This window comes from Pristiophorus japonicus, chromosome 4, assembly GCF_044704955.1.
Source record: "Pristiophorus japonicus isolate sPriJap1 chromosome 4, sPriJap1.hap1, whole genome shotgun sequence".
NCBI classification, from domain to species: domain Eukaryota; kingdom Metazoa; phylum Chordata; class Chondrichthyes; family Pristiophoridae; genus Pristiophorus; species Pristiophorus japonicus.
The window spans coordinates 290,622,983-290,767,161 of NC_091980.1; the positions used below are offsets into that span (position 1 = coordinate 290,622,983).

Genomic DNA, 144,179 nt, shown 5'->3' on the forward strand with positions numbered 1-144,179 from the left:
CGGTGGAAAACAGATATCTATTGGAATGGGGCCTGTCCTTTCTCATCCTCTCTTGATGACCAATTACATGCTGCAGTCTCGAGATGATAGAAGGTATGCTCCACAGCATTATGTGCTGAATGTAAGACGTGTCAGACTGATGAGGAGGACCAGAAGTTACAACCCCTCACAAGTACAGGGAGAAGCAGTCTTACCTCAACTTGCCTAACACCACCTGCCTTCGGAGAATGCGCTTCCACAAAGAGGTTATCACTGATGTATGCCAGCTTATAAGAGGAGATCTTCAGCCTGCCAGCACCATCAGTACTGCACTGTCCGTCGAGGTCAAAGTCATCGCGGCATTGTCGTTCTACACGTCGGGTTCTTTTCAGGCCTCAGCTGGCGACATTTGCAGTATGTCTCAGCATGCCACACGTTGCTGCATTAGACAGGGTAACTGAAGCCCTGTACGCACGCTGAATGGACTTTATCAGCTTCCCTATCACCAGGGAGGCTCAGACTGAGAGGATTCTACCGAACTGCTAACTTCCCCAAGGTGCAGGGAGCAATAGACTGTACGCACATCATGATGCAGGCACCTTTTCAGGATGCAGAGGTTTTCAGGAACTGCAAGGGATTCCACTCCTTGAATGTGCAACTCGTTGTCGGCCACCAGCATATTATTATAGCACTGAATGCTAAATTTCCGGGCAGCATCCATGGTGCGCATATCCTGCGTGAGAGCGCTGTATCTGACTTGTTTAACAATGAGTCATAAGATCAATGCTGGATGCTTGGGGACAAAGGATATGGCCTCGCCACCTGGCTGATGACGCCCCTGCATGACACCCACACCGAAGCCAAGAGGTGATATAACGAGAGCCACAGAGCCACTCGCAATATCATGGAGAAAACCATTGGAGTGCTTAAGCAGCACTTTAGATGCCTGGATCACTCCAATACCACCCTGAGCAGGTAGCTCAATTTGTGGTGGCGTGCTCCATGCTGCACAACTTGGCTATCAGGAGGGGACAAGAATTGCTAGAAGGGTCTGAGAGAGAGGAAGAGGAGGACAAGGAGGTGGACACTGACATCAGCCAGACAATCAGGCTGACGCTGAAGCCATCCCCTGCCCCCCTGTAGACCACATGAAAGGGCCTGTGGTGGCATGATAGCTGCAAGACTCTTATGTCAGGAGCTCATAACTGAGCGCTTTGCCTGAAAGAACATTGGTGGTATTTACAAGGTTGACACACTGCTGGGTGTACAGGTCATACATCAATGGTGGGCATCACCTTGGTGACAGTTAAAGTTTAAGTTGATTGAAGTTAAGTGTAATTATACCCTTTGATGTTAAGGAATCACCAGTGTGTAAGAGTGCAGCTATCTGAGCCAATGCGCAACAAGATTTTGTTAAATAAAAAACATTTAAACCGAACATTTGTCTGAAATCATAAGTATTTCTGTAAAAACCAACCCTTCCCCCTGTAAGAATAAAAGTGTTCAGTAATAAATGTTCAGTGCTTCCATGTATGTACAAATGTTGAAAATGTAGACGATACGAAAATACAGTTTTGAAAGATTCAAAATGGAAGCTCACAGACCTCCAGCATGCTGTTTGTGTATTGTGTTAATTGGAAAGCCATTAAACCTAATCAAGGGATGGCTGGGCCAGTCCAACAGACACATGAATGAGGAATAAGGAATTGCCCTGGAACCAAGGTCCAATTCTGAGGCTTTCGGAGGAACAATGGACTTAAGGGATATAAAAAAACTGAAGCCACAGTTTGCTCTCTCTCCTTCTGTCCTGAGCACATGACAGACCTCCTGCTGAAGACCAGCCTAAACAGCAAGCCGTGTGTTCAGCCAGCCAGCCGGAGGAAAGTGACTTATACCTTTTTATAAATCATTATTGTAATATTATAACTAAGTTAGATCCGTAGGGTAACGACAACTGCTGATAAATGTGTATGTGTTTAATAAACTGTTCCGACTTGTTTTAAAAGAATCGTATTGTTATCAATTTAATGCCAGAGATTTAGAAATCTTACAAATTGGTGGAGAATGCGGGCATCTGGCGAGACAGCTTTTTAATGATTCTTTTTGGATAATTGGAAATTTCGGGAGTTGTGATTCTAACCTATGTTGCGAAGCATAACTTATAAACGATTAAACAGATCGGTAGAAATTGCGTCCTAAGTGTCATGTATGTAACCTCTATGTAACACCTCTGCAATACTGTATATACTTAAGCAATGCACACCTTGACCACAGCAGGTGAACTTGTGGGAGATACTCCTTACCTGGTCATGTAGGTATATAAAGGGAGGTCCCATGCAGGGTCATCACTTCTTGGTCCTGTGAATAAAGGTTCAGGTCATAGAGTGACCTTGTCCATAGAATGTGGCTCGTGTGGGTTTTGTGCCATTGAGCAAGGACTTTACATTGGCGACGAGAAACGGGAATCAACGACCCACGAGAATGGCCACTGGTAGCACAGAGGAATGGTATTGTGTTGGTGAGGACTGGGACGATTTCATTGAGAGGTTCCAGCAAAGCTTTGTCATGAAAGAATGGCTGGGAGATGCAGCGGCCGACAAGTGGAGGGCACATCTGCTGACCAGCTGCGGACCGAAGACTTACGCGTTCATGAAGGACCGACTAGCACCCGAAAAGCCAGCGGACAAAACCTTTGAAGAGTTCAGCAAACTAATCGGTGAGTACCTTAAACCGGCGAGCAGCATACACATGGCCCAACACAGATTCTATTCCCACCAACATCGTGAAGGACAGAGCATACCGGACTTCGTTGCGGACCTTCGACATTTGGCCAGCCTCTGTAAGTTCACAGACGCCTGCAGTGGGGAGATGTTAAGGGATTTCTTTATTGAGGGCATCGGTCATGCGGGGATTTTCCGAAAGTTAATTTAGACCAAGGACTTGACTTTAGAAGCGGCGGCGTTGATGGCTCAGACTTTCATGGCAGGGGAGGAGGAAACCAAAATAATATACGCGCGCCATTCTGCCTCCAACGCGGCGGGGGATCAGGGAGTCAATATCATAAATGCGACTCAGAGCTCCGCAGGCAGGCAAGGGCAGTTCGACACACCCCAGGCAGCATTAGACCCTAGAGCAGGTTTTCAACAGAGACAATGGCAGGCTGAACGGACATTTACGCCATCACAGTGGACAATGCGGTCCAGGAAGGGGCCATTGACACCCACTAACAAGGTACTCAAGGGCAGTCAAAGAGGCAATCAGTGAGGAATGCTCCTTTGTTCACAACAATGGGAATCACAGCTCATGCTGGAGGTGTGGGGGCAAACACTCTGCCAGGACTTGCAGGTTTCAACAAGTCGTCTACAGAAATTGCAACCTCAATTGTGCAGGAAGTCTGTAACCAGGTTAATTTACGAGGCGGATGGACCAGAATTGGGGTCTGTGATGCAGGATGACCCTTGGGGAAAATCAATGGACGCTGAAGTTCAGCGGGTTCATGTGGCAAACATTCACACTTCATATACCAAAACGCCACCAATGATGATGAAGGTTTTATTAAATGGCATCCCTGTACGCATGGAGCTGGACACAGGGGCCAGCCAGTCACTCATGAGCGCTCAACAATTCAAAAAGCTATGGCCACACAATACCAGTAGACCCAAACTAGAATGCATTGAGACACAACTACGGACGTATACCAAAGAAATCATTCCAGTACTAGGTAGTGCAATGTGGGTGGTCACACACAATGGATCAGTGAACCGGCTGCCACTCTGGATTGTCCCGGGCAATGGACCCGCACTGTTGGGAAGGAGCTGGTTAGCTGAGATGAACTGGAAATGGGGGGATGTGCACGCAATATCATCTGTGGAGCGAAGTTCGTTCTCACAAGTCCTACAACAATTTGAGTCACTATTCCAACCTGGCATCGGGACGTTCAAAGGTTCCAAAGTAGCGATACGCATCACCCCAGATGCCTGACCAGTGCACCACAAAGCCAGAGCGACGCCGTATGTGATGCAGGAGAAAATTGAGAGAGAATTGGACCAGTTGCTAAGAGAGGGCATCATCTCACCTGTTGAATTCAGCGACTTGGCAAGCCCCATCGTTCCCATCCTAAAAGCGAATGGTTCTGTCAGGATCTGTGGTGACTACAAGGTCACTATCAATTGGGTGTCCCTATAAGACCAACATCCGCTCCCGAGATTGAAGGACCTTTTCGCCACGCTGGCAGGTGGCAAGCTGTTTACCAAGTTGGATCTCACTTCAGCCTACATGACCCAAGAACTGGCCGACGAATCTAAACTACTGACCACCATCACTACGCACAAGGGACTGTTCGTTTACAACAGATGCCCGTTTGGCATTCGATCAGCGGCCATGATTTTTCAAAGAAACATGGAAAGCCTGCTTAAATCCATTCCTGGAATAATCATATTTCAGGACGACATCCTCATCACGGGTCATGATGCCGAGGAACATCTCCACAACCTGGAGGAGGTACTACGCCGACTGGACCGGGTAGGCCTGCGACTCAAGAAGTCTAAATGTGTGTTTTTGGCTCCTGAGGTTGAGTTCCTGGGCGGGAGGGTTGCTGTAGATGGGATTCAGCCCACCGAATCCAAAACAGAGGCGATTCGACGAGCGCCCAGGCCCTGTAACACATCGGAATTGCGTTCATTTCTGTGACTCTTGAACTATTTCGGGAACTTTCTGCCGAACTTAAGCACATTGTTGGAGCCGCTTCACGTGCTTCTGCATAAGGGTTGTGAATGGTTTTGGGGTGACTGTCAAGAACGGGCTTTCGATCGGGCGCGGAACCTACTTTGTTCAAATAAGTTATTGACCCTGTACGACCCCTGTAAGAAATTGGTTCTGACATGTGATGCATCGTCCTATGGGGTCGGGTGCGTGTTGCAGCAGAATAATGCTGAGGGTCAACTACAACCTGTGGCTTATGCTTCCAGGTCACTCTCTCAAGCAGAACGGGGATATGGGATGGTTGAGAAGAAGGCACTCGCGTGTGTCTATGGTGTAAAAAAAATGCATCAGTACCTTTTTGGCAGGAGGTTCGAATTAGAAATGGACCACAAGCCGTTAACATCCCTGTTGTCAGACAGCAAGGCTGTCAATGCCAATGCGTCAGCCCACATACAGCGATGGGCTCTCATGCTGGCTGCTTATGACTACTCCATCCTGCACCGACCTGGCACCGAAAATTGCGCTGACGCGCTCAGCAGGCTTCCACTGACCACCACCGAGGGGGCAACGGAACAAAGCGCTGAGATGGTCATGGCCGTTGATGCCTTTGACAGCGCAGGCTCCCCCATCACAGCCCGCCAGATCAAAATCTGGACAAACAGAGATCCCCTCCTATCTCTGATTAAGAAATGTGTCCTGACTAGGGATTGGGCGCCCGCACACGGAGCATGCCCTGAGGTCAGACCGTTTCACAGGCAGATGGATGAGCTCTCCATCCAAGCTGACTGCCTACTATGGGGCAGCCGGATAGTCTTGCCCCAGAGGGGCAGGAAGGCATTCATCAGGGAACTCCACAGTGAGCATCCAGGCATCGTTCTGATGAAGGCCATTGCCCGGTCACATGTTTGGTGGCCGGGAATTGATTCAGCCCTGGAACACTGTGTTCGCAGTGGTAATGCCCCCAGGGAGGCCCCGCTCAGCCATGGTCAAGTATTCATGCAGACTACGCGGGCCCGTTCATGGGAAAAATGTTTCTCATTGTGGTAGATGCGTACTCGAAATGGATCGAGTGCATCATTTTGAATTTGTGCACGACATCCACCACTGTGGAGAGTCTACGTGCGGTCTTTGCAACCCACGACTTGCCGAACATCCTTGTTAGCGATAATGGCACATGTTTCACGAGCTAGGGAGTTCATTTCGGGCAATGGCATCAACCATGTCAGGACAGCACCGTTCAAGCCGACCTCCAATGGCCAGGTGGAACGTGCGGTCCAAATCATTAAACAAGGTATGCTCAGGATTCAAGGACCCTCCCTTCAATGCCGCCTATCGTTCCTCCTGCTGGCCTATAGATCCCAACCGCACTCACTCACGGAGGTCCCGCCCGCTGAGCTACTTATGAAATGAACACTCAAAACTCGGTTGTCCCTCATTCACCCAGTCCTGACCAACATAGTTGAGGGCAAGCGCCAATCCCAAAACGAGTACCATGACCGAAACTCAAGGGGGAGATGTATAAAAATAAATGACCCCGTATTTGTCCTCAATCCCGCCTTGGGGCCCAAATGGCTTGAGGGTACTGTAATAGACAAAGAGGGGAACAGGGTCATCGTGGTTGAACTTAACAATGGGCAGATATGCCGTAAGCATTTGGACCAAGTTAAAAATAGGTTCAGCATAGACACTGAGGAACCCGAGGAAGATCATGAGATGGTGCTCACACCACCGCCAGTGAACGAGCAACAAGAACATTCAGCAGCATGCACAGTCCCGGCAGTCAGCCCGGACAGGCCGGAATCACCACAGGTGACAGACACTCACGCCAAGGCTCAATAACCAGAGCCCCAACTGCGGCACTCCATAAGGGAGCGTAGTCCACCTGAAAGACTTAGCCTATGATCCCAATAAGACTTTGGGGGGAGGTGATGGCATGTATGTAACCTCTATGTAGCACCACTGCAATACTGTATATACTTAAGCATTGCACACCTTGACCACAGGGGGTGAACTTGTGGGAAACACTCCTTACCTGGTCATCCAGGTATATAAAGGGAGGTCCACGCAGGGTCATCACTTCTTGGTCCTGTGAATAAAGGTTCAGGTCATAGAGTGACCTTGTCCATAGAATGTGCCTTGAGTGGGTTTTGTGCCATTGAGTAAGGACTTTACACTAAGGAGCAGTCGTCTCGATAGTTGTGTAAGTGGGGATCCACTAGTAAATATATTCAAAAGACACAGGATGAAGGGATCGGTCATGAACAGAAAGCCAACAATAAAAAGAAATGTTGAGCTCGTTTATCAGGTGAAGTTGTCCAAAAAGTTCCCGATACAAGACATAGAAGGGTTAAAGGCACAGGCACGGTACCTCCACAAGGGTCAACCTGCGTCCTTCGGGGAGCATTGTGGTCTTGTGGCATTCAACGCATTTTATTGTGCCTGGAGAGATGAGGAATTAATGAGGCAGGAGACCAAAGTGATACAGGATTTGAAAGGATTGCAAGTAAAAGAGAGTCAACTAAAAGAAAGAGAATTTGAAGGTATAAAACAACAAAAGGAAGAAGGCCTCCAACTTGTGAAGCAGTTAAAAGAAGGAGAAATACAGCATTTAAGACAAGAAATTGGTCGATTAAACCACAGTATTAGGCAATTAGAAAGAGGGGCCGAACAGGCAGCTTCATCGCTACAACAACAAAGCCTCTCAAATTTAAATGCCACATCAGCCATTGTTGAAGCAAATGAAAACAAATTAGAGCTAAAAAAATATAAATTGGAAAACTTGAGGCTCCAGCAAGAGATAGAATATGCTAGGGGTGCATTAAGGGAAGTAGTTAAGAAGCCACATAGGGAGGCAGACCACTCCCAGTGCCAACTAGAAACAGCGAGGCAAAAAGTAAGTTAGGGAAGCAGCAGTACCTGGTATCCGCAGTAACACGGGGAGCCATAATAGAGACAGCAGAAGGGGACAAGGGGGAGACAGATTGGGAAAAGGAAGGCAGTCAGTAAAATCCCCAGGAGGATGGTGTAGGATGGGATACCTTGGAGACACAAGAGCCAATCATAGCTGTAGTAACCACTTCTTTACGATGTAATATGTACGGTCATATCACCAGTAACCATACCGACTCACGGTCCATATCTGCTGCTGACGCCACGGCGTGTAGCCACGAGTTGGGGCCCATTAATTATGGGGACGACCCACTGGAAGTTAATAGGAGGTGAGCACATTTCAGGAGGGGTCACCCCGAGTTGGAAGAGAGAGACTTAACACAAGTCCTCTTCTTGGCCTCTTCCCTCTCTAAAAGATAATCTGCCAGACACTGTTCTCCAGCCTGGCGCAGTGGCCGATGTACTCATGACCGAGATCCTAAACCATTTAGAGATCCAAAACTTGAACTTAGTGGCTCTGCTTAATCAGAACAAGCAGCGCCCAGAAGAGACTCCTACAGCCTTCAATAATCGCCTGCACAATATCATAAGAGCATGAGAAATAGAAACAGGAGTAGGCCATATGGCCCCTCGAGTCTGCTCCGCCATTCAATAAGATCATGGCTGATCTGATCATGGACTCAGCTCCACTTCCCTGCCCGCTCCCCATAACCCCTTATCGCCTTATCTCTCAAGAAGCTGTCTATTTATGTCTTAAATTTATTCAATGTCCCAGCTTCCACAGCTCTCCGAGGCAGCAAATTCCACAGATTTACAACCCTCTAAGAGAAGTAATTCCTCCTCATCTCTGTTTTAAATGGGCGGCCCCTTATCCTGCCCCCTAGTTCTAGTCGCCCTCATCAGTGGAAGCATCCTCCCTGCATCCACCTTGTCAAACCCCTCATAATCTTATACGTTTCAATAAGATCACCTCTCATTCTTCTGAACTCCAATGAGTTGAGGCCCAACGTACTCAACCTTTCCTCATCCCCGGAATCAATCTAGTGAATCTTCTCTGAACTGCCTCCAAAGCAAGTATATCTTTTCCTAAATATGGAAACCAAAACTGCACGCAGTATTCCAGGTGTGGCCTCACCAATACCTTATATAGCTGTAGTAAGAGTTCCCTGCTTTTATACTCCATCCCTTTTGCAATCAAGGCCAAGATACCATTGGCCTTCCTGATCACTTGCTGTACCTGCATACTATCCTTTTGTGTTTCATGCATAGGTACCCCCAGGTCCCGCTGTACTGCGGCACTTTGCAATCTTTCTCCATTTAAATAATAACTTGCTCTTTGATTTTTTTCTGCCAAAGCGCATGACCTCACACTTTCCAACATTATACTCTGTTGTGTAGGCATGCCTGTTCATTGTGTGATGTCTTAACACTGTTATGCCACATTGAATGTACCCTTGTTCTGTACACACCTTACCGGTACACCAGAGGGTGCTGTTGCTGGAGACCCAGGGGTTGCCTGCACACGGCAGGTAACCCAGTTTAAAAAGGGAACTCACAGCTTGTTGTCGGCACTCAGGAGCTGCTAATAAAGGACTGCAGGTCTGCACAGTTTAAGTACCATACCCTGCCTCGTGGAGTCATTACTGAAGGTGCCTAATATACGACATACTCCATCTGCCAAATTTTTGTCCACTCACTTAGCCGTCTATGTCCTTTTGCAGATTTTTTCTGTCTTCCTCACTCATTGCTTTTCCTCCCATCTTTGTATCGTCAGCAAACTTGGCTACATTACACTCAATCCTTTCTTCCAAGTTGTTAATATAGATTGTAAATAGTTGGGGTCCCAACACTGATCCCTGCGGCACCCCACTAGTTACTGATTGCCAACCAGAGAATGAACCATTTATCCCGACTCTCTGTTCTCTGTTAGTTAGCCAATCCTCTATCCATGCTAATATATTACCCCCAACCTAGTGAACTTTTATCTTGTGCAGTAACCTTTTATGTGGCACCTTGTCAAATACCTTCTGGAAGTCCAAATACACCACATCCATGGATCCCCTTTATCTACCCTGTTCGTTACATCCTCAAAGAACTCCAGCAAATTTGTTAAACATGACTTCCCTTTCATAAATCCATGCTGACTCTGCTTGACTGAATTTTGCTTTTCCAAATGTCCTGCTACTGCTTCTTTAATAATGGACTCCAACATTTTCCCAACCACAGATGTTAGGCTAACTGGTCTATAGTTTCCTGCTTTTCGTCTGCCTTTTTTAAATAGGGCAGTTACATTTGCCGTTTTCCAATCTGCTGGGACCTCCACAGAATCCAGGGAATTTTGTTAAATTACAACCAATGCATCCACAAACCCTGCCGCTCCTTCTATTAAGACCCTAGGATGCAAGCCATCAGGTCCAGGGGATTTATCTTTCTGAGTACCGCTTCCTTTGTGATTGTGATTGTGTTAAGTTCCTCGCCTCTCTATAGCCCCTAGACTATCCACTGTTGGAATATTGTTAGTGTCCTCTACCATAAAGACTGGTACAAAATATTTGTTCAGAGATTCTTCCATCTCCATGTTCCCCATTACTAATTCCCTGGTCTCGTCCTCTAAGGGACCAACATTTACTTTAGCCACCCTTTTCCCTTCTCTTGCTATCTGTTTTTATATTTTGCACTAGTTTACTTTCATAGTCTATCTTCCCTTTCTTAATCATTTTTTTAGTCGTTCTTTGCTGGCATTTAAAAGCTTCCCAGTCTTCTGTCCTCCCACTAGTTTTGGCCACTGTTTTTAATCGGATACCATCCTTTATTTCCTAAGTTAGCCACAGATGAGGTATAAAAGCATGGAAGTCTTGCTACAGTTGTACAGGGTATTGGTGAGGCCGCACCTGGAATACTGTGTGCAGTTCTGGTTTCCATATTTACGAAAGGATATACTTGCTTTGGAGGCAGTTCAGAGAAGGTTCACTAGGTTGATTCCAGAGATGAGGGGGTTGTCTTATGAGGAAAGGTTGAGTAGGTTGGGTCTCGACTCATTGGAATTCAGGAGAATGAGAGATGATCTTTGTAAAGTCCTGTCCCCTCAGTACAGATTCACACGAGGCATATAGTGAAGTCAATGTCACTCTGGACCTGCACCTTTATTTCACAACTCTGGAATGCTGCACTTGCCTGAGACCTGCCCTTATATATCTGTCTCTTGCAAGTGCACCCCTGGTGGTAAGGTATGCTAGTGGTTACAGGTCATATCTTATTACAGTCATGTATAGCATGTTAGGATACAGTTAGATATAATAATGTAAGATACATGACATCACCCTCCCCCAAGGTTTTATTGTCTTTATAGGTTCAGTCTCTCAGGTGGGCTACGCTCTCGCGTGGAACGTCTGAGTTGTGGTTCAGTTGTTTGCCTTGGTGTCTGTTTTTCTTTGGGTGTGGTTGCTGGTATCTCGCCTGGGTTGTCTGTTTCAATTGGTGTGATTGTTGTTGACTTGCCTGGGCTGTCTGTTGGGATTGCCCTTTCCTCAGGTTGTTCCCTCTGTCTGTCCACCAGGTGTGGTGCGAGTTCCACATTGTAGTCTGCCTCTGGTTCCGCAGTGTTGTTGGTAAATCTGCTTTTGACTTGGTCTACATGCCTCTGGCAGGTTTTTCCATTGTCCATTTGTACTACCAGTAGCCTGTTTCCTTCCTTGCCCATTACTGTCCCTGCAAGCCATTTGGGACCCCTGCCATAGTTTAGTACAAACACTTTTGTCCCCTATCTCATTCCATCTCCCCCTCAAATTTCTGTCATGATACTCAGTCAGCTTACTTTGCCTCAACGATTTCAAAAATTCAACCTCGGGTGCGACAACTATTGACATGTTGCAAAACGCACCCGACCACATACGCTGACGCATCGCATGTGAGAACTAACTTTTTACCTGGGTCAAAGAAAGTCAAAACACCGTTGGAACACAGAAGGTTGCGTGCCTTATTGAAGGCGAGTTCCTGGGCGTCCCCCCAAAACCAATCGCACCCCTCCCTGAGTAGCACGTGGAGAGGCTCCAGCAGCGTGCTTAAGTTCTGCATAAAGTTCCCAAAGTAATTGAGTAGCCCGAGAAAGGCGCGCAATTCTGACACATTCCGGGGCCTGGGTGCCAGGCGAATTGCTTCTGTTTTGGACTCTGTTGGGCAGATTCCATCAGCGGCAATCCTTCTGCCCAAAAATTCAACCTCGGGTGCGAGAAACAGGCACTTGGATTTCTTGACTCGTAGGCCGACCCGATCCAACCGCTTTCGTACTTCCTCCAAATTACGGAGATGGGAGTCGGTATAAGTATGTCGTCTTGAAATACAACCGTCCCCTGGATGGACTTGAGCATACTCTCCATGTTGCGCTGGAATATGACAGCTCCCGACCTGATGCCGAATGGGCATCGATTGTACATGAAAAGGCCTCGATGTGTGTTGATGGTGGTGAGTAGCTTGGATTCCTCGGTCAATTCTTGCATCATATACGCAGATGTGAGGTCTAATTTTGAGAAAAGTTTACCTCCAGCCAATGTGGCAAATAAGTCCTCCACTCTGGGCAGCGGGTACTGGTCCTGTAGGGAGACTCTGTTTATGATAGATTTGTAGTCCCCACAGATTCGTACGGATCCATCAGGCTTCATGACTGGGACGATGGGACTTGCCCAGTCGCTAAATTCCACAGGTGATATAATGCCTTCCCGCAGAAGCCTGTCTAGTTCGTGTTCAATCTTTTCCCTCATCACACAGGGTACAGCTCTGGCCTTGTGATGGACCGGTCTAGCATCCTGTGTGATGTAGATTTTGACTTTGGCCCCTTTGAAAGTGCCCACACCTGGCTGAAAGAGATGTTCAAATCACTTTATAACTGTTGAGCAGGAGGTCCGTTCCTCTAATGACATGGCATGGACATCATCCCATTTCCAGTTTAGTTTTGCCAGCCAGCTTCTCCCCAGCAGTGCTCTGTTCCCCAAACTAACTTCGGCGAGAGCTGCACCAAATTCAAATATTTCTTTGGCGGAAGTCACCGTTTCCTTTTCTGATGCAACTGTACACAAAAAAAATCGTATGTTAACATGCGCGGGCGCCAAAAATCCAGCAACTGGAAAATAGATGCTAATGTCTTGCTTGTGCTGAAAAAAGCTAAATCACTATCATCAATACGGATTAACTTCGAACAATTCGGAACCAGGTTTCTCTGGGATCCCTACACAGGAGATTTGTCAGCTTTTAGTCCCATTAACTTTGCCTGTACCTTTCATTTACTAATATTAATTAATTTAAGTTCCTCACTTTCATTACACTCTTGGTTTCCCACAATTTCCGGTATGTTCTTTGTGTCCCCCCACTGTGAAGGCAGACTCAAAATATTTGCTTAATGTCTCTGCCATTTCCTTATTCCCCATTATAATTTCTTCTGTCTCTGCCTCTATGAGACCCATGTTTGCTTTCACTAATCTTGTCCATTTTATATACATCTATAAGTTCGAACAATCTGTTTTTATATTTCTTGCTAGATTACTCTCATTCTATTTTCCCTCTTTATCAATTTCTTGGTCATCCTTTGCTGATTTTTAAAACCTTTCCAATCATCAGACTTACCTTTTTGGCAATATTGTAAGCTTCTTTTAATCCAATACTATCCTTAACTTTTCTAGTTAGCCATGGCTGTACCACTTTTCCAGTGGTGTTTTTATTCCTCATGATAATGTATATTCAGTGAGAATTATGAATTATTTCTTTAAATGTTTGCCATTTCTTATCTACCTTCATATCTTTTCATCTAATTTCCTAATCTACCTCAGCCAAGTCACCCCTCATACCTCCATAATTAGCTTTGTTTAAATTTAAGACCCTAGTTTTGGATTTAACAACATAACTCTCAAACTTAATATTAAATTATATTATATTATGATCAAGCTTCCCCAGAAGATCCTTTACTATAGATTACTAATTAACCCTGTCTCATTACACAAAGTTAGATCTAAAATAGCTTGTTCCTGAGTTGTTTCCTCGACACACAGCTCTCGAAAACTGTCTCGAATGCATCATGAACTTGAGCAAAGTAAGAGGAGCAAACATGAGATGAAACAGCAAGAGCACCGGCGGCGGCACTATAAAGAGAGAGAGGCAGTGCGAATAGTGAGGGCAGCAGTGAGAGGAGCAAACCAGAGATGAAACGACGAGAGTGGCGGCGGTGCTATAAAGAGAGAAGCAACGCGAGGAACCTTCAAAACAGAAAACAAAACTGATTGGTTGGTATTACAGTTTTTTTAGTCTATAAGGTAGGGAAGTAGGCTAAACTCTAGGGGTAGAAATTTGGTAGCACCCCTTTTGGGGTGTTAACTTTTAAAATGTTGAAAAGTTAGCGCCAGGCACAAACAATCCTAACTTCTTCTAAATTGGGCTTTAGTGCCCCAGGAAGGAAGGGGGCGGTAAATGAGGCGCTAATGACATCAGTGGGGCGCTGCAGGGGCGCTAACAGCAGAGCGCTACCCAATTTCAGGTGACTTGTATTCAGCAATCATCCTTCAATCCTTCACACTGGCTCATTCCAGCTCTTAAAGGGGAGGTTATATTAAGCTGCAGCTACTCATTTTTACCAGTGCTGCATTTGAGGGAGAGCTGAGAGCAAGTGGAAGAGGTTTCTGGGATGGCTGCTGCAAATCCAGCTGGAATGGAGAGGGCACGGTGATTTAATGACATGGCATTGGTGGGGACAGTTGAGAGAAGGAGGGATGCGCTCTTCCCAGCAACTGGAAAGAGGCCATTGCCACAGGTCTTGTGCAATTTATGCAATCCAATAATCAGCAAGCAGATGTTCAGCCTGTACCTGAGTCCCCCACTCACTCCATGACAATGACGAAGGAGAAGAGGAGGAGGACCCAAACACCGCATTATTGCATCTCTCACCCCAAGGTACCACCTCAGAGACTGGCACTGCACAGTCCTTAGAGGTTAGCTTAACAGAGAGATCTGCGTTGGGTGATGCATCGGGGCCTAGCAGGCTTCAACAAGGTCAAGGGGAAAGGATACTTCGGAGCTGGTTCCCTGGAGGGAGAGTTCGTACGTGAGTTCTGCTGCACAGGACTCAGATGAGGACCTTGATGGGGAGGCGTTCACAAGAAGGATGATGGCCATGTACACCGACATGATACATGCCGTGACAAGGATGCCCGAGAACCTCTCTGCAATGACAAGGAGCGTTAAAGAGTCGACATCTAACATTGCACAGAGGTCTGCACACACCATGGAGCTGATCATTTCCAGTCTGCAGACAATGGTTGGCTCCCAGAGAAACCGTGCGGATCCAGATCTCATGGGCGATGTGACAGTGTCTACTGCAGCACAGGCGGAAGCAACGTAATGTCTTAGAGCTATAATGCAGACAATGGTCGGTGGCATGGAAGCTCAGACTGCTCTCATGCAGTCTTAGCTGGATGCCAAGCGAGCTCTGACTGCTGCCATTGCTGCTGTGTCCACCAGAGTCAACCAGGGATCTCACAGTGTCACAGCAGGCCACCAATCTGTGCTCCAGCAGATTGGTGGGGATGCTGAGGTGCTGCCTCGGGGAACGAGAGTGGGTCAGTGGAGCAGGAACCTGCTGTCCTCTCTCAGGATGACAGCATTCTTGAACCCATCAATGCCACTCCACCATTGCACTTGTCACTGCCTGTCACCTAGCTAGCCCAGACTGCCGCCGCCTAGCCTCAGACCCAGAGCTGATCGAGATCATCCTACAAGGCCATCTGTCGTCTCTGGCCCTGATACTCAGCAGACTTCCACCAGCCATGCTGCAGCTACAGGAAACACACTGCAAAGGATTTCTAGAATAGGTAAACCTCCACCGTCGCTGCTGTTGCTGCTCCTGCTCCTTTTCCCCCTCCTCCTTCTCCTCCTCTTGCTCCTCCTCCTGCTCCTCCTCCTGCTTATCCTCTTCCTTGTCCTCCTCCTAAGAATGTGGAGCTATGCCTGGTGGCAGTGGTTGCGCCCTCATGATGGCCAAGTTGTGGAGCATGCAGCAGACGATGACGAAAAGGCATACCTGCTCAGCCGAGTACTGGGGGACTCTTCCCGAGCGGTCAAGGCAGCGGAACCATTGCTTGAGCACGCCGATGGTCTGCTCCACATGGCTCGCATTATATGACACCCCTATGCAACCCCAAGTGTTGGGGTTGCGTAGGGGTGTCATGAGCCAGGTGGAGAAATGATAGCCCTTTTTTCTGAACAACTAGCTGCGAGCTTGATGTAGTGGCTGGAAGAGAGCTGGCACATCGGTCTGGCGCAGAATGAACGCATCGTGGATGCTGCCAGGATAGTGTGCATTGATGGTGAGGATTCAGTGTGTGTAGTCGCACACCAACTGCATATTCAGTGAATGATAACCTTTGTGATTATGGAACACCTCAGGATTGTGATGCGGTCCCTGCAAAGTGACGTGGGTGCAGTCAATGGTGCCCTGTGACATAACGAAGCACACTAGCCTAGCAAAGCCACATGTAAGCTCCAGCTGCTTCTCTCTGGTGATGGGGAAGGAAATACAGTCCCGCCTCCTTCTGTACAGAGCATCTGTGACCTCGCGGATGCAGCAATGAATGGCAAACTGGGAGATGTTGGAGATGTCTCCTGTTGCACACTGGAAGGATCTGCTGGCATAGAAATTGAGCACTTTGGTGACCTTGGCTGCCACTGAGAGAGCCGTCCTCACCCTGGTCTGAGGCTCGAGGTCTGGTTGCTGGAGATGGCAGAGCTCTTTGACGAAGTCCTTGCTGAAGCACAGCCTTCGAACAGACTGTTAAACAATGAAATTGATGTTGGAGAACTGCTGACGGAATACCCTTGGAGGGGGAAGGTCTCCTGTTGACAGCCCTGTTGGCCCTCCACCCTCTGGCCACATTTTGCTGCCTTTCTCTCTGCCTAAGTTGCCTCCAACAGTGATGTCGGAGCAGGAGGTTGAGTGCCAACGCAGCTGTTATGTATGCAACCCTATGTAACCAACATTCTATCGCCACCAGGGGGTGTATCTGTTGGAGTCCCAAGGGATCCCAGCATCCCTTGGGAGCACTGTATATAAGCAGGCCCCCCATGCTGTACCAACACTCTGGAGTTAGAATAAAGAGACTAAGGTCACACTTACTCACGTCTACAGTACTCAATCACATAACTTTATTGGGAACATAACAACTGGCGACAAGATAACGAACCATCACGCAAAAATGCAGAGAACTGTTGGTATCCTGGAGAAATTCTCAGAAGGGGAATATTGGGAGGCCTTCGTGGAGCGACTCGACCAATACTTTGTGGCCAACGAGCTGGAAGGGAGTGTGAACGCTGCCAAACGAAGGGCGATCCTCCTCATCGCCTGCAGGGCAACAACCTATGGCCTCATGCAGAATCTTCTTGCTCCGGTGAAATCAACAACCAAATCGTATGAAGAACTGTGTACATTGGTCCGGGACTACATAAATCCGAAGGAGAACGTTCTGATGGCAAGGTATCGATTTTACGCATGTCAACAGTCTGAAGGCCAGGAAGTGGTGAGCTATGTCGCCAAACCAAGGCATCTTGCAGGACATTGCGAATTTGATGGATTCCTGGAGCAAATGCTTTAGACTTTTTTGTGCTTGGCATTGGCCATGAGGTTATCCTTCGCAAACTATTGACTGTTGAAACACCAAACCTGAGCAAAGCCATAACGATAGCCCAGGCATTTATGTCCACCAGCGATAACACCAAATAAATTTTGCAGCATAAAGCAGTTTCGGCAAGTACTGTACACAAAGTAACGTCGTTTTCAGTCAGGAATGCATATGGCAGAACGTACACGCCTGCAGCTGTACGGCATCACATGACTCAGAGTCCGCCATCAAGTGTTAATGCGAGGCAGTTAACAACTTGTTGGCGCTGCAGAGGTGATCATTGAGCCCATCAATGCCATTTCAAACACTATGCGTGCAAAGGCTGTGGAACAATGGGGCACCTCCAGCGAATGTGCAGATGAGCTGCAAACCTTGCAAACCACCATGTTGCAGAGGAAGACAGATCCATGATGGATCAAACTGAACTAGAGACTCAAACCGAGGAGGCAGAAGTATATTGGGTACACACCTTCACCACGAAATGTCCACCGATCATGTTAAAAGTTGAACTGAACGGAATTCCAGTATCCATGGAATTAGACATGGGTGCGAGTCAGTTCATCATGAGTAAAAACGCCTTTGACAGGCTGTGGTGCAACAAGGCACACAGACCCAAGCTGAGTCCCATTCACACCAAGCTGAGAACTTACACTAAAGAGCTGGCAGAGCAGCAGTAAAAGTCTCCTATGATGGAGCAGTGCACGAACTACCATTATGGATAGTATCAGGAGATGGCCCCACACTGTTCGGCAGAAGCTGGCTGGGAAAAATCTGCTGGAACTGGGACGACATCCAAGCGCTGTCGCCTGTCGATGACGCCTCATGTGCCCAGGTTCTGAGCAAGTTTCCGTCGTTGTTTGAGCCCAGCATCGGAAGTTTCTTGGGGGCGAAGGTGCAGAACAACTTGATTGCCAGTACACGACCCATTCACAACAAGGCACAGGCGAGAGAAAGTGGTGATCGAGCTAGACAGGCTGCAACAAGAGGGCATCATCGCGCCGATGGAGTTCAATGAGTGGTCCAGTCCGATTGTTCCGGTTCTCAAGGGCGATGGCACGGTCAGAATTTGCGGGGACTATAAAGTAACAAATAACTGTTTTTCGATGCAGGACCAGTACCCGCTACCCAAGGCAGAAGACCTATTTGCGACGCCAGCAGGAGGAAAGACATTCACCAATTTGGACCTGACCTCTGCCTACATGATGCAGGAGCTGGCGGAATCTTTGAAAGGCCTCACCTGCATCAACACGCACAAAGGTCTGTTCATCTACAATAGATGCCCTTTTGGGATTTGATCGGCCGCAGCTATTTTTCAAAGGAACACGGAGAGTCTGCTAAAGTTGGTTCAGTGCACCATGGTTTTCCAGGACGACATACTGGTCACAGGTCGGGACACCATCGAACACTTGCAGAACCTGGAAGACGTTCTAAATCAGCTAGATCATGTGGGACTCAGGTTGAAATGCTCAAAGTGTGTTTTCCTGGTGCCAGAGGTCGAGTTCTTAGGGAGAAGAATCGCGGCAGACGGCATCAGACCCATCGACGCCAAGACGGAGGCCATCAAGAATGCGCCGAGAGCACAGAACGTATGGAGCTGCAGTCATTCCTGGGATTCCTCAATTATTTTCCTACCTGGGTTAAGCACCTTGCTAGAACCTCTACACGTGTTGCGATGCAAGGGAGATGATTGGGAATGGAGGAAATCACAAGAGACAGCTTTTGAGCAAACCCGAAATCTGTTATGTTCCAACAAACTACTTGTCCTGTATGATCCTTGTAAATGTTTAGTGCTAGCTTGCGATGCGTCTTCATACGGGGTCGTATGTCTTGCAACAAGCAAACGAATCGGGGACATTGCAACCGGTCACTAATGCGTCCAGGAGCTTTTCCAAGGCCGAAAGGGCCTACAGCGTGATTGAAAAAGAAGCTCTGGCATGCGTTTGCAGGGTAAAATAAAATGCATCAGTATCTGTTTGGGCTTAAGTTCGAATTAGAACCTGACCATAAGCCGCTCATATCGCTATTCTCAGAGAGCAAAAGTATCAATACTGTTGTGTATCTGTGAAGCATGCACTCCCATGTTCCGCCACCACCCCTGAAGTCCCAAGAAATCCCAGCATCCCTTGGGAGCACTGTATATAAGCCGGCCCCTAAGGCCTGTTCCTCACTCTGGAGTCTCTTAATAAAGACTGAGGTCACTGTTACTTTAACCTCCCTATGTGCAATCTCATCTGTGTTAGGAACACAACAACTGGCGACACGTATACGAATCCAACGCAAAGATGCAGCAAACTGTGGGCATCCTGGAGAAGTTCTCGGAGGGTGAGGACTGCGAAGCCTATGTCGAACGGCTACTCCAGTACTTTGTAGCCAACGAGAAGGAAGCGCTGCAAAAAGGAAAGCGATCCTCCTCACGGTCTGCGGGGCACCGACCTACAGCCTCATGAAGAATCTTCTGGCTCCAGTGAAACCCACAGATAAGTCATATGAGGAGCTATATACACTGGTTCGGGAGCAGCTTAATTCAAGGGAGAGCGTGCTGATGGCGAGGTATCGATTCTGCACTTGCCAGCGATCTGAAGGTCAGGAAGTGGCGAGCTACGTCGCCGAGCTAAGGCGACTTGCAGGACAATGTGAGTTTGAATGCTCAGAGACTTTTTTGTACTGGGCATTGGCCACGAGACCATCCTACGAAAACTTTTGACTGTAGGGACACCGACCCTCAGTAAGGCCATTGCGATAGCACAGGCGTTTATGTCCACCAGTGATAACACCAAACAAATCTCTCAGCACACAAGGGCTAGCAATGTTCATAAATTAACTGGAACTGTGTTTGCGAGCAGAAATATACAGGGCAAAACCCACGAGTCTGCAACTGCCAGCAGGCCTCAGGTGACCTAGATGACTCAGTGTCCGCAACAAAGGATGAATGCAAGGCAATTCACACCTTGTTGGTGTTGTTGAGGCTTCCATTCAGCCTATTCATGCCGCTTCAAAGGGTATGTTTGCAAGAGCTGTGGAACAATGGGGCACCTCCAACGAGCAGAGGAAGATTGGTCCATGGTGGATTAAAGCAATTTCGAGCCTCAGAGAGAGGAGGCAGATGCTAAAGTACACAGTGTGCACACATTTTCGACGAAATGTCCACGTATAATGCTAAATGTAAAATTGAATACCTTACCCGTAGCCATGGAACTGGACACTGGGGCTAGCCAATCCATCATGAGTAAAAAGATGTTTGAGAGACTGTGGAGCAACAAGGCACTCAGACCAGCCCTGAGCCCCATCCACACAAAACTGAGAACGTACACCAAAGAGCTTATCACTGTCCTGGGCAGCGCCATGGTCAAGGTCACCTACGAGGGCACGGTGCATGAATTGCCATTCTGAATTGTCCCGGGCGATGGCCCCACACTGCTTGAAGGAGCTGGCTGGGCAAAATCCGCTGGAACTGGGATGACATCCAAGCACTATCACATGTCGATGAGGCCTCATGTACCCAGGTTCTTAACAAATTTCCTTCCCTTTTTGAGCCAGGCATTAGAAACTTTTCTGGGGCGAAGGTGCGGATTCACTTGGTCCCAGAGGCACGGCCTATTCACCACAAGGCGCGAGCAGTACCTCACATGATGAGAACATAAGAATTAAGAACAGGAGTAGGCCATCTAGCCCCTCGAGCCTGTTCCGCCATTCAACAAGATCATGGCTGATTTGGCCGTGGACTCAGCTCCACTTATCCGCCCCCCATAACCCTTAATTCCCTTATTGGTTAAAAATCTATCTATCTGTGATTTGAATACATTCAATGAGCTAGCCTCAGCTGCTTCCCTGGGCAGAGAATTCCATAGATTCACAACCCTCTGGGAGAAGAAATTCCTTCTCAACTCAGTTTTAAATTGTCTCCCCCGTATTTTGAGGCTGTGCCCCCTAGTTCTCGTCTCCGCAACCAGTGGAAACAATCTCTCTGCCTCTATCTTGTCTATCCCTTTCATTATTTTAAATGTTTCTATAAAATCACCCCTCATCCTTCTGAACTCCAACGAGTAAAGACCCAGTCTACTCAATCTATCATCATAAGGTAACCCCCTCATCTCCGGAATCAGCCTGGTGAATCGTCTCTGTACCCCTTCCAAAGCTAGTATATCCTTCCTTAAGTAAGGTGATCAAAACTGCATGCAGTACTCCAGGTGCGGCCTCACCAATGAGGGAGAGAGTGGAAATCGAGCTGGACAGGCTGCAATGCGAGGGCATCATCTCCCCAGTGGAGTTCAGCGAGTGGGCCAGCCCAATTGTTCCAGTACTCAAAAGTGATGGCACGGTCAGGATTTGCGGCGATTATAAAGTAACTATTAATCGTTTCTCGCTGCAGGACCAATACCCGATACCTAAGGCAGACAACCTATTTGCGACACTGGCAGGAGGCAAGATGTTCACCAAGCTCGACTTGACTTTGGCCTACATGATGCAGGAGCTGGAGGAGTCTTCGAAGGGCCTCACCTGCATCAACACGCACAAGGGATCGTTCATCTACAACAGATGCCCATTTGGAATTCGGTCGGCTGCAGTGATCTTCCAGAGAAACATGGAGAGACTACTCAAGTCGGTACCATGCACAGTGGTTTTTCAGGACGACATATTGGTCACGGGTCGGGACACCATCGAGCACCTACAAAACCTGGAGGAGGTCCTCCAGTGACTGGATCGCATAGGGCTGCGGCTGAAGAGGTCGAAATGCGTCTTCATGGCAACAGAAGTGGAGTTTTGGGGGAGAAAGATCACGGCGGATGGCATTCGGCCCACAGACGCCAGGACAGAGGCTATCAGGAACGTGCCCTGGACACAGAAAGTCACGGAGCTGCGATCGTTCCTGGGACTCCTCAACTATTTTGGTAACTTCCTACCGGGGTTAAGCTCTCTCTTAGAGCCCCTACATGTATTATTGCGTGAAGGTGAGAACTGGGTATGGGAAAAAAAACAAGTAATTGCTTTTGAGAAAGCCAGAAACATTTTATGCTCCAACAAGCTGCTTGTATTGTATAACCTGTGTAAAAGACTTGTGCTAACATGTGATGCATCGTCGTATAGAGTCGGGTGTGTATTACATCAAGCTAACGTTGCGGTGAAGTTGCAACCTGTCGCCTATGCTTCCAGGAGCTTGTCTAAGGCCGAGAGGGCCTACAGCATGATTGAGAAAGAGGCATTAGCGTGTGTGTTTGGGATAAAGAAAATGCATCAGTACCTGTTTGGCCTCAAATTTGAGCTGGAAACCGATCACAAGCCCCTCATATCCCTGTTTGCTGAAAACAAGGTGATAAATACTAATGCCTCAGCCCACATACAAAGGTGGGCACTCGCGCTATCAGCGTATAACTATACCATCCGCCACAGACCAGGCACCGAGAACTGTGTGGATGCTCTCAGTCAGCTACCATTGCCCACCACGGAGGTGGAAATGGCGCAGCCTGCAAACTTGTTAATGGTGGTGCAGCCCGCAGTCTTGTTGATGGTCATGGAAGCATTTGAAAATGATAAATCACCTGTCACGGTTCGCCAGATTAAGACTTGGGCCAACCAAGATCCTCTGCTGTCCCTAGTAAAAAAACTGTGTACTGCATGGGAGCTGGGCCAGCATCCCCATTGAAATGCAAGAGCTAATCAAGCTGTTCCAGCGGCGAAAGGATGAGCTGTCCATTCAGGAAGACTGCCTGTTGTGGGGTAACCGCATAGTGCTACCCAAAAAGGGCAGGGAGACGTTCATCTCGGATCTCCACAGCACACACCCGGGTATAGTAATAATGAAAGCGATAGCCACGTGTGGTAGCCCGGTATCGACTCTGACTGAGAGTACTGTGTACGCCAATACAGTGCGTGTGCTCAGTTGAGCAACGCGCCCAGAGAGTCACCACTAAGTTTGTGGTCCTGGCCCTCCAGACCATGGTCAAGGATCCATGTCGACTATGCGGGCCCGTTTCTCGGTAAAATGTTCCTGGTGGTGGTGGATGCTTTTTCAAAATGGATTGAATGTGAAATAATGTTGGGAAGCACCGGCATCACCACCATTGAAAGCCTGAGGGCCATGTTTGCCACCCACTGCCTGCCCGACATACTGGTCAGTGACAACGGGCCATGTTTCACCAGTGCCGAATTTAAAGAATTCATGACCCACAATGGGATCAAACATGTCACCTCGGCCCCGTTTAAACCAGCCTCCAATGGGCAGGCTGAGCGGGCAGTACAAACAATCAAACAGAGCCTTAAACAAGTCACAGAAGGCTCACTCCAAACCCCTCCGTCCCGAGTACTGCTCAGCTACCGCACGAGACCCCACTCGCTCACAGGGGTGCCCCCGGCTGAGCTACTCAAGAAAAGGATACTTAAAACCAGACTCTCGCTGGATCACCCCAACCTGCATGATCAGGTAGAGAGCAGGCGGCAGCAACAAAATGTAAACGATGGTCGCGCCACTGTGTCACGAGAAATTGATCTGAATGACCCTGTGTATGTGCTAAACTATGGACATGGTCCCAAGTGGATCGCAGGCACGGGAGTAGGGTGGTTTGTAGTCAAACTAGACAATGGACAAATTTGCAGAAAGTACTTGGACCAAACGAGGCTGCGCTTCACAGACTGCCCTGAACAACCCACAGCAGACACCACCTTTTTCGAGCCCACGACACCACGCCGGACCAGGAAATCAAACCCATCACGCCCAAGAGCCCAACAAGGCCAGGCTCACCCAGCAGCCTTGCAGGGCCAACAACACGCCAGCCCAGTGAGGGCAGAGCCAACACACCAGAACAGACATTTGTACGAGGCGGTCCACCAGGGAAAGAAAGGCTCCCGACTGCCTCACCTTGTAAATAGTTTTCACTTTGACTTTTGGTGGGGGAGTGATGTTGTGTATCTGTAAAGCATGCACTCCCATGTTCTGCCACCAGGGAGTGCATCCCCTGAAGTTCCAAGGGATCCCAGCATCCCTTGGGAGCACTGTATATAAGCCGGCCCCTAAGGTCTGTTCCTCACTCTGGAGTGTCTTAATAAAGACTGAGGTCACTGTTACTTTAACCTCCCTGTGAGCAGTCTCATCTGTGTTAGGAACACAACAAATACCAATGCCTCTGCTCACATCCAAAGATGGACGTTCACGCTGTCTGCATATAACCATGTAATTCAGCACAGGCCAGGCACAGAGAACTGCGCTGACAACCACAATCGGCTATCATTGCCCCCCACCGGGCTGGAAATGGCACAGCCTGCAGTCTTGCTCTTGGTGATGGATGTATTTTAAAACGAAATGTCACCCATTACGGCCCGCCAGATGAGGACCTGGACCAGCCAGGATCCTTTACTGTCCCTTGTAAAAAACTGTGTCCTCCATGGGAGCTGGTCCAGCATCCCAGCGGAGATGCATGAAGAGATGAAGCCATTCCAGCGGCGTAAAGACGAAATGTCCATACAGGTGGACTGTCTTTTGTGGGGTAATTGCGTGGTTTTGCCCAAGAAAAGCAGGAAAATGTTCATACGCGACCTACACAGTACCCACCCTGGCAAAGTAATGTTGAAAGCTATAGCCAAATCCTATATGTGGTGGCCCGGCAGCGACTCAGATTTGGAGTCTTGCATGCGCCAATGCAACACTTACTTTCAACTGAGCAATGCACCCAGAGAGACACCGCTAAGTTTGTGGTCGTGGCCCTCCACGTCTAGGATCCACGTTGACTTCACTGGCCCATTTCTAGGCAAAATGTTCTTGGTTGTTGTGGATGCTTATTCAAAGTGGAATGAGTGTGTAATAATGTCTGTAAGCACGTACACTGCCACCATCGAAAACCCACGAGCCATGTTTGCCACGCATGACCTGCAATGGGATCAAGCACGTCACATCTGCACCGTTCAAGCCCGCAGCCAACAGCCAGGCAGAACAGGCAGTCCAAACCATCAAGCAAAGCATGAAACATGTATCGGAAGGCTCCCTGCAGACCTGCCTGTCGTGAGTCCTGCGCAGCTACCGCACCAGACCCCACTTGCTCACCAGGGATCCCCCAACCGAGCTGCTCATGAAAAGGGCGCTCAAAACAAGGCTCTCTCTCATCCACCCTCATCTCCATGATTACGTCGAGGGCAGGCGGCATCACAAAGCATGTACCATGATCGTGCAAATTTGTCACACGATATTGAAGTCAATGACCCTGTACTTGTACTCAACTATGGACATGGTCCCAAATGGCTTGCTGGCACTGTCATAGCCAAAGAAGAGAGTAGGGTGTTTCAGGTCAAACTCGCAAATGGACTAACTTGCAGAAAGCATTTGGACCAAACTAAACTGCGATTCACAGACAGCCACAAGCAACCTGAAGAGGACACCACCAACTTCGATCCTCCGACATACATACCAGTGACAACCGACATCACAGTTGACCACAAAGCTGAACTCATCATCCCAGCAGCCCAACAAGGCCAGCTGCGCAGCAGCCCAGCGAAGAACCAACCAACTCACCTGCACCTGCATTTGTACCGAGACGATCGACTTGGGAGCAAAAAGCCCCAGATCGTCTCACCCTGTAAATAAGTGTACTATTGACTTTGGGAGGGAGTGATGTTATGTATGCAACCCTATGTAACCAGCATTCTACCGCCACCAGAGGGCGTATCTGTTTGAGTCCCAAGGGATCCCAGCATCCCTTGGGAGCAATGTATATAAGCAAGCCTCCCATGCTGTACCAACAGTTTGGAGTTAGAATAAAGAGATTAAGGTCAGACTTACTCATGTCTATAGTACTCAATCACATTACTTTATTCTAGACGTAACAGCAGCCCCCATGAAACGATATAAATGTTGGATTTTTAAATCTGCCCTCAATGAAAGTCATGAATGTTTAACAGCCAGAACACTCCTTCAACTGAAAATCACTGCAATCTGTCAAAACACCTGTCTGCCTAAATGGAAGTAAGCAGCAACCATTATTGGCCAACTAAAAATGTTCCCGAAGATGGTGCCTTTAAATAGTGCACCTACAGCCGACTCCCAACTGAAACTCGATAGCACCAGCTGAGGAGACAGGGGGTGTGAGCTAATTTAGCCCTCCAGGGCAGTAACGTGAAGCTGTGCATGGCGATTATGTCATCATCACCGTGCGCAGCCGAGCGGGACGCTATGTGTTAGCGCTGCCGTAAAGCCCCCACCCAATTTAGAGGAAGACGCTGTTCTCGCCATGTCCGGGCAAGAACTCATTTGTGCCCGCTAACGGGAGGTGCAAACTACCCCAATTTCACCCCTTAGGAAACTGTAACTTGCTATTACTTTACTGAATTAGTAACTTAAACTAGATAAACCAATTAATAAAACTAAAATAATTGATTGAAAAAATAATAATAATCATTAATTAACTAATCAAGTAGATAAATAAGGTTAGATAGACATGGCAGGGCAAGTGGTGTGCCGTGACTGTAGCATGTGGGAGTTTGTGGAGACCAGCGAGATCCCGAACAACCATATCTGCGGTAAGTGTCTGCAGCTCGAGGAACTTCGGCTCAGAGTTGTTGAGCTGGAGTCTGAGGTGCAGACATTGCAGGGCATCGGGGAGGGGGAGAGTTACCTGGTCATTTTGTTCCAGGAGGCAGTCACACCCCTTAGATTAAGTCAGGAAGGTATGGGTACCCAGGATGTAGTGATGGAGGAGCCCCGTCCTTGACTTTGACCAACATGTATGAGATACTTGCTAACTGTGGGGATGGGAACAAGCACTGCAGGGTGGATGAGCAACCAAGGCCATTCAAGAAGGGGAGTGAAACCCAATATGGTAGTGGTAGGTGACAGTATAGTCAGGGGGATAAATACTGTTCTCTGCAGCCACAACTGGGAGTTCCGAAGGTTGTGTTGCCTGCCTGGTGCCAGAGTAAAGGATATCTCCTCACGGCTGGAGATGAACTTGTAGTGGGAGGGGGAGGATCCAGTTGGTGTGGTCCGTGTAGGAATCAACAACATAGGTAGAACTACGTATGAGGTTCTGCTGAGAGAGTTTAAGGAGCTAGGGCCAAAATTAAAATGCAGGATCTCACAGGTAATAATCTCAGGATTGTTAACTTAGCCATGTGCAAATTGGCATAGGGACAAACAGATTTTAAATTTAAATGTATGGCTCAAAGAGAGGTGTGGGAGGCAGGAGTTTCAATTCATGGAGCACTGGCACCAGTACTGGGGAAAGGAGCTGTTCCGTGGGGATGGGCTCCACTTAAACCGGGCTGGGACCAGTGTCCTGGCGAATTGAATTAACTAGGGTGGTAGACAAGGCTTTAAACTAATGAAGAGGCATTGGGAGGATTCAAGAAAGGGTAAATTCAAAAGCAGTAAGAGAAATATCAGGGCTGTAGAGCAGAGCAGTAATCTGGGTAAAGATAAGCAGAGTGGGTCAGGAAGGGGCAGAAAGATTAATAAAGGTAACAGGGCATTAGTGTCTAAAGTGACATCAGGGAAAAATAGAAAAAATTAAAGCTAAAAGTACTATATCTGAATGCACGAAGCATTCCTAAAAATAGATGAATTAATAGCACAGATAGAAATAAATGGGTTTAATTTAATAGCCATTACAGAGACGTGGTTGCAGAGTGACCAAGATAGGGAACTAAATATTCCAGAATGTTTTACTTAGGCAGAATGGAAAAGGAGGAAGGGTAACCCTGATAATAAAGGAGAGATCAAAGACAGTAGAGAGAAAGGATCTTGGCTCGGAAAAACAAAAGGTAGAATCAGTTTGGGTGGAGCTAAGAAACAACATGGGGCAGAAAACATTAATGGGAGTAGTCTATAGGCCCCCGAACAGTGGTTATAGTGTTGGGCAGAGTAGAAATCAGGAAATTAGAGATGCATGTAATGAGGGTAATACAGTAATTATGGGGGACTTTAACTTTCATATAGACTGGGCAAACCAAGTTTACAGAAATAGTGCAGAAGAAGAGTTCATGGAATAAACTCAAGATAGTTTTCTAAATCAGTATGTCAAGGAACCTAGGATGGAATTTACTATTTTGGATCTACTACTGTGCAATGAGACAGGGTTAATTACTAATCTTGTAGTGAAGGAGCTTCTGGGGAGCAGTGATCATATGATAGAATTTTTTGTTGAATTTGAGAGTGATTTAGTTAAATCTGAAACTAGCGTTCTAAACCTGAACAAAGCAAACTACTTAGGTATGAGGTGAGTTGGCTAAGGTAGATTAGGGAAACTAGAGGAAAAGATATGACAGTAGAAAAGCAATGGTAAACATTTTAAAAAATAATTCATAATTAATAACGAATATACATTCCCTTAAGGAATAAAAACACCGCAGGGAAAAATGGTCCAATCGTGGCTAATAAGAGAAATTAAAGATAGTAATAGATTAAAGAACGAGGCTTATAATGTTGCCAAAAAATTGGTAAGCCTGAGGTTTGGAGGGCTTTTAGAATTGTGCAAAGGAGCACCAAGGAATTGATAAAGAAAGGGAAATAGAATGAGAGTAAACTAGCAAGAACATAAGAACATAAGAACATAAGAATTAGGAACAGGAGTAGGCCATCTAGCCCCTCGAGCCTGCTCCGCCACTTAACAAGGTCATGGCTGATCTGGCCGTGGACTCAGCTCCACTTACCCGCCCGCTCCCCATAACCCTTAATTCCCTTATTGGTTAAAAATCTATCTATCTGTGATTTGAATACATTCAATGAGCTAGCCTCAGCTGCTTCCCTGGGCAGAGAATTCCATAGATTCACAACCCTCTGGGAGAAGAAATTCCTTCTCAACTCGGTTTTAAATTGGCTCCCCCGTATTTTGAGGCTGTGCCCCCTAGTTCTAGTCTCCCCGACCAGTGGAAACAACCTCTCTGCCTCTATCTTGTCTATCCCTTTCATTATTTTAAATGTTTCTATAAGATCACTCCTCATCCTTCTGAACTCCAACGAGTAAAGACCCAGTCTACTCAATCTATCATCATAAGGTAACCCCCTCATCTCCGGAATCAGCCTAGTGAATCGTCTCTGTACTCCCTCCAAAGCTAGTATATCCTTCCTTAAGTAAGATGACCAAAACCGCACTCCAGGTGCGGCCTCACCAATACCCTGTACAGTTGCAGCAGGACCTCCCTGCTTTTGTACTCCATCCCTCTCGCAATGAAGGCCAACATTCCATTTGCCTTCCTGATTACCTGCTGCACCTGCAAACTAACAGACATAAAACAGACTGTAAAAGCTTCTTTAAGTATGTAAAAAGGAAAAGATTAGCGAAAGTAACCATGGATCCCTTACAAACTGAGACAGGAGAAATTATAATGATGAAGAAATGGCAAAGAAGTTAAACAAATACTTTGGCTGGAATTTTATTGGTGCTGAGAAGATGGGATTGGAGGCGGGTTAGCTGTCAAATTTTAAAAGATTGACAGAGGGACGGGAGCCCGTGCTAGTCTCCACGCTAGTCTCCCAGGTGTCAGGTTTGTTAGCTTTGGGGCGGGGGAGGCAAGCTACATTACTTAGAGCTTGTTAAGAAGCACTTAAAAAACATTTTAAGCTCACCTTTAGATTCTTAGAGCTCGCCGCTGCATGGGGATCATGTCAGCTAAGGAGGTCGGGTGTTGTGTCAGCATGGGATGATTTACTAACTTGACACTGCAAATGGTCTATAAAACCTTCCATTTCATATATGTTCACTTTCCAAGGTTAGAAGCTGTAGCTTACTGCATTGGGAAGACAGATTGTGCTTTATGCAGCTAGCAAATGTTGGGAGCAAACTCTCTGTCCAGTGTCACCTCATTGGAACAATCTCTTTCACCATTGATGGATCGCTTCTGTTATCTCAACCTCACCTGCCATCTATTCCATCAGCATCGGTGCCTTGAAAAAATCTTACCTTGGTCCTCAGAATCCCACCATGATCAGCCCCAATACCTGTATCACCATGCACACCAGTATCACCAACAACAACACCAACCTTCTCTGCAATCAAATGCAGCACAGGACATAGGGCATCAGCACCCAACCACATTGCTACCTGGGATGCCAGGGATGGCCTCACCATGGCCAGATTTACTTCACTTGATGCTGTACATTCTGGCTGCCACATTATGCGCCAGGTTGGCACCACGTCACTCCAACACCATAAAGCATCCCTACAATGCCAAGCCATTCCTTTTACACTCATTACCATTGTGAGGGTACCCTTATGTCTCACCATTTACTGCAACTCACTAAGACACTTCCAAAAGTGCACTCAAATCTGTCTAAGAACACAAAGTGTTCAAAATAAAGATTACAATGTTTGACATCACACTAACAGAAACTTTACATGAGCATTCAATAACACCCAAGTGCCTACCCTTGTGTGTTGTTAGTTGGTATGGTTGGACTAGGATGAGGCTGAGTGTGAGAGGTAGCTAGTGAAATGGGGAAGTGATAATGGGGCTGAATTTGCAGTCGGAGTCTTCTTGCAGGCTGCGATCCTGGGCCTCTATGCGTAGGCCAGCATAGAGGCTCACGTATCCCAGGGGTGCATACTGTTCCCAAGCACCCCTGGAATCACTTGTGCCGGTCCAACCAATCAAAGAAGGGAATTCCCATAAGCATGAAAGGGGAGCACAGAAACAACACTTTCGTTGGACCATTCCAGAGGATATTTACAATACATCCCTCAGCAAGTATCCAGATTTGGCATTGTCTGCTACATGGTATACAACTTCATGAGGGACAAGGCTTCATGCCCACCTGGGCAGCAACAAGTGCAGGAGGAGGAACAGGAGCAGGAAGAAGGGGAGGGTGAGGAGGAGAGGCAGTGACATAAGTGACCCTAGCTGCCAGAACTCTCAGAGACTAGCTCATCCCAGAGTACTTCACCTAGATCAGCTCTCCCATTCCCCATTAACTAACAGTCCCACAATCCCTACCATTTTCCTAACAACCACCATACGATTACCAGTCTGTGCTGACATTATTTCAAGGCTTCTGCTCACAACCGTTGCTCTCAGTCATGGTTGCATTGGCAGTCCATGTCATGCTCAAGTATCTTCAGGAGAGGGAGCGAAGGCAACAAAAAAGACAATTAAGAATTGCACAGAGGGGGGAGGAGGAGGGCCAGAAGGGCTCTCAGCAGGAGGCCTTACCCAGCTAGGGTCTTCCGATAGCTCTTCTCATACCTGGTATGATAAATAGGCTGCAGGGTGACTTGGACAGGTTAGGTGAGTGGGCAAATGCATGGCAGATGCAGTATAATGTGGATGAATGTGAGGTTATTCACTTTGGTGGCAAAAACGGGAAGGCAGAATATTATCTGAATGGTGACAGATTAGGAAAAGGGGAGGTGCAACGAGATCTGGGTGTCATGGTACATCAGTCATTGAAAGTTGGCATGCAGGTATAGCTGGCAGTGAAGAAGGCAAATGGCATGTTGACCTTCATAGCAAGAGGATTTGAGTATAGGAGCAGGGAGGTCGTACTGCAGTTGTGCAGGGCCTTGGTGAGGCCACACCTTGAACATTGTATACAGTTTTGGTCTCCTAATCTGAGGAAGGACATTCTTGCTATTGAGGGAGTGCAGCGAAGGCTCACCAGACTGATTCCCGGGATGGCAGGACTGACATATGAAGAAAGACTGGATCGACTAAGCTTATATTCACTGGAATTTAGAAGAATGAGAGGGGAACTCATAGAAACATATAAAATTCTGATGGGATTGGACAGGTTAGATGCAGGAAGAATGTTCCGGATGTTGGGGAAGTCCAGAACCAGGGGTCACAGTCAAAGGATAAGGGGTAAGCCATTTAGGACCGAGATGAGGAGAAACTTCTTCACTCAGAGAATTGTGAACCTGTGGAATTCTCTACCACAGAACGTTGTTGAGGCCAGTTCGTTAGATATATAAGGGAGTTAGATGTGGCCCTTACGGCTAAAGGGATCAATGGGTATGGAGAGAAAGCAAGAATGGGGTACTGAAGTTGCATGATCAGCCATGATCATATTGAATGGTGGAATGGTGGTGCAAGCTCGAAGGGCCGAATGGCCTACTCCTTTACCTATTTTCTATGTTATCCATTTAAGCGAGGAGAAGTGCAATGGGAGGCTATGCTTCACCAAGGAGGTGGGCTCAAAACTCTGCCACCTCCTGCAACCAAACCCGCAGAGCGAACACGGCTCTCGCTGCAGCAGTCAAGATCACCGTGGCCCTCAATTTTATTGCCAGCGGATCCTTTCAGTCTGCAGCAGGTGACATAGTTAAGATCGCCAAGTTCGCAGTCCATCCATGCATCTGGGAGGTCACTGAGGCTCTCTACACCAGGAGATGGGATTACGTTGTCTTCTCTATAAGCAGAGAGAAGGATGAGCGTGCATGTGGCTTTGCCAGGATGGCAGGCTTCTCCCATGGTGCAGGGCGCCATCGACTGCACACGCGTGGCTTTGCAGCCTATGTATATCAATCCTGAGATCTTCCGTAACCGTAAACCATATCACTCACTTAATGTACAGTTGGTGGGTGACCAAGCACAGCGATTTCTGATGGTCAATACCTGGCAAAGGCTGAATTCCAGGACATAGTCGGTGTATCTACTGAAGCATACGAAAGCATGGACCTTATGCTAAACATCCATAAGACAAAGGTCCTCCACCAACCTGACCTCACCGCACAGCACTGCCCCCCCAGTCATCAAGATCCATGGTGCGGCCCTGAACAACGTGGACCATTTCCCATACCTCGGGAGCCTTTTACCAATAAGAGCAGACATTGATGACGAGATTCAACACCACCTCCAGTGCGCCAGTGCAGCCTGAGGAAAAGAGTGTTCGAAGACCAGGCCCTCAAATCTGCCAGCAAGCTCATGGTCCACAGGGCTGTAGTAATACCCGCCCTCCTGTATGGTTCAGAGACATGGACCATGTACAGTAGACACCTCAAGTCACTGGAGAAATACCACCAACGATGTCTCTGCAAGATCCTACAAATCCCCTGGGAGGACAGACACATCAACATTAGCGCCCTGGACCAGGCCAACATCCCCAGCATTGAAGCACTGACCACACTTGATCAGTTTCGCTGGGCAGGCCACATTGTTCGCACGCCAGACACGAGACTCCCAAAGCAAGCATTCTACTCGGAACTCCTTCAGGCAAACGAGCCAAAGGTGGGCAGAGGAAACGTTAACAAGGACACCCTCAAAGCCTCCCTGATAAAGTGCAACATCCCCACTGACACCTGGGAGTCCCTGGCCAAAGACCGCCCTAAGTGGAGGAAGTGCATCCGGATGGGTGCTGAGCACCTTGAGTCTCATCGCTGAGAGCATGCAGAAATCAAGCGCAGGCAGCGGAAAGAGCGTGCGACAAACCTGTCCACCCTCCCTTACCCTCAACGACTATCTGTCCCACCTATGACAGGGACTGTGGCTCTCGTATTGGATTGTTCAGCCACATAAGGACTCATTTTAAGAGTAGAAGCAAGTCTTCCTCGATTCCGAGGGACGGCCGATGATGGTGAGTGTTATATATGCAGACTATAGATATACTCTCTGTGTAGTCACTATATAGCTGCATAAGATGGAGACTTGTTACCTGAAGTACTGTCAATAAGGTTTACACTGTGTATATACTAGGCTGGCACCACAACAGGGTGCAACTAGTGGAGAAACATAGAAACATAGAAAATAGGTGCAGGAATAGGCCATTCGGCCCTTCGAGCCTGCACCGCCATTCAATGAGTTCATGGCTGAACATGCAACTTCAGTACCCCATTCCTGCTTTCTCGCCATACACCTTGATCCCCCTAATAGTAAGGACTACATCGAACTCATTTTTGAATATATTTAGTGAATTGGCCTCAACAACATTCTATGGTAGAGAATTCCACAGGTTCACCACTCTCTGGGTGAAGAAGTTTCTCCTCATCTCGGTCCTAAATGGCTTACCCCTTATCCTTAGACTGTGACCCCTGGTTCTGGTTCTGGTTCCCAACATTGGGAACATTCTTCCTGCATCTAACCTGTCTAAACCCGTAAGAATTTTAAATGTTTCTATGAGATCCCCTCTCTTTCTTCTGAACTCCAGTGAATACAAGCCCAGTTGATCCAGTCTTTCTTGATATGTCAGTCCTGCCATCCCGGTAATCAGTCTAGTGAACCTTCACTGCACTCCCTCAATAGCAAGAATGTCCTTCCTCAAGTTAAGAGACCAAAACTGTACACAATACTCCAGGTGTGGCCTCAGCAAGACCCTGTACAACTGTAGTAACACCTTCCTACCCCTGTACTTAAATCCCCTAGCTATGAAGGCCAACAGGCCATTTGCTTTCTTCACCGCCTGCTGTACCTGCATGCCAACCTTCAATGACTGATGTACCATGACACCCAGATCTCGTTGCACCTCCCCTTTTCCTAATCTGTCACCATTCAGATAATAGTCTGTCTCCCTGTTTTTTATCACATTTATCCACATTATACTTCATCTGCCATGCATTTGCCCACTCACCTAACCTATCTGAGTCACTCTGCAGCCTCATAGCATCCTCCTCGCAGCTCACACTGCCACCCAACTTAGTGTCATCCGCAAATTTGGAGATACTACATTTAATCCCCTCGTCTAAATCATTAATGTACAATGTAAACAGCTGGGGCCCCAGCACAGAACCTTGCGGTACCCCACTAGTCACTGCCTGCCATTCTGAAAAGTCCCCATTTACTCCTACTCTTTGCTTCCTGTCTGCCAACCAGTTTTCAATCCATGTCAGCACACTACCCCCAATCCCATGTGCTTTAACTTTGCACATTAATCTCTTGTGTGGGACCTTGTCGAAAGCCTTCTGAAAGTCCAAATACACCACATCAACTGGTTCTCCCTTGTCCACTCTACTGAAAACATCCTCAAAAAATTCCAGAAGATTTGTCAAGCATGATTTCCCTTTCACAAATCCATGCTGACTTGGACCTATCATGTCACCTCTTTCCAAATGCGCTGCTATGACATCCTTAATAATTGATTCCATCATTTTACCCACTACCAATGTCAGGCTGACCGGTCTATAAATCCCTGTTTTCTCTCTTCCTCCTTTTTTTAAAAGTGAGGTTACTTTGGCTACCCTCAACTCCATAAGAACTGATCCAGAGTCTATGGAATGTTGGAAAATGACTGTCAATGCATCTGCTATTTCCAAGGCCACCTCCTTAAGTACTCTGCGATGCAAACCATCAGGCCTTGGGGATTTATCGGCCTTCAATCCCATCAATTTCCCCAACACAATTTCCCGACTAATAAGGATTTCCCTTAGTTCCTCCTTCTTACTAGACTCTCTGACCCCTTTTATATCCGGAAGGTTGTTTGTGTCCTCCTTAGTGAATACCGAACCAAAGTACTTGTTCAATTGGTCTGCCATTTCTTTGTTCCAAGTTATGACTTCTCTTGATTCTGACTGCAGGGGACCTACATTTGTCTTTTCTAACTTTTTTCTCTTTACATATCTATAGAAGCTTTTGCAGTCCATTTTAATGTTCTCTGCAAGCTTCCTCTCGTACTCTATTTTCCCTGCCCTAATCAAACTCTTTGTCCTCCTCTGCTGAGTTCTAAATTTCTCCCAGTCCCCGGGTTCGCTGCTATTTCTGGCCAATTTGTATGGCACTTCCTTGGTTTTAATACTATCCCTGATTTCCCTTGATAGCCATGGTTGAGCCACCTTCCCTTTTTTATTTTTACGCCAGACAGGGATGTACAATTGTTGTAGTTCATCCATACGGTCTCTAAATGTCTGCCATTGCCCATCCACTGTCAACCCCTTAAGTATCCTTCGCCAATTTATCCTAGCCAATTCACACCTCATACCTTCAAAGTTACCCTTCTTTAAGTTCTGGACCATGGTTTCTGAATTAACTGTTTCATTCTCCATCCTAATATAGAATTCCACCATATTATGGTCACTCTTCCCCAAGGAGCCTCGCACAACGAGATTGCTAATTAATCCTCTCTCATTATACAACACCCAGTCTAAGATGGCCTCCCCCCTGGTTGGTTCCTCGACATATTGGTCTAGAAAACCATCCCTGATGCACTCCAGGAAATCCTCCTCCACCGTATTGCTTCCAGTTTGGTTAGCCCAATCTATATGCATATTAAAGTCACCCATGATAACTGCTACACCTTTATTGCATGCACCCCTAATTTCCTGTTTGATGCCCTCCCCAAAATCACTTCTACTGTTTGGAGGTCCGTACACAACTCCCACTAACTTTTTCTGCCCTTTGATATTCCGTAGCTCCACCCATACCGATTCCACATCATCCAAGCTAATCTCTTTCCTTACAATTGCATTAATTTCCTCTTTAACCAGCAACGCCACCCTACCTCCTCTTCTTTTCTGTCTATCCTTCCTAAATGTTGGATACCCTTGGATGTTGAGTTCCCAACCGTGGTCACCCTGGAGCCATGTATCCGTGATGCCAACCACATCGTATCCATTAACTGCTATCTGCACAGTTAATTCGTCCACCTTATTCCGAATACTCCTCGCATTGAGGCACAGAGCCTTCAGGCTTGCCTTTTTAACACACTTTGACCCTTTAGAATTTTGCTGTAAAGTGGCCCTTTTTGTTTTTTGCCTTGGGTTTCTCTGCCCTCCACTTTTACTATTCTCCTTTCTGTCTTTTGCTTCTGTCTCCATTTTGTTTCCCTCTGTCTCCCTGCATTGGTTCGCATCCCCCTGCCATATTAGTTTAACTCCTCCCCAACAGCACTAGCAAACACTTCTCCTAGGACATTGGTTCCGGTCCTGCCTAGGTGCAGACCGTCCGGTTTGTACTGGTCCCACCTCCCCCAGAACCGGTTCCAATGCCCTAGAAATTTGAATCCTTCCCTGCTGCATGTATTCATCTGAGCTATCCTGCAATTCCTACTCTGACTAGCACGTGGCACTGGTAGCAATCCCGAGATTACTACTTTTGAGGTCCTACTTTTGAATTTAGCTCCTAGCTGCTTAAATTCGTCTCGTAGTATCTCATCCCGTTTTTTACCTATATCGTTGGTACCAATGTGCACCACGACAACTGGCTGTTCACCCTCCCTTTTCAGAATGTCCTGCACCCGCTCTGAGATATCCTTGACCCTTGCACCAGGGAGGCAACATAACATCCTGGAGTCTCAGTTGCGGCTGCAGAAACGCCTATCTATTCCCCTTACAATTGAATCCCCTATCATTATCGCTCTCCCACTCTTTTTCCTGCCCTCCTGTGCAGCAGAGCCAGCCATGATGCCATGAACTTGGCTGCTGCTGCCCTCCCCTGATGAGTCATCCCCCTCAACAGTACTCAAAGCGGTGTATCTGTTTTGCAGGGGGATGACCACAGGGGACCTCTGCACTACCTTCCTTCCACTGCTCTTCCTGTTGGTCTTCCATTCCCTATCTGGCTGTGAACCCTTTATCTGCGGTAAGACCAACTCACTACACATGCTAATCACGTCATTCTCAGCATCGTGGATGCTCCAGAGTGAATCCACCTTCAGCTCCAATTCCGCAACGCGGTCCGTCAGGAGCTGGAGGCGGATACACTTCCCACAGACGTAGTCGTCAGGGACACCGGAAGTCTCCCTGAGTTCCCACATAGTACAGGAGGAGCATATCACGTGTCCGAGCTCTCCTGCCATGACTTAACCCTTAGATACACTTAATTTGGCGACAACAATGTTAACAGGTTACTGATATGAAAAAGAAAAAGAAAAACTACTTACCAATCACCAGCCAATCACTTACCCCTTTGAGACCAGGGTTTCCTGCCCCTGTGGCAGAGGCTGTCCACCAGAGGGCACTGCGGTGGGAGACCTGAGGGTCACCTGCATAGGTGTGCAGGGCCCAGTATAAAAGGCCGCCCACCATGCTTGTGCCTCACTCTGGAGTTACGAATAAAGGACCAAGGTCACTACAGTTTGAGTATAACACATTGCCTCGTGGAGTCATTCATAAGTGCATTACAGACAGAACAACTGACGACGAGAATACAGACTTTCATGCGATTATGGCTACCTTTGGCACACTAAAAGACTTCGTAGAAGGTGATGATTGGAATGCCTTCATGGAAAGGCTCGAGCAATATTTCGTGGCAAACGATCTGGCAGGGGAGACAGAAACATTGGCGGAGATGTGCAAGGCATTACCGCTGACCAGTTGTGGGCCTGTGGTCTACCGCCTCGTCAGAGACTTGCAGGCACCCATAAAGGCCAAGGATAAGACATACGATGAGCTGACTGAACTAATTCGCGACCAACTAAAACCAAAACAGAGCATCCTCACGGCCAGGCACAAATGTTACACTCACCACAGACCTGAGGGCCAGGAGATTTCAAAATATGCTGCTGACCTCAGGAGACTTGTGGGACCGTGTGATTTTGGCACGCATCTCAACAAAGCAATGCGAGACATCTTCGTTATGGGAATTGGCCACGAGGGCCTCCTTCATAAGTTATTATCTGACGACACCGCAGACAACCTGCAGAAGGCCATCAGCATCAGTCAGGTGTTCATAACCTCGACCTGCAGCACGAAGCAAATTATTCATCCTGTGGACTCAAACCCGGCAAGTATTGTACACAGCATGGTGCCTTTCACAGGCAAGACTGTAGAATGTGTCTCTGCCCAGGGCAGGGGGCACAGACTCAGGATTCCAGAACTCAGAATCTGCCGAGGGATGCTAATCGAGTAGCATCATGCTGGCATTGCGTAGGAAACCTTAGGGCTCATCGGTTTGCTGAGTACATATGCAAAGCCTGTAACACGAAGGGCCACCTCCAATGTATGCATAAAAGAAATACGACTCACGGTCTAGCAGAGGAGTCGGTAGATGACTTTGAATTCAGCGGGGAGTATGATGATTTGGCCAGAGAGACAGCTCAGCCCCAAGAAGAAGTGTATGGAATTTATACCTGCACCACCGATTGTCCTCCAGTGAAGATGGAAGTTGAGATAAACGGCATTCCAGTCTTCATGGAAGTGGACACGGGAGCGAGCCAGTCAGTGATGAGTCAGAATGCCTTTCAGAGGCTATGGATCGATAAACGACCCGAGCTGGTTCCAGTACAGGAAAAGCTGTGCACCTACACCAAGGAGCTGATCCCAGTCCTTGGTAGTGTGGATGTAAGTGTAATCCATAATGGCGTGGTTTGTTGCAGGTGATGGTCCAACGCTACTCAGAAGAAGGTGGATGGGGAAAATCCAGTGGAAATGGGAAGACCTCTTCACTCCAGCAATCGATGTCTCCCATACACAGAGGCCGAGCAAAACCTCACCTTCGCTTGGAGCAGGTACTAGAGAACAGACCAGCACCTGAGGCACAGACTGTCCATCACGACTGCATGGCAATGATCCGACCGGAACGACCTAAAAGTACCTTCCCAGCTCCACTGGCAGGATTCCTGGGAGGAAGATCGAATTCACAGGCACTCTTCCAGCTTTTGTGGCAGAATCGCGGGAGAGAAGGATCAAGACCTCGAGGACAGAGGCAAGATGGCGTCCCTGTTGCAGTGAGGTGCAGCGTGGCTGAAAAAAAAGATGGCCGCGGCCATATCATGAGGTGCAACGCTGAAGGACCAACATGTGGTGTCTAACAAAGGATTTGATTGGGGTAAAGCCAGCAGGGTTCTCTTAAAGGAGACCTGCAACCAACTGAACTTAAAGAGACATTGTATGCATGGCAATCAATGTAACGAACCAATTAAGATTGTGAACAAAATGTTGTTGCGAGATGTCGGGAATAGAGTGTCCCCAAAAGTAGCAAGCGAGTGAATTCAGGAGGGTAAAGGCGCTGATCCTGATGCCCTTCCCCAGGTGTCTCCATAAGTTATAGGCCAGTGATCTCAGGAGGGTGAAGGCACTGATCCTGATACCTTACCCTAGGTCTATCCCACGCTGCAAGCACCCGATGGCACTATTCGTCACGGACCTGGAAACGGAAATGGCACCAATGTGTGCAGTCGGCCGCCATTGCCCACAACCTGAGTGTAGATGACGCAGCCCCCAGACCCAGTTGCTACCTCGGCCATGTTCGGGAGCGAAAGGTCAAAACCAACAAATTCCCCAAATGGGACCTGGAACAGCCATGTTCCCAACACCGTTAGAAAGCAGGCAGAAGATTCTGCAGCCATCTGTGATTCTGCCCACCACTAGGCAACGGCAAAGGCCCTAAGTCCTGGCTAGGTGAGCAAACCAAGCCCACCCTGCTAGCACAGGGCACAGCGCTGCTATCAGATGACTAGGACCCCGTCTGGTTGCTCTGGAACCTGGGTCCTCACATACTTGTACTGCAACCTCAGTACTTACTATGAGGGAACCATGAATGCAATCTACCCAATCCTGGCACACGACCGCAAAACATAACAAATGTAAGTCACTGAAACAAGGTGTCACAATACAAACTGTAACTTCCTTTCTTTGTACTTGCACTGTGTCTGATCCTGTATGCTAATGTAACGGGCCTGCTTCACGATCTCGCTGTATGTGGAGGTGGGGGGGGGGTGGAAATGGAAATGGATGCATGTAGCCATGGACATCCACATGGATAACACCCAGAACCTACTGGAACCTCCACTGCATCATTGAACCATCCAAACTGGTAACCACTACCCAACGTTGTGGAAAAAAGACTTGGGGGTTAACAGGGAGAGAGCCAAGCCAAAGCACAGCCAAGGTGCAAGGGCTATTGGCACTTAATTCTGGGGAGAGCTAAGCCAGAGCACATAGTGCAAAGGTAATTGGCACAAAGGACTTGGGAAAGAGTGATGTTATATATGCACACTATAGATATACTCTCTGTATAGTCACTGTATAGTTGCATAAGATGGAGACGTTACCTGATGTACTTCAATAAGGTTTACACTGTGTATATACTATACTGGCACCACTAGAGGGTGCAACTGGTGGAGATTGGGGTTTCCTGCTCGTGGCAGAGGCTGTCCACCAGAGGGCACTGTGGTGGGAGACCTGAGGGTCACCTGCACAGGTGTGCAGGGCCCAGTATAAAAGTCTGCCCACCATGCTTGTGCCTCACTCTGGAGTTACAAATAAAGGACCAAAGTCACTGCAGTTTAAGTACAACACATTGCCTCATGGAGTCATTCATAAGTGCATTACAGACATAACAATGAGTAGCCATGATGCCTTCATCTTGCATCAGTCCGGTGTGCCAGCAATCTTCCAGCCACCACAGCAACACGAGGGTGACTGCTCGGAGATGAAGGCTTTCCGCACTGCACCTGGTCCATGATTCCCTTCCGCAACCCAACATTCATGCCCAGCACTCATATATTGAGAACCATGTTTCCACCAGGATCATCCTCGCAGACAGTTGGGCTACTGAAGCAATGATTCCACTACCTTGACCGCTCGGGAGGAGCCCTTGAGTACATGCTGGAGCAGGTGTCTCACTTTGTGGTGGTCTGCTGTATCCTTCACAACTTGGCCATCATGAGGATGCAGCCCTTGCCACCAGGGATTGCAGGACAACCTCAGGACGAGGAGGAGGAAGTAAAAGAAGAGCAAGGGGAAAAGGAAGAGGACGTGGAGAGAGAAGGAGGCAGGCAGCCATTCCCACTTCTGGATCGGCTGTTCGCGAATGGCTCATCAGACTCCGATTACAATGAAGGAAACCCCAGGTCCCCGTTGCTCACCACATCCCCATCATAGAAACATAGAAGCATAGAAAATAGGTGCAGGAGTAGGCCATTCGGCCCTTCGAGCCTGCACCATCATTCAATGAGTTCATGGCTGAACATGCAACTTCAATACCCCATTCCTGCTTTCTCGCCATACCCCTTGATCCCCCTAGTAGTAAAGACTACATCTAACTCCTTTTTGAATATATTTAGTGAATTGGCCTCAACAACTTTCTGTGGTAGAGAATTCCACAGGTTCACCACTCTCTGGGTGAAGAAGTTTCTCCTCATCTCGGTCCTAAATGGCTTACCCCTTATCCTTAGACTGTGACCCCTGGTTCTGGACTTCCCCAACATTGGGAACATTATTCCTGCATCTAACCTGTCTAAACACGTCAGAATTTTAAACGTTTCTATGAGATCCCCTCTCATTCTTCTGAACTCCAGTGAATATAAGCCCAGTTGATCCAGTCTTTCTTGATATGTCAGTCCCGCCATCCCAGAAGTCAGTCTGGTGAACCTTCGCTGCACTCCCTCAATAGCAAGAATGTCCTTCCTCAAGTTAAGAGACCAAAACTGTACACAATACTCCAGGTGTGGCCTCACGAAGGCCCTGTACAACTGTAGTAACACCTCCCTGCCCCTGTACTCAAATCCCCTCGCTATGAAGGCCAACATGCCATTTGTTTTCTTAACCGCCTGCTGTACCTGCATGCCAACCTTCAATGACTGATGTACCATGACACCCAGGTCTCGTTGCACCTCCCCTTTTCCTAATCTGTCACCATTCAGATAATAGTCTGTCTCTCTGTTTTTACCACCAAAGTGGATAACCTCACATTTATCCACATTATACTTCATCTGCCATGCATTTGCCCACTCACCTAACCTATCCAAGTCACTCTGCAGCCTCATAGCATCTTCCTCACAGCTCACACTGCCACCCAACTTAGTGTCATCCGCAAATTTGGAGATACTACATTTAATCCCCTCGTCTAAATCATTAATGTACAATGTAAACAGCTGGGGCCCCAGCACAGAACCTTGCGGTACCCCACTAGTCACTGCCTGCCATTCTGAAAAGTACCCATTTACTTCTACACTTTGCTTCCTGTCTGACAACCAGTTCTCAATCCACGTCAGCACACTACCCCCAATCCCATGTGCTTTAACTTTGCACATTAATCTCTTGTGTGGGACCTTGTCGAAAGCCTTCTGAAAGTCTAAATACACCACATCAACTGGTTCTCCCTTGTCCACTCTACTGGAAACATCCTCAAAAAATTCCAGAAGATTTGTCAAGCATGATTTCCCTTTCACAAATCCATGCTGACTTGGACCTATCATGTCACCTCTTTCCAAATGCGCTGCTATGACATCCTTAATAATTGATTTCATCATTTTACCCACTACCGATACCACTTGGATGGGCACTTCCATCTCTTAAAAATGGTAAGGGTTTCTGCATCCACCATTCTTCCAGGCAGCGAGTTCCAGATCCCCACAACCCTCTGTGTAAAGAAGCCACCCCCTCAAATCCCCTCTAAACCTTCCACCAACCACCTTAAAACTATGCCCTCTCGTAATAGACCCCTCCACCAATGGAAATAGACCCTTACTATCCACTATGTCCAGGCCCCTCAATATGTTGTATACCTCACTGGGGTCTCCTCTCAACCTCCTCTGTTCCAATGAGAACAAACCCAGCCTATCCAATCTGTCCTCATAAACTAAGATTCTCCATTCTAGGCAGCATCCTGGTAAATCTCCTCTGCACCCTCTCGAGTGCAATCACATCCTTCCTATAATACGCCGACCAGAACTGCATGCAATAGTCCAGCTGTGGCCTAACCAAGGTATTATACAATTTAAGCATAACCTCCCTGCTCTTATATTCTATGCCTCGGCCAATAAAGGCAAGTATTCTGTATGCCTTCTTAACTACCTTATCCACCTGGCCTGCTACTTTCAGGGATCTGTGGACAAGCACACCAAGGTCCCTTTGTTTGTTCATCTACACTATTAAGTGGCCTACCGCTTAATGTGTACACCCTTTTCTTATTAGCCCTCCCAAAGTGCAGCATCTCAGACTTCTCTGAATTAAATTCCATTTGCCACCTGACTAGTAGATTGATATCCTCCTGCAGCCAATGACTTTGCTCTTCATTATCAACCACACAGCCAATTTAGTGTCGTCTGCAAACTTCTTAATCATACCCCTATATTCAAATCTAAATCGTTGATATATACCACAAAAAGCAAGGGTCCCAGTACTGAGCCCTGCGGAACCCCACTGGAAACATCCTTCCAGTCACAAAAACACCCATCAACCATTACCTTTTGCTTCCTACCTCCAAGCCAATTTTGGATCTAACTTGACACTTTGCCCTGGATCCCATGGGCTTTAAGCTTCATGACCAGTCTACCATGTGAGACCTAATCAAAAGCTTTGCTAAAGTTCATATACACTACATCATACGCACTACCCTCATCGGCCCTCTTGGTTACCTCCTTAAAAAATTCAATTAGGTTAGTCAGACACGATCTTCCCTTAACAAATCATCCCGCTGTCATGAAATATCACAGCGTCCACCTGGGCACAAAGCTGAAATGAGAGACACCACAAAAGATTCCAAACTAAATTAATAACTTTATCAAAAGTCACTTCACATATATTACAGTAACAATATGAACTAATCACCTTTGTAAAATCCTTTAGTGCCTGTCGTTTGGGTGTCCTTTCCTGTCCTCATGCTCCTCCAAAGTGTTCCTCCAGTGGCTGTAGCATGGCTGGTAGAAGGCTGCTGGGTTTCGATGGGGGAGACATCAGATGGCCTTGCAGGATGACCTCAAGCAGTTCTGGCCCTAGAAGGCCCAGCTGCAGACTGCACCATCTCGGCATGAGCGGCAGCAGTCTGGGCTGGCTGGCTGACAGGTAACAGCAATGGCGGAGTGGCAGTGGTGGGAACAAGAAAGCTGCCATCCTGAGAGAGGACAATAGGGTCCTGCTCGACTGATCCAGTGCCAACCTCCTGGGGCAGTGCCTCAGCATTCCTAGCAATCTGTTGCAGCACAAATTGCTGGACTGCTGAGACACCCTGCAAGCCCCAGTCAACAGTGGTAAACCCAGCCATGGTGGCAGCAGTCAGAGCTTGGGTGGCATCAAGCTGAGACTCCATGAGAATAGTCTGAGTTTGCATGCCACCAAGCAGAGTCTGCATAAGAGCAGTCTGTGCTTCCGCTGCAGCACTAAGATGTTGGGTCACTTCCACCCGTGCTGCAATGGCAGCTGCAACATCACCCATCACACGCATCATCACATCTGCATCGACATGGACTCTTCAGGAGTCTTCCATCATTTCCAGCCTGGATATCCTGGCGGACACCTCCAAGCTCCTTGATATTGCCACAAGGCTCGCTGGCAGGTTTGCCATTGCACCTTTCAATTTGGTGTGCATGCCCCTCATCCTTCTTCTGAAGAACTCTCGTGTGAACACGCCCTCCGGGGAACTGGCCCCAGAGTTGCCCTTTACGCCTGGCCTTGCTGCAGCCCACTTGTGCCCGGTGCCTCACCCTGTGAAGATCCTGCTACTACACTAACCTCTAAAGTATGCGTAGTGCCATTTTATGAGCTGGTGTCTGCAAGTGACAGATGCAGTGACGCAGTTTCTTCTTCTTCCTCTTCTTCTCAGTCCCCCTACCCTCACAATCGTGCATCACCTCGGGGATTTGTTGGATGATATGCATGCATACAGCATCAGTAGTTTGAAAGTGAGAAGAGATTGCGGGATGAGGGGGAAGTAGAATGTGAGAAGAAGGATTAAGAATGACCATCCAGTCATTATCCCCAAGGGGTTCAATCTCGCCAGCTGCCATGGCCTCTATGATGTGCCATCCAATTATCTCCAAAACTTTCTCCTCCAGCTGGCTGAGGTCCTGGATGTCATAAGAACATAAGAACGTAAGAATTAGGAACAGGAGTAGGCCATCTAGCCCCTCGAACCTGCTCCGCCATTCAATAAGATCATGGCTGATCTGGTCGTGGACTCAGCTCCACTTACCCGCCCTCTCCCCCTAACCTTTAATTCCCTTATTGCTTAAAAATCTATCGATCTTTGACTTGAAAACATTCAATGAGCCAGCCTCAACTGCTTCCTTGGGCAGAGAATTCCACAGATTCACAACCCTCTGGGAGAAGAAATTTTTTCTCAACTCGGTTTTAAATTGGCTCCTCCGTATTTTGAGGCTGTGCCCCCTAGTTCTAGTCTCCCCCACCAATGGAAACAACCTCTCTGCCTCGATCTTGTCTATCCCTTTCATGATTTTAAATGTTTCTATAAGATCACCCCTCATCCTTCTGAACTCCAAGGAGTAAAGACCCAGTCTACTCAATCTATCATCATAAGTTAACCCCCTCATTTCTCGAATCAGCCTAGTGAATCGTCTCTGTACCCCTTCCAAAGCTAGTATATCCTTCCTTAAGTAAGGTGACCAAAACTGCACGCAGTACTCCAGGTGCGGCCTTACCAATACCTTATACAGTTGCAGCAACACCTCCCTGCTTTTGTACTCCATCCCTTTCGCAATGAAGGCCAACATTCCATTTGCCTTCCTGATTACCTGCTGCACCTACAAACTAACCTTTTGGGGTTCATGCACAAGGACCCCCAGGTCCCTCTGCACCACAGCATGTTGTAATTTCTCCCCATTCAAATAATATTCCCTTTTACTGTTTTTTTTCTCAAGGTGGATGACCTCACACTTTCCGACATTGTATTCCATCTGCCAAACCTTAGCCCATTCGCTTAACCTATCCAAATCTCCTTGTAGCCTCTCTGAGTCCTCTACACAACCCGCTTTCCCACTAATCTTAGTGTCATCTGCAAATTTTGTTGCACTACACTCTGTCCCCTCCTCTAGGTCATCTATGTATATTGTAAACAGTTGTGGTCCCAGCACTGATCCCTGTGGCACACCACTAACCACTGACTTCCAACCGGAAAAGAACCCATTTATCCCGACTCTTTGCTTTCTGTTCGCCAGCCAATTCTCTATCCATGCTAATACATTTCCTCTGACTCCGCGCACCTTTATCTTCTGCAGTAACCTTTTGTGTGGCACCTTATCGAATGCCTTTTGGAAATCTAAATACACCACATCCATCGGTACACCTCTATCCACCATGCTCGTTATATCCTCAAAGAATTCCAGTAACTTAGTTAAACATGATTTCCCTTTCATGAATCCATGCTGCGTCTGCTTGATTGTACTATTCCTATCCAGATGTCCCGCTATTTCTTCTTTAATGATAGTTTCAAGCATTTTCCCCACTACAGATGTTAAACTAACCGGCCTATAGTTACCTGCCTTTTGCCTGCCCCCTTTTTTAAACAGAGGCGTTATATTAGCTGCTCTCCAATCCGCTGGTACCTCCCCAGAGTCCAGAGAATTTTGGTAGATTATAACAAATGCATCTGCTATAACTTCCGGCATCTCTTTTAATACCCTGGGATGCATTTCATCAGAACCAGGGGACTTGTCTACCTTCAATCCCATTAGTCTGTCCAGCACTACCTCCCTAGTGATAGTGATCATCTCAAGGTCCTCCCTTCCCACATTCCTATGACCAGCAATTTTTGGCATGTCAGCCTGCTCCCACCTGCCTGCTGCTGCTCATGGCTGTTATGAGCCACCTTGGCCTGCAAGAGAAAGAAAAGTGTGTAAGTGAGTGTGGTGCAATGTGTTTGTATGATGTGCCTGTCATGGTTGAATATCTGACATTGTATGCAAGGTGTGAGATGTGAGTGTGAATGTTGCAGTAGTGGTAAGGTTGTGAGAGTAATGTGTAGCTCCGATGGTGAGGCCTGAGTGATGATAGAGATTGTCAGTAGCTGAGTGCTGGGATGTGGTGCATTGAGCAGTATGTGAGGCTTGTGGTGCAGATGGTGGGATACGGCTTGAAGACTTCACTCACAATGACCACTCGTGTAAGGTCATTAAATTTATTTTGACACTGTATGATCGCCTTTGGTACCACAGTGCTGGCCGTCACATGGGCGGCTATCTCCTGCCACATCCTTGAGGAGGTGTGTGACGAGGACTTCATTGAATTACATAGGCACAGAAACAGTCCATGCTGGCAATTATGCTCCACTCGAGCCTCCTCCCGTCTTTCCTATCAGCATAACCCTCTATTCCCTTCTCCCTCATATGCTTGTTTAATCTCCCTTTAAATGCATCTACACAATTCGCTTCAACCACTCCCTGTGGTAGCGAGTTCCACAGTCGCTCCACGTTTTGGGTAAAAAAGTTTCTTCTGAATGCCCTATTGAATTTCTTGGTGACTCTTATATTGATGGCCTCTAGTTATGCTCTTCCCCACAAATGGAAACGTTCTCTCTGAATCCATTCTATCAAAACCTTCCATAATTTTAAAGACCTCTATTAGGTCACCCCTCAGCTTTCTTATTTCAAGAGAAAAGAGAAATGTTTATCCTTTCCTGATATGTATACCCTTGCATTTCTGGTATCATCCTTGTAAATCTTCTCTGCACCCTCTCCAGTGCATCTATGTCCTTTTTATAATATGGTACTGTAAGTGTGGTCTGACCAAGGTTAGAAACAGGTTTCGCATAACTTCCCTACTTTACAATTCTATACCTCTTGAAATAAAACCTAGCGCTTGGTTTGCTTTTTTTAGGCCTTGCTAACCTGTGTCGCAACTTTTAGTGATATGTGTATTTGTACTCCGAGGTCCCTTTGTTCCTCTACCCCACCTAGCCTCGCACTCTCCAAGTAATAAGTGATCTCCCTATTCTTCCTACCAAAATGTAATACCTCACATTTATCTGTGTTGAACTTCACTTGCCAATTATATGCCCATACTGCAAGTTTATTAATGTCCTCCCGTAACATGTTGCAGTTCTCTTCAGTATTGACTATCGCCCCCAATTTGGTGCCATTCGCAAATTTAGAAATTGTGGGGGTGAAATTGCCCCTTTTTCAGGGATGCGAGATATATTTCATCTTGGGGGGACGTTGCTGGCTCATGGAAAATTGCGCCCCTCGAGTAGTGCACCGAGCTGGCGCGCAACCGGCAATGACATCATCGCCATGCGCGCCAACCTCTCAGCGATGCATGCCAACCCCTCACTGCCCCGCAGGGGAAATTGCCCCACGACTCATGACGCTGGCGCAAGCGGATATCAATGGGGTGGAAGTTAAAGAGGAGGTGGCCAGCGCCACGCGCCGTCATTTTTCTTTTTTTGCAGCCCAACACACAGTTTTGGATGCTGGGCTGCAGGCCTGGTACCACGATGCCCAAGTGGTGTAGTGTGGGCTATCAGAGGCCTTGCAGAGTGTGCAGTGGCCCTCCCCATTAAGTGAAGGGGAGGGGCATTGAAGCGTGTTAGCGCTATGTGGAGCATCCGCGTAGCGCTGTACTACTTGCTCCAGCATCGCTCCGGGACCCGCTCCTAAAGGAATTGGAGCTTGCAAGGTTGCGTTCCACTTTCTTTAAGGGGCAGTAAGTGCAATTCAATGGCCAGGGAAGGACTTCTGTTCCGGCTGCAGGACATCCCCGGTCCCAGCAGGTTACCGCCCCCAATCGGAGTGCTGGGCAATTATGCCTTCTGTGTTTTTGATTTCAAAGTCTAAATTGTGAACAACAATGATCTCAGCATCATCATCAGAGGAAGCAGAGTTAACGTTTTGGGTCAGAACTGGAGCGTGTTCCCACGACACCTTTCCGTACAAGCGCAGGTGATGCAACACCTGCCCTTTTACATCCTCCCTTCCAACTATCCAGGGCCCAAAATACTCCTTCCAGGTGAAACAGTGATTTACTTGTACTTCCCAGGTGTCGGTGGGGATGTTGCACTTTATCAACGAGGCTTTGAGGGTATCCTTGAAACATTTCCTTTGCCCACCTGGGGCTCGCTTGCCATGTAGGAGTTCCAAGTAGAACGCTTGCTTTGGGAGTCTTGTGTCGGGCAGGCAGACAATGTGGCCCGCCCAACGGAGCTAGTTGAGTGTGGTCAGTGCTTCGCTGCTGGGGATAGAAACATAGAAACATAGAAAATAGGTGCAGGAGTAGGCCATTCGGTCCTTCTAGCCTGCACCGCCATTCAATGAGTTCATGGCTGAACATTCAACTTCAGTACCCCATTCCTGCTTTCTCGCCATACCCCTTGATCCCCCTAGTAGTAAGGACCTCATCTAACTCCTTTTTGAATATATTTAGTGAATTGGCCTCAACAACTTTCTGTGGTAGAGAATTCCACAGGTTCACCACTCTCTGGGTGAAGAAGTTCCTCCGCATCTCGGTCCTAAATGGCTTACCCCTTATCCTTAGACTGTGACCCCTGGTTCTGGACTTCTCCAACATTGGGAACATTCTTCCTGCATCTAACCTGTCTAACCCTGTCAGAATTTTAAATGTTTCTATGAGGTCCCCTCTCATTCTTCTGAACTCCAGTGAATATAAGCCCAGTTGATCCAGTCTTTCTTGATAGGTCAGTCCCGCCATCCCGGGAATCAGTCTGGTGAACCTTCGCTGCACTCCCTCAATAGCAAGAATGTCCTTCCTCAGGTTAGGAGACCAAAACTGTACACAATACTCCAAGTGTGGCCTCACCAATGCCCTGTACAACTGTAGCAACACCTCCCTGCCCCTGTACTCAAATCCCCTTGCTATGAAGGCAAACATGCCATTTGCTTTCTTAACCGCCTGCTGCACCTGCATGCCAACCTTCAATGACTGATGTACCATGACACCCAGGTCTCTTTGCACCTCCCCTTTTCCTAATCTGTCACCATTCAGATAATAGTCTGTCTCTCTGTTTTTACCACCAAAGTGGATAACCTCACATTTATCCACATTATACTTCATCTGCCATGCATTTGCCCACTCACCTGACCTATCCAAGTCGATGTTGGTCTCATCGAGAAAACTGATGTTGGTGCTCCCAAGGGATTTGCAGGATCTTGCAGAGGCATCATTGGTGGTATTTCTCCAGCGATTTGAGGTGTCTACTATATATGGGCCACGTCTCTGAGCCATACAGGAGGACAGGTATCACCTACCTGCCCTCCTGTATGGCTCAGAGACATGGACCATAAGCTTGGTGCCAGATTTGAGGGCCTGATCTTTGAACACTCTCTTCCTCAGGAGACCGAAGGCTGCACTGGTGCTCTGGCGGCGGTGTTGAACCTCGTTGTCGATGTCTGCCCTTGCTAACAGTAGGCTCCCGAGGTATGGAAAGTGGTCCGTGATGTCCAAGGCCGTGCCATGGATTTTGATGATCGGGGGGGCAGTGGTGTGTGGCGGGGTCAGGTTGGTGGAGGACCTTTGTCTTACGGATGTTTGGTGTAAGGCCCACGCTTCGGTGAAGATGTTGAGGATGGCTTGGGGTTCAGTCTCTGAATGTGCGCAGACGCAAGCGTCGTCCACGTACTGTAGTACGACGACAGAGGATGGGACGGTCTTAGATCTAGCCTGGAGGCGACAAAGGTTGAACAGGTTCCCACTGGTTCTATAGTTTAGTTCCACTCCAGCGGGGAGCTTGTTGATTGTGAGATGGAGCATTGCAGGGAGGAAGATAGAGAAGAGGGTTGGCGCGATGACGCAGCCCTGCTTGACCCGAGTCCGGACATGGATTGGATCCGTTGTTCAGGATCATGGCTTGCATGTCGATATGGAGCAAGTGGAGGATGGTGACCAACTTTTGGGGGCAGCCGAAATGGAGGAGGACACTCCATAGTCCCTCGCGGTTAACAGTGTCAAAGGCCTTTATGAGGTCAAAGAGGACCATGTATAAGGGTTGGTGCTGCTCCCTGCATTTCTCTTGCAGTTGTCATGCCATGAAGATCATGTCCGTTGTACCCCGTAGCAGACGGAATCCGTACCGTGACTCCGGGAGGAGCTCCTCAGCCACAGGGAGAAGACAGTTGAGAAGGATTCTAGCGATGAGTTTCCCAGTGGCTGACAGCAGAGAGATTCCTCTGTAGTTACCGCAGTCGGATTTGTCCCCTTTTTTGAAGATGGTCATGATTGCGGCATCTCTGAGATCTCCAGGCATGCACTCCTCCTTCCAGATGAGAGAGATGAGGTCATGCCTCTCCACCATACTTTAGTGCCTCAGCGGGGATTTCATCTGCTCCCGTTGCCTTGTTGTTCTTGAGCTGATGAATAACTTTTTCTACCTCGTGCAGGGCAGGGGTTTTGCTGAGATGGTGGCGGGTAGCATGCTGCGGGATGGAGTCAAGGACACTCATGTCAAAGGCAGAGTCTTCGAAGTGCTCCTTCCAGCAGGCCTTGACTGCCTCGGTGTCCTTGATGAGTGTCTCCCCGTTCTTGGCCAACAGTGGGATGAGGCCTTGGGTGCTTGTGCTGTAGATGGACTTTGTCATGTTTGTAACTACAATGTAACACCACTGTATTACTGTATACACTCAACTTAGATGCTCACCTTGACCACAGGGGGTGAACTTGTGGGAGATACTCCTTACCTGATCACACAGGTATATAAAGGGAGGTCCCTCGCAGGGTCATCACTTCTGGAGTACTGTAATAAAGAGTAAGGTCACAGAGTGGCCTTGTCCCTGGAATGTGCCTCGTGTGGTTTCATGCAGTAGAGTAAGGACTTTACATTGGCGACGAGAAACGGGAATTCACGACCCACGAGAATGGCCACCGGTAGCACAGAGGAACAGTACTGTGTTGGGGAAGACTGGGACGATTTTGTCGAGAGGCTTCAGCAAAGCTTCGTTACTAAAGACTGGCTGGGGGATGCAACGGCCGACAAGCGACGGGCTTATTTCCTGACCAGCAGCAAGCCAAAGACTTATGCGCTCATGAAGGACTTACTGGCACCTGAAAAGCAGGAGGACAAAACCTTTGAAGAGCTTAGCAAACTAATCAAGGAGCACCTCAAACTGGCGAGCAGCATACACATGGCTCAACACAGATTCTACACCCATCGACGTCATCAAGGACAGAGCATACCGGACTTTGTAGCGGATCTCCGGCGTTTGGCCAGCCTCTGTAAGTTCACAGACGCTTGCAGGAGGGAGATGCTAAGGGAATTCTTCATCGAGGGTATCGGTCATGCGAGAATTTTTTGCAAGTTAATTGAGACCAAGGACTTGACCTTGGAAGCGGCAGCGTTGTTAGCTCAAACTTTCATGGCAGGGGAGGAAGAGACGAAAATGATTTACGTGCGCAATTCTGCTTCTAACGTGGCGATGGATCAGGGAGTCAACATCATCAATGATACTCAGAACCCCGCAGGCAGGAGCAAGCCGACATTTACCAGGCAACAATAGACCCCAGAGCAGGACCTCAACAGAGACAATGGCAGGCTGAACGGACGTTCACGCCATCACAGTGGACAATGCGGCCCGGGATGGGGCCATTGACACCCACTAATAGGGTACTTAAGAGCAGTCAAAGGGACAGTCAGCGCAGAATTCCTGCCCATAGTCCCTTTGTCCCCAACAATGGAAACTTTAACTCCTGCTGGAGCTGTGGGGGAAAACACTCAGCCAGATCTTGCAGATTCCAACAGTTTGTCTGCAGAAACTGCAATCTCGGTGGCCATTTAGCTCGAATGTGCAGAAAACCTGCAACCAGACTTATATATATGAGGCAGACGGACCAGAAGAGGGTTCTGTGAGGCAGGATGACTTGTGGGGCAAATCGATGGACGCCGAAGTTCAGCGGGTTCATGCGGCGAACATTCACAATTCATACACCAAAACGCCACCAACGATGATGAGGGTCTTGTTGAATGGCATCCCAGTACGCATGGAGCTGGACACAGGGGCCAGCCAGTCACTCATGGGCGTTCAGCAATTCGAGAAGCTATGGCCACTCAAAGCCACGAGACCCAAATTAGAACGCATTATGACACAATTACGGACTTACACCAAAGAAATCATTTCGGTGCTAGGCAGTGTAATGATGGCTGTCACACACAATGGGTCAGTGAACCGGCTGCCACTCTGGATTGTCCCGGGCAATGGTCCCGCACTGTTGGGGAGGAGCTGATTAGCCGAGATGAACTGGAAATGGGGGGATGTTCACGCAATGTCCTCGGTGGAGCGAAGTTCGTGCTCACAAGTCCTACAATAATTCGAGTCACTATTCCAACTGGGCGTCGGAACTTTCAAAGGCACCAAAGTAGTGATACACATCACCCCGGATACCAGGCCAGTGCACCACAAAGCCAGAGCGGTGCCGTATGTGATGCGGGAAAAAATCGAGAGCGAATTGGACCGGCTGTTGCGAGAGGGCATCATCTCGCCTGTTGACTTCAGCGACAGGGCGTGCCCCATCGTTCCCGTTCTAAAAGTGGATGGCTCTATCAGGATCTGAGGCGACTACAAATCCACCATCAATCGGATGTCCCTACAAGACCAATACCCGCTCCCAAGAGCAGAGGACCTCTTCACCACGGTGGCAGGCGGCAAGCTGTTCACCAAGTTGGACCTCACTGCAGCCTATATGACCCAGGAACTGGCCAACAACTCCAAACTACTGACCACCATCACCACACACAAGGGACTGTTTGGGTATAACAGGTGCCCGTTTGGCATTCGATCAGCAGCTGCGATTGTTCAACGTAACATGGAAAGCCTGCTTAAATCCATTTCTGGAACGATCGTATTCCAGGACGACATCCTCATCACAGGTTGAGACACCGAGGAACATCTCCACAACCTAGAGGAGGTGCTACGTCGACTGGACCGGGTAGGCCTGCGACTCAAGAAGTCTAAATGCATGTTCTCAGCTCCTGAGGTTGAGTTTCTGGGCAGGAGGGTTGCTGCAGATGGGATTCGGCCCACCGAATCCAAAACAGAGGCAATTCGACGAGCACCCAGGCCCTGCAACACATCGGAGCTGCGTTCATTCCAGGGAGTGTTGAACTATTTTGAGAACTTTCTGCCGAACTTGAGCACGGTGTTGGAGCCGCTACATGTGCTCCTGCGTAAGGTTTGCGATTGGTTTTGGGGGGGACTGTCAGGAACGGGATTTTGATTGGGCGCGAAACTTACTTTGTTCAAACAAGTTGTTGACTCTGTACGACCCCCGTAAACGTTTAGTTCTGACATGTGATGCATCATCCTATGGGGTTGGGTGCATGTTGCAGCAGGGTAATGCTAAGGGTCAGCTACAACCTGTGGCTTATGCCTCCAGGTCGCTCTCTCAAGCAGAATGGGGATATGGCATGGTTGAAAAGGTGCATGTGTCTATGGTGTAAAAAAAATGCATCAGTACCTCTTCGGTAGAAAGTTTGAATTAGAGACGGACCACAAGCCACTCACATCCCTGTTGTCAGACAGTAAGGCTGTCAATGCCAACGCATCAGCTTGCATACAGCGGTGGGCTCTCACGCTAGCTGCTTATGACTACTCCATCCGGCACCGTCCCAGCACTGAAAACCGCGCTAACGCGCTCAGCAGGCTCCCACTGGCCACCACCGAGGGGGCAGCGGAGCAAAGCGCCGAGATGGTCATGCCTGTCGATGCCTTTGACAGTGCAGGCTCCCCCATCACAGCCCGCCAGATCAAAATCTGGACAAACAGAGATCCCCTCCTATCCTTGATTAAGAAATGTGTCCTGGCTGGGGATTGGGCGCCCGCACACGAAGCATGCCCTGAGGAGGTCAGACCGTTCCACAGGCAGATGGATGAGCTCTCCGTCCAAGCCGACTGCCTACTATGGGGCAGCCGGGTAGTCATGCCTCAGAAGGGCAGGGAGGCATTCATCATGGAACTCCACAGCGAGCACCCAGGCATTGTGATGATGAAGGCCATTGCCCGGTCATACATTTGGTGGCCTGGAATTGAATCAGACCTGGAACACTGTGTTCGCAGGTACACGACCTGTGCCCAGCTGGGTAATGCCCCCAGGGAGGCCCCGCTCAGCCCGTGGCCCTGGTCCACCAAGCCATGATCATGCATTCACGTTGACTACGCAGACCCGTTCATGGGGAAGATGTTCCTCATCGTAGTAGATACGTACTCAAAATGGATCGAGTGCATCATCCTGAATTTATGCACGTCATCCACCACCATGGAAAGCCTCCGTGCGATCTTTACAACCCATGGCTTGCTGGACATCCTGGTTAGTGATAATGGCCCGTGTTTCACGAGCTATGAATTCCAGGAGTTTATGTCGGGCAATGGCATCAACCACATCAGAACTGCGCCGTTCAAGCCGGCCTCCAATGGCCAGGCGGAACGGGCAGTCCAAATCATTAAGCAAGTTATGCTCAGGATTCAAGGACCCTCTCTACAATGCCGCCGAGCGCGTCTCCTGCTGGCCTATAGATCCCGCCCACATTCGCTCACGGGAGTCCCGCCCGCAGAGCTACTCATGAAACGGACACTCAAAACTCGGTTGTCCCTCATTCACCCAGTCCTGACCGACATGGTTGAGGGTAAGCGCAAGTCACAAAACGAGTACCATGACCGTAAATCAAGGGGGAGATGTATAGAAATAAATGACCCGGTATTCGTCCTCAATCATGGGGCCCAAATGGCTTGAGGGTACTGTAATTGGCAAAGAGGGGAATAGGATCATCGTGGTAAAACTCAACAATGGCCAGATATGCCGTAAGCATGTGGACCAAGTAAAAAAAAGGTTCAGCATGGACATGGAGGAACCTGAAGTAGACCATGAGATGGAGCTCACACTACCGCCAGCGAACGTGCAACAAGCGCGATCAGAAGAATGCACAGTACCTGAGGTCAGCCCGGACAGGCTGGAATCACCACAGGTGACAGACACTCATGTCAGTGTCCAACAACCAGAGCCCCAACTGTGGCACTCCATGAGGGAGCGTAGACCACCTGAGAGACTAAACCTATGATCCCAGTAAGATTTTGGGGGGGCGGAAGGTGATGTCATGTTTGTAACTACAATGTAACACCACTGTATTACTGTATACACTCAACTTAGATGCACACCTTGACCACAGGGAGTGAACTTGTGGGAGACACTCCTTACCTGATCACACAGGTATATAAAGGGAGGTCCCACACAGGGTCATCACTTCTGGAGTCCTGTAATAAAAAGTAAGGTCACAGAGTGGCCTTGTCCCTGGAATGTGCCTCGTGTGGTTTCATGCAGTAGAGTAAGGACTTTACAGACTTGACTGCAGTGAAGAATCCTCGCACATCACGGCTGTCGTCCAGTTGCTGAATCTCCTGTGCTTCCTCCACCCGCCATCTATTCTTTAGGTCAAGATGGCAGATGGGATAGCAGCTCCCTAGGGAGATCTCTTCGAACAAACCTTCCTCTGGGCATCTGCTACCATCCTTCACCTCACTCTCCTTCAACCTTCGCCCACCCCCGCTCATTGTTTAAGCCTCCCACCCCCCCCGGCCCTGACTTCGACCTCCAAAGTATTTTCCTACCCCTAAAAACGATGCTGTAAGGGTCCACTGTCCATCCCTCATCCCGACACCTTCCAGATCAACCTCCCTGCTGCTAAGTCCCTCCAACTGGACTCTCGTATCTCGCTCCCCACTGGCCGACTCAGCTGCTTCAACCAATCCCTGGTGATATCAACAGTGCTGAGCCTCCAACCAGCTCCAACCATAGGTTTAGGCCCTGCCTTCACTTCTCACCATCACGCACGAACCTTCCTCCCTTCGGACCTTAACTTCACCAGTGATGTTTGGGCTTTCCTCCCACCGGCGACATTCGGGCCTTCCTCCTACCGGTGACGTTCAGGCCTTCCTCCCACCAGCGACGTTCGGGCCTTCATTCCTCCAGCGACATCCGAGCCTTCATTCCTCCAGCGATGTCCTGGCCTTCATTCCTCCGGCGACGTTCGGGCCTTCATTGCTCCGGCAACGTCCTGGTCTTCCTTGCTCCAGTGAAGTTCTGGCCTTCCCCCCCCCCGCAGCTGCTGGCCCCACTCAATGGCAGAGTCACTGTCGAGCATGTGGTGAGCACAATGGCTGTGGCCACTCTGACCTCTCTGAATGGTCCCAGCACTGATCTTGTGGAACACCACTACCCACCTTCTGCCATCTTTTACCCCTACTTTCTGCTTTCTGTCTTGAGGCCAGCTAGCTATCCATTCTGCTACTTGTCCCCTCACTCCACATTCCGTGACCTTGTTCTTCAGTCTATTATTGGGTATATTATCAAAAGCATTGATTCCTTCCATTCTGTGGAAGAGGACAACCTGCTTCCTCTCCACGGCCACAACCAGTGCCTCCAGAGCTGCATCAGAGAATCTCCGAGCTCTCTCTCTTTGAGGACTTGCAGTTTCTTCTCCTCCTCCTCCCTCCTCCCTCCTCCCTCCTCCTCCCCCCTGCGGTTGGAACTGGCTTGACAATGAGGTGCTGTAGTACTGAATAAAGCCTGTGCCATATGTCATGTATCTCACACTACTGTATATAATTGTATCTTACCATGCTATACATGACTGTAACTAGATATGACCTGTAACCACAAGCATAATTTACCACCAGGGGTGCACTTGCAGGAGACACTGCATACCTGTTCCACACAGGTATATAAAAGCAGGTCACATGCAAGTGTTGCACTCGAGAGCTGTGAAATAAAGGTGCAGGTCCAGAGTGACCTTAACTTCAGCATGTGCCTCGTGTAAGTCTGTACTGCAGGGTCAGGGCTTTACAGTGGCGATGAGTTACGGGATCACAGAATCCACAGAATGGCTACCAACGGCTCAGATGAGAAATACAATGCTGAAGACAATTGGGAGGACTTTATAGAAAGGCTCCAGCAAAGCTTTGTAACCAAAGACTGGTTGGGCAATGATAAGGCAGACAAGAGAAGAGCCCATCTCTTGACCAGCTGTGGCTCGAAAAAATACGCCTTAATGAAGGACCTGCTGGCACCCGAGAAATCAGCAAGCACGTCGTTTGAGGAGCTGAGCACACTGGTGAGAGACCACCTGAAGTCAGCGAGCAGCCTACACATGGCCAGACACAGGTTCTACAAACACAGAAGCTGTGTGGGCCAGAACATACCCGACTTTGTGGCGGAACTTCGGAGGCTGGCTAGTTTATGTGAGTTCTCCGATGAACTAAGGAAAGAAGTATTGAGAGACTTTTTTATTGAAACATAGAAACATAAAAAATAGGTGCAGGAGTAGGCCATTCGGCCCTTCGAGCCTGCACCGCCATTCAATGAGTTCATGGCTGAACATGCAACTTCAGTACCCCATTCCTGCTTTCTCGCCATACCCCTTGATCCCCCTAGTAGTAAGGACTTCATCTAACTCCTTTTTGAATATATTTAGTGAATTGGCCTCAACAACTTTCTGTGATAGAGAATTCCACAGGTTCACCACTCTCTGGGTGAAGAAGTTTCTCCTCATCTCGGTCCTAAATGGCTTACCCCGTATCCTTAGATTGTGACTCCTGGTTCTGGACTTCCCCAACATTGGGAACATTCTTCCTACATCTAACCTGTCTAAACCCATCAGAATTTTAAACGTTTCTACGAGGTCTCCTCTCATTCTTCTGAACTCCAGTGAATACAAGCCCAGTTGATCCAGTCTTTCTTGATAGGTCAGTCCCGCCATCCTGGGAATCAGTCTGGTGAACCTTCGCTGCACTCCCTCAATAGCAAGAATGTCCTTCCTCAAGTTAGGAGACCAAAATTGTACACACTACTCCAGGTGTAGCCTCACCAAGGCCCTGTACAACTGTAGCAACACCTCCCTGCCCCTGTACTTAAATCCCCTCGCTATGAAGGCCAACATGCCATTTGCTTTCTTAACCGCCTGCTGTACCTGCATGCCAACCTTCAATAACTGATGTACTATGACACCCAGGTCTCGTTGCACCTCCCCTTTTCCTAATCTGTCACCATTCAGATAATAGTCTGTCTCTCTGTTTATTACCACCAAAGTAGATAACCTCACATTTATCCACATTATACTTCATCTGCCATGCATTTGCCCACTCACCTAACCTATCCAAGTCACTCTGCAGCCACATAGCATCCTCCTCGCAGCTCACACTGCCACCCAACTTAGTGTCATCCCCTCGTCTAAATCATTAATGTACAGTGTAAACAGCTGGGGCCCCAGCACAGAACCTTGCGGTACCCCACTAGTCACTGCCTGCCATTCTGAAAAGTACCCATTTACTCCTACTCTTTGCTTCCTGTCTGCCAACCAGTTCTCAATCCATGTCAACACACTACCTCCAATCCCATGTGCTTTAACTTTGCACATTAATCTCTTGTGTGGGACCTTGTCGAAAGCCTTCTGAAAGTCCAATTATACCACATCAACTGGTTCTCCCTTGTCCACTCTACTGGAAACATCCTCAAAAAATTCCAGAAGATTTGTCAAGCATGATTTCCCTTTCACAAATCCATGCTGACTTGGACCTATCATGTCACCTCTTTCCAAATGCGCTGCTATGACATCCTTAATAATTGATTCCATCATTTTACCCACTACTGAGGTCAGGCTGACCGGTCTATAATTCCCTGTTTTCTCTCTCCCTCCTTTTTTAAAAAAGGAATAGGCCATGCAGGCATATTCCGAAAGCTTATAGAGACCAAGGACTTGACCCTAGAGGCAGCAGCACTGGTCGCGCAGACATTCTTGGCAGGAGAAGAAGAAACAAGGTTGATCTACACTGCGGGTATGACAAATAAAATTTGCAGATGACACAAAGATTAGTGGGAAAGCGGGTTGTGTAGAGGACAGAGAGAGGCTGCAAAGAGATTTGGATAGGTTAAGCGAATGGGCTAAGGTTTGGCAGATGGAATACAATGTCGGAAAGTGTGAGGTCATCCACCTTGGGAAAAAAAGCAGTAAAAGGGAATATTATTTGAATGGGGAGAAATTACAACATGCTGAGGTGCAGAGGGACTTGAGGGTCCTTGTGCATGAATCCCAAAAAGTTAGTTTGCAGGTGCAGCAGGCAATCAGGAAGGCGAATGCAATGTTGGCCTTCATTGCGAGAGGGATGGAGTACAAAAGCAGGGAGGTCCTGCTGCAACTGTATAGGGTATTGGTGAGGCCGCACCTGGAGTACTGCGTGTAGTTTTGGTCACCTTACTTAAGGAAGGATATACTGGCTTTGGAGGGGGTACAGAGACGATTCACTAGGCTGATTCCGGAGATGAGGGGGTTACCTTATGATGATAGATTGAGTAGACTGGGTCTTTACTCGTTGGAGTTCAGAAGGATGAGGGGTGATCTTATAGAAACATTTAAAATAATGAAAGGGATCGACAAGATAGAGGCAGAGAGGCTGTTACCATTGGTCGAGGAGACTAGAACTAGGGGGCACAGCCTCAAAATACGGGGGAGCCAATTTAAAACCGAGTTGAGAAGGAATTTCTTCTCCCAGAGGGTTGTGAATCTGTGGAATTCTCTGCCCATGGAAGCAGTTGAGGCTAGCTCATTGAATGTATTCAAGTCACAGATAGATAGATTTTTAACCAACAAGGGAATTAAGGGTTACGGGGAGCGGGCGGGTAAGTGGAGCTGAGTCCAGGGCCAGATCAGCCATGATCTTGTTGAATGGCGGAGCAGGCTCAAGGGGCTAGATGGCCTACTCCTGTTCCTAATTCTTATGTTCTTATGTTCTTATGTAAACTAAGGACCTATACCAAAGAAATCGTCCCAGTCCTTGGCAGCGCCATGCTCGCAGTCACACACAAAGAGACGGTGAACCGACTTCCCCTGTGGATTGTCCCCGGAGATCTCCCAGCACTGTTGGGGAGAAGCTGGCTGGCAAAACTAAATTGGAAATGGTATGATGTTCACGCCATGTCGTCAGAGGAACGGACCTCCTGCTCAACAGTTCTAAGTCGTTTTGAGCATCTCTTTCAGCCAGGTGTGGGCACCTTCAAAGGGGCTAAAGTTAAAATCTACATCACACAGGATGCCAGATCGGTCCATCACAAGGCTAGAGCTGTGCCTAATGTGATGAGGGAAAAGATTGAACACGAACTGGACCGGCTTCTGCGGGAAGGCATTACCTCACCCGTGGAATTTAGCGACTGGGCAAGTCCCATCGTCCCAGTCATGAAGCCTGATGGATCCGTACGAATCTGTGGGGATTACAAGTCTACCATAAACAGAGTCTCCCTACAGGACCAATACTTGCTGCTCAGAACGGAGGATCTATTTGCCACGTTGGCTGGAGGAAAACTCTTCTCGAATCTAGATCTCACATCTGCGTGTATGACGCAAGATCTGACCGAAGAGTCTAAGCTACTCACCACCATCAACACACATCGAGGCCTTTTTATGTACAATCAATGCCCTTTCGGCATCAGGTCGGCAGCTGCTATATTCCAGCGCAACATGGAGAGTCTGCTCAAGTCCATCCCAGGGACGGTTGTGTTTCAAGATGACATACTCATCACAGGCAGGGACACCGACTCCCATCTCCGCAATTTGGAGGAAGTACTAAGTCGATTAGCTCGGGTAGGCCGAAGAGTTAAGAAATCCAAGTGTCTGTTTCTCGCACCCGAAGTTGAATTTTTGGGCAGAAGGATTGCCGCTGATGGAATCTACCCAACAGAATCCAAAACCGAAGCAATTCATCTGGCACCCAGGCCCCGGAATGTCTCAGAACTGCGCGCCTTTCTCGGGCTACTCAATTACTTTGGGAACTTTATGCAGAACTTGAGCACGTTGCTGGAGCCTCTCCACGTGCTACTCAGAAAGGGGTGTGATTGGTTTTGAGGGGACGCCCAAGAACGCGCATTCAATAAGGCACGCAACCTTCTATGTTCCAACAGTGTTTTATCCTTTTTTGACCCAGGTAAAAAGCTAGTTCTTACATGTGATGCCTCAGCATACGGGGTCAGGTGCGTTTTACAGCATGTCAATGATGCGAGTAAATTACAACCCATTGCTATGCCTCCAGGTCACTTTCGCGGGCGGAGCGCGGGTACGGTATGGTAGAGAAGGAGGCGCTCGCGTGCGTGTATGGTGTCAAAAAGATGCACCAATACCTTTTCGGGGCCAAGTTCGCGTTATAAACTGACCACAAACCCCTCACGTCCCTGCTATCCTAATGCAAGGCAATAAACGCCAATGCCTCGGCGCGCATTCAGCGGTGGGCACTCATGCTGGCATCTTACGACTACACAATAAGGCACAGACCAGGCACAGACAACTGTGCCGACACGCTTAGCAGGCTACCCCTGGCGACCACAGATGGTCCGACGAACAGGACTGTGAGATGGTCATGGCAATTAATGCCTTTGAATCCACAGGTTCGCCCATGACGGCTAGTCAAATCAGAGCCTGGATGACCAGCGACCCCACGTTATCCTTAGTCAAAAGATGTGTTTTAACTGGTGACTGGGCAGAGGCTCGTGATGCCTGCCCCGAGGAGATCAAACCTTTCCATAGGCGCATGCATGAACTATCACTACAGGCAGACTGCCTGATGTGGGGCAGCCGAGTAGTTATGCCTTTGCGAGTCAGAGAGCCGTTTGTCCAGGAGTTCCAATGCGAGCGCCCGGGGATCGTCCTTATGAAGGCCATAGTCAGATCCTACGTCTGGTGGCCTGGCATTGACGCGGACTTGGAGCTCTGCGTCCGGCGGTGCACCATTTGTGCCCAACTCAGTAATGCCCCCAGGGAGGCCCCCCTAAGCCCCTGGCCCTGGCCCACCAAACCGTGGTCGCGGGTGCATGTAGACTATGCGGGCCCATTCATAGAAACATAGAAACATAGAAAATAGGTGCAGGAGCAGGCCATTCAGTCCTTCTAGCCTGCACCGCCATTCAATGAGTTCATGGGTGAACATGAAACTTTTGTACCCCCTTCCTGCTTTCTCGCCATACCCCTTGATCCCCCGAGTAGTAAGGACTTCATCTAACTCCCTTTTGAATATATTTAGTGAATTGGCCTCAACTACTTTCTGTGGTAGAGAATTCCACAGGTTCACCACTCTCTGGGTGAAGAAGTTTCTCCTCATCTCGGTCCTAAATGGCTTACCCCTTATCCTTAGACTGTGACCCCTGGTTCTGGACTTCCCCAACATTGGGAACATTCTTCCTGCATCCATCCTGTCCAAACCCGTCAGAATTTTAAACGTTTCTATGAGGTCCCCTCTCACTCTTCTGAACTCCAGTGAATACAAGCCCAGTTGATCCAGTCCTTCTTGATAGGTCAGTCCCACCATCCCGGGAATCAATCTGGTGAATCTTCGCTGCACTCCCTCAATAGCAAGAATGTCCTTCCTCAAGTTAGGAGACCAAAACTGTACACAAAACTCCAGGTGTGGCCTCACCAAGGCCCTGTACAACTGTAGCAACACCTCCCTGCCCCTGTACTCAAATCCCCTCGCTATGAAGGCCAACATGCCATTTGCTTTCTTAATCGCCTGCTGTACCTGTATCATGGGCAAAATGTTCCTCGTAGTCGTCGATGCATTTTCAAAGTGGATCGAGTGCACCATTTTAAACTCGAGCACCACCTCCACTGCTGTGGAGAGCCTTAGAACCATGTTTGCAATGCAAGGAATTCCTGACATATTGGTCAGTGATAATGGTCCGTGCTTCGCCAGCGCAGAATTTCAAGATTTTATAGTTGACCACGGCATAAATCACGTTAAGACGGCACCGTTCAAGCCGGCTTCCAATGGCCAGGCGGAGCGAGCAGTGCAAATCGTTAAACAAGGCATGCTAAAAATCCAAGGTCCCGCGCTGCCGAGCCGTCTGTCGTGACTGCTGCTGGCATACAGATCTCGTCCGCATTCATTGACTGGGGTTCCCCCCGCGCAACTATTGATGAAATGGACCTTAAAGACTAGGCTCTCGTTAATCCTCCCAGACATGCATGAAATTGTTGAGGCAAAGCCCCGGAAGCTAACTGAGTACGATGACTGAAATTCGAGGGGGAGATGGAATGAGATAGAGGACAAAGTGTTTGTGCTAAACAATGGCAGGGGTCCCAAATGGCTTGCAGGGACAGTAACAGGCAAGGAAGGAAACAGGCTACTGGTTGTACAAATGGACAATGGCCAAACCTGCCGGAGACATGAAGACCAAGTAAAAAGTAGATTCACCAACAACACTGCAGAACCAGAGGCAGACTACAATGTGGAACTCACACCACACCTGGTGGACAGACAGAGGGAACAACCTGAGGAAGGGGCAGTCTCAATAGACAGACCAGGCGAGATACCAGCAATCATACTGAACGAAACAGACAGTCCAGGTGAGATACCAGCAATCACACCGAAAGGCACCAAGGCAAACAACTGAACCACAACTAAGACGCTCCACCTGAGAAACTGAATCTATAAAAACAATAAGACCTTGGGGGAGGGTGATGTCATGTATCTCACACTACTGTATATAACTGTATCTTACCATGCTATACATGACTGTAACTAGATATGACCTGTAACCACAAGCATACTTTACCACCAGGGGTGCACTTGCAGGAGACACTGCATACCTGTTCCACACAGGTATATAAAGGCAGGTCTCAGGAAAGTGTGGCACTCGAGAGCTGTGAGATAAAGGTGCAGGTCCAGAGTGACCTTAACTTCAGCATGTGCCTCGTGTAAGTTTGTACTGCAGGGTCAGGACTTTACACCAGACATGACTGAGAATTAGACTGACCCCGACATTGGTCCACCTGTTGAGCGTTAAGCCAATGAGCAGCAGTTTTAGTGCTGAAATCATAACTATAAGCATGCTAATGAGGAGTGAGCAAGAATTTTGTGTGCTGCCTAAACCATTTTGAGGTGGTGCAACTTAACATCGTTAGGCCATAACACTGCCCGTGTCGTGGCTATATCCAGCTTATAAGCCTCCATGTCTGATAGATTCATATGAGAATTTCAAAGTTTAATGTTCCACTCTGAATGGTGGTAGATGTTTGTTAAATAAATATATACATCAAATACCAATATTGTGCACAAAACATTTGTTACTAAAATTAGTGCATGTGGCTAAAGCGTTTTGCCATAGCTACATACGTGGCTAGTCATCGATATTTGGACAACACTGGCCTGAAGGAAACAAAGCACCAGGGCCCAATGGGATACATCCTAGGATCCTGAGAGAGACCATCATAGAATCATAGAATCATAGACGTTTACAGCACGGAAGGAGGCCATTTCAGCCTATTGTGTCTGCGCCGGCCAACAAGAGGCTATCCAGCCTAATCCCACTTTCCAGCTCTAGGTCCATAACCCTGCAGGTTATGGCACTTCAAGTGCACATCCAAGTACTTTTTAATGTGGTGAGGGTTTCTGCCTCTACCACCCTTTCAGGCAGTGAGTTCCAGACCCCCCACAATCTTCTGGGTGAAGAAATTTCCCCTCAACTCCCCTCTAAACCTTCTACCAATTACTTTAAATTTAATCCCCCTGGTTGTTGAGCCCCCTGTTAAGGGAAATAGGCCCTTTCTCTCCACTATATCTAGGCGCTCAGCCTCCTCTGTTCCAATGAGAACAAACCCAGCCTATCTAATCTGTCCTCATAGCTAAGATTCTCCACTCCCAGCAACATCCTAGTAAATCTCCTCTGTACCATCTCCAGTGCAATCATGTCCTTCCTGTAATGCGGTGACCAGAATTGCACGCAGTACTCCAGCTGCGGCCTAACCAGTGTTTTATACAGTTCAAGCATAACCCACCTGCTTTTATATTCTATGCCTCAGCTAATAAAGGCAAGCATTCCGTAATTCTTCTTAACCACCTTATCCACTTGACCTGCTACCTTCAGGGATCTGTGGACATGCACTCCAAGATCCCTCTGTTCAGGAGAAACAAGAGAGCCGGCGTGCAGGAAGCCCAGCGGTTCATGGAGGAGTGGGAGGTATATGCAGATGTACTACAGGCACAAACTATGGAGAGTGTGATGCATCCAACACAGAAGGTCCACTAAGGAGCCCAACGAACAACAAATAAACTAAACGGCTTCAGTGAAGAACAGATTGGACAGCTATACAAACTGACGCAAGAAGCCACAAACCTAATAATAAGTTCAATATTCAAGATGACTCCTATCACAAGATGTAATTTAGTAACTACCACAACATGTATTTAACAAACTGAGGAATTGTATCTGTTGTACGTGCTTTCTAATGTATTGTTTGTCTCTGTTAGAAATAATAAAGTCTGAAAATTTAAAGCGAATTTTCCTGTATGCAGCGATGTTTAGCAATTAGCCCATTTGCTTTTAGCATGACAAATTGTAAACAGGTGACCAGATAAATGGATTTTTACAATATTTAAGAACAAGTGTATTTCGTAAGAGCAATCGACAAACAATTCAATGTTTTCTAATAATAAATCCCTCTGTTCCTCTATACTTCTCAGTGCCCTACCATTTAATGTGTATTCGCTTTCCTTGTTAGCCCTCCCTAAATGCATTACCTCACACTTCTCTGGATTAAATTCCATTTGCCACTGTTCTACCCACCTGACCAGTTGTTTGATATCTTCCTGCAGTCTACAGTTTTCTTCCTCATTATCAACCACACAGCCTATTTTTGTATCATCTATAAACTTCTTAATCATACCCCCTATATTCAAGTCTAGATCATTGATGTATACCACAAAAAACATGAGATGAGGAAGGAAATTACTGAGGCCCTGTGGTAGCGAAAACTTTAGAGCTTTTAATTAAGGATGAAATTACCACCCATCTGATAAAGAGATCATTATTTGCAGTAGACAGCACAGATTTCAAAAGGGATGACTGAGCTTGACAAACCTCATAGAATGATAATTTTCATAATAATCATGATTACATCTGTCGGTTATGTGTTGTATCAGTCTCTGTGACAGTACCTAGCAATGATATCATGCAATGATCTCATGCCATGTCATCCTGTCACCTTGTACAGAAGAAACTATCGATGATGAGGTCCGTGCAGAGGCGAACTGGTGGGGGGCTACCAGTCACCAGCGACATCACTGACATGGAGGAGCGGGTGCTCGCACTCATGGGGAAGCACCCCAGGACAACCACAGATGCATCTGCAGACCCTGAAGTGATGCCACGCGAGTAAAGCTTACACCATTGCGTGATGTGAAGTCAATAGATGCCACACCCACTCATATCCCAACAATCATATATGATAGATGATCTCTAAAATTGTCATAGAAATAATGATGGCCTAATGGAAATCATTGCAATGCAAATGTGTTGATGGTCATGAAATGTGATGTCTACAATGATTTTTGAATTTTGCAGCTCAGCCAGCAGTGCGTCTCAAGGCAAGACCACAGAGGCTAAAAGGTGGGGGCGCGGAGCCCGACTCTCCGGAAGATCCAACATCTGGTGCTGAGGAGCTCCGATTCTCGCCTGTCAATCCGCTAGGTCTGTTCTCCATGGATGAGAGCGTGGACTTTGAGGAACCTGCATTGCCACGTTCCAGAAGCCATTCCACCCCAAGGCTATCTAGTGATCCTCCGGTCATTCCCAGCTCCACTCTGGAAGTACCAGGCCCAAGCACCTTGCCACAAGGCACCCCATTTGTCCCCAAGACGGCGCCGACCACGCGGAGGTCTCGTGGATGTGGCAGGTCTGTTCCACGAGTGCCACATGACAGCGGAGAGATAGTACAGTTGTCCAGGAGGACTATAGACATTGGTGACCAGCTCATCGAAGCATTTGGGGGCATATCCTGACAGCTGGCTACCATGACCAAGTACATTCCATGGATGGCGGAGGCCCTGGATGCGATAACCAGGAACACTGCTGACACAGGCCTCCAAGTAGTCCCCGAGCGCAGCACTCCACCCCTAGGTTCCGCACCACCACTACGAACGACAGATGAGAGCAAGGACCAAGGTCTGCATCAGAGAATGTTGCCCCCTCGGCAGCCCCCACTTCCGTACCAGTGCAATGACCAGATCTGCCTTCATCCCTCCCAATGAGGCACCACCTGAGCAGCTCCTCGGCCAGGTGCCATGGAGTGAGGAGGGGAAGGGGTAGAGGTGGGGAGAAGAAAGGGAGGGGTGGAAGGAAAATGAGGTGCATGTCCGCAGGTGATGGCTGTGTTATATCTCCATCTGAGTGAATGCAATTTGTTGTAATGTATGGGGGCTGGAGACCCCCCTCCTGTTTTGCCTTTGTATTCTGTGTTGCTGGACATGATGAACATTTGATTGATGTCAATGGTGGAAAAAATGTGGTGTGGCGGGGGTTGGGTGTTATTGCCTGTGATACTTATGATTTCAGACCAATGTTGGCATAACATTTTTTTTATTGAACATAACCTTGATGCGCATTGTCTCAGATAGCTGGACACTGGTGATTCCTTAACATGAAAGGGTTAAATACAACTTAACATCAATCAATGTAAACTTTAACTGGCACCAAGGTGATGGGCACCATTGATGTCTGAGCTGCACACACACAGCAGTGTGTCAGCGTTGTCACTCACATCAATGCTCTTTCAGGCAAATCATTCAGATTTCAGCTCCTCACATAAGAGTCTTGCAGCTATGTAGCCACCACAGGCTCTTTCCTGTGGTCTGGAGAGGGTCATGGGCATGATTGCACAGTCAGCCTGATTGTCTGGCCCTAGGTCAGCGTCCAGCCCCTCATCGTCCTCTTCCTCTCTCTCCTGAAGTGGAACATCAGTGCCTTCTGGCAATTCTAGGCCCCACATGATAGCCAAATTGTGCAGCATCAAGCATACGACCACGAATTTACCTACTTACTCAGGGTTGTATTGTAGTTCCCTTCCTGAGTGGTCAAGATATCTGAAGCGCTGCTTAAGCACAGTTATTGTTTGGTGGCCCCATTGCATTGAAAGTATAATAGCGATTGATCAGAAGCAATGATTTCCTCACTAAAATACACCTGGAGTAAAGCCCCAATAGTCCAGAGCCTGAAAATATGTCTGTTGAGATGTTCACTTCACTTGAGAAGAACTCCAGAGTCAATGCAAACTTCCCCGAAGTTGAGGCAGCCTTTTGAATGAAGCGACCTGCGATTTTAAAAATACCAGCCACACCGCTGGCGTTCGTTCAGAACAGTTCCACTTTTTCTGGGTGGTTTTTTCGGCGAGCAATATTGTGGCCGATATGTGTGCGAGGTGGTGAAAGTGACGGTGGGCGATCTCCTGGGCGTTAGTTTTGCCAAATATGCTATTTATGACAAAAAAAAGTGAGCGGGTGGTATTATTGAATCTCGGCATTAATTCCTTGCGAAAAGTAATGCTGGGCGATATTATGGGCATTGATTTCGCCCATTCTGATGATTCCGCCCAAAAGAAGTGGGCAGTAATATTTTTTCTCGGCATTAAGCACATGGGGAAAGTAACGCTCGGCGATAAGTTTCCTAAAAATGCCCGTCAGTTTCCATTTTGTGCCAAAATGGGCGATATATGGGCGTTATACGTCATTTCAGTGGTAAAATGGGCATTAAGTGGGTGTTAAGCATGCAAACAAAGTGGAGGTTCTAGCCCATGGAATTAAAGGAAGAATACAAATTGAATGAAAAATTGGTTGGAAAGAAGAAAACAGAGAATAGTGGTTAAGGGTAGTATTTCAGAATTGGGAGAGCTCTCCCACAGACTAGTCAAGCAACAGCCTGACATTGTCATACTCACAGAATCATACCTTTCAGCCAATGTCCCAGACTCCTCCATCACCATCCCTGGATATATCCTGTCCCACCGGCAAGACAGACGCACCAAGGGTGACGGCATAGTGGTATACAGTCGGGAGGGAGTGGCCTTGGGAGTCCTCAACATTGACTCCGGATACCATGAAGTCTAATGGCTTCAGGACAAGCATAGGCAAGGAAATCTCCAGCTGATTACCATCTACCACCCTCCATCAGCTGATGAATCAGTACTTCTCCATGTTGAAGACCACTTGGAAGAAGCACTGAGAGTAACAAAGGCACAGAATGTACTCTGAGTGGGGACTTCAATGTCCGTCATCAAGAGTGGCTCGGTAGCACCACAAGGAGGACACTATCCATCGTGTTGTGTGGCACTACCACCATGCTAAATGGGATAGATTCAGAACAGATATGTAGCAGCTCAAAACTGGGCATTCATGAGGCGCTGTGGGCCATCAGTAGCAGCAGAATTGTATTCCACTACAATCTGTAACCTCGTGGCCCGGCATATCCCTCACTCTACCATTACCATTAAACCCAGGGACCAACCCTGGTTCAACGAAGGGTGCAGAAGAGCATGCCAGGAGCAGCACCAGGTGTACATGAAAATGAGGTGCCAACCTGGGAAAGCTGCAACACAGGACTACATGCACGCTAAAAAGCAGAAGCAGCATGCTATAGATAAGGCTAAGCGATCCCACAACCAATGGATCAGATTAAAGCTCTGTAGTCCTGCCACATCCAGTCATGAATCGTGGTGGACCATTAAACAATTAACGGGAGGAAGAGGCTCCATGTATATCCCCATCTTCAATGATGGCGCAGACCAGCACACGAGTGCAAAAGAAAAGGCTAAAGTGCTTACAACTATCTTCAACCGGAAGTGCACAGTGGATGATCCATATCGGCCTCCTCCTGAGGTCTCCACCATCACAGAAGCCAGTCTTCAACCAATTCGATTCACTCCACGTGATATCAAGTACGGGCTGAATGCACGAATACAACAAAGTGTATGGGCCCCGACAACATCCCGGTTGTTGTGCTGAAGACTTGTGCTACAGAATTTGCCGTGCCTCTAGCCAAGCTGTTCCAGTACAGCTACAATACTGGCATATATCCAATAATGTGGAAAACTGCTTAGGTATGTCCTGGCCACAAAAAGCAGGACAAATCTAATCCGGCCAATTACCACCACATCAGTCTACTCTCAATCATCAGCAAAGTGACGGAAGGTGTGGCCAACAGTGCTAACAAGCAGCACTTACGCACCAATAACCTGTTCACTGATGCCCAGTTTGGGTTTCGCCAGGACCACTTGGCTTCAGACCTCATTACAGCCTTGATCCAAACATGAACAGAAGAGCTGAATTCCAGAGGTAAGGTGAGAGTGACTGCCCTCGACATCAAGGAAGTATTTGATAGAGTGTGACATCAACGAGCCCTAACAAAATTGAAGTCAATGGGAATCAGAGGGAAAACGCTCCACTTGCTGGAGTTATACCTAGCACAAAGGAAGATGGTTGTGGTGGTTGGGGGTCAATCATCACAGCCCCAGGACTTTGCTGCAAGAGTTTCTCAGGGCAGTGTCCTAGGCCCAACCATCTTCAGTTACTCCAGTTCCATTCACAACTCCTCAGAAAATCCATGCCCGCATACAGCAAGACCTGGACAACATTCAGGCTTGGGCTTATAAGTGGCAAGTAACATTCGTGCCACATAAGTGCCAGGCAATGACTATCTCCAACAAGCGAGAGTCTAACTACTGCCCCTTAACATTCAATAGCGTTACCATTGTGAAATCCACTACCATCAACATCCTGGGGGTCACCAATGACCAGAAATTAACTGGACCATCCACATAAATACTGTGGCAACAAGAGCCGGTCAGAGGCTGGGTATTCTGCAAAGACTGTCTCATCTTCTGTCTCCCCAAAGCCTTTCCACCATCTACAAGGCACAAGTCAGGACTCTGATGGAATACTCTCCATTTGCTTGGATGAATGCAGCTCCAACAACACTCAAGAAGCTCGACAACATCCAGAACAAAGCAGCCCGCTTGACTGGCACCCCATTCACCACTTCCTCCACCACCGGCGTACCATGACTGCAGTGTATATCATCTACAAGATGCACTGCAGCAACTCAAGGCTTCTTCGGTAGCACCTCCCAAACCTGCGACCTCTATCACCTAGAAGTTGAAGGACAGCAAGCACATGGGAATACCACCAGCTCCACATTCCCCTCCAAGTCACACACCATCCTGATTTAGATGCATATCACCATTCCTTCATCGTCGCTGGGTCAAAATCATGGAACTCCCTCCCTAACAGCACTGTGGGAGTACCATCACCACACGGACTGCAGCAGGTCAAGAAGGTGGCTCACCATCATCTTCTCAAGGGCAATTAGGGATGGGTAATAAATGCTGGCCTTGCCAGCGACACCCACATCCCGTGAATGAATTAAAAAAAACGTTTTTAAATGTAAATGGGTAGTGGTGTCCCACATGGTCTGTACTGGGGCCACATCTAAATTTAGGACCAAAGGAAGCTGCAATGGGATACTAATAAGGGGGAGGGGGGAGGTAAATGGGCGTAATAGTGGCAGATGGGATTTAATATCAGTAAGTGGAAGGTGATACATTTTGGTTTAAAAAAAACATAAAAGCAATAATTAAACTTTAAATGGAAGTAGGTTCACTGCTGCAGAAGAACAAAGGGACTTGGAGGTAAAGTTTGCTATTACATTAAAATAGTACGACCTGTTGATATAGGGCTTCGTACAGTAGGATCTCCAAATATTATTTGTTGAATGCAGAGATTCTGCACCCAAACATTTGTTGCAACTAGTTTAAGTGTAGCACAAAGGGCTATTATTTTCAAAAATCCAGCCCCCAAGAACTCACCATTCCCCTAAGACATCATGTGCAATGCATTAGGAGCAATGTCAAAAATTGGAAATTAGCTGATCTTGCATCACCAGGCGAGCCTCTTGGTCTACAAATGCAGCTAACATGAGGAATGCATTACTGGCCCTCGAGTGTCTTAACCTTCCAACTCAAGAGAAGAAATAGCAATGTTCATATGAACCCTAGCTACATGAAACTAAATAAAATGAAAGGCAGAAAATCCTATTTCTTCACAGAGATTTTTAAATAATGATAGTGAAGATACTCATAATAGAATTGAAAACTTACCCTGATTAAATAGTCAGTGGGAACAATTGTCGCACTCAGACCAGTCAAACTAGTTTTGTTAAGGCTTATCTTCATTAATGTCCCCAAATGGTCACAGATCAAAGTCGACAGCCCTTCTAGCTGAACTGCAAGTTTGGCATATCTGGTCAAACCTTTGGTACAAAACAAAAATATATCTGAACAATGTCAGTGTTAGGTGAGAGACAGCTCAGCTATACCTTGGTGCTGATAAATGCCATTTTGCAGGAAAGTTACATGGGATGATGCCCCTTTAAGATGTTTTGACATTATGATGTCATGAAATTATTCACATGGCCTTTCTCATTCCCATACCAAATAAAAAGTGAGTAATATTCCCTGAAGCTTCAATCTCAGCCAAAAGTGAGAGCAAAATAAGTTAACAACAATTGTCCTTTCAGAGCCCACAAAGGCTGATGATCCAAATTTGTAACACTACTTCTGCAGGACCTTTAACATCATGCTTCAGCTGAATTACAGGGACTGTTGCCAAATTATTCTGACCCTCAAACAGCACAGAGTTAGAAATGTACGTACAACCCCACCAACAAACCTAATGTACCCATAACTCTCGTGCTTTGTGACAAAATTGCAATGAATTTAAAAAACATATGTTTCTCGAAATAACACATTTCATGAGCATGTGCCCAGAATTTTCTGTCTTAGAACACTATTCGGTTTCAGACAGTGCTGGGCCACCCCTGACAGGCTGTTATTTTGGGATTGGATGGGTGTGTAATGTATTTGCTTCATGGGTTCTTTGCTTAAGAATTCATGGCAACACATTGCTATTAAGGACTAATTGGTTTATTAGCAAAGGTTTAACAATCACACTACACATTATCAGTTCATCCACCAGGCTCACAACCTGCCTCATCGTGGATCCCCTGAACCCAACTGGCTGGGGTTTTATTGAGTCTTGTGGACATCACGTGACTGGCTAAGCCACTCATAACTCAACAACTCTTTTGTTGAAAGCCATGAGATGCTACTGTAAGAATTGCATGCAACCAGAGTCATCAGAGAATCATTTCATCCTCAAGTACAAAGTAAGAGATGTGATGGCTCTACAAACCTGTGAGCATACTCACAGGTGCATACATTACAAGGTGTGATACCAGGAACGCAATATGCTGCTGGCCGCCAGCATTAGAACTTTATGTCGCTCTCCAGCAGCAGCCTAAGAGTTCGAAGGCTCAAAGATCATTCTGGGGATGGAGTAAAAATTTGTAAATACAGGACTTACTTCTTCAAACTTCAAACTGCCCCAGAACTCCACAGTTTTAATTCCAGGTTTCTTGAGATGTTCCTCTGCTTGGGTGCCCAATGGGTCGACAAGAAAGAAAAGGATGCAGAAGGCTGGGAACATCCCCGCTGCCTCATTATAGTAATATGCCGGGCCTGTGCCAACTCCAGGCTCAAGCCAGTGGTGTAACTTTAGGGAAACTGAGGAAATCCCAGGCCAGCAATGGAGCTAGAGATCCAATACAATGAGCCTCAATCTCCATCACTATCTGGAAACTGAGTGTTCCCCAGATACAACACGGAAGAAAATTTCCCCTCATATATATATATATATTTTTTTTTGTTACTAGTAGTAAAAAGGATATTTAAATGTAACTTTACCTGGTCTGGTGTAATAGACATTCTTTAAGACAGTTAAGAAGATCACAGCATGATTTTGAGGGCATGTAATTATGTTTTTAACGTAATCATTTTTCAATTTAAGTAACATATTAAATGAATTGCCTCCATCTTTTGAATGCCACACCTGAAAAGAGGAAATTGCTTAATTACTGATTATAAACAAGACAATAGGGTGAACATAAATTAAAAGTAAAAAGACATATTTTTCAAGAAGTAAGCTCATTGTTGTTACGTATTATTAGCCATTCTTGTGTCCACTCTGAATAAAATCGTCAGTTTAGTGCCAATCCTGAGCAGTTTTGTTTTCTGTACCATATACACCTGGAACTAACTGAAATGGTGTAAATTTAGGTCCTACCAGCCTGCAGAGACAGGAGACTTTCATTCGATTAGTGACAATGGAGAGTTATGGGAGGGCAGAAAGCTTTTACTGATAACCATGACAGTAGTGCTTTGAGGATCCATCCACTCGGCAATAGTTGCCGAACACAGCCCAATGACAAAGATCAATATATGTTAAGAGGTGGTTCAGATGAAGTGACTGCTGTTTCTGATATACCAAGGAGAATAATAAAATGTATAATTTCTGTAATATAAGCTGTTGTATTGGAGACTGCTCATTTAGTTCAGTAACTTCTCAAGGGTAGGGCCTATTAGAGACTATGCGGGTAATCTTTGTGTGGAGGCGGAAGATGTTGGTATGGTTCTTAATGAATACTTTGCATCTGTTTTCACAAAGAAAAGGGGCGATGCAGATACTGCTATTGAGGAGGAGTGTGAAATTCTGGATGAAATAAACAGTGAGAGAGGAGGTATTAAGGGGTTTAGCAGCTTTGAAAAGATAAGTCCCCAGACCCAGATGAAATGCATCCCAGGCTGTTGAGCGAAGTAAGTGAGGAAATAGCAGAGGCCTTGACCATCATTTTCCAGTCCTTTTTGGATTTGGGCATGGAGCCGGAGGACTGGAGGACTGCCAATATGGTACCCTTGTTTAAGAAGAGAGAAAGGGATAGGCCGAGTAATTACAGGCCTGTCAGCTTAACCTCAGTGGTGGGAAAATTATTGGAAAAAATCCTGAAAAACAAGATAAATGTACATTTGGAAAGGCAAGGATTGATTAGGCACAGTCCGCACTGATTTGTTAAGGGAAGATTGTGTTTGACTAACTTGATTAAATTTTTTGAGGAGGCAACCAAGAGGGTCGATGAGGGTAGTGTGTATGATGTAGTGTATATGGACTTTAGCAAAGCTTTTGATAAGGTCCCACATGGTAGACTGGTCACGAAGGTTAAAGCCCATGGGATCCAGGGTAAAATGGCTAGTTGGATCCAAAATTGGCTTAGAGGTAGAAAACAAAGGGTAATGGTTGATGGATGTTTTTGTGACTGGAAGGATGTTTCCAGTGGGGTTCTGCAGGGCTCAGTACTGGGTCCCTTGCTTTGTGTGGTATATATCAATGATTTAGATTTGAATACAGGGAGTATGATTAAGAAGTTTGCAGCTGACACTAAAATTAGCTGTGTGGTTGATAATGAAGAGGAAAGTCATGGACTGCAGGAGGATATCAATCTACTGGTCAGATGGGCAGAACAGTGGTAAATGAAATTTAATTAGGAGAAGTGTGAGGTAATGCACTTTGGGAGGGCTAATAAGGAAAGGGTATACACATTAAGTGGTAGGCTACTTAATAGCATAAATAAACAAAGGGACCTTGGAGTACTTGTCCACAGATCCCTGAAAGTAGCAGGCCAGGTGGATAAGGTGGTTAAGAAGGCGTAAGGCATGCTTGCCTTTATTGGCCGAGGCATAGAATACAAGAGCAGGGAGGTTATGCTTAAATTGTATAATATTCTGGTTAGACTACAGCTGGAGTATGGCATGCAGTACTGGTCGCCGAATTATAGGAAGGATGTGATTGCACTGGAGAGGGTGCAGAGGAGATTTACTAGGATACTGTCTAGAATGGAGACTCTTAGCTATGAAGACATATTGGATAGGCTGGGTTTGTTCTCATTGGAACAGAGGAGGTTGAGATGAGACCTCATTGAGGCATACAACATTTTGAGGGGCCTGGATATAGTGGATAGCAAAGGCCTATTTCCATTGGTGGAGTGGTCAATTGCGAGGGGGCATAATTTTAAGCTGGTTGGTGGACGGTTCAGAGGGGATTTGAGGGGGAGCTTCATCATGCAGAGGGTTGTGGGGGTTTGGAACTCATTGCCTGGAAGTGTGGTGGATGCAGAAAGCCTCACCACATTTAAAAGATGCTTCGATATGCACTTAAAGTGCCGTAACCTGCAGGGTTATGGACCGAGAGCTGGGAATTGGAATTAGACTGGATAACCTCTTGTTGGCTGGCACAGATACGATGGTAAGTACTGCAGGGAATCGAATACGGCCAGGGTGATCTCCTGGACTAGTTTTGATCGCCTGGATGGGTCAGAGAGGAATTTTCCCAGATTTTTTTCCCCAATTGGCCTGGGTTTTTATCTGGTTTTTGCCTCTCCCAGGAGATCACATTGGGGTGGAATGTAGAATGTTTAAGTGTAAGGGATGTTGCAGTTGTGAAGAGCGGACTGGTTGGGCTGGGTGCTCTTTACCTTTCTGCCATTGTTCATTGTTCATAGGTTTATATGTAACCTTCAGAGCTGCTGACTGATGGCCGTGTGGCTTTGTCGCCGGCGCAGACGCGATGGGCCAAAATGGCCTCCTTCTGCGCTGTAAATTTCTATGTTTCTAATTGATCTATGTCAAATAAGATTCAGACGGGACTGGACAGGTTAGATGCGGGAAGAATGTTCCCGATGTTGGGGAAGTCCAGAACCAGGGGACATAGTCTTAGGATAAGGGGTAGGCCATTTAGGACTGAGATGAGGAGAGACTTCTTCACTCAGAGAGTTGTTAACCTGTAGAATTCCCTGCCGCAGAGAGTTGTTGATGCCAGTTCATTGGATATATTCAAGAGGAAGTTAGATATGGCTCTTACAACCTAAGGGGATCAAGAGGTATGGAGAGAAAGCAGGAAAGGGGTACTGAGGGAATGATCAGCCATGATCTTATTGAATGGCGGTGCAGGCTCGAAGGGCCAAATAGCCTGCTCCTGCACCTATTTTCCATGTTTCTATGGGCCCAAGTTTCGGGCTGCGCCGTTTCCTGGATGCCCGTTTTACGCGTCAGAAAGTGCGCCTAAAAAAAAAACTCACCTATTCTCCGGCTCCCTGCAGGCCCTCTGGAGCTGGGCACGGAGCAGCATGAGCTGTAGGGGGCGGAGCCAGGTCCCTGCGCTGAAAACAGTGCCGGGACCTCTGCACATGCGCGCTACAGTGGGCGCACATGTGCAGTAGCTCCAGGCGCCCAAAACTGTGGGAGGGGCCCGAAGCACGCAGCCCCTAGCCCTGGCCGAATGGCCTCACTGGGGCTGCATGGATAAGGTTCCTCCCACCCGACCGGACCCTACCCGACCCCCGCTCTCACGGCCCCCCCCCGGACCTCCGCGACTCGACCTCTGACCTCTGCTTCCCCCCGCCCCCCCCCCCCGCGGCGACCCAAACCCCGCCCCCCCCCCGGCGACCCAACCTCCGCTCCCCCCTCCCTGGACCACCGCGACTCTTCCCCCCACCCCCCCCCGGACCTCCGTGACCCCACCCCACCCGATACCCGATGCCACCTACCTGTAAATCCAGCCCGAAGTCTTGGACCCGGCCGTTCATCCTCCTTCTCTCCCTTCCTCCCCCCCTCCTCTCTCCTTCACTCCCTCCCTCCTCTCTCCTTCCCTCCCTCCCTCCTCTCTCCTTCCCTCCCTTCCCCCACCTCCTCTCTCCTTCCCTCCCTTCCCCTACCTCCTCTCTCCTTCCCTCCCTCCCTCCCTCCTCTCTCCTTCCCTCACTCCCTCCTCTCTCCTTCCCTCCCTCCTCTCTCCTTCCCTCCCTCCCTTCTCTCTCCTTCCCTCCCTCCCTTCTCTCTCCTTCCCTCCCTCCTCTCTCTCCTTCCCTCCCTCCTCTCTCCTCCCCCTTCTCCTCACCCCTCCTCTCCTCCTCCCACCCCCCCACCCCCTCCTCCCCCCCCACCCACTCCCCCAACCCCCCTCCTCCTCCCCCCCGCCTCTCCCCCTCCTCCCACCCCCACCTCCTCCTCCCCCCCACCCCACCCACTCCTCCTCCTCCGCCCCACCCCACCCCCTCCTCCCCCCACCCCACCCCCCTCTACCTCTCTCCTCCTTCCTCCCCCTCTCCCCCCACCCCTCTTCTCCCCCTCCCACCCGCCTTCTCCCCCTCTCACCCCCATCCCCTTCTCCCCCTCCTACCCCCCTTCTCCCCCTCCCCCCTTCTCCCCCTCCCACCCCCCCTTCTCCCCCTCCCACCCCCCCTTCTCCCCCTCCCACCCCCCTTCTCCCCCTCCCACCCCCTTCTCCCCCTCCCTTCGCTGTCAGAAACACAGACAGAGAGATAGAGACACTGACAGAGACACACTGGGGGGGCCGTCCCAGCACGCTGTTGGAGGACTCCCGGTGCTGCAGTCGGTAACTAGAATATGTTTTATTTATTGATTTTTTAATTTTTTTTAATTTTTTATTAATTTTTTTTGATTGATTTATTGGTTGATTTATTGATGTATTTATCATTTATTATTGATGATGTTTCCAGTAAAGTGGACAAAGGAGAACCAGTTGATGTTGTATATTTGGACTTTCAGAAGGCTTTCGACAAGGTCCCACACAGGAGATTAATGTGCAAAGTTAAAGCACATGGGATTGGGGATAGTGTGCTGACGTGGATTGAGAACTGGTTGTCAGACAGGAAGCAAAGAGTAGGAGTAAATGGGTACTTTTCAGAATGGCAGGCAGTGAATAGTGGGGTACCGCAAGGTTCTGTGCTGGGGCCCCAGCTGTTTACATTGTACATTAATGATTTAGACGAGGGGATTAAATGTAGTATCTCCAAATTTGCGGATGACACTAAGTTGGGTGGCAGTGTGAGCTGCGAGGAGGATGCTACGAGGCTGCAGAGTGACTTGGATAGGTTAGGTGAGTGGGCAAATGCATGGCAGATGAAGTATAATATGGATAAATGTGAGGTTATCCACTTTGGTCGTAAAAACAGAGAGACAGACTATTATCTGAATGGTGACAGATTAGGAAGGGGGAAGGTGCAGCGAGACCTGGGTGTCATGGTACATCAGTCATTGAAGGTTGGCATGCAGGTACAGCAGGCGGTTAAGAAAGCAAATGGCATGTTGGCCTTCATAGCGAGGGGATTTGAGTACAGGGGCAGGGAGGTGTTGCTACAGTTGTATAGGGCCTTGGTGAGGCCACACCTGGAGTATTGTGTACAGTTTTGGTCTCCTAACTTGAGGAAGGACGTTCTTGCTATTGAGGGAGTGCAGCGAAGATTCACCAGACTGATTCCCGGGATGGTGGGACTGACCTATCAAGAAAGACTGGATCAACTGGGCTTGTATTCACTGGAGTTCAGAAGAGTGAGAGGGGACCTCATAGAAACGTTTAAAATTCTGACGGGTTTGGACAGGTTGGATGCAGGAAGAATGTTCCCAATGTTGGGGAAGTCCAGAACCAGGGGTCACAGTCTTAGGATAAGGGGTAAGCCATTTAGGACCGAGATGAGGAGAAACTTCTTCACCCAGAGAGTGGTGAACCTGTGGAATTCTCTACCACAGAAAGTAGTTGAGGCCAATTCACTAAATATATTCAAAAGGGAGTTGGATGAAGTCCTTACTACTTGGGGGATCAAAGGGTATGGCGAAAAAGCAGGAAGGGGGTACTGAAGTTTCATGTTCAGCCATGAACTCATTGAATGGCGGTGCAGGCTAGAAGGGCTGAATGGCCTGCTCCTGCACCTATTTTCTATGTTTCTATGTTTCTATGACTCTTTATTTGTAAAACTGAAGTGTTTAATGTTTGTAAACTTCCCTTTAAGCCACCACCCCCCCCATTCCCTACGCCTAATTTGTAACCCACGCCTGATTTTCTAACGTGTAGACAAGGTTTTTTCGAACCTACAAAAATCTTCACTTACTCCATTCTAAGTTAGTTTGGAGTAAGTTTTCACTGCCTAAACTTTGACAACAGGCGTAAGTGGCCGGACACGCCCCCTTTTGAAAAATAAATTCTGTTCCAAAGTGAAACTGTTCTAACTGACTAGAACTGGAGCAAACTAAATGCCGAGAATTCAAATTTCTAAGATACTCCATTCTAAACCAGTTGCTCCAAAAAAACAGGAGCAACTCAGGCCGAAACTTGGCCCCTATGTTTCTAAATAACTTGCCTGCTCAGCACCGTATCATATCTTCAAACTCTTCCCTGTCACCTTGACATTATCATTGTCTTTGGCAAAGTCATTACAGCACTCAGTCAGGTGTTGGCAGCGGAGCAAATGGTCCATTGTTTGCAGCTCATCATCCAGTGCCAGTGTGAAAGCAATTGAGGCATTGTCAGATTGGCCATTGATCAGAGGCTCCAGCTGGAATATGCTCATTGGGTTCGCTATCTAGATAATGTCACTAGATCCAATAGCAAATCCTCCCTTGTTGGGATTTTTGCATATTGGGTTAGAAAGGAGTCCTGTACACATTGTAGGAGCTCCATTCCCTTATCCCCTTTACCTACCTCTTCTGTCCAATTAATATCAGGGTAGTTGAAATCCCCCATAATTATTATTTTATGTTTTATATTCATTTCCCTAATGTGCCTGCATATTTCCTCCTCCACCTTCCTTCGACTATTAGGTGGTCTGTAGACGACGCCTATTAATGCGATTGATCCTTTATTATCCTTTATCTCTATCCATATGGATTCTATTTTTGTCTTGCTGATAGCTGTGTCTCCTTTTTCTCCTGCCATTATGTTATCCCTAATAACTACAGCTGCTCCACCTCCCCTTTTTCCCTCTCTATCATTTCCAAATATGTTATACACTGCAATGTTTAATTCCCAGTCCTGATTTTTCAGTAGCCATGTTTGCGTAATCTATACTGTAAGATTCGGCGAAACAGCGACAGCAAAAACTTAAAGTTTTGGACATTGCTTGGACACATTTTCTGTTACTGCAGAGAGCAGACAGCACTGACTTGGGGCAGGTCCAAACAGGCCCCTCAGGAATACACATCAGGTGGACAAGGAATCAATGCAGGAATGGTTGATGGACAGGCCTTTGGCTTGCAATCAGTAAGACATTAAGTAAAGTGGCTGGGGTTTCAGGCCATCGAAAGACAAAGGAAAGCTATTCAACCACAGACTCGTTGGAACCACACATTGAGGTACAGCCCAGTTGACAACGGAACAGGCGAGAGACTTGATTTTGCTTTTGAGTTGCACAGCCTCAGGGGAAGGACAGTTGGACTTTTGGTGCAAGAAGCATTTTTGCAAGTATAAGAGAGGCAGTTTTGGCTGCCATCTCTCTCTCTCTCCCCTCTTCTATGCCTGCTTGCTTTGTCCAACGCAGAAGGACTGAGCACTCCATCTGGGATGGAGAGAAGAAACACCAGAGAGCCTTACTACTTCAATTGGGAAGCTGACCTTGAGACTGGACTTGAACACCCAGAAGATACGCCTCATCGGGAGAAGCAGCGAGTAAGCCAGAGGGAAAATTGGTGAGCATTTATCCCAGCCCACACATCTTTAAGACCACCGCATAGTATGAAAGGGTGTCATGTGACTCAAACAAACCTTAGGGGTTTTAGTGGGGAGGTTTTTGCAAGGATCATAAGTGTGCGCACATTTTGTTGGACTGATTTACAGTGATGCAATTTTAAGTCCGAGCAGGGGTATTTTAGACGTGGGTGCTTTGCGTTAGGGGCCTGTTTAAACAGGCCAGACTGTGTGTTGTACTATGTTTGTTTGTATTATACTACCAGGGTGTGTTTTTACTGGAATAAAAGCATTGTGACGGTTGAGACTGAAAAGATCTGTCTATGACTGTATATTACTGTTCAAGACTATAATTCCGGTGTCTAGAACTGTTGTAAGAGGGGTGATTTGAAACCACCAGAGGCAAAACCACTTACACTACTATGTCTGATTCCTCGCATAACATGATTGCCTCCAACTCCCCTGTTTTATTACAGACACCGTGTGCATTGCTGTGCAGACAGTTTAACTCATTTTCAATAAGATTTCCTCTCACTTTATGTTTAACCATCTTTTTAGACTCCTGGGGGAAAACATTTAGCTCATTTGCACCTCCCATTAGCACCCCCTGGGGGTGCTAACGGAGCGTAAATGACTTTTCGTCCGGGCGTGACACCACTACCGATTCCCGCGAAATTCAACAAGAGTTTAGCGGTGGCACTAACCAATAGCTCCCCTCTCTTACCGTTCATCGCGTGCGCAGTGATCCATTTTCACCCTGGAGCAAAATTTCGGTGACACCCCATGAGACTGTCATGGAAAATTGCGGCAACAGCTTCGTAGGTCGCATGCCGGGCTGTAGGGCGCTCATGGGGTGAAAATTAAAGGGGAGCTGCAGCGCTGACATTTTAAAATAGCCGACTTATCAGTCATGGTCTTCCTTACTTCAGATCGCGGGGTCCGTGCCGCTATGTTGCAGTCTGGTACTCCGCTTCTGGGCAGGGCTTCTGCCCTGTCTTCCCACCAGTGCTACACGCCCCTCCACGTAGTGCTGGAAAATTCGCGTTGGTTAACGCCCCGGTCCCGCCCCAAGAGGAAGTGGAGCGCGAGATTTTGAGCTCCACTTCCTCTAGGCGCGGTACACAATTTTGCCCTGCTGTTCTATAACTCTATTTGTTCCCTTGCCATCAATGTCCTCCCTTACTTTATTCTTTCCTATGCTCTCTTTTTCTGCTTTGTTTATACTTAGGCTTGTTGCAGATCCCTCGCCCATCTTACTAGTTTAAAGCCTTTGTCACCTCCCTATTTACCCTTTCCGCTAGGACATGGACCCCCATCTCAATTCACGTGGAGCCCATCCCATTTGATACAAAACGGGTGCCAGTGTCCCATGAAAAGGAACGTCTCTTTCCGTCTGCTTTTATGCCAATTTGTACGTGGCTCGTGCAATAATCCAAGGACTTGAGCTCATAAACCTAGGCTAACACTCTAGTGCAGTACTGAGGGAGTGCTACACTGTCGGAGGCCCCGTTTGCCCTTTCAGGTGGACATAAAAGATCAAAATGGCATTATTTCAAAGAAGAGCAGGGAAGTTATCCTCAGTGTCCTGGTCAATATTTATTCCTCAATCAACACAACAAATGTCATTATGACATTGCTGTTTGTGGGAGCTTGCTGTGGTTTCCCACATTACAACAGTGTCTAGGTTCCAAAAAGTACTTCACTGGCTGTAAAGCACTTTGAGACAACTGGCATATAAATGTAAGTCTTTCTTTCTTTATCCTGTACATATATTCCCCAGGCATTAATTCTCCACTGTTTCACATTGGAGTCGAGAGGATTGACAGAGTGCAAGAGGCTGCGTCTTGACTTCAGTCTACTCTGAGCATGGTGATGGCAAAGATCATTAGATTGATGTTTTTTTACTCTCCTGTGAGTTATTGGGGCTGAAATTGCGGTCTGAGGCTTCCCGCGGGCAATTGCCTCCGACCTGAAACATTTCTACGAAAGTACCTGGTGGTCCGGGAGGAGCCTGCAATTCCATTGGGGAGGCCTTCTCTTCCCGTGCTGCGAAGTGCGCTCCCGTCCTCCAGGTTCCCACACAGAAGATGCAGTCACGTGTGACTGCTCAGCCAATCAGGTACTGTATTCCACAGCTTTCCCATTAATAGCAATGAGAACTCCATATCTACGAGTTCTCATTGCTATTAATGGGGAAAAAAAACAAACACACTAAACACATATAATAAAAAATAAAAAAACAGACCTCACATAATTAAAATTAAAGTTAATAAATATTGTATAGAAAAAAAAAATTCCGAGTTTTACAAAAGTTTTTTTAAATTATGGTTAAAAATAAATGTAACTTCGTGGTCAGGACTTTTTACAACGAAATGTGTTTTTTAAATTTAATTTAATTATATTTGTGTATGTTTTTAAACACTTATGCCTGTAAAAGTAGGCTTGACAGATCGGAAAAACAGGTTTTCAGCGCATGCACATTGTGCACTGAAAAACGGCTTTTCCGATGTCTTCCCGGGTCCGTAGAAATTTCATACGGACCCAGAGAGGCCAGGATTTCCAGGCCATTGTCCATCACATACTTGTTCAGCACTGTGGGGGTGAAATTTTATTAAGCTCAAAAATGGGTCCAGGGAGCACGAAGAGCCCGTGCCCGTTCAAAGTGGTGCAGGCAGCACACAAAATTTGTGCTGCCTGCTCATTATAATGATTGGTGCGCTGAGCTCTGTTCCAAACGCACTGCTGATTGCCTTAGCGCTCAATATCGGGTGCAGTTTACTGTCCGATAAAATTTTGCCTAGGCTCTCTGCACTACTTAAAGGGGAGGTACTTTGTTGCAGAAGCATCTCATTGGCACTCTGGATGAAGTTACAGCTCAACAGGGAAGAGAGAGGGCAAGGAGGTTCTCAGATACAGCACTGGAGGCCTTGGACATTTGGGTGCACAGAAGATGACAGGTCCTCAACATGCAGGAGACTGAAGGCCTTCCAGGCAGCACATCATAAGGCAGTAGGAGGAGATAGCATAAGCCATCAGTGCCACGTGTGTTGCCCCCAGGACCTGGATCCAGTGAAACAAGAAGTTTAGTGACCTCAAGATGGTCAAGCTGAGTGAATGCATCTTCAAATGCCATATTCCACCAACTGCACCACTAGCCTCACACACTGCTCAATGCGCCATACCCCCATCACTCACCTAACAACAATCTCCAGCAGTCACAACTCATTCTTCACAATCATAGCTTCACCTCACCCTACATTTAGCACTGCTGCAAGACTCACACCCACATCTCACTCACTGCACACACTGCCAGCTATTCAATTATGGCAGGCACATCATCCAACCACATTGCACCACATTCACTGATACACTTCCTTTTCTCTTGCAGGCAAAGCTGTCACACAACAGGCATGAGCACCTGCAGACGAGTGGAGGGAAAGCATGTCTTCAGAACCTTACTAAGCTGGAGGAGACAGTCCTAGTGATCATTGGAGGGGCGATCATTAAGTCTGTGGCGAGCAGCGAGATTGAAAGCATTGCTGATGACGGTATGGTCATACTAAATCCTTCTTCTCACATCCAACTTACCCCTCAGCCCACAATCTCTTCTCACTTACAAGCAACTGATGATGTAAGCATGTTTTCACCCCCTCCCCTCACCACAATCCAACCCTTGTGCCTTTCTCCTTTCAGATACATAAAAACTGCCACCAGCCCAGCCTGTCTCCGGCATTATAGAGGAACATAAGAACATAAGAAATAGGAGCAGGAGTAGGCCATTTTGCCCTTCGAGCCTTCTCCACCATTCAATAAAATCTGATCTTAGCCTCAACTCCACTTCTCTGCTTACTCCCCATAACCCTTGACTCCCTTATCAGTCAAAAATCTTTCTATCTCCACCTTAAGTATATTCAATGACCCAGCCTCCACAGCTCTCTGGGCTAGAGAATTCCAGAGATTCACGATCCTGAACTCCCACGAGCACCAAATTCTCATTAGAATCCAATTCTGCTTACTTACTTCTCACAATTATTAATTATAGAAAAAACTCCTGTGCTAAGGCACCTAAGGCTGAATTCCCACGGAGACTACACTTCACATTTTTCAGGCCTTTCACACTCTATTGGCTTCTCACAGCTGAAGATTGGAGGGAAAAAGAGAAAGGCAGGGGAGGAGTGAAAGAGAGAGGGATGACAGGAGGGTAGGAAGCAGAGAGGGGTGGAGAGAAGGGCAGGAGGCAGAGAAGAGAGGAAGGGACAGGTACAATTTTCCTCTTCAGTGAGTACTAGCAGAGGCCTGGACTAATTCACTGCACCATTCAGTGAGGAAAGGCAGGGATCCAAATGTTGCTCATGGGAGAAAGAGAGAGGCCAAAAAGCCTCTGAGTTAGGGGAGCCAGGGATCAAATGTTCATTAGTGATGGGGCGGGAATTCAGTTCAGCTAGTGGAGAATTAAAATGATTCACAGTTGGAAGCAGGTGATAGAGAATGAAGGGTTGCTCGGCGGGGGGGGGGGGGGAGGGGTGAAGTGGAATGGGGGCAGAAGGCTATTCATTTGTAGAATGCTGAAATCTGGCGGAATACAACGGTCCGCGTACTGCTACATAGCAGGGGCCAAGATGCTGTTCAGTTGGAGAGGGCATTGCAGCTGTCCAAAATGCTACTCGGTGGGTGAGGGTTGAGGTGCTGCTTGGTGGGTGAAGGAACCATAATGCTGCTGATGGGGTGGGAGGCCTCACAAGCTGGTCATTGTCTGGGGTTACAAGGTTGGAATGGTACTCTGTGGGTTCTGGGGTTTGATGTCCTACATAGGGAATAACAAATATTTACTTGGGATGGTGGGGAAATGGGACAAAAGTGGTACTCAGTGTAGATGGGCAGCCAGCCAAGAAGTTGGTCAGTGACAGAAGGGTGGAGGGTAGCGGGGGGATGTTCAGTGACAAAAATTGTTACGTATGTATGTAAACCTCACCAATATGTAGGACTCGCCATCAGGCGGCACACCTGTGGGAGACCTAAGGGTCACCTGGGCAAGCAGGTATAAAAGGTAATCTACCATGCTGCTTCCTCACTCTGGAGTCTGAATAAAGAGACCAAGGTCACAACAGTTTGAGCTTACAAGACAGTCTTTTGGAGTTATTCTGAACATAACAATTGGCGACGAGTAACGGATCACGAACTTTCATGCGGTAATGGCTGCCGTTGGTATTCTTGAGAGATTTGTTGAGGGTGATAATTGGGAAGCCTTCATTGAGCGACTCGACCAATACTTCGTGGCCAATGAACTGGACAAGGCTGAGACGACAGTCAAGAGCAGGGCGATTCTCCTCACTGTATGTGGGTCTTCGATATATGGCCTCCTCAAAAATCTGCTGGCACCGGACAAACCAACGGACAAGAATTACACAGAGCTGTACACGCTGGTTCGGGACCACCTCAAGCCGAAGGAGAGCATCTTAATGGCCAGGTATCGCTTTTATATGCACCATCGCTCCGAGGGCCAGAACATGGCGAGCTTTGTAGACGACCTAAGACGCCTTGCGGGACAGTGCGAATTTGCCGGATCTTTGGGGGAAATGTTGCGGGACATTTTTGTGCTTGAAATCGGCCACGAGGTCATTCTTCGCAAACTGCTGTCTGCTGAACCCCTAGATCTGAGCAAGCCATCATGATAGCCCAGGCTTTCATATTCACGAGCGACAACACAAAACAGATATCTTCACAGAATCGAAGCTCACCGGCAAGTACTGTGCATAAAATAATGCTTTCAGCAGGCAGAACTGTACATGGTAGGGCCTACACGACCACAGAGGCCAGACCTTGGGTGACTCAAAGTCCGCCGTGAGGTGTGAATGCATATCCATTAACACAATGTTGGCGCTGCGGGTAAGTCATAGAGCCCATCAATATTGCTTCAAGCACTATGTGTGCAAGGGCTGTGAAACAATGGGGCACTTCCAGCGGATGTGCAAACGACCTATGACTCACTACGTGGCAGAGTCAGGAGAGGACGACCGATTCAGAGAGGATCACGCTGAATGAGCAGGAGGGCAACTCAACCTGAGGATGAAGAGGAAGTATATGGGATACACACCTTCACCACAAAAAGCCCTCCAATAATGTTAAAAGTTAAACTCAACGGCACTCAAGTCTCCATGGAATTGGACACGGAGGCGCGTCAATCAATAATGAGCCAGAATGCATTCAAGAGGCTGTGGGGCGACAGAGCACAACGACCCAAGCTGATCCCGATTCAGGCAAAGCTGCGCGCCTACACCAAGGAACTGATACCAGTTATTGGTAGTGCGGACACAAGAGTATCCCATGAGGGAGCGGTGCACGATTTACCACTGTGGATTATTTTAGGTAATGGGTCAACGCTGCTTGGTAGAAGGTGGATGGGGAAGATTCAATGGAACTGGGAAGACCTCTGTGTAGAAAACATAGAAAACATAGAAAATAGGTGCAGGAGTAGGCCATTTGGCCCTTCGAGTCTGCACCACCATTCAATATGATCATGGCTGTTCATTCACCTCAATACCCCTTTCCCGCTTTCTCTCCATACCCCTTGATCCCTTTAGCCGTAAGGGCCATATCTAACTCCCTCTTGAATATATCCAATGAACTGGCATCAATGACTCTCTGCGGCAGGGAATTCTACAGGTTAACAACTCTCTGAGTGAAGAAGTTCCTCCTCACCTCAGTCCTAAATGGCCTACCCCTTATCCTAAGACTGCGTCCCCTGGTTCTGGACTTCTCCAACATCAGGAACATTCTTCCCGCATCTAACCTGTCCTGTCCCGTCAGAATCTTATACATTTCTATGAAATCCCTTCTCATCCTTCTAAACTCCAGTGTATAAAGGCCCAGTTGATCCAGTCTCTCCAGAGAACGACGTCTCCCTTGCTCAAAGGCTGAAACCAGCTCCCACCTTCAGCTGAACCAGGCATCGAAGTGCAGATCCATTTGTAGATCCCCGAGGCGCAGGCCGCTCATCACGACTACGAGGAGGTAAAGATCAACCGAGCAGCGGTACAGATGCAGTACCCACCACCCAAAGCCGACGACTTCTTCATGACGATGGAAGAGGCTCCAGGTCAACCAAGTAGAGTGGGACTCCAGCCAAAACGATCAGAATGCATCTTCCCGATGCCAGAGGCAAAATCCCTGGGGAGGAAGATTGTGGCAGTCAGTATCACGGACACAGACAAGATTGCGTCCAGACCGTGGGACGAAAGTGCACCCAGGCCACGGGACAAGAGAGCGTCCAGACCACGGGACGAGAGTGCGTCCAGACCATGGTACGAGAGTGCGTCCAGACCGTGGAATGAAAGAGCATCCAGACCACGGGACGAAAGTGCGTCCAAACCACAGGGCGAGAGAGCGTCCAGACCACGGGATGTTGCCGCAATGAAACAGAGGCATAGGTTGCCCAGCAAGGAAGATGACTGGGCTTGGGCAAAGGTAAAGGGGCAGCCGCTGAGAAGGCCAGGAATCCACTATGTTCCAATAAGTTGTTTGCACTGTGTAACCCATGTGAGCGCTCTTTCGCGGCCAATGATGTATTATCATATGGGGTCGGGGGTACCTTACAACAAGCCAAAGTAGCGGGCGAACACCAACCGGTCGTATATATATCTGACAAAGTACTTGTAGCAAGTGCCCGATTGAAAGCCCGTTCCTGACAGTCCCCCTCGCAACCCTTACACAGGAGCACATGTAGCGGCTCCAACAATGTGCTTAAGTTCGACAGAAAGTTCCCGAAATAGTTCAAGAGTCCCAGAAATGAACGCAACTCTGTGTTGCAGGGCCTGGGCGCTCATCGAATCGCCTCTGTTTTGGATTCGGTAGGCTGAATCCCATCTGCAGCAACCCTCCTGCCCAGAAACTCGACCTTGGGAGCCAATAACACACACTTAGGCTTCTTGAGTTGCAGGCCTACCCGGTCCAGTCAGCGTAGCACCTCCTCCAGGTTGTGGAGGTGTTCCTCTGTGTCACGACCGGTGATGAGGATGTCGTCCTGAAATACGATTGTTCCAGGAATGGATTTGAGCAGGCTTTCCATGTTTCTTTGAAAAATCGTGGCCGCTAATCGAATGCCAAACGGACATCTGTTGTAAACAAACAGTCCCTTGTGCGTGATGATGGTGGTCAGTAGTTTGGATTCATCGGCCAGTTCTTGGGTCGTGTAGGCTGAAGTGAGATCCAACTTGGTGAACAGCTTGCCGCCTGCCAGCGTGGCAAAAAGGTCCTCTGCTCTCGGGAGCAGGTATTGGTCTTGTAGGGACACCTTGTTGATAGTGGCCTTGTAGTCGCCACAGATCCTGACCGAGCCATCCGCTTTTAGGACGGTAAATATGGGGCTTGCCCAGTCGCTGAATTCAACGGGCGAGATGATGCCCTCTCTCAGCAACTGGTCCAACTCGCTCTCAATTTTCTCCCGCATCACATACGGCACAGCTCTGGCTTTGTGGTGCACTGGTCTGGCATCTGGGGTGATGCGTATCACTACTTTGGTACATTTGAACGTACCGACGCCAGGTTGAAATAGTGACTCAAATTGCTGCAGGACCTGTGAGCATGAACTTCGCTCCACAGATGACATGGCATGCACATCCCCCCATTTCTAGTTCATCTCAGCTAACCAGCTCCTTCCCAATAGTGCGGGACCATTGCCCGGGACACTCCAGAGCGGCAGCCGGTTCACTGATCCATTGTGTGTGACTGCCAACATTGCACTGCCTAGCACTGGAATGATTTCTTTGGTGTACGTCCGTAATTGCATCACAATGTGTTCTAGTTTGGGTCTGCTGGCTTTGAGTGGCCACAACTTTTCAAATTGTTGAACACTCATGAGTGACTGGCTGGCCCCCGTGTCCAGCTCCATGCATACGGGGATGCTGTTTAATAGGACTCTCATCATATTGGTGGTGTTTTGGTATATGAGCTGTGAATGTTTGCCACATGAACCCGCTGAACTTCAGCATCCATTGATTTTCCCCAAGCGTCATCCTGCCTTGCAGACCCCTCATCTGGTTCATCCGCCTCGTATATTAGTCTGGTTATAGGCTTTCTGCACATTCTGGCTAAATGGCCACTGAGGTTACAATTTCTGCAGACGAACTGTTGAAACCTGCAAGTCCTGGCAGAGTGTTTGCCCCCACACCTCCAGCATGAGCTGAGATTCCCATTGTTGTGAATAAGGCATTCCTCGCTGATTGTCCCTTTGACTGCTCTTGAGCACCCTGTCAGTGGGTGTCAATGGCCCAATCCCGGGCCGCATTATCCACTGGGAGGGGGGGTGGGGGTAAATATCCATTCAGCCTGCTATTGTCTCTGTTGGAGACTTACTCTTGGGTCTGTTGCTGCCTGGGGTGTCTCGAACTGCCCTTGCCTGCCTGCGGGGCTCTGTGTCACATTTATGATATTGACTCCCTGTTGGAGGCAGAATTGCGCGCGTATATTATCTTTGGTTTCCTCCTCCCCCGCCATAAAAGTCTGAGCCATCAAAGCCGCCGCTTCCAAGGTCAAGTCCTTGGTCTCGATTAGCTTTCTGAAAATCCCAGCATGACCGATGCCCTCAATAAAAAAATCCCTTAGTATTTCCCCCACTGTAGGCATCTGTGGACTTACAGAGGCTAGCCAAGCGGCGGAGGTTCACAACGAAATCCTGTATGCTCTGTCCTTCTCGACATCGGTGTGTATAGAATCTGTGTCAGGCCATGTGTACGCTGCTCGCCGGTTTGAGGTGCTCACCAATTAGTTTGCTGAGCTCTTCGAAGGTTTTGTCCGCCGGCTTCTCGGCTGCGAACCGCTAGACGGGATGTTGCAGCTTATCCGCCGCAAAGACGAAATGCTCATCCCATCAGATTGTGCAACGTTGCAAAGAAAGGCAGGGAGGCTACACACTGGGTGGTCCAGGGCCTCCATACAATGGCCCAGGATCCACGGGGACCACGCGGCCTCCTACCACTACTGAAAGTCTCAAGGCCATATCGGCCATCCTTGGCTTGCCAGACCTTAGGGTCAGCAACAATAGTCTGGAGCGGGCAGCCCAAATCATAAAGCCAAGCACCAGATGTGTCACGGTAGACTCCCTACAGACTTGGCTATCCCAGGTGCTACGCAGTCACTGGACAGAATCACTCAGAACCGAGCCTTCCGTATGCTATCAGCAGAGAATGTACCATGATCGCATGGCTTCTCCACGCGACATCAGAATAAATTATGTAGACCATGTTCACAGGCCCAGATGGGCTGCTAGCACTATATTAGCCAATGAGGGGAATGGAGTGTTTTTGATGAAAATGAAGTGTTGTGAAACCATATAATGGGAAAACACAGAAAGCATTTGGACCAGATCAAACTGTGAACTACAGATAACCAGGAACCACTGTGAAAAGACCTGGCCCCCAGCGACTCACTAACACAATCGACCTCGCTGTCAACCACGAGGATGAACTCACCTTGCCCAACAGTCCGATCAGACCAGCCGCGCGGCCATGCAGCAATGATCCGACCAACTCACCCAGAAACGCAGAGCACCAGATCGCCTCAACTTGTAAATAACTTGTACATAAGACTTTGGGGGGGAATGATGTTATGTAAACCTCACCAATATGTAAGATTTTCCACCAGGGGGCACACCTGTGGGAGACCTAAGGGTTACCTGTGCACCTTGGGCTAGCAGATATAAAAGGTAATCTACCATGCTGCTTCCTCACTCTGGAGTCTGAATAAAGAGACCAAGGTCACAACAGTTTGAGCTTACAATACAGTCTTGTGGGTTATTCTGAACATAACAAAAATGTTGCTTGCTGAGAGTCGGAAAAACATTGTTCATTGGGGGAGAAAATCATTCAGTAAATGGGAGCTTCAGTAGCCTGAGTGTGGGAAGGGGCGGGTGGGGGGGGGGAGTGGCGGGCGGAAGGGGGCTTTGAGGGGATGAAAACATGGGCCAAAGTGCTGAAATAATGGGGATAAGATGGAAAGTACAGCTTGGTGGGGGAGGGTTGACTAGGGTCAGGGACATATTACATTGGGGGGGGCCAAATGGCACGCACGATGGTGCTCGGTGGGGAGGACTAATGGCAACAGTCCTGGTGAATGGGAGGGGTAGCTGTGAAGATCATCTTTAGGATTAGGGAAATATGCTGTGATTGCAAAGCAAATAGATGAGCATGTTTCCAGAGAGCCTGGGAATGGGCATGTGGGTGTTGCAGACAGCCCAAGGAAAAAGCTTGTGGTCATGGAGTCTGGCAAATAGCCATGCAAGACGGCTGGGTGAGCAGGTGGATCGAGGAACTGAGTAGCCAAGCAGCAGGGGCCAGGTGAACAGCATAGCAAGCAGCCAAGCAGGGAACCAGGTGAATGGAAAGACAAAGCAGCTGTCGCATAACGTAAGACTGCAGTTCTTGTTTTCAATCTGTTATATAACATTACAATTACAGCACCTAACTCTTCCAGAACTGTTGGAATCTGGAGATCACTCACCCATTTGTAATACATAACATAATAGATATATAATGTATATTACATATTATATACTTCATGTGTTATGATTTTGTAATACTTTTTGTCAATATTTATAATGGCAATTCCCGAGTAAACACCTACCTGGTCACACTGTAGTTATATGCTTCCACCAAAGCGAAAGTTCACCAGACTTATTCCTGGGATGATAGGACTGACATATGAAGAAAGACTGGATCAACTAGGCTTATATTCACTGGAATTTAGAAGAATGAGAGGGGTTCTCATAGAAACATATAAAATTCTGACGGGATTGGACAGGTTAGATGCAGGAAGAATGTTCCCGATGTTGGAGAAGTCCAGAACCAGGGGTCACAGTCCAAGGATAAGGGATAAGCCATTTAGGACCGAGATGAGGAGAAACTTCTTCACCCAGAGAGTGGTGAACCTGTGGAATTCTCTACCGCAGAAAGTTGTTGAGGCCAGTTCGCTAGATATATTCAAAAGGAAGTTAGATGTGGCCCTTACAGCTAAAGGGATCAAGGGGTATGGAGAGAAAGCAAGAATAGGGTACTTAAGTTGCATAATGGTGGTGCAGGCTCGAAGGGCCGAATGGCCTATTCCTGCAACTATTTTCTATGTTTCTATATACAGACTCCCATCCCTTCCCTGACATATTGAGCCTATTCTGGCCATCTTCAAAATATCTGTGGCTGCCTGTTTACCATCTCACCCGGTAAATTTTGTTTCTTTTAATTTCCAGCTGCCTGCATCTAGGCCTTGAGTATTCACTTCCTTCCTGCCCCTGGACTCATTTGCGTTAGCATTCCCACCCCACAGATTTCTATCCTTGACTCTTTAAAAACATTACTCCCCTCTGCCCCACCCATTCAGCCTGTCTTCAGTCCCTTTCTTTAAAAATTCTCAGCCTCCTCACTACACAGATTTGTTCCAGCCCCACTCTATACATTTTTTTGATCTGTCCCAACCTCAAACCTTGCTAATACTGGCCTTCTCCATCTTTTAAAATGTTTCAACTTCCCACCACACTGATTCATCCCAGCCCATCCTGAATACATTGTCAACCACTCCAGCTGGAGGTTCCCAGCCCTATACACTAGCACCCCAACCCTCTAGCTCCAAATATCACTTTGTAAAACGTCGAGATCTCTTGCAACAGATTCCCAGCCATGGCGCTGACTATTTAGATCTTTTCCTCCACCTTCCAATTTCAAAATTGCTGCCTGCCTGCAAAATCATTCCAACCCACAGGTTTGATTGTTTAAAACTGTTTAGCCTAATTTTCCTGCAGGTTCTCATCACTGAACTTTAGGGGGAGAAATTCAGTTACCTTTATAAATTCTGAAAATTTAATGCCCGGTGCGAAGGATTCGGAACTTCTTCTAAATTGGGCTTTATAGCCCCAGGAAGGACTAATGACCTTAGTGGGGCGCTACAGAGCGCTACTGAATTTCAGGTAACATTCATTCAGTAATCATCCTTTAATCCTTCACACTGGCTCATTCCTGCTCTTAAAGGGAAGGTTCTATCAAGCTACACCTGCTCATTTTCATCATTCTTGCAACTGAAAGACCTCATGGCCACGACTGCTCCCAATCCAGTTCAAAGGGAGAGAGCTCGTTGGTTTATTGACACTGCATTGGAGGCATTGGTGGGGGCAGTGGAACAAAGGAGGGCAAGTGGAAGGAGGCCATTGCTCCAGGTCTCCAGGGCAATGAGGAGCAACGTGGCACAGGAGGTCTTGGAACGCAGCCTCACACAGTGCTGTAAGAAGCTCAACAACCTCAGTCGGGTGGTCAAGGTGAGTACATGCTTCAACAGGTCCTACATACCAGCATCTGAACCATTCTCCACTACTGCCTTCTGCCCTCACCTTAACATGAGTCTTGTGCCTTTATGCTTTCAGATGATCAGCCAGCAGATGATCAGCCTATTCCTGAGCACCCCCATGAGAGTGACGAAGGAGAAGAGGGGGAGGACCCACTCACCGCATCACTGCATCTCTCACCCGCAGGTACCACCTCAGAGACTGGCACTATGCGTTCGTTAGAGGCTATCTTAGTAGAGGGGTCTGCACTGGATGATGCACTGGGGACGAGCGAGCTGCAGCAAGGCCAAGGGGAAAGGGTAGCTCGAGGACCAGCTCCCCGAAGAAAGAGTTTAGGCGCGTGTTCTGCTGCACAGGACTCAGATGAGGACTTCAATGGGGATGCATTCACAACAAGGGTGATGGCCATGCACTCCGACATGATAGGTACAATGGCAAGGATGCCCGAGAGCCTCTTGGCAATGGTAGGGGCTGTGGAGGAGTCCGCCTCCAACATTGCACAGAGCTCTGTGTACACCATGTATTCCATCATTTCCAGTCTGCAGATGATGCTGCACTCCCAGAGAGATGGTGGGGACCCAGACCTCATGACACATGTCATGGGCGATGTGGAATCCTCCATTGCAGCACTGGCAGAAGCAATGTAATGTCTTAGTGCTGTAATGCAGAAAATGGTTCCTGGCATCGAAGCTCAGACTGCTCTCATGCAATCTCAGCTGGATGATATGCAATCTCTGACTGCTGCCATCATCGCTGGTTTCATCAGTCGACCAGGGATCTCATGGTGTTGTAGCAGGCAACCAATCTGTGCTCCAGCAGATTGGTGAGGAATGCTGAGGTGCTGCCCCAGGGGAGTGGCAGTGGGTCAGTGGAGCAGGAACCTGCTGTCCTTTCTTCGGATGACAGCATTCCTGATCCCACCACGGCCACTCCGCCATTGCACTTGTTGCTGCCTGTCATCCAGCCAGCACATACTGCCGCCGCCCAACCTGAGGTGGTGCAATCTACAGCCGGGCCTTTCAGGCCCAGAGCTGGTCAAGGGCGTCCTGCAAGGCCATCTGTAGTCTCTGGCTCTGACACTTAGCAGCCTTCCACCAGCCGTGCTGCAGCCACTGGGGATACACAGCATAGGAGCAGCAGAATAGGTAAAAGCAGTGTTAAGAGCAGATGTAAGGTTTTGCATAAGGGTGAATAGTAAATTTAATTGTTGTATACATACGTGGTTAATGTTTTATGATAAAAATTTAGTTGGAATGTTGCATATTTGGTGCTGTCTCACATTTCAGTTTTCTGGCTCTGCTATGGAATGAGAAATTGATGCAATGATGCGGACGAGTAGACCAACCGGCAATTAGTGTGGAATTCTTTAGAACTTAAATCTGATGAGGTACCCGCAGACTGCTGCTAAGTTGTGCAGTATACAACAGATGATGTTGAAATGCCTGTCTGCCTATTTGAAACTAAGAAGGAAACATTATTGACCGACTAAAACTTCACCAGATGCTGGCGCCTTTAAATAGCACTCCTCCAGCTGACATCCAACTGATGCCCAACTGCTGAAGCTGTCATTGTCAGCACCAGGCGCTAAACCAGGGGACGAGTGCCAATTTTTGTTCCGGGATGCGACCGGGGCACTGCGCACGGTGATGGCATCAACATCGCTGAGTGCAGCAGAGCAGGGCGCTACCTGATATGGCTGCTGCAAAACCCCCGCTGAATTGACCGCAACCGGTCGCAAACTCAACATAGCCCAATTTTCCCCGCATAAAGTTTTCCCTCCCCATTCATTCTCAGCTCCAGCCCAGCATAATCTTTCAAACTTTTGCCTCATCACAGCTTTCCATCAGTAACCCCGGCCTGATTTTTCCAGGCAATACTGCCTTTAAATTTAAGGTACTCATTCGCAGAGCCCTCTTCAAATTTTTTTATTCGACAACCTATTTTCTAGTATTCTCCAACTTACTGTATCATAGCAGATCCATTGGTATATATATATATATATATATCAATCCTTTCCTAATCTAATATAAACTAATATAATCTAATGCAAACAATTATATATCACTTTCACCACTCCAGACAGCAATAAAATATGTATTTTCTTCACCTGTGATCCATACACATACAGCAAGTATGTGCTTGAGTACATATACATTCCAACTGGAATAAACATTACATCTGGGAAATAAAATTCCGGAATTGCTTTCACTTTAAGGCGAGTATAATCTGTATTCAATTTCCACACTGTAACTTTAACCCGACTCTGGGGATGAGAAAAAACAATTCATTTTAGCTTAAATATGTAAAATATAATAATACATTTCATAAATCTTTTACTTAAATGTTTATAGATAAATGATTAATTTAGTTTAACTGAGCTAAAATAAACAAATAAGTTTCATAAAGCCAAACTTAGAAAGTATCAATGTTCACCAAATCCTTTATTGCACAGGTGATTACCTAATTTTATAGAAAATATTTCTTACTTTTATTATACAATTAGTCAATTTTGATGTACACGAAGGAGGTGATATTTTAACTGTTGGCGGTTTTCGGGCTTGGGTGGGTGAAATTTTCCTTTTTGTGTTGGAGTTCCATCAGAGCAGGATTGACATCACCCCAGCTCTAACCCATTTCCCTGGATTGAAGCCTTTTACATATGCATATATGGATTCCTGCCATAAAGGGGAAACTCACCAGCACAAGGTGGAGAATTCCAGCAATGCTGCAGTGTGGAAGCCTCTGCAGCATCAGAAGAAATGGCGAGGGACCTTACTGGGACAGAAGCACCACAAAAATTAGAATAAACACTCCCAATAAAGGTCTTCAAAAAAAAACAAAGCCTTCAGCAGTTAAGTCTCCAAAGCTAAATACATGAAGAGGAAGCTGCCATATGCATATCCATTGGAGGAATCCATGGCCTACTGCCACCTTCCATATGGCAGTTCTGACAAGCAGCAGTAAGGGGTACCCAGGTTGCACCTCCCACTGTCAGTTACATGTGACAGGCTAAGAAAGAGCCTCCAGCAACAGTCCCAGTAGAAGCAGGAGGAAAGGAAATCGTGGTCAAGGTGATGAGGAAGTGGTAGACCTCACTGCCTGCATTATCCAACATTCTCTGACATGATTCCGCCTGGTCTTAGGTAGGATCGTGGAGAATAATCCAATTCTCGCAACCCCTCCACCCCACCAAGGTATCAAACCGAGGTTCCATCTACCTGTTGACGTGGATGTTAATGAAAACCTGGAGCCCTGGCCAACATTCAGCCCTCAATCAACATCACCAAAACAGATTAACTAATCATTCATTTCATTGCTGTTTCTTGAATCATGCTGTTTGAAATCTGTCTGCAACATTTGCCTACTTAACAATAGTGAATGTACTTCAAAAGGTAATTAGTGTGAAGTACTTTGGAACATTTTGCAGAGGTTTCATATGCAACTAAAATATAGAAGATTTTTTCTTTCCTTTGGTGTAGCAAACTATAAACACATTTATAAAGAATGCCTTTATGACTTCATTAGATCTAGCACACACAAAATATCCTCCTTCCCCATAAAGTTTAATCTTAAAATTTGGGGTTCGTCCCAAACTTTTATCATCATCATAGGCAATCCCTCGAAATCGAGGAAGACTTGCTTCCATTCTAAAATTAAGTTCTCAGGTGACTGTACAGTCCAATACGGGAATTACAGTCCCTGTCACAGGTGGGACAGACAGTTGTTGAAAGAAAATGTGGGTGGGGAGTCTGGTTTGCCGCACGCTCCTTCCACTGCCTGCGCTTGGTTTCTGCATGCTCTTGGCGCCGAAACTCGAGATGCTCAACTTCCTCCCGATGCTCTTCCTCCACTTTGGGCGGTCTTTGGCCAGGGATTCCCAGGTGCCGGTGGGATGTTGCACTTTATCAAGGAGGCTTTGAGGGTATCCTCAAAACATTTCCAGTGCCCACCTGGGGCTCGCTTGCCATATAGGAATTCTGAGTAGAGCACTTGCTTTAGGGGTCTCATGTCAGGCATGAGGACAATGTGGCCCACCCAACGGAGCTCATCAAGTGTGGTCAGTGCTTCGATGCTGGGGATGTTGGCCTGAGCGGGAACACTGATGTTGGTGCATTATCCTCCCAGTAGATTTGCAGGATCTTTCTGAGGCAGCGCTGGTGGTACTTCTCCAGCACAGGTGTCTACTGTATATGGTCCATATCTCTGAGCCATATAGGAGGGTGGGTATCACTACTGCCCTGTAGACCATAAGCTTGGTGCCAGATTTGAGGTCCTGGTCTTCAACCACTCCCTTCCTCAGACTACCCAAGGCTGCGCTGGCACACTGGAGGCATTGTTGGACCTCATCATCGATGTCTGCACTTGCTGATAGTAGGCTCCCGAGGTATGAAAAATGGTCCACGTTGTCCAAGACAGCGGCATGGATTTTGATCACGGGGGGGGCAGTGCTGTGTGGCGGGGTCAGGTTGGTGGAGGACCTTTGTCTTACAGATGTTTAGTGTAAGGTGCATGCTTTTGTACGCCTCAATGAAGATGTTCATGATGGCTTGAAGTTCAGCCTCTGAATGTGCGCAGATGCAAGCATTGTCCGTGTACTGTAATTCAATGACAGAGGATGGGACGACCTTGGATCTAGCCTGGAGACAACGAAGGTTGAACAGGTTTCCATTGGCTCTATAGTTTAGTTCCACTCCAGCGGGGAGCTTGTTGAGAATGAGATGTCGCATTGCAGCAAGGAAGATCGAGAAGAGCGTTGGCGCGATGATAATGCCCTACTTGATCCCAGTCCGGACGAGGATTGGGCCTGTGGTGGATCCCAAATTTTATGTTCCTGATGTAAGACCATAAAAAAATAAATCAAAGGTGAGAAAGGGGCATTCAGCCGACTAAGCTCATCCCTCTATTTCAACTCAAACTCTTCTATATCCAATTTCCTTGTTACGCACTACAACTCACATGGCCTGTAGAGGCACTCAAAACTGTGACTAAAACAATATTGTGGCATAGACCTTATAATCATTGGTAGATACTACCTTGGATGTCAAAATAATAAGTGTGTTTCGCTGTTTGTCCCATACAGTCGCAATAAAGCCAGAAATATATTCCGTTGCTGAAGGCGGGCACGGCAGCCACTTTTTGAAAGGAGATACACCATAAAAACAAGTGCTGATCTGAGAATCAAAAAATTCTAATGTAAAATCTCAAGGAGTCACATGCAATAAGTAAAATATATTTCTGCAGTTTATTTCTTGTTGCGCCATTACATAAATTTAAACTTTTACGTATCACAGCAAATCCATTAAAATAGAAGGCATAGAAATTCGGGCACATCCATCTTTGCCTGCACCTCAATGGTGAACTCCGAGGTGCCCATGATATTGGTCCTCCAACCTCATTGTAATAGAGCCGACATGGCGCAAGTTTGCTGGCGAATAGAGAAAAATCATGCCGTTGTTACGGTAGCAAAACATCGAGTTCAAAAATTTCAGAGTGTAACCGCTGCCAATCTTTTGCTCCCTACCCCACTACCCCCCCCCCCCCCCCTCAGAGCATGTTTCTTTTTTTCTCCTTGTGTCTAATGGCAGTCAGTCATAATCCCACCATTCATACCCTATCTCGACTAATGTTTTTCGAATTCCTGGCATTAGCATTTGAATTTGGCCCATCATCCCTTTTGTCTCTCCTATCTCTCTTGTCTTCCAACCTATCACAGACCTTCCCTTTTGTTCTTTCTTCCCCTCTCCCTTTCAGTGCTTGTTAAGAATCTGTTCTTTTCGAACACTCTCCGGTTCTGATGAAGGATCATCGACCCGAAACGTTAACTCTGCTTTCTCTCCACAGATGCTGCCTGATCTGCTGAGATTTCCAGTATTTTCTGTTTTTATTCCAGATTCCAGCATCTGCAGTATTTTGCTTTTGTATTAGTGTTATGGTAGCAGCAGCCCTCAGGTAAGTGGCTCTTTGGGATGGGAGTGCTGGACAGGGATCGGACCAGGTGTAGGGATCAGGGATAGTAAGAAGATTGGGTGGAGGGGGGGAGGATCGGTGGTCGTGAGCGGCACTGATCGGGAGCAGAATTAAATGTGGGGTTGGGAGGAGCACTCCTGCTTACTTACCTTCTTTGTTGCAGCGGAAGATGTGTGAATACTTTGTGTCTGTCTTCACAAAAGAGAGGAACGATGCAGACATTGTAGTTAAGGAGGAGAGTGTGAAATATTAGATGAGATAAACATAGTGAGAAAGGAAATATTAAGGGGTTTGGTATCTTTGAAAGTAGATAAATTGTCAGGCCTGGATGAAATTTATCCCAATCTGTTAAGAAAAGCAAGGGAGGAAATAACGGTGGCTCTGACCATCATTTTCCAATCCTCTCTGGCTACAAGCATGGTGCCAGAGGATTGGAGGACTGCTAACATTCTACTGTTGTTTAAAAAGGGAGAAAGAGATAAACTGATAATTACAGGCCAATCAGCCTAATTTCGGTTGTGGGCAAATTATTGTAAAAATTCCGCGGGATAGTATTAATTGTAATTTAGAAAGACCTCCAAAGCAAGTATATCCTTTCGTAAATATGGAAACCAAAACTGCACACAGTATTCCAGGTGTGGCTTCACCAATGCCTTATATAACTGTAGCAAGACTTCCCTGTTTTTATACTCCATCCCCTTTGCAATAAAGGCCAAGATACCATTGGCCTTCCTGATCACTTGCTGTACCTGCATACTATCCTTTTGCGTTTCATGCACAAGTACCCCCAGGTCCCACTGTACTGTGGCACTTTGCAATCTTTCTCCATTTAAATAATAACTTGCTTTGGAGGCAGTTCAAAGGTTCACTAGGTTGATTCCGGGGATGAGGGGTTAGAAACATAGAAACATAGAAAATAGGTGCAGGAGTAGGCCATTTGGCCCTTCTAGCCTGCACCGCCATTCAATGAGTTCATGGCTGAACATTCAACTTCAGTACCCCATTCCTGCTTTCTCGCCATACCCCTTGATCCCCCTAGTAGTAAGGACCTCATCTAACTCCTTTTTGAATATATTTAGTGAATTGGCCTCAACAACTTTCTGTGGTAGAGAATTCCACAGGTTCACCACTCTCTGGGTGAAGAAGTTCCTCCGCATCTCGGTCCTAAATGGCTTACCCCTTATCCTTAGACTTATGAGGAATGGTTGAGTAGGTTGGGCCTCTACTCATTGGAATTCAGAAGAATAAGAGGTGATCTTATCGAAACGTATACGATTATGAGGGGGCTTGACAAGGTGGATGCCGAGAGGATGTTTCCACTGATGGGGGAGACTAGAACAAGAGGGTATGATCTTAGAATAAGAGGCCACCCATTTAAAACAGAGATGAGGAGAAATTTCTTCTTAAGGTTGTAAATCTGTGGAATTCGCTGCCTCAGAGAGCTGGGGAAGCTGGGACATTGAATAAATTTAAGACAGAAATAGACAATTTCTTAAACGATAAGGGGATAAGGAGTTATGGGGAGTGGGTGGGGAAGTGGAGCTGAGTCCATGATCAGATCAGCCATGATCTTATTGAATGGTGGAGCAGGCTCGAGGGGCCGTATGGCCTACTCCTGTTCCTATTTCTTATGTTCTTATTAATCAAGGACAGTCAGCATGGATTTGTTAAGGAAAAGGCATCTATGACTAACTTGATTGAAATGTTTTGAGGAGATAACAAGGAGGGTCGATGAAGGTAGCTCATTTGATGTAGCCTACGTGCATTTTAGCAAGGCTTTTGAAAAGGAATAAATGACAGACTGGTCAGTAAAGTAAAAGCCCATGGGATCCAAGGAAAAGTAGCAAGTTGGATCCAAAATTAGCTCAGTGGCAGGAAGCAAAGGGTAATGGTTGACAGGTGTTTTTGTGACTGGAAGGCTGATTCCAGTGGGGTTCTACAGAGCTCAGTACTAGACCCCTTGCTCTTTGTGGTGTGTATCAGTGATTTAGACTTCAATGTAGGGGACATGATTAAGAAGTTTGCAGATGATACAAAAATTGGCCATGTGGTTGATAATGAGGAAGAAAGTTGTAGACTGTCGGAGGATATCAATGGACTGGTCAGGTGGCAAATGGAATTCAATCTGGAGAAGTTTGAGGTAATGCATTTGGAGAGGACTAACAAGGCGAGGGAATACATAATAAATAGTAGGATACTGAGAAGTGCAGAGGAACAGTGGGACCTTGGAGTGCATGTCCACAGATCACTGAAGATAGCAGGACAGATAGATAAGGTGGTTAAGAAGGCATACGAGTTACGTTTTTTTATTAGCTGAGGCATAGACTATAAGAGCAGGGAGGTTATGCGAGAACTGTACAAAATACTAGTTAAGCAACAGCTAGAGAATTGCATACAGTTCTGGTCACCATTACAGGAAAGATGTGATTGCACTGGAGAGGGTACAGGAGAAATTTATGGGGATGTTGCCAGAACTGGAGAATTTTAGCTATGAGGGAAGATTGGATATGCTGGGGTTGTTTTCTTTGGAACAGAGGAGGCTGAGGAGAGATTTAGTTTAAGTGAATAAAATTATGAGGGGCCTAGATTGAGTAGATAGGAAGGACCAATTTTCCTTAGCAGAGAGGTTAATCACCAAGGGAGTATAGATTTAAAGTAATTGGTAGAAGAGAGTTGAGGAGAAATGTTTTCATCCAGAGGGTGGTGGGGGTCTGGGACTCACTGCCTGAAAGGATGGTAGAGGCAGAAACCCTCATCGCATTTAAAAAGTACTTGGATATGCAATTGAAGTGCCATAACCTACAAGGCTACGAACTAAGAGTCGGAAAGTGGGATTAGGCTGGATAGCTCCTTTTCGGCCAGCACAGACACGATAGGCTAAATGGCTTCCTTCTGTGCCATAAATTTCTAAGATTCTAGTATCCCAAGGGCTGGTTTCACTGAGTGCATTGGCTGTCTCAGGGGAGAGAAAGTCAAGTAGGTGCTATGCCCCTTATTTGCATATGCAAAGGGCCTCAACACATTCAGCAGGTATGGGTAAAGGATGGCTCTTGTTTGTCCTGTCCCAATATGGCGCGCAGCACATTTCCGCCCAGAAGCATCTGCATGATTCCTGCCCACCATTTTGGGGCATTTAAAACAGAATTTACTTCCGCACATAAAAAAATGAGAAAAGTGCTTTAGCACTAACACAAATGGCTCAGCAAGCCAGGGAAGGGGCACCCAGGGTCTCACACACAGCACTCCTGCTTTGTGCAGTGGGTCAACACTGCAAGAGAGGTCCTGTACCCACACAGGCCAGGAGGCCCTCCCGAAAGAACAATGTGGGACCACATCGTCGAGACCATCATTGCTAGCAGTGTTGCCCCAACGACGTGGCTTCAGTGCCCAATGAAGCTTCATGACCTCAGACCACTGGTCAAGGTCAGTGACTGCATCTTCAAAGGCCGTCTCCTACCAATAGCCGCACACTTTTCAATGCATAACTCTCCCACCCATCACTCACCTGCCAACAATCTGTACCAAACACGAGGCACACCTCTCATTCCTAGCTTCTTAGCCAGTGGCAGGGCTGAAAGGGTAAAAGATGCTGATATCCTCATACGTTATGGTTCTTCTCACCTGCACCTCTTGCTTTCCCGCCCTTCCCTCACCACAACTCCACACTTGTGACTTCCTCATTTCACACACCCAAGAGATGCAGCCTACTCAGCCAGTGGTTGACTAAGAGGGGGAGGAGAATGAAGAAGAAGAAGCACCATCACTCAATTTCACACTTCCAGACACCAGCTCCTCAAGGTCGACCAGCAAGGCGATTTGCAGTGTCCCCCAAAGTCAGCAGCCTTCCACCAGCCGTACTGTAGCTATTGGGTTAGCACTGTATGACATCAATAGGATAGGCAAATGCACACATAAAACAAACACTAAGGTAATGCATACGGGTGATGAGTTAATTTCTTGATATCATATTGGATGGATAGATGTATAAAGTTGGATTGGAAAGTTTGCTTTTATTTCATTGTGGCCAAGAGGATGCTGTGATGGTCAATAATAGAAGGAAGGTAACATTTGGGATAAATGTTGAAATTGGATTTGGGGTTGTGGTCCTCTTCTGCTTCTTCCTCTTTTGCTTCTTTCTCTTCTGCGTCTTCCTCTTCCTTCTGCGAGCGGATGCTGTAAAACTGAAATAAAAGCATAAAATGCTGGAAATAATCAGCAAATCAGGCAACATCTTGACCTGAGATATAAACTCCACGAATGCTGCCTGACCTGCTAAGAATTCCAGAATTTTCTGTCTTTTCAGAGGCCTTCCTTTACTCTCAGAGGCCTTGCAAGCATCCAGCAGCACTCCCTGCACACTTAAAAACACTTTTAATATCTATTGCACCAAGCTACTGCTTCAATAAATTTTTTTAAAATCCAATCCAAATGCTTAACTGCAAACTTACCTGAAAGATGTGCGTGTCCCTTTAAGAGGTGCTTGCAGCATCTCTGTCAGACTGCTGAACACTGGGTTTTCAGTGAGCTTAGGACCTATCGCTGAACTCAGTACTAAGGGACAAAGTGGGCAAACATGATGTTAAGTCGGCATTGCAGGCCAAATGATGTTACCCTCTCTTCATTTATATTTCCAGGGTCAGAGTTGCTGTCAGCTGCAGTAAAGCCCTCACAAAAATGGTGACTGCCGAGTCCCATGCAGAGAAGAGTGCTAGAGTGATGGCTGCCATTTTACGCCAGGATCGTGGCGGTAACATGCAGCAGTAACATGTGGCGGTAAGTGGCCCAATTTCTAGGCCATTATTTTTAAACTGCTGCATTTTAAATATGAAGAAAACTTACTTTGTCTCCTTTAATTGGAAAAGATGACGTCACTGTCACACCCAAATAATCAACTGAAAAAAGCAAATAAAGACATTTTATAAGTAACTAATTGCAGACAAAGGCTAGGAGGGATACTATTTTACAGAAAAATTAACTAATGGATTTAAGTACATAACATAAGAAATAGGAGCAAGAGTAGGCCATACAGTCCCCCCGAGCCTGCTCCGCCATTAAATAAGATCATGGCTGAACTTCTACATCAACTTCACTTTCCCGCCCGATCCACTATCCCTTGATTCCTTCAGTGCCCAACAATCTAGCAATCTCAGTCTTGACTACACTCAACAATGGAGCATCCACAGCCCTCTCAGATACAGAATTCCAAACATTCACAACTCTCTGAGTGAAGAAGTTTCTCCTCATCTCAGTCCTAAATGGCTGACCCCTTATCCTAAGACTATAACCCCTAGTTCTCGACTCTCCAGCCAGGGGAAACAATCTCTCAACATCTACCTTGTCAAGCCCTCTAAGAATTTTATACGTTTCAATGAGATCACCTCTTATTCTTCTAAACTCTACTCAATCTCTCCTCATAGGACAACCCTCTCATCCCAGGAATCAATCTAGTGAACCTTCGTTGCACCTCCTCTAAGGCAAGTATACCCTTCCTTAGGTAAGGAAACTAAGGGCCCGAAATTCACCATCCCTGAAGGGACGGCTACCACAGGGTTTGGGCAGCTGATCGATTTTTCAATCAGCCACCGTGGTCCGCTAATTTTCCCTCCCCGAGCCATATTCAGCTAGGGGAGGATTTGAGAGGTGTTCACTTCTGCCATAGATGGCAGGGTGAAGCCACTATAAAGGTGACTTCCTAGTGGGAAAATAAGCAGCGGCGGGCCGCTGGAAAGGAACTACCACAGCTAAAATCACCGAGGAAAAAGTAGGACTTTTCCCGGAAGTGCCCCCACCAGGTTTTCGATGCGGTGCTCGAACACGACACCGTTGGGGCTCTTTGGATGTAAATAGTTTTATTAGTTATTAGTGTTTTTAATGTCCTTTTCCATGATCTGCAGTATTTAGCTTTTCATACAGTTTTATTAATTATTAGTGTTTTTATATCATATACCATCACCCACAGTATTCAGTTAACTCCACGGCGTGCCTGGGAACCCAAGCTTCCTGGTTTCCCGCCGTCTCCCAGGTGTTTTAAGTTGAAAAAGTCTACAGGAGTGGTGTGGCAGGTGCTGAATAACATTTTCCTGACTTCAAAGCTTCTGCAAAACTAGTTCCAGTAGTCGGCATTCACCTTGGAATACAGAATGGGAGAATGAGCAGAGGACAAGCTGCTAGAAGAGGGAGGAGGAGGAGGGAGAGAAGGGCTCTTAGCAGGCACCAGATGTGAACTCTGCCATATACCGCAACTGAAAGGGATTCCACTCCCTCAATGTCCACCCAGGGTGTTCAGGGAGCAATTCTCCTACCTGAACCTCAGCAAGGAACAATGTGTGAGACATCTTTGTTTCATAAGAACGTCTTCACTAAAATCTGCTATCCGCTGCCGCCACAACTGCAGCCTCAGAGTATGGCAAGGACTGCATTGCCAGTGGCTGTGTAGGTGACTGTGGCTAATACGTCCTTACTATACAGTATAAATGCACACGAGGCCCATGCTTGAGAGAAGGTCAATCTGTGACCTGTCCTTTATTCCTTAGCACTCAAGTGATGGAAGTGGGTGGAGCTTCCCCTTTTATACCTGAAGGTCCAGGTTAGGAGTGTCTCCCACAAGTTCACCACCTAGTGGTCATTGTTCTCACAGTGTACAACTTAGGTCAGATTATTCATGGGTTACAATGCTGGTTGAATACATGACATCACCTCCCCCCAAAGTCTTATTGGAATAACAGGTTGAGTCTCTCTGGTGGTTTACTCTCTCTTGTAGAGCGCCTGAGTTAGGGCTCCGGTTGTTGGGCGCTGGCCTGAGTGTCTGCTGTTTGCGGTGCCTCAGGCCTATCCGGACTGCCCACAGTGACTGGGCTCTCCTCCCTTTGGTTCCTGTGTTCGGTCACCCGTGGTGGAGTGAACTCTATATCGTGTTCTTCCTCTGCTTCTTCTATGGGGTTGCTGAACCTCCTTTTTGTTTGATCCACGTGTTTGCGGCAGATTTGTCCATTGGTAAGTTTAACTACCAGAATCCTATTTCCCTCTTTGGCAATCACAGTACCTGCAAGCCATTTGGGCCCTGCAGCGTAACTGAGGACAAAAACAGGGTCATTTACATCAATACATCGCGCCCTCGCATTCCTGTCATGGTAGTCATATTGTGACTGGCGCCTGCTCTCGACAATTTCTTTCATGGTGGGGTGTATAAAGGATAACCGGGTTTTGAGTGTCCTTTTCATTAGCAGCTCTGCGGGCGGAACACCTGTGAGCGAGTGTGGTCGGGATCTGTAGGCCAACAGGAAGCGTGATAAGCGGCTTTGTCGGGAACCCCCTTGGATTCTGAGCATCCCCTGTTTGATTATCTGCACTGCTCGTTGTGCCTGGCCGTTTGAGGCCGGCTTGAACAGTGCCGTTCTGACATGGTTAATTCCATTGCCTGCCATGAAGTCCTGGAATTCAGTGCTTGTGAAGCATGGGCCATTGTCGCTGACCAAGATGTCCGGTAGACCGTGGGCGGCGAACATTGCCCGTAGACTTTCTACTGTGGCAGAGGATGTGCTTGAGTTTAAAATGTCACACTCGATCCATTTGGAGTAGCCATCTACTACAACCAAAAACATTTTTCCCATGAAAGGACCTGCAAAGTCCACATGGATGCGTGGCCAAGGCTTGGCGGGCCATGGCCAGGGACTAAGGGGGGCTTCCCTGGGCACATTGCCCAGCTGGGCACACGTGTTGCACCTGCGAACACAAAGTTCCAGATCTGCGTCTATCCCTGGCCACCAAACGTGTGACCTGGCAATTGCCTTCATCATGACAATGCTCATTGTGGAGCTCTCTGATGAACACTTCTCTGCCCATCTGGGGCATGACTACACGGTTTCCCCACAGTAGGCAATCGGCCTGAATCGAGAGTTCACCCCTGCGCCCTGGTTTAAATTCCTCAGGGAATGCCCTGTACGTGGCTGCCCAGTCCCCATTCAGGACACATTTCTTGACTAGAGACAATAGCGGGTCTCTATTTGTCCAGACTTTAATCTGACGGGCTGTCACGGGTGAGCCTTCGCTTCCGAAAGCTTCAACAGCCATGACCATCTCAGCAGCATGCTCGGTAGCCCCCTCAGTGGTGGCTAGTGGGAGCCTGCGGAGTGCATCGGCGCAGTTTTCGGTGCCCGGTCTGTGCCGAATTGTATAGTCATAGGCGGCTAACGTGAGTGCCCACCTCTGTATGCGTTTGCATTTATGGCCTTGTTGTCGGCCAAAAGGGACGTTAGGGGTTTGTGATCTGTCTCCAGCTCAAATTTCCTGCCAAACAGGTACTGGTACATTTTCTTTACCGCATATACACATGCGAGCGCCTCCATTTCTACCATCCCGTAGCCCCTTTCTGCCTGGGACAGACTTCTGGAGGCATAAGCTACTGGCTGTAACTGACCCTTGGCATTGACATGCTGCAACACACACCTGACATCATAGGACGACGCATCGCACGTTAACACAAGTTTCTTACATGGGTCATATAGCGTTAACAGATTGTTGGAACATAACAAATTGCTTGCTCTATTAAAAGCCCTTTCCTGACTGTCCCCCCAGACCCATTCACGACCTTTGCGTAGGAGCACGTGTAGCGGCTCTAGCAGCGTGCTCAATTTGGGAAGAAAGTTACCAAAATAGTTCAGGAGCCCCAGGAACAAACGCAGCTCCGTCGTGTTACGGGATCTGAATGCTCTCTGGATCACAGTAGGGCTGATCCCATCTGCTGCTACCCTCATCCCCAGGAATTCTACCTCTGGAGCTAGGAAGACGCACTTCGCCTTTTTCAGTCGTAGTCCTACCCGGTCCAGTCTGCGTAGCACCTCCTCCAAGTTGTGGCGGTGTTCTTCAGTATCCTAACCCGTGATGAGGATGTCATCCTGAAAAACCACCGTCCCTGGAATCGACTTGGGGAGGCTTTCCATATTTCGTTGGAAGATCGCCGCGGCCGAGCGAATCCCGAATGGACATCTGTTATACTCAAACAACCCCTTGTGTGTCGTGATGGTAGTCAGCTTCTTCGACTCACTCGGCAGCTCCTGGGTCATGTAAGCTGAGGTCAGGTCCAATTTTGAAAAAAGTTTGCCACCGGATAGTGTCGCAAAGAGGTCCTCCGCTCTCGGTAGCAGGTACTGGTCTTGGAGTGACACCCGATTGATAGTGGCCTTGTAATCACCACATATCCTGACCGACCCATCCGCCTTGAGCACCGGCACAATCGGGCTTTCCCAGTCACTGAATTCGACTGGTGAGATGATACCTTCCCTCAGCAGGTGGTCCAATTCGCCTTCTATCTTTTCCCGCATCACGTACGGCACCGCTCTGGCCTAGTGGTGTACTGGCCTGGCATCCGGGTTTATGTGAATCACTACCTTGGCCCCCATGAAAGTGCCAATGCCGGGTTGAAATAATGAGTCAAAGTTGACAAGGATCTGTGAGCATGATACTCGCTCCACAGAGGAAATTGCATTGACATCGCCCCATTTCCAGTTCATGACAGCAAACCAACTCCTCCCCAGTAGTGCAGGACCGTCCCCCAGGACAACCCAGACTGCAACCTGTTCTCCGAATCTTTGTGGGTCACGACTACCGTGGCGCTGCCTAGCATCGGAATTATCTCCTTTGTGTATGTCTGTAGCTGTGTGTCATTCGGCGATAATTTTGGCCTCCTGGCCTTGGACGCCCACAACTTTTTGAACTGTTTGATACCCATCAGGGACTGGCTGGCCCCTGTGTCTAGCTCCATTGATACTGGGATGCCCTGGTGTATGAATTGTATACGTGCTCCACATGAACTCGCTGAACTTCAGCTTCCAGCGATTTCCCCCAGTGTTCATTTCTGCAGATATTTTGCTCATCTCTGCAAACTCCGGCTGAGTGTGTCCCTCCACGTCTCCAACATGAGCTGTTGTTGGAAACAAAAGGTCCCTTGCCAGTCGATCGTCCCTGACTGCCTCTGAGACTGTCCTTGAGTGCGCCATTAACAGGTGTTGATGGCCCCATTACTGGCCGCATTGTCCCTTGCAATGGCGTGAATCGCCGTTCAGCTTGCCATTGTCTCTGTCGAATTCCCCCTCTGGGTTCAACTACATGTTGGGGCATGCCCGATTGCCCTTGTCTGCCTGGAGAACTGTGTGCTGCTTTAACAATGTTGAATCTCTGTCCCAACCCTTCCTTAACACAGTACCTCTCATCTGTTCTGCTAGTGGCCATGCTCGCATGGTTTAAATCCCAGTTTCTTGTCGCCATTAATACGTCCTTACTATACAGTATAAATGCACACGAGGCCCATGCTTGAGAGAAGGTCAGTCTGTAACCTGTCCTTTATTCCTTAGTACTCAAGTGATGGAAGTGGGTGGAGCTTCCCCTTTTATACCTGAAGGTCCAGGTTAGGAGTGTCTCCCACAAGTTCACCACCTAGTGGTCATTGTTCTCACAGTGTACAACTTAGGTCAGATTATACATGGGTTACAGTGCTGGTTGAACACATGACAGTGGCGATTAACTTTTGTGCACCTGGATCATTCTAGCCTGGAGCTGGAGATATTTGCAACATCTCCAGTTTGCCATCCACTGTTGAGGTCATTGGGCTCTCTATTCAAAGAGAGGTAACAGCATTTAATTCGCTCTTGCCAGATACCAGCAGGTGAAGTGAGCATGTGGCATTGCTAGGATTGCAGGCTTCCCAATGGTGCAGAATGCCAGTGACTGCAAATACATCGCTTTTCAAGCACCAGATGTGAACTCTACCATATACCGCAACCGAAAGGGATTCCACCTCCTCAATGTCCAGTGAATCAATGTCCGGTATCCTGGCAGCAGTCATGATGCCTTTATTCTAGTGGGGGACAAGGGCTATCCGCTGACGACATTGCTCATGACTCTGGTGAGTAACCTCACACACGAGCATGCATACAATGGAAGTCATGCTGCCACACGAAATGTGATAGAGAAGACCAGAGCAGGCCTGTTGAAATAACGCTTCCGCTGGTGGCAAGGGTTGTCCGCTCATGGTGGCAAGGTTGTGCAGCAGACCACCATGACTCTGTCGAGTACCGCAGGGCTCCTCCAGAGCAGTCCAGAAAGCGGAAGTGTTATTTCAGCAGGCCAATAGTCTGCAGTATCACATTTCATGTTCTCGACCTTTTGGCTAAGATCATGCGTAACTGACCTGACAGGGGAGTAACCACCATAACCCCAAGGTGGTTCTCCCTGGATCAGGAAGGTATATGCTTGCTTTTTTGGAAACACCCCACGGAGGTGTGTGGGGGACCTGACCCATCCACCTCCATGGCACGAACCTGGTATTGCAGTACTTCCAGGAACGGTGCAGTGGCTCTAGGCCTTTTGGCTAAGAGCATTGGCGCAGAGTGATCCTTGAATGGGCCCAAGGTGACCTCTGGCGTTTGTGATTTGACAAAGAATTGGAACGATTGGCTACGAATTTCAAAAAAAAAAAAAAAAATTCATGTGGCTGGCATACAGGCAACATAAAGGGCATTGACAGAGTGGCGGGGAGGGAGGATGAATGCTGTCATCCTGAGAGAGGACAGCAGGTTATGCTCCATGGAGCCACTGCCACTCCCCCGGGGCATTGTCTCAGCAATCCTAGTAATCTGTTGGAGGGCAGATTGCTGGACTGATGTGACACTCTGCAAGCGCCTTTTAACACTGTAATCCCCAGCCATAATGGCAGCAGTCTGAGCTTGCAAGGCAGCAAGCTGACCTTGCATGACAACATACAATGTTACGAAGATTAGTGGTAGGCTAGAAGATTGGGAACATTTTAGAAACGAACAATAGATGATGAGAGTAAACTAGCAAGAGATATGAAAACAGACAGTAAGAGCTTCTACAAGTATATAAAAAGGAAAAGAATAGCTAAAGTAAATGTTGGTCCCTTAGAGGGTGAGACTGGGGAATTAAAAGTGGGAAACAAGGAAATGGCAGAGAGTTTGAAACAATAAATTACTAGACAAACTAATGAGACTAAAGACTGATAAGTCTCTTGGACCTGATGGCCTGCATCCTAGGGTCTTAAAAGAAGTGGCTGCAAAGATAGGATTCATTAATTGTAATCTTCCAAAATTCTCTAGATTCTAGAAAGGTCCCAGCGGATTGGAAAACCGCAAATGTAACGGCCCTATTCAAGAAAGGAGGGAGACAGAAATCAGCAAACTATAGGCCAGTGAGCTTAACATCTGTCATTGGGAAAATGCTGGTATCCATTATTCATCATGGGCAGTCCCTCGAAACGAGGATGACTTGCTTCCACGCCAAAAAGGGATGAGTTCACAGGTGTTTCAATGAAGGATCAAATATTCCAGGTCCCGAACTACATGTTGAAAGGTGGAAGAAGCCTGTGCGTGGATTTTTTTAACGTGTGGTGACGGTTGAACACCAGCCACCACACGGGCTTGACAGAGCTAGGTCCAGTGGCAAGGATTGACCAAGACGCCTGGAGACCAGCTTTGCTACACGGATCTAGCGTGCAGATATAATGAAGTATGGGCTGGCCCGTGCTGCCCCTGGGCCTTCTCCTCCTCTGGGCCCCGAACTTACGCCTCTCCTGGGCTCCAATCACATCCCTCTACAATCACTTGCCGCTCCTCCGCCCTGACCTCATAACTCTTGTTGAAACTGTCTGCACTGTAATCAGCGACCTGGATTTGGGTGACATCAAATCCAGTTACCCTCTTCACATCGTCGCTTTACTGCAGCAGCACACGCTGCTCCCTGCAGTAGCATGCCATAGCATATTGCTCCCTCTAATGGCCCCGACCTGCTGATGGTCTTGCAGGCTGGGACCGTGCCAATTTCCAGGCTGAGCTACCGCATGTTGCTCCCTCTAATGGCCATTAATATTCATTATTAAGGAACTAGTAGCAGGATATTCAGAAAATCAAAATACAATCAAACGGTTTATGAAAGGGAAATCGTGTTTGACAAATTTATTAAGAGTTCTTTCAAGATGTAACGAACAGGGTGGATAAAGGAGAACCAATAGATGCAGTGTATTTGGATTTCCAAAAGATTTTGATAAGATGCCACATAAAAGGTTACTGCACAAGATAAGAGCCCATGGTGTTAGGGGTGATATATCAGCATGGATAGAGTATTGGCTAACTAACAGAAAACAGAGAGTCAGGTTAAATGGGTCATTTTCAGGTTGGCAAACTGTAACTAGTGGGGTGCCACAGGGGATCAATGCTGAGGCCTCAATTATTTACAATCTATATTAATGACAAAGGGACTGAGTATATTGTAGCCAAATTTGCTGACAGGATAGGGGGGAAGGCAAGTTATGAGGAAGACAAGATTCTGCAAAGGGATATAGATAGGTTAAGTGAGTGTCAAAATTTTCTGCTTTTTCATTCTTCCTACTGAAGTAGATAACTTCACAATTCCCCATATTATATTCAATCTGCCACCTTCTTGCCCAATCACTTAACTTGTCTATGTCCCTTTTTAGCCTCTTTGCATCCTTCTCACAGCTTACTGTCCCACTTAGATTTGTATCGTCAGCAAACTTGGATATATTATGCTCTGTCTCCTCATCTAAGTCATTGTTATAGATTGTAAAAAGCTGAAGCCAAAGCACTGATGTTTGTCGCAGTCCTCTAGTTATACGCTGCCATCCCGAAAATGACCTATTTATTCCTACTGTGTTTTCTGTACATTAAACAATCCTCAATCCATGCTAATATATTACCCCTAATCCCATGAGCCCTCATCTTGTATGGCATGTTATCGAATGCCTTCTGAAAATCCAAATATGCTACATCCACTGGTTCTCTCTTATCTACCCTGCTACTCACACACTCAAAAAACTCTAATAAATGTGTCCCTTTCATAAAACTGTGTTGACTCTGCCTAATCATATTGTGATTTTCCATGTGCCTTGTTACCACGTTCTTAATAATTTTTCCTATTACTGATGTCAGGCTTTTGATCCCTGCTTTCTCTCTCCCACCTTTCTTGAACATCAGTATTACATTTCCTACCTTCCAATCCATGGAGGCCATTCTAGAATATAGGGAATTCTGGAAGAACAAAACCAATGGATCCACTATCTCTGCAGCCACCTCTTTTAAAACCCTAGGGTGTAAGCTAACAGGTCCAAGGGATTTGTCAGCTTTTAGTCCCATTAACTTTTCCTGTATTTTTTAATTACTAATATTAATTACTTTAAGTTCCCCATTCTCATTAGACCCTTGGTTCCCCACAATTTCCAATATGTTCTTTGTGTCTTCTACTGTGAAACAGTAGACACAAAATATTTCTTTAACATCTGTGCCATTTTCTTATTCCCCATCATAATTTCTGCTGTCTCTGCCTCTAAGGGACCCACATTTACTTTCACTAATCTCTTCCTTTTTATATACTTGTTGTAGAGGAAAAAATTAAGTAGAGGGGACCTAATTAAGTAAAGTTAGAAACCATAAGCAAGGCTGAAAGAAAAAAAAAAGATGCATGCTATGAACACAGAGAAAATGCTAAACTAGGACTCTCAGGAAGATAAATTACCTTATCACAGAAAAAAACCAGACAGTTGGGAAAAATACACTCCAAGGCTAGGTCACATGGGGTGGTAAGAGATTATGGAAAACAGTGGACGATTGAGAACCCGCAGCTGGTTGAGGGTAGATCGGCCAAGAGGGGAAGAGTTCGCAGACCTGAGAATGATGTAGCATGTAACTTATCAGATAAAAGGTGCACAGGGGAGGTAACGAAGCTTGCTGTCAATATAACTGTATTAACCAATTAATATTTGTAATCATAGTAGGTAGGCGAAACTTTGTGATGCGGCAGGGAAACAACAAATGGAAAGCTTCCGCGTGGAACTTCATGATTTTGTATGTATTTTGACTGTATAAAAATAGCAGCCCCGAAGCTGCTCGGAGAGAACAGCTGGTTTGGATCACCAAGTTAGTGAACTCGTGTAGAAGTGGGGTCTCCCTTGATCGATCGAGCAAAATAAACAGCTCTTTTCTCCACATACAGACTTGTGTCGAGTGTTATTTAAATACGCCACAACACTTGTAAAAACTTTTACAATCTGTTTTTATATTTCTTGATAGTTTACTCTTGTATTCTATTTTCTCTCTCTTCATCAATTTCTTGGCCATCCTTTGCTAATTTTTTAAACCTTTTCAATCCTCATGCTCACTACTCTTTTTGGCAACATTGTAAGCTTCTTTTAATTGAATATATCTTTAACTTCTCTAGTTATCCATGGCTGTACCACTTTTTGTGGATAGAGGATTGGCTAACTAGTAGAGAACAGAGAATCGGGATAAATGGTTTTTATTCCTCAAGGAACCTGTATGTTCATTAAGAATTATGAATTATTTCTTTAAATATTTGCCATTGCTTATCTACCATCATATCTTTTAATCTAATTTCCCAATCTACCTCAGAAAACTCACCCCTCATACCTTCATAATTGCCTTTGTTTAAATTTAAGACCCTCATTTCGTATTTAACCACATCACTCTCAAACTCAATATGAAAGTTTATCATATTACGATCACTCTTCCCAGAAGATCCTTCGCTATAAGATTATTAATTAACCCTGTCTCAATACACAATGCAAGATCTAAAATAACCTGTTCCCTAGTTGGTTCCTCAACACATTGTTCCAGAAAACTGTCTTGAATGCATTCCATGAACTTGTTCTTCAAATTACTTTTGCCAATTTGGCTTGTCCAATCTATATGAAGTTTAAAGTTCCCAGGATTATTGTGTAATCCTCATTACATGCTTCTCTAATTTGTGATTAATATGCTGTCCAACCCTATGATTACTATTAAGGGGCCTATAAACTACTCCAACCAGTGTTTTCTGCCCTTTGCTATTTCGTAGCTCCACCCAGTTGGACTCTACATTCTGATTTTCTAGGCTAAGAATCTTACCCCCTAATGGCTTTACCCTCATCCTTTATTATCAGGGCCAAGCCATCTCATTTTCTATATTGCCCTCCTTTTCTAAAAGTCAAGTACCCTCAAATATTTAGTTGCTAACTTTGGTCACCCTGCAACTATGTCTAAGTAATGGCAACTAGATCAAACCTATTTATCTCTATTTGTGCCATTAACTCATATATCTTATTACGAATACTTTGTGCATTCAGGTATAGTGCCTTTAATTTTAACTTTTTACTATTTTTCTCTGATGTGGTCTTAGTCGCCAATGCCCTATTTAACACTGTTAACTCTTGACAGACTTAACGTTTCTCTTTAGACTTATAAATTGACCCTTACCTGAATCCTCCCTTCCCTGTAATAGTTTAAAGCCCTATTTACCATTCTGGTTACTCAATTTGACAGGATACTGTCCCAGCAGTTTAACTGGAGTCCGTCTCAATGGAACAGCTCCCTCTTTCCCCACTGTTGGTGCCAGTGCCCTATGAATTGAAACCCCTGCCTCCCACACCATTCTTTCAGCCACACATTTAAACCTCTAATCTGTTTGTCCCTATGCCAATTTGTTGTGGTTCAGGTAATAATCCATAGATACCATTGAGGTTCAGCTTTTTAATTTGGACCCTTACTTCTCAAACTTCCTCAGCAGAACCTCATTCCTAGTTCTTCTTAGGTTGTTGGCTCCTGCATGGACCACAACAACTGGATCCTCCCAAAGTTCTTCTCCAGCCACATGGAGTTGTCCTCTTAACCCTGGCATGGGGAGACAACAGTCTTCGGGACACCCAGTCGCGGCCTGAAAGAACAGTATCTGTCCCTCTGACTATACTATCCCCTGCCACGACCACATTCCTTTTTGCTTCCCCCACTTAAATGGCCTCATATACCATAATGCCGTGGTCAATTTTCCCAGTTTAATTGGCTGTCCTCTGAGGAGAGATTGAGTAGATTGGGCCTATACCTTCTCGAGTTTAGAAGAATGAGAGGTGATCTCATTGAAACATTTGCATTTCTGAGGGGGATTGACAGGGATTGTGAGAGGTTGTTTTCCCTGGTTGGAGAGTCTAGAACTATGGGGCATAGTCTCAGGATAAGGTGTCAGCCATTTAAGACTGAGATGAAGAGGAATTTCTTCACTCAGAGAGTTGTGAATCTTTGGAATTTTCTACCTGAAATGGTTGTGGATGCTGAGTCATTAAGTATATACTAGGCTCAGACAGACAGACCACATATTCTTACGACATCACTAAGAAACACACTACACAAAATGGCTTCAATACAGATGATATATTTGGACTTCCAGAAGGCATTTGATAAGGTGCCACATAAAAGGTTACTGCACAACATAAAAGTTCACGGGGTTGGGGTAATATATTAGCGTGGATAGAGGATTGGCTAACTAATAGAGTTCAGAGAGTCAGGATAAATGGTTCATTCTCTGGTTGGCAACTAGTAACTAGTGGGGTGCCGCAGAGATCAGTGCTGGGACCCCAACTATTTACAATCTATACTAACGACTTGGAAGAAGGGACTGAGTATAACGTAGCCAAGTTTGCTGACGATACAAAGATGGGAGGAAAAGCAAGTTGTGAGGAGGACACAAAAAATCTGCAAAAGGACGTAGACAGGCTATGTGAGTGGGCAAAAATTTGGCAGATGGAAAGTGTGAGGTCATGCACTTTGGCAGAAAAAAATCAAAGAGCAAGTTATTATTTAAATGGAGAAAGATTGCAAAGTGCTGCAGTGCAGCGGGACCTGGGGATACTTGTGCATGAAACACAAAAGGATAGTATTCAGGTACAGCAAGTGATCAGGAAGGCCAATTGGTATTGGTGAGGCCACACCTGGAATACTGCTTGTAGTTTGGTTTCCATATTTACGAAAGGATATACTTGCTTTGGAGGCAGTTCAGAGAAGGTTCACTAAGTTGATTCCGGGGATGAGGAGGGTGACTAATGAGGAAAGGTTGAGTAGGTTGGGCCTCTACTCATTGGAATTCAGAAGATTGAGAGGTGATCTTATCGAAACATGTAAGATTATGAGGGGGCTTGACAAGGTGGATGCAGAGAGGATGTTTCCACTGATGGGGGAGATTAGAACTAGAGGGCATGATCTGAGAATAAGGGGCCGCCCATTTAAAACAGAGATGAGGAGAAATTTCTTCTCTCAGAGGGTTGTAAATTTGTGGAATTCGCTGCCTCAGAGAGCTGTGGAAGCTGGGACATTGAATAAATTTAAGATAGAAATAGACAGTTCCTTAAACGATAAGGGGATAAGGGGTTATGGGGAGCAGGTGGGGATGTGGAGCTGAGTCCATGATCAGATCAGCCATGATCTTATTGAATAGCGGAGCAGGCTCGAGGGGCCACATGGCTTACTCCTTTTCCTATTTCTTATGTTCTTATGCTCTTATTTAACCTGACATCATGTGACCTTGTTACATGATCCTTTATTATTTACAACAGTAGTTGCAGTACACTAGCTGAAGCAATAGTCCAGTGGCAATAGCTCTATTATAGTGATCAGGCGGGAAAATGCAGTTGAGATCGAATATCAGCCATTATCTTACTAAATTGGAGCATGCTTGAGGGGGCCATATGGCCTACTCCTGCTTCTAATTCTTATGTTCTTATGAAGGAAAGACGTGCATTTATATAATGCATTTCACAACCTCAAAATATCCCAAAACGCTTTACAGCCAAATAACAATTTTTTTAAAGCATAGTCACTGTTTTAATGTAGGAAACTCGGCAGCCAATTTGCACACAGAAAGCTCCCACAAACAGCAATGAAATTAATGACTGGATGATCTCTTTTAGTTGGTCAAGGGGTAAATATTGGCCAGGTCACTGGGAGAACTCCCCAGCTGTTCTTCAAATGGTGCTATGGGATCTTTTGCATCCACCTGAGAGCGCAGAAAGTGCCTTGGTTACACGTTTCATTTGAAAGACAGCATCTCTGACAGTGCAACTCTCCTTCCGTATTGCACTGAAGGAGAACCGACTGACTGGGGCATTGAACTCTGCCAATACCTATTGCCAGTACACAAACTGAACTAACTATTTAACCAAGACAAATTGTGTGTGCGTGTGTATATGTGTATGCATTTGTGTATTATATTTAAATTAAATCTCTTAAACCAGCAAAAATTGATATCCTGACATTCACTACTTAATGGAAATGATGGCCTAGAAATTACTTTTAGCATGAAGGCTTATGTGGGCAGTTTCCAGCATTGTTCAACTGAAATTCAAAACAGGGAATCCAACCTTGCTTTAAGAGGTGATTCACCACTTTAAATAGGCCTCAGGTGGCCTGCCGAAAATTGTGTGCGTCATGTGGGTGGGCTGCCCAATGTCCGCCGTGATCGGGCGGAAAGCTTGTCAATCATGTTTGAAATGAGATCCGGATGTTAAGAATGGCCTTGTCCTTATATTTGCGACATCGTGTGGGCATCCCATTCGCCCCAACCCCTCGTCCTTCCGATTCATGCCCAGAGTTAAAATCAAGACTATAGTGTATGGACCAGTTGCTATGATATCTATCAGGCCCAGCAACCTGAGATTGACAAGTGTATCAGGAAGGCAATGACCAAGCTGTGTTATCTCTATATAAAGAATCCAGATAACAGCCTAGAAATAGGGTGAGCCCATCTATGGGAACATGGGAGGCACAGAGAACATTCCTTGCCGCTGGATGGTGAGGCCCAAGGCATACCCGATATTGGACCTCTAGCCTCATTTGCATCTAAATTCCTCTATGGCCTTGCCCTTTCTTATCTCTATAACCATCCCCAGCTCTACAATTCCAAAAACTCTGCATTCCACCAACTCTGACGTATTCTGCATCACCCACTTCCTTTGCCCCACCATTGGCAGGCTTACCTTAAGCTGTTGAGGCCCTCTGGAATGTTTCCTTTAAATCTCCCTGCCTCTCTCCTCCTTTAAGGCGCTCCTTAAAACAAACCTCTTTGGCCAAACATCTAGTCATATCGTAGTATCTCTTCATTTGGCTCAGTGCCAATTTTTGTCTGATTATGCTCCTGTAAAGTGCCTTGGGATATATTACTAGGTGAAATAAACTATATAAAAGCAAGTTGTGGTTGTTGTTGGAATTCTACGTCAAAAGTAGAGTACAACAAACAGGAAAGATAATTAAATGCCTATTTCAAATGTGAATCATACATTTTGTGATATTATTTGTCATTGAATTTCAAACTACATTTTCTGGAAAACTATAACATTTTCTTGAATCATAATATTCCTTTTTTCTAAAATTAAAACAAAAAAAGAGATTACCTGGAGTACCTGTTTCCTCTGAAAAGCAGTGATCAGTATACCACAATTTTGTTTGATCAAAAGCAGGCTGTTAAAAATGAAAGGTATTTTACTTATTTTGATTTATTGCTATTGATAAATGAAATCAGATCAGGGATGGTACTATAAACGTATTCCTATTCCACTGCTTTCATTTTGCTGTGTGAGGACAAAGGTATTCAAAAGTATGTTTTAAAAACAATGGTCATAAATATTCAATTATATTAATACTAAGATTAATATGTCCTTCCTATACAGTACAAATGCACATGAGGCCCATACTTGAGAGAAGGTCACTCTGTGACCAGTAACCTTTATTAGCCAGCACTGAAGTGATGAAGGTGGGTGGAGCTTCGCCTTTTATACATGAAAGATCAGAATCCCAAAGAAGACCCCGCAAAACAAACATTATAGTGGGAGAAACAAAAAAATAAAAAGACGCGGCCAAAGCAGGTTTGATGGTGGTCAGTCAATAAGCTTTTTTGAATGAAAAAGCTTATTGACTGCGTGGAAGTCTTCTTGACTGTAGAATATTTGAAGTGGGAGTTAATGAATTTTTCATTTGTCTGAAAGCCGGTCTTTTAAAAGAGAAATGGTGCATCTGTTTTAGCTCCACCCACTTTTTTGGGCAGAGAGCTGGAAGTTACATAGAAACATAGAAAATAGGTGCAGGAGTAGGCCATTCGGCCCTTCGAGCCTGCACCGCCATTCAATGAGTTCATGGCTGAACATGCAACCTCAGTACCCCATTCCTGCTTTCTCGCCATACCCCTTGATCCCCCTAGTAGTAAGGACTATATCTAACTCCTTTTTGACTATATTTAGTGAATTGGCCTCAACAACTTTCTGTGGCAGAGGATTCCACAGGTTCACCACGCTCTGGGTGAAGACGTTTCTCCTCATCTCAGTCCTAAATGGCTTACCCCTTATCCTTAGACGATGACCCCTGGTTCTGGACTTCCCCAACATTGGGAACATTCTTCCTGCATCTAACCTGTCTAAACCCATCAGAATTTTAAACATTTCTATGAGATCCCCTCTCATTCTTCTGAACTCCAGTGAAAACAAGCCCAGTTGATCCAGTCTTTCTTGATATGTCAGTCCCGCCATCCCGGGAATCAGTCTGGTGAACCTTCGCTGCACTCCCTCAATAGCAAGAATGTCCTTCCTCAAGTTAGGAGACCAAAACTGTACACAATACTCCAGGTGTGGCCTCACCAAGGCCCTGTACAACTGTAGCAATACCTCCCTGCCCTTGTACTCAAATCCCCTCGCTATGAAGGCCAACATGCCATTTGCTTCCTTAACCGCCTGCTGTACCTGCATGCCAACCTTCAATGACTGATGTACCATGACACCCAAGTCTCGTTGCACCTCCCCTTTTCCTAATCTGTCAACATTCAGATAATTGTTTGTCTCTCTGTTTTTACCACCAAAGTGGATAACCTCACATTTATCCACATTATCCATATATCTGCCATGCATTTGCCCACTTACCTAACCTATCCAAGTCACTCTGCAGCCTCATAGCATCCTCCTCGCAGCTCACACTGCCACCCAACTTAGTGTCATCCGCAAATTTGGAGATACTACATTTAATCCCCTCGTCTAAATCATTAATGTACAATGTAAACAGCTGGGGCCCCAGCACAGAACCTTGCGGTACCCCACTAGTCACTGCCTGCCATTCTGAAAAGTACCCATTTACTCCTGCTCTTTGCTTCCTGTCTGACAACCAGTTCTCAATCCATGTCAGCACACTACCCCCAATTCCATGTGCTTTAACTTTGCACATTAATCTCTTGTGTGGGACCTTGTCGAAAGCCTTCTGAAAGTCCAAATACACCACATCAACTGGTTCTCCCTTGTCCACTCTACTGGAAACATCCTCAAAAAATTCCAGAAGATTTGTCAAGCATGATTTCCCTTTCACAAATCCATGCTGACTTGGACCCATCATGTCACCTCTTTCCAAATGCGCTGCTATGACATCCTTAATAATTGATTCCATCATTTTACCCACTACTGATGTCAAGCTGACCGGTCTATAATTCCCTGTTTTCTCTCTCCGTCCTTTTTTTAAAAGTGGGGTTACATTGGCTACCCTCCACTTGATAGGAACTGATCCAGAGTCTATGGAATGTTGCAAAATGACTGTCAATGCATCCGCTATTTCCAAGGCCACCTCCTTAAGTACTCTGGGATGCAGTCCATCAGGCCCTGGGGATTTATCGGCCTTCAATCCCATCAATTTCCCCAACACAATTTCCCGACTAATAAGGATTTCCCTCAGTTCCTCCTTCTTACTGGACCCTCTGACCCCTTTTATATCCGGTAGGTTGTTTGTGTCCTCCTTAGTGAATACCGAACCAAAGTACTTGTTCAATTGGTCTGCCATTTCTTTGTTCCCCATTATGACTTCCCCTGATTCTGACTGCAGGGGACCTACGTTTGTCTTTACTAACCTTTTTCTCTTTACATATCAATAGAAACTTTTGCAGTCCGTCTTAATGTTCCCTGCAAGCTTCCTCTCGTACTCTATTTTCCCTGCCCTAATCAAACCTTTTGTCCTCCTCTGCTGAGTTTTAAATTTCTCCCAGTCCCCAGGTTCACTGCTATTTCTGGCCAATTCGTATGCCACTTCCTTGGCTTTAATACTATCCCTGATTTCCCTTGATAGCCACGGTTGAGCCATCTTCCCTTTGTTATTTTTACGCCAGACAGGGATGTACAATTGTTGTAGTTCATCCATGCGGTCTCTAAATGTCTGCCATTGCCCATCCACTGTCAACCCTTTAAGTATCATTCGCCAATCTATCCTAGCCAATTCATGCCTCATACCTTCAAAGTTACCCTTCTTTAAATTCTGGACCATGGTCTCTGAATTAACTGTTTCATTCTCCATCCTAATGTAGAATTCCGCCATATTATGGTCACTCTGCCCCAAGGGGCCTCGCACAACGAGATTACTAATTAATCCTCTCTCATTACACAGCACCCAGTCTAAGATGGCCTCCCCCCTAGTTGGTTCCTCGACATATTGGTCTAGAAAACCATCCCTTATGCACTCCAGGAAATCCTCCTCCACCATATTGCTTCCAATTTGGTTAGCCCAATCTATATGCATATTAAAGTCACCCATGATAACTGCTGCACCTTTATTGCATGCACCCCTAATTTCCTGTTTGATGCCTTCCCCAACATCACTACTACTGTTTGGAGGTCTGTACACAACTCCCACTAACGTTTTTTGCCCTTTGGTGTTCTGCAGCTCTACCCATATAGATTCCACATCATCCAAGCTAATGTCCTTCCTAACTATTGCATTAATCTCCTCTTTAACCAGCAATGCTACCCCACCTCCTTTTCCTTTTATTCTATCCTTCCTGAATGTTGAATACCCATGGATGTTGAGTTCCCAGCCCTGATCATCCTGGAGCCACGTCTCCGTAATTCTAATCACATCCTATCCGTTAACATCTATTTGCACAGTTAATTCATCCACTTTATTACGGATACTCCTTGCATTAAGACACAAAGCCTTCAGGCTTGTTTTTTTAACACCCTTTGTCCTTTTAGAATTATGATGTAGTGTGGCCCTTTTTGTTTCTTGCCTTTGCTTACTCGGCCTTCCACTATTGCTTTTTACCTTTCTACCATCTGTTTCTGACTCCATATTACTTCGCCCTATCTCGCTGCATAGGTTCCCATCCCCCTGCCATATTAGTTTAAACACTCCCGAACTGCATTAGCAAATGTTACCCCTAGGACATCAGTTCCAGTCCTGCCCAAGTGCAGACCGTCCCTTTTGTACAGGTCCCACTTCCCCTAGAACTGGTTCCAACGTCCCAGGAATTTGAATCCCTCCCTCTTGCACCACTGCTCAAGCCACATATTTATTCTAACTATCCTGCTTCCTCTACTCTGATTAGCACGCGGCACTGGTAGCAATCCAGAGATTACTACCTTTGAGGTCCTTCTTTTTAATTTAACTTCTAGCTCCCTAAATTTAGCTTGTAGGACCTCTTCCCGCTTCTTACCTATATTGTTGGTACCTACATATACCACGACAACTGGCTGTTCACCCTCCCTCTCCAGAATGCTCTGCAGCCGCTCCGAGACATCCTTGACCCTTGCACCAGGGAGGCAACATACCATCCTGGAGTCTCGGTTGCAGCCGCAGAAACTCCTATCTATTCCCCTTACAATAGAGTCTCCTATCACTATAGCTCTCCCACTGTTTTTCCCACCCTTCTGTGCAGCAGAGCCAGCCACGGTGCCATGAACTTGGCTGCTGCTGCCCTCCCCTGATGAGTCATCCTCCTCAACAGTACCCAAAGCAGTGTATCTGTTTTGCAGAGGGATGACCGAGGGGTCCCCTGCACTACCTTCCTTGCACTCCTCTTCCCTAGGCTGTGGACCCTTCACCTGCGGTAAGACCAACTCGCTACACGTGCTACTCACGTCATTCTCAGCAGCGTGGATGCTCCAGAGTAAATCCACCCTCAGCTCCAACTCCGCAACGTGGTCTGTCAGGAGCTGGAGGCGGATACACTTCCCGCACACGTAGTCGTCAGGGACACCGGAAGTGTCCCTGAGTTCCCACATGGTACAGGAGGAGCATAACACGTGACCGAGCTCTCCTGTCATGACTTAACCCTTAGATTAACTTAAATTGGCAACAACAATGCTAAAGTTTACTCACTGTTCTAGAAGAGAAAAAAGAAAAACTACTTACCAATCAACAGCCAATCACTTACCCCCTTGGCTGTGTCGTCACCTTTCTGTTTCTTTCTACTTATTTTTTGCCCTCTCCCTGTAGCTGCACCGGCTCGTCTTTTGTAGGCCTCTCGCCGACACCGGACACACGTCACTCTGACGCACTTCTTGATGCCTCTCGCGGCCTTTTGTAGGCCTCTCGCCGACCCCGGACTCACGTCGCTCTGACGCACCTCCCGATGCCTCTCGCGGCCTTTTGTAGGCCTCTCGCCGACCCCGGACTCACGTCACTCTGACGCACTTCCTGATGCCTCTCGCGGCCTTTTGTAGGCCTCTCGCCGACCCCGGACTCACGTCGCTCTGACGCACCTCCCAATGCCTCTCGCGGCCTTTTGTAGGCCTCTCGCCGACCCCGGACTCACGTCTCTCCACGCACCTCCCGATGCCTCTCGCGCCCTTTTGTAGGCCTCTCGCCGATCCCGGACTCACGTCTCTCCACGCACCTCCCGACGCCTCTCGTGGCCTTTTGTAGGCCTCTCGCCGACCCCAGACTCACGTCTCTCCACGGACCTCCCGACGTCTCTCGCGGCCTTTTGTAGGCCTCTCGCCGACCACGGACTCACGTCTCTCCAAGTTTTTACCGCTTTGTAGGGTTGTCCTAGATGTGGGAAGTTTTAAGAAAGTGTGAATGACATTTTAAATTAGAAACACAGATGTGAATTTATTTTGATGATAAATTACGAGTGAAAAAAAATGATTTGTACGTTTAATTGGATTATTTGAAAAAATGCAATTATCTTATATCGTAACAAAGTGCTATCTTTTCAATTTGGTTATTACAAGCCGAGATGCCCAATTACTTGTTAAAAAAAACGTAATAATTGATTACATTGGGTTGAAAGATAATAAATTTAGTCTATGAATGAGACAAAGAAAGGAGAAGGGAGAGTGTAATGCCTTTAAAAAAAAAACCTACATAGGTTTCTCGAGGCTACAGGCTGGGGGAAGCTCTGCCCTCGTTTTCCTTTGTGTAGAATCTTATTTTAAATGACGTGAAAGCTTCTAGTTCAGTAAAAGAGATTTAAATAAAAAGATTGGCAGTACAGTATTTGAATTGGGATTTTGAGATATTCTCCTTGATAAACATTTTGGTTGTATTGTAAAATCTTGGGTTGGAAACCTTTTTAAAATAAATAATACTAAACAGTTTAGGAAAAGAAATATAAACCAAAAAGTTTGGAAACCAACTAAAAATTTAATTTTCTCTGATGAGAGACAGAAATGCATTGGGACAGAATGAGACCCATAGCTTACTATGCAACCCAACAATCACCAGGAGCCGCGGGTTTGTCCAGATACATGGCTGCACTCGACTGCATTACATGGGCAGTCAAGGTCAGCGAACCTGTCGTGATGACAGGTGAAATGTTGAATACTGGAAAGCTCCGGGTCGTCTCCAATGTCCGCCGAGCGAAGTGGGAAGCCGTTTTATTGTCCCACGATGAATCAGTAAAGATAGTCAGGACACCTGGGAAAACCCGGCGGAAGGAATCCTCACTCGGGGGTAGCCCTACGAGTGTAATGCATTAGAATGGGAAGATTCCCCAGCGAATGTGAGTGAGGTAGCTCTCGAAAACCCAAACCTCACATTGGATGTGGACCGATCCCGACAGCATGTCGACGGCCACCCACGTACGGGATGGGCGGTATTAAACCAGCATCTCGAGGTAGTGATGCAGGGAGCACTGGACGGAGGCCTTTTGGCTCAAGTAACAGAATTAACCGCACTGATGGAAGCCTTATTACTGGCAGAGGGAAAGACAGTGAATATATATGCAGATAGTAGGTATGCCTTTGGGGTAGTATATGACTACAAGGTAGCATGGGGAAGGAGAGGGTTTGTTACCTCTGGCGGTGAGGCCATCAAACACGATGAACGTATAAAATTACTATTAGAAGCAGCCAGCAAACCAGCTAAAGCAGAGTGAAAAAAAGATAAAGGCCCACTAACGAGTAGTAGACGAAACACAACGTGAAAATGAGGCTGCGGGCAATGCTGTTCGAGAAGCAGTCACATCTGCAGACATAAAGATAGAGTCAGTCTGTAGCATTACCACAGAGGAGGACATAACATAGTTAAACTGCACGCATATACGAACGAGGAAGAAAGAGCAGAATGGGAGAGAAAAGAAGTATCACCTGGTCTAGACTCCGCGTGGACAAAGGACGAAAAGGTGTTGGCCCCTTTCTGTATTCGGCAAATGATCATGGAGTTACACCATGGCATTAACCATGCCGGACGTAACGCCATGATATCCAATATCTCACAGGATTGGTGGTGGCCGGGAATTGGGTGCGACGTTACTAAACATTGTCAGCATTGTGTTGCGTGCGCCCAACATAATCCAAAAAAAGCGATAAAAATAAGGATGACACCAACCCCACCCAAGGGGACCATGGGAAAAAACACAGATTGATTTTACTGGGCCCCTAATAAACTCCAGGGGAAGGAAGTACTGCTTGGTGATTATTGGCCAGTTTACAAGGTGGGTGGAAGCATTCACCACTCTGTAAGGTCTGGAAGCAGCAAAGCCCCAAGGATTTATTGGACATTGTCTGGACATTGTGTTCAATATTTTTCTCACCACAGAAAGAAAACTGGAAGCTGTTTGTGGGAGGGGCCCAGGTGCGGCTCCATGTTGGACTTAGAATGATGGACAGGGAGTCTGGAATGACAATAAGACAGGAGGTGGGCTAATGGAGTCCATTGTTAGGCAAGGTGACCTTGTCAATCAGTGATTACCTGGATGAGTTACCAGAATAATAGAGAGCCATTAAGCCCACACTGTCTGGAAGTGAAAACACATCACTGGATTCAAACACTGGAAGCCTGGAAAACAAGGAACTTTATTGGGTAAAAGCAGAAGACATACCCAAAGGTAACCTTCAAACAAAGGCCAAAGGAAGACACACCCACAGGGAGCCTCAACCGCAATGACCCAGGAAGAGCAAACAGACTTGGATATAAAAGGTGGCCGTGTGGCCATTTCTCTCTCTCTCTCTCACCTCGCTGCTTCGCCCCTACAAGAATCCAACCCTCCGTATTGTGACAGAGAGAAAAAACCAGAAGAGACGCCTTTTCATCAGAAGAAGCAGCGAGTAAGCCAATGAAATCGGTGAGCATTTCTGCACACACATCTTTTAAAATCATAGCCACGGTGTGAGGGGGTATCATGTGTTCTCCCAACCAAATTCTTAGGGGTTTACAGGGGAGGTGTTTTAGACATTGGGGTACTTCACATTAGGGGCCTATTAAGACAGGCCATACTGTGAATTGTACTGCATTTGTTTGTTTTACACACCAGGGTGTGTGTGGTTTTACTGGGTGCAGGTGTGTGGTTAGCTTTACTAAAGCATTACCGGTTGAGACTGAGGTATTTGTTCGTGACTCATTCATCTGTACAGTAATCACTCCCAGGTCTAGAACTAGTGTATTGTGAGGGGGTGTCGAAAACACCTAAGGGAAACCACTTACAACCTGCAATTGCACCACAACCACGGTAGCCTGTATACTAGCAGAAGAGTTAATTACTAGATGAGGGATTCCCATTCAGATAGATTCGGACCAAGGGACTCATTTCACAGGAAAGGTAATGAAGGAAACTTGTAAAATACGGAACATTAAGCAGAAATTCCACATCCCCTATCATCCCCAGAGTTCGGGAATGGTAGCAAGAATGAATAGAACCCTCAAAACCTCCCTGAGTAAAGCAATCCAGGGAACCGGACAGGCATGGTCAGAACTCTTGCCCACCATATTGATGAAACTGCGTGCTACACTGAACCGCACAACAGGACTCACCCCTTATGAACTAATGATTGGATGAGCAATGAAACTCCCTGAGGGAATAGTTACAAGAGGAGTAGAGTTAGGACCTTTATGCGATAAAATTAGTAAGTATGTGATGGAGCTGAGTAGGCAGTTGAAAGGTATGCGACAGGAAGTGCGAGATAAGCAGGAAGAGGAAGACGAGGATAAAGGAACAAAACCCCCGGTGGTAGTACCCGAAGTGGGGGCAAGGGTAATGGTTAGGGTATTACCAGAAAAATCTGGATTCACCCCTCGATGGAGCAGACCCTATGAGGTACCGATTAGCGGAGACACATGTGCATGCGTAGATATGAAAGATGGGGGCCGATGGAAACATTGGTCTCAGCTGAAAGAATATAAAGAGTGGAGGGATGCATTGATAGATGGACTTTTTTGGGGACTAGGATGAATATTTGCAATACTAGAGGTACTTGCCATAATAAAAAGGATCTGGGAAAGGTCACATGCCCAGAGAAATGGTGCAAACAATCCGGTAAAAGTAGAAATGGTAAGAATCTAACTAAAAATCTGGAATATCCAGGATGTGTTTTATCAACAGAATGTATATCAACGTGATCGCCACCGCCCTTACAATTCTACAAGGACAAGGAAGAATCTAGTAGCCCATCACCCGCCCCAGAGGGAAGTACAAGTTGTAACAATCATACAGGAGGGGGAACGATGTTCCTGTGTAAGAGGAGAACTCCAAAGTGCCCTCACACAACAAAGGGGGCCAAAGGGGGGTTTAGTAATGAAATACACGAAGGAAAAAATACACTTTGGAATACGCCAGAAGATAATCACGATATTTCTAAATCTGACCGATCTAACGATCCCCAGTTTCTGCGGGTCAAAAACAATAAGCATGTATAAAAATCTAACACTGCAGGCCTTAGATGGACCTGAGTCTAAGACCCTGAAGTTTATCACATTAAAAGGGAAGGTTAGACGAAAAAAGGGGAAATGATGGGCGCGGGATATGTGGCGGGCGTAGCAACGGTAAACATTATAGATCTCCAGATGGTAGAAAAGCAGGTTGACACACTCACCCAAACCCTAAGAGGGTTGCTGAAGAGGGAGATGATAATGAGAAGATGCAGGCCCAAATGGGAGATGGGGCCGAATGAGAATTGTTACAAGTGGCCCACACACTAAGGGATCATGCCAAGACAATTAACTTAATAAACGCGAACCAAAAGTACAATAGTGAAAGGGAACGAAACGCCGCGATATACGCTGTGTATGGAGCATGGATGATAAGTACAGTAAAACATAACTTAGAAGAGCTGCAAAATGGGGAGGTCCCAGATTAGATAACCAATGATGTATTCAGGGAATGGACCTTGAGCAAAAGGGAAACAGACGCCTGTGAATCAGGCGAAACAGCCATGCATGGGTTCCTAAAACTACATGTGTAACTGGTCATCAGAATATTATCGGATTTGTACTGTCAATACCACAATAAAATGTGACCAAGGGAAACCTCCTGTATAAATTGATAATATAGGAGAAATAAGAAACCAAACACGGGTTAGATACCACAAACTACACCAATACATTATTAAGAAGGGAGATGATACCAAGTGTGTGTGCATTAAAGATTGTTATAAGAATAACCAGGTTGTTTGGTGCCAAGAACATCCCAAATTTGATCAAGATGCCTGTGGATATAGCCACACAGAAGGATGCGTCCTGAGCATAACCCCACTGATGCTGGGTTCCGAGACAACAGCAGCCCCATGAAGTAACGGGCAATGGTGTGTCAGCACCGCAGCCACTAACATGACTGTGGGAGAAGTAACGCACTGCCCCATCACTACCACTGACTTTTGCTTCATGACCAGAGAAGAGGTTAATATTCAGGGACATATTATATACCCAGAATTAAAAGAAGAAACTGTCAGTGGAACGGTGATAGACACTATAAAGGCAGGATACGAGGGCTTCAAAGAGCCTCAGGGAAAACCAATTCCCAAACTAAGTGAGGAACAGACAGTGTCCGTGAGCAACGACAAAATACATCATCCTGATGAAAAAGATTGTTAAGCTGCAAAAGGACACAAAGAAAGTGCTGGCCAATCAACCCTGGTAAATCCTGATGGGATTTTTGACTTAATATTCATGTGTACCCTTGCATAAGAATTATATCACATGTATTAGTGATAGTGCAGATGTTGATTGTACTTATGTTACTGTTTGAATGGTGCTTTAGATGTACGAGGAGCAGGATTAAAGCGCTCGTAAAAGCCGCTCGGAAATACGAAAGGAAGCCTTCGCTGAAAGTAAGTAACAGGTGAGATGAGCTAAACCAACACGAATACCTGATATGAGTCATGAGTGTCCCAATCCTATCGCCTGACGAAAGAAATCGGAGCGGGAGACACACGCGTCTCGTAAGGTAAAAAGATTGGTCACGGTGGGTCAATAGAATAACCATATGACCAAAGGTGGGGATTGAAGGGAAAATAATGAGTTAAACACGTTTTTATATTAGGAAGGCAAAAACTCAATTTGTTTATGTGGTAAAATTATCAGGTGCAACCGCAGAACAATGGTGTAAGTTCCTGTTATTCAGAATGCTGGTCTTACGTTCTAGGAAGTGAGTTCCTATTATTGGCAGGAGGCAGGATGCAGGATACATCTGTTCATACCCAAGGACGATATTGGAATAATTAACTAAGTTAAAATTAAACAAGCTGTAACAAAGCGAAAAATTGTCATGCGGTAGAAAGACTGACCAATCATAATGTAAATGATGACATTGCAAGGAATTCTGTATGAAGGAGCAACTCCTAAAGTGTTCGAGGAGAACGGTTGGGAAGGCACCCAGTTAAGGAACTAGTGCAGACCGTGCCTCCCTTGATCAAGTAATTAAACAATTCTTTTCTCCACAACAGACATGTGTTGAATGTCTTTGTCATACTCTACATCACTAGGTACTGTCACAGAGACTGATACAACACATAACCGACAGATGTAATCATGATTATTATGATAATTATCATTCTTTACCTAAAGACATATACCGTGACCGCAGGCTTTGACTACAACATTCCCGGTAAAAGTGAAAGACCTCGCAACTGTTGAGAGTCACTCATGACTGTCACAAATCAAATTATATAAATACATAAGTACATGTAAATAAATGTAATACTTACTCTTGCGGATCCCACAAGGTCATTCCATCGTTTGCAGCATTGGTTGCCCTCATGCACTTCGTTGGTCACCGACGAGACCACCTCTGCTATCTCGGTCCATATCTTCTGGTAGGCCTTTGGGGTGAGCTTCCCACGCCCTCCCTGTGTCAAATCACTCCAGCGTAACTCGACCTCCTGCAGGAGGGAGGCATTTGCCTCATCCGAGAACCTCCTCGCTCATTAGCGCCCTCCAATGTGCTCTTCTCCCAGCTCACTACTCTCGCCAGCACCAGTCTCCATAGCATGCTGTGTCGCCTCCTCCTCTCCTTTCATTATAGGCCAAATTCAGGCAAATATGTGGCTGGTAACAGCTAACTTTTGTTTCCCTATTTGCTCTAAAGCTCTAAACTTTTCCTCCTTCCTCCCAAAGCAGCCACACCACACGCCTTCAGTCCCTCTCAGCTCCCTCTCTCTGTCTCCTCTTGATGACCCTTGACCTCCTGAATCGTGGGAATCGAGCATTGCCATGCCTTTGCTAAGGACGGCGACACTTTACAGCAGATGGTCAGAGAGATTTAACGCTACCGCCCATTTCATATCGCTCACGGTAATGCCCAATTTCAAAAATGGAGACTAGGTGCTTTGAGAATTGGTGAGAAGCCGGCGATCTGAAAACCCATTTTTATCACCTACGCCGGAAATAATGCCCATTTTTGGGCGATCTGCACAAAAGTGTAAAATCTAGCCCCAAGGTATTAGAAGAATTAGAATTAAAACTGAGATGAGAAGAAATTTCTTCTCAGAGGGTTGTAAATCTGTGGAATTCTCTGCCCCAGAGAGCTGTGGAGGCTAGGTCATTGATTATATTTACGGCGGAGATAGACATTTTTGAGCGATAAGGGAGTAAAGGGTTATGGGGAGCGGGCAGGGAAGTGAAGCTGAATTAACGATCAGATCAGCCATCTATCATCATCATCATAGGCAGTCCCTCGAAATCGAGGAAGACTTGCTTGCATTCTAAAAGTGAGTTCTTAGGTGACTGTACAGTCCAATACGGGAATTACAGTCTCTGTCACAGGTGGGACAGACAGTCATTGAAGGAAAGGGTGAGTGGGATTGGTTTGCCGCATGCTCCTTCCGCTGCCTGCGCTAGTTTTCTGCATACTCTGGGCAACGGGACTCGAGGTGCTCAATGCCCTCCTGGATGCACTTCCTCCACTTAGAAACGTAGAAAATAGGTGCAGGAGTAGGCCATTCAGCCCTTCGAGCTGAACATGCAACTTCAGTACCCCATTCCTGCTTTCTCGCCATACCCCTTGATCCCCCTAGTAGTAAGGACTACATCTATAGGACGGTCTTTGGCCAGGGACATCCAGGTGTCGGTGGGGATGTTGCATTTTATCAAGGAGGCTTTGAGGGTGTCCTTGAAATGTTTTCTCTGCCCACCTTGGGCTCGCTTGCCATGTAGGAGTTCCGAGCAGAGCGCTTGCTTTTGGAGTCTTGTGTCAGGCATGCGAACAATATGGCCTGCCCAACGGAGATGGTCGAGTGTGATCAGTGCTTCGATGCTGGGGATGTTGGCCTGATCGAGGACGCAAACGTTGGTGCGTCTATCCTCCCAGGGGATTTGCAGGACCTTGCAGAGACATCATTGGTGGTATTTCTCCAGCGATTTGAGGTGTCTACTGTATATGATCTATGTCTCTGAGCCATACAGGAGGGCGGGTATCACTACAGCCCTGTAGACCATGAGCTTGTGGGCCTGATCTGCGAACACTCTTTTCCTCATGTGGCCGAAGGCTGCGCTGGTGCACTGGAGGCAGTGTTGAACCTCGTCATCGATATCTGCCCTTGCTGATAATAGGCTTCCGAGGTATGGAAAGTGGTCCATGTTGTCCAGGGCCGCGCTGTGGATCTTGATGACTAGGGAGGGGCAGTGCAGTGTGGCGGGGTCAGGTTGGTGGAGGACCTTGGTCTTATGGATGTTGAATGGCGAAGCAGGCTCGAGGGGCCAAATGGCCTACTCCCGCTCCTATTTCTTATGTTCTTATGTTCTGCTGACACCTGGCTCACATGGCAAAAGGCAGCTGTCATCCTGTTCCTGCTCCTGGAGCTCAAGAGGCTCAAAGACAGGCTCAAAGACAGTCCCTCCTCTCTCCCTTCTTCTTTGTGGCTCAGGGTGGCAGAGGTGGAAGCAGTGGAAATGGGTGATCTAGGGGTGGGGGTGGAGGAGGGATCCACTGTCTTGGGCTGGGGGTGACGTCAGCATGGGAAATGTTGGGGTCTGACGACTTATTTGAAGGCCAGAGGTCTATAGTGTGCCTTGATCCGTGCTGTCCGAGTCATCATTTGTAAGTAGAGGACGACATTTTAGTCAGGGTGTGGGGGGGGTGCTGGTCAAGCTGAAATGTCAGCCATGCCACCAAGGAGTTCCATCTCTACATGGGCACAACAATAAGTTTGCAGTAAACCGCGTGTGCATTAACATTGCATGTCCTTTCATGCTATGAGCGGCGCTCATACCGGAGATTAGAATAACCTTACCGTGCTGTGGCATCAGATCTGCATGAACATTTGTGGTTGCACGGTGGCGGGCACCCATCAATGCTAACGCACACTCCTCCAGCCTGCTCAATTCAACCACCTCTGCTGCTCCCCCTTCATCACTCTCAGGCTTGCTACCTTGGATGCACAAAGAAACGTTGCCACCTTTAGCCCCTTTGCTGATGCCCCCCACACACACTCCCACACACACACACAAACACACACACACACACACACACACACACACCTGACGCATAACCTTTTTGGCGTTGGACAGAAGGGGACGAATAAATTTGTACTCACTCTAGCTGCCGCCAGCAAATCGTTCCAATGTTTCCGCATTGGTCCCCATCCCGCTCAATGTTGCCCATTGTGCTCATGATCTCATCAATCTCTCTCCAAATGCATCAATATTGCGGTAGTGGAGGCTTGCCACGACCATCCCAGGTGAGGTCTTTGTACCTGCGTTCTACCTCCGTCACGAGCTCCTCCAATTCCTGCTCATTAAACCATGGCGCTCTGGGCCTGGTTTTTCCAGTCTTCATTGCTGATTTCTGGCCATTCATCATCAATGATGAAACGAATGGTTGTTCAACAGTTTGTGTATCTCAATTTCTGTGACTGCCCCCTCTGCAACTCAGACGTTCCCTCTGCAACTTCCAACTCTCTCCTCTCCAACTTCCAACTCTCTCCTCTCCAACCTCCAACTCTGCCCTCTCCAACCTCCAACTATCTCCTTGCCAACCTCCAACTCTCGCCTCTCCAACCTCCAATTCTCTCCTCTCCAACCTCCAATTCTCTCCTCTCCAACCTCCAATTCTCTCCTCTCCAACCTCCAATTCTCTCCTCTCCAACCTCCAACTTTTTCCTCTCCAACCTCCAACTCTCACCTCGCCAACTCTCTCCTCTCCAACCTCCAACTCTCTCCTCTCCAACCTCCAACTCTCTCCTCTCAAATGCCAATTCTGTCCTCTCATTCACAGGTGGAATAAAGCGGTGTGCCTTTACACATATGCGCAGTACAGCAATCAGCCTCAAATGGCCCCGAAATGACGACACGTCTGAAGAGAAAAACTAAAAAAGAATTGTGAAGTCTCGCAAATGCGCAGTGGAGATCTTCCGAAGATGCCCGACTGGAGAGACCTCCAACTGCCACACACTGCTCACTCCTGCTCCCACCCGGAGACTGCCGCTGACACTGCCGTCCACACAACGGAGCCGAAAGTAGCTCCCGACGGGACCTGGCAGCAGTGGACGGCAAAAAGTTAGGTGCCGCCCAGGGCCTCCGACCAAATTTGGCCCCACGGTATTTAAATATATATAATACAATAGATATTTATATATATATAAAATTTGACTGCTCAGGTTGTCAGCACGTAATAGATGAAGCTCTAACTGCTGCAAAAGCTTGCACTCTCTATCCTTCCCTCACGACAGTGAGATCTCTGTTCTAACCCCCACCAAAAAGCAGCATAAATCACAGCAAAAAGAGAACTAAATAACCTATAGGTACAGTCTTCAAAAGAAGGAAAAGGAACGAAAGGGTACATGGTGAAGTTAATGAAGTGAGAATAAGAACTGCAGCAGAAAGAGAAGAAAAAGTGACAGCACTGTGAAATTTTAAAATTCTCCAGCAAAAGGGGGATTTCAACTCACAGTAGCCTGTTTCATGCCGGTAAAATGGATGCAAGGCCAAGGACTTTTGCATGGGGATATCTCACACCCAACATCCACAGAAAATTCTCCCAACACCATTTTAAGTCAAGTGAGCTTAATGAAGGTTCCTAGGCAGAGCCGGATTAACCCATAGGCTGTAACCTATATTTTTTAGGCCCTTGACTTTAGGCCCTAATTTTTAATATCATTAACCCTAAATCTTTGTCGTAAGGTTGGTTAAGCAATATCATATATAACTGCATAATTATATCTTGAGAGGTGCAAAATATTGTGTCCTTATGGCTCAAAGTGTGTTTAAAATTCTGTAACAATCTTGAAACATGTATAAATGTTCAAAATAAATTCGCAGAGAGTTATGTTCATAGGATAAATGCATAAATATCATGTTTGATAATTGTGAATGCTTACGAAAGGATGAAGGATTTTCATTTATCTTTTGAAAGTGGAAATGCAGATGTCAAAGTCAAATGTCAAAAGTATTTAGTAGAATATATATGTCCTCATAGATACCCCTAGATATCCCTCATTGGTGCCCCTCGATATCCTACTAGAAACTACTAGCGATAAAACAGGAATATTCCAAATTAAGTCTGAAAGACTATATTGGAATTATGCACTTGTTTTGGGGGAGGGCAGCTTCGATAAGCCCTTGTGACTTTTAGCTGCTTTCTTTTTTGTATATTCTTATGTTATTTTGACCTGCGTTCTCAAGTCAGGTAGTTTTTGAGTAAAGATAGTCATCTCAGTACTGCTTTCTTCGGTAAAAATTGATTCACTAAAATATTTTCTAGCCGGGCTTTCTAAATTTTAAATTTTGCAATTCATGTAACTATATAAGGATTAGGTTTTGCCATCCCCTCGTTTTATCAACTTGTCAGTATTTGTCCTCATAACATCATCAGAATGACAGCATATTATTTACTGTTATTCATGTGTGCCAAACAAACCATTTTTAATAGTTTTTTCATATGTCATTATATTTTATAGTTTATTATTGTCGATATGTATGTAAGCTTTTCATTCATTTTTATAATTGGCTTCAAATGGTTAATCTGTTTCCGAAATTGTTTTTAAGACGTTGGGCCCAGTGTAAAGATCATTCAGCATGTTGAAGAAAGGAGGATGGCAAAAACTGAAGGAGACCGAACAAAGACGACAAAGAGAAGAGGCAGTGCTGAAAAGAACTCCAACACAAAAGCAAAATACTATGGATGGTGAAATCTGAAATAAAAACTGAGAATTCTGGAAATGTCAGCGGGTCAGGCAGCATCTGTGGAGAGAAAAACAGAGTTAACGTTTCGGCTCGCCGACCCTTCGTCAGAACTACCGAATGTTCGAAAAGAGCACATTCTTAAGCACTGAAAGGGGAGGGGAAGAAAGAACAAAAGGGAAGGTCTGTGATAGGGTGGAAGGAAGGAACGATTAGAGAGACAAAAGGGATGATAGGCCGAATTGAAATGGTAATGATAGAGGTTAGAAAAAGGTTAATTTGGATAGGATGTGAATGGTGTAATAATGACCAACTGCCATTATAGACAAAGAGAAAAAAAAGGAAAAAGAGAAAAAAGAACATAAGATGAGGGGGAGGGATAGGGAGCCAAAGGTGGCCAGAGGTTATGCTCTGAAATTGTTGAACTCGATGTTGTGTCTAGAAGGCTGTAAAGTGCCTAAACAAAAGATGAGGTGCTGTTCCTCGAGCTTGCGTTGAGCTTCAGTGGTACAGCGGAGGAGTCCGAGGATGGAGATATCAGAGTGGGAGTGGAGTAGAGAATTAAAGTGACAGGCGACCGGGAGTTCAGGATCACACTTACGGACTGAACGGAGGTGTTCAGCAAAGCAGTTACCCAATCTACGCTTGGGTCTCTCCGATGTAGAGGAGACCACATCGTGAGCAGCGAATACGGTATACTAAATTGAAAGAAGAACAAGTAAATCACTGTTTCACCTGGAAGGACTATCTGGGGCCCTGGTTAGTGAGAAGGGAGGAGGTAAAAGGGCAGGTATTGTGTCTCCTGCGCTTGCACAGGAAGGTGCCATGGGAAGGGGAGGAAGTGCTGGGGGTGACTGCGGAATGGATCAGGGTGTCACAGAGGGAGCGGTCACTGGAACGCTGAGAGAGGAGGGGAGGAGAAGATGTGACTGGTGGTGGGATCACGCTGGAGGTGGCGGAAATGGCGGAGGATGATCCGTTGAACGTGGAGGCTGGTGGTGTGAAAGGTGAGGACAAGGGGAACTCTGTCATGGTTCTGAGAGGGAGGGGAAGGGGTGAGAGTAGTGGTGTGGGAAATAGAATGGGCACGGTTGAGAACCATGTTAACCACGGCAGAAGGGAATCCTCATTTGAGGAAAAAGGAAGGCATGTCAGAATCACTAGTGTGAAATGTGGCGTCATCAGAGCAGATGAGACGGTGATGGAGAAATTGGGAGAATGGAATGGAGCCCTTACAGGATGTGGGGTGGGAGAAAGTGTAGTCCAGGTAGCTGTGGGAGTCAGTGGGCTTATAGTGGATACTGCTCGAAAGTCTATCCCCAGAAATGGAGACAGAGAAGTCGAGGAAGGGAAGGCAAGATTCGGAGATGGACCATGTGAAGGTGAGGGAAGGGTGGAAATTGGATGCAAAGTGAATAAAATTTTCAAGTTCAGGGCGAGAGCAGGAACTCCCTCTCTCTTAACTTTTTTTGCTCCCATTAAATCTAATGAGGATATTCAAGCGACAACCAGCAGAAGTAAATCTGCTGCATCTGATGAAAAGGGCCTGCCTCATGTATGTTCGCTACATTAGATGCAGTTGTTTCACCCCAATCCTCTGAAGGTGACAGTATCCTTCTCTAACAACCCAGGCAAGTGGGATATCACTTCAAAGGACCTCACTGAATATTGGACTGAGAAGGGGCCACAAGAATGCCAGAACTTGGATTCTGGCTTTGCAGTTACAAAACGTAAGTACACCAAGCAGAATCGTTATCTGACCAAATCAATGTTTGAATATGTGAAGCCCAACAAACAGACTGGCAAATGAGAATTGCTCATCTATTCCCCTTCTACAAAAAAAGTGTACTGTTTTTACTGCCGCTTGTTTTCTGAAGGCAAAAAGTGTGTCATGTTCTGTGAAGGCTTCAATGATTGGAAGAATACTGCACACATAGCATACATTGTCAGAGGGTATATATCGTGCCCGAAAGAAAGTCAGCGGCAGAATTGATTCTCAAGTGGAATAACAGCTTTTGGAAGCTCAATCGTATTGGAAGAATGTCCTGAGAAGCGTAATTGAAACCATTGTTTTCCTTGCTGAACGTGGTCGGCCATTCCGTTGCTCAGATGAAACTATTGGATCAAAACACAATGGCAACTATCTTGGCATTCTGGAACTGATTGCTAAATTCAACCCTTTCTTGGTTCAGCACATCAATAAGCACGGAAATTGTGGAAAAGGCCACACATCATATTTATCAAAGACAATTTCTGATGAATTCATTGCACTGCTGACAAAGAAGACCCTATCAGCAATTGTTAATGAGATCAAGGATGCAGGGTATTCTTCAGTGTCTGTAGACTCAACACAAAGATCAGCTCTCAGTCATCTTGCATTATGTGCTACCCAGCGGACCAGTGGAACATTTCATGACCTTCATAAGCATCACTAGCCATACAGGGGAGAAACTTGTCTCATACCTACTTGACTTTCTCACCAAAAATGGTATTGACTTCCGTCTTTGTCATGGCCAAAGCTATGATATTGCCTCCAATATGAGTGGTAAATATTCAGGGATGCAGGCAAAGATAAAAGAGTACAACGCTTTGGTTGATTACATACCATGCACAGCGCACTCACTAAATCTTGTTGGCCAGTCTGCTGTGGGCTATTGTGTTAAAGCAGTTTCATTTTTCGGATTTGTCCAAGAATTACATAATTTTTTCACTGCAGCAACCAGCCGTTGGAAGATTCTTACAGATTCACTATCAAAGGGATGTCTAGTGCCCAAATCACTCTCTGGGACACGATGGAGTACCAACACTGAAGCTGTGAAGGCACTTATTCTGGGATATTGCAACATCCTCGAGTCCCTAGAGAAAATCAAAGGTGATAAATCTCAAAAGCCAACAAGAAGAAAAAATGCAAAGATACTGAGTGATGCAATATATAACTTAGGGACTGGTATTTTGTGTGAAGTCTGGAGTAATGTACTTCAACCATTCAACAGATGCAATCGAAGTTTGCAAAGTGCCCAAATTGACCTTTCCACTGCTGTAAACTTACTGAGGAGTCTTGGAATTGTTCTTCAAATGCAGGACAGTTTTGATGAGTACGAGGCTCAAGGGGTTGCAAGGACAGGGAACCAGGAGTATAAATCAGCCAAATGCCGCAAAAGACAAAAGACATGTGCTGTCACAACTTCACACATATTCAATGACAAGGAAGCCTTCAGAGTTAATACATTCCTCACAATCATTGACAAACCGAAGGGTACATTAGAATATCGAATCAAGGCCTATGCCGATATTGACAAATCCTTTAGTGTCCTGGCAAATTGTTCATATAATATGTCAAGCTCCCAAGTCAATGAAGGTATCAGACGCTTATGTCAGGAATATCCAGATGATCTCCCAGTAGATTTTACTAAAGAATTCCTTTAATTTGTTGGATTTTCGACTGTTTCAAATATAGAAAGAAAAGAGGATGAGAGTAGATCTATTTGGATGTACCATGTAATCATTGAATCCAATGTGATGGGAATGTTTCCCAAATGTACAAACTGTATTATGGCTGTATTTGTCATTAATGGTCACTAATTGTAGTGGAGAATGTCCCTTCTCGCTTCTTAAAAGGATAAAAAAACATCTTACAATCCAACATGAATCAGTAGCATCTCGCTGCTTTGTCTCTTTTGAGCATTGAGAATGAAATTGTCAGGTGTTTAAATTTTGATAATATTATTCACGACTTTGCCGCAGCTAAGGCCAGGAAGAAACCAGTCTTTGTTTGGAGAGACATATTCAGTTAATTTTTTGTTTGATATCGCAGTTTAAGCAAGGAAGAAACCAATCTCTGCTTGAAGTGTATGCTGTTTTTGCTGGGGGTTTTTTAAACATACATAACTTTGATTTTTGTAATTTGTTTGCCACAGTCAAGGCCGGGAACTTAATAATAACTTTTATTTATATAGTGCCTTTAATGTAGTAAAACATCCCAAGGCACTTCACAGCAGTGTTACAAGACAAAACAGGTAAATTTGACAGCGAGCCAGGAAAGAAGAAATTAAGGCAGATCACCAAAAACTTGGTTAAAGAGGTAAGTTTTAAGGAGCGTCTTAAAGGAGGCTCTCAAGGTATGGAAAATGGTCCATGTTGTCCAAGGCCGCGCCATGGATCTTGATGACTGGGGGGCAGTGCTGTGAGGCGAGGTCAGGTTGGTGGAAGATTTTGTCTTACAGATGTTTAGTGTAAGGCCCATGCTTTCGTATGCCTCAGTGAAGATGTTGACTATGACTTGGAGTTCAGTCTCTGAATGTGCGCAGACGCAAGTGTTCTCCGCATACTGTAGCTCGACGACAAAGGTTGGGCCAGTCTCTCTTTATAAGCCGCAATAGGTGTGTAATTAGAACACTGTCATTTTTCTCACACACTTCTAAACAGTGACAGCTTGTTTTTTTTAGAAAATATAAATTTTACCTCAATAAATGTGTTGAAATTCATTTTCATGTTTAACCAAATTATTTAGAGAAAAGCTACTGAGCAGAAAATGGTGCAGAAAAATATTCCACAGTTCTCACTGGGTGAGTAGGGTTAAAATCAGGACT

At 46.8% G+C, this 144,179-nt stretch overlaps 1 protein-coding gene and 1 pseudogene across 1 annotated transcript; one reads left to right on the forward strand and one right to left on the reverse strand.

Annotated features, from left to right (window-relative positions):
• Window positions 1-12,550: 12,550 nt before the first annotated feature.
• LOC139262380 (cation channel sperm-associated auxiliary subunit beta-like) lies at window positions 12,551-98,390 on the reverse strand. The gene is made up of 4 exons (XM_070877566.1): window positions 98,319-98,390; window positions 75,267-75,411; window positions 73,623-73,774; window positions 12,551-12,631 (listed from the first exon to the last, which is right to left on the reverse strand). The coding sequence occupies exons 1-4, from the start codon at window positions 98,382-98,384 to the stop codon at window positions 12,608-12,610; spliced, it is 387 nt and encodes a 128-aa protein (XP_070733667.1). The 5' UTR covers window positions 98,385-98,390; the 3' UTR covers window positions 12,551-12,607.
• Window positions 98,391-113,322: 14,932 nt separating this feature from the next.
• LOC139263648 (U2 spliceosomal RNA) lies at window positions 113,323-113,530 on the forward strand (annotated as a pseudogene).
• The last annotated feature ends 30,649 nt before the right edge of the window (window positions 113,531-144,179 follow it).

What these genes read in the sequence shown, in the direction of transcription:
- LOC139262380 (XM_070877566.1), bottom strand. Translation starts at nt 98,384, where the DNA reads ATGTTTATTCCAGTTGGAATGTATATGTACTCAAGCACATACTTGCTG. An exon ending in TGTATGTGTATGGATCACAG is followed by an intron (nt 75,412 to 98,318) that starts GTGAAGAAAATA and finishes TCCTCTTTTCAG; the next exon opens with GTGTGGCATTCAAAAGATGG. An exon ending in CCACTGACTATTTAATCAGG is followed by an intron (nt 12,632 to 73,622) that starts GTAAGTTTTCAA and finishes TTTTGTGTACAG; the next exon opens with TTGCATCAGAAAAGGAAACG.